Source organism: Mixophyes fleayi, chromosome 6 (genome assembly GCF_038048845.1).
Source record: "Mixophyes fleayi isolate aMixFle1 chromosome 6, aMixFle1.hap1, whole genome shotgun sequence".
NCBI classification, from domain to species: domain Eukaryota; kingdom Metazoa; phylum Chordata; class Amphibia; order Anura; family Limnodynastidae; genus Mixophyes; species Mixophyes fleayi.
In genome coordinates, this window is record NC_134407.1 from 165,456,115 (window position 1) to 165,600,293 (window position 144,179).

The 144,179-nt window shown below is 40.5% G+C and overlaps 3 protein-coding genes across 6 annotated transcripts; 1 reads left to right on the plus strand and 2 right to left on the minus strand.

Annotated features, from left to right (window-relative positions):
* Positions 1-23,007: 23,007 nt before the first annotated feature.
* Positions 23,008-103,920, plus strand: ERBB2 (erb-b2 receptor tyrosine kinase 2). Of its 2 annotated transcripts, none has more exons than XM_075177079.1 (27): positions 23,008-23,244; positions 54,521-54,672; positions 64,850-65,036; positions 68,570-68,704; positions 69,758-69,844; positions 71,176-71,291; positions 73,204-73,345; positions 77,041-77,160; positions 77,425-77,551; positions 78,614-78,687; positions 79,885-79,975; positions 82,690-82,889; positions 83,553-83,685; positions 83,806-83,896; positions 83,986-84,143; positions 85,072-85,119; positions 85,234-85,372; positions 85,469-85,591; positions 87,691-87,789; positions 89,263-89,448; positions 90,852-91,007; positions 93,353-93,428; positions 93,512-93,658; positions 96,910-97,007; positions 97,354-97,530; positions 97,853-98,126; positions 101,047-103,920. In XM_075177079.1, the coding sequence occupies exons 1-27, from the start codon at positions 23,178-23,180 to the stop codon at positions 101,412-101,414; spliced, it is 3,771 nt and encodes a 1,256-aa protein (XP_075033180.1). In that variant the 5' UTR covers positions 23,008-23,177; the 3' UTR covers positions 101,415-103,920. The 2 variants fall into 2 exon arrangements, with proteins under 2 accessions (XP_075033180.1, XP_075033179.1); XM_075177078.1 differs by having other exon boundaries at positions 23,009-23,244; positions 101,044-103,920.
* Positions 103,921-104,249: 329 nt separating this feature from the next.
* MIEN1 (migration and invasion enhancer 1) lies at positions 104,250-110,994 on the minus strand. Its single transcript, XM_075177081.1, has 4 exons — positions 110,780-110,994; positions 109,623-109,720; positions 109,468-109,544; positions 104,250-105,649 (listed from the first exon to the last, which is right to left on the minus strand). Exons 1-4 carry the CDS (start codon positions 110,806-110,808, stop codon positions 105,566-105,568), a joined length of 288 nt encoding a protein of 95 aa, XP_075033182.1. The 5' UTR covers positions 110,809-110,994; the 3' UTR covers positions 104,250-105,565.
* Positions 110,995-122,726: 11,732 nt separating this feature from the next.
* Positions 122,727-144,087, minus strand: LOC142094686 (E3 ubiquitin-protein ligase TRIM39-like). Of its 3 annotated transcripts, XM_075177082.1 has the most exons (4): positions 143,847-144,066; positions 141,044-141,150; positions 129,239-129,343; positions 122,731-124,147 (listed from the first exon to the last, which is right to left on the minus strand). In XM_075177082.1, the coding sequence occupies exons 2-4, from the start codon at positions 141,092-141,094 to the stop codon at positions 123,140-123,142; spliced, it is 1,164 nt and encodes a 387-aa protein (XP_075033183.1). In that variant the 5' UTR covers positions 141,095-141,150; positions 143,847-144,066; the 3' UTR covers positions 122,731-123,139. The 3 variants fall into 3 exon arrangements, with proteins under 3 accessions (XP_075033185.1, XP_075033183.1, XP_075033184.1); XM_075177084.1 differs by lacking the exon at positions 129,239-129,343 and having other exon boundaries at positions 122,727-124,147; positions 143,847-144,069; XM_075177083.1 differs by lacking the exons at positions 122,731-124,147; positions 129,239-129,343 and adding an exon at positions 136,288-138,156 and having other exon boundaries at positions 143,847-144,087.
* Positions 144,088-144,179: the final 92 nt, after the last annotated feature.

Sequence of the window (144,179 nt, forward strand, 5' to 3'; positions counted from 1 at the left end):
ATATTCAGAAATTGTGCAGCTAAGGAGCATTCAAGGATTGTGGCTGTTGAGGTGAAGAACTCTTTTGTTGAGGTGAAGAAAATTTTGTGCAGCATTTGCTGTATTATAGTGTTAGGGTGCACCACAGCTTTGAAGTTGGAGAAGTATATAGGTAGGAAGCATTTTCATTGGAGAGGAGGGGGACTTCATACTGGTCACATACCCAAAAAAGTGTTCCACCACACCGAAATCATATGTGTAGACACTTGATTTATGTTCTTTACTCATTTCAGTTTTAAAAGGGTGTTTCCACACTTATGGACCACCCTGTATATCTATCTATCTATCTATCTATCTATCTATCTATCTATCTATCTATCATACTGTGCAGTTGTCAAATATTGATGTGATTTAGATTTCTCTTCTGTTCATTCAATTTGCATTTTGTTAATTGATAAAAATAAACTATTAACACTTCTATTTTTGAAAGCCATCTTACTTTGCAGCATTTTTTCCACACCTGCCTACAACTTTTGCACAGTATTGCTAGGACCAGAAGAATGGACATGGAAATGCTGCCAAGTTATACTGAAAGTTTTACAGGGTCTCTAATCAAAGTTTGAAACATTGTGGATGGGCACATACCCTTTTCCAAATTTTGTGGGAGTGCCGAATCTAACCCCAATCTGGAAACATATGCATGACTACTTCTCTTTCATACTAACTGCTACTATGGACCATATCTAACCCCAAAACACACATAGGGGCATATTCAGTTGTCAGCGTTACTCGCAAAAGTAACGCGACTTGCGCACTATTACCATTATTATGGTAATAGTGCACGTAATTACCGTTATTACGGTACCTTTAACGCTGAAATCCGACTTAGAATTACCGTAATACCGTTAATACATTTAACACAGCGCGAAACGCAGACAATTGAATATGCCCCATAGAAACCAATCTGGGACATTATAAATGCAGTTAAGTATCAAATTGCAGACTGCTAGAAGAAGCCCGACCCCATCCCCCACACACCCACATCTGTTCCTTCAGTTTTAGAAAGAATATTGTATGATCATGGAATAGAGCATATTTCATTAATAATTTCTATCTCCCTGGCCAAATTCAGTGCCAATTAAGCCCCTTGTCTTTAATACCATGGGGTCACTAAATCTTGTTTTATAATCTTGTTGAGAGCCCGGAGACTTGGTAAGTCAGACTTCAGAATACCCTCACCGCCCTTGTCTACTCATCTACCGCCCTGGGTAACAACCTAATTTATGAAATTATACAATATGTCCTACTCCTGTAAAGACCGTTATACCATCTTCCCAATTGTAGTAATGTTGGTCCATAATCCTTTAAAAGGTAGCTTAGCAACCATCAAAGTCAAAGAAAATAAGGTGTACTGAAATTGGCTATCCAGGGTATAAAAGGCAGTTTTCTCTTTGGCTCTCTCTGTTAAAGACACCTTCCAAAAACCATAAATGAGGTCAAATAGATCCAAAGGATGCAGACCAGCATCCTGACCATGTTTGAACAATACCTTACCCCAGATGGATTCCCTCATTTTTATATCTCCAAATCACATAACCCCAAGGAACTAAGTAACCAGCTCTTGGTTACTGTGTTTCTACTTCTAAGAGGTAAAGGAAACCCAGAGGTGAGGGACTGGGACAGAATTGCATATCAAGCACGTAAGGCCAATTAGCTATATCTAACTTGCAGTACAAGGAATAAGAGCAGATTGTTGGTGCTGTCAAAGAGTGCACCATGGCTGCAAATTGTCCTTTCACCCAAGAACCTATAGAATGTGACGAAAATACGCTAATTAAGATAAAGAGCGACAAGTACTGTGGAAGTACGTCCTGTCCAAGCATTGATGGACTCTGGTAGCCTTATGACTTGTTCATGACATTCTGATACCAGCAAATTGTCGACTTATCACATGAGGGTTGTCTGCATGCACGTAATTAGTAAGATCTACTCTACTACCATACTCACTATTGATACTCATTGTCGGTGTTGTAAATCCTTTTATGCATAGTGTTCTGGATCATGTGAGGAGTGGTATATAATACTGAATATGGGAGTAAACTACAGGGGAAAAACTTGACACAATGTAACTGCTGTAGGGATGACTATAATTGAATTTGAAAACTTTTCCTTAAAGGTGTTATTTGTAGATCAGTGTTTCCCAAACCTGGTCCCCAGGGACCCCGAACAGTGCATGAGTTCCATATCTCTCTGCTAGGGCACAGGTGTATACAAAGATCCACAGGTAGTACTAATTATTCCAGTTGTGACCTGGAAAACATGTACTGTTAGGGGTCCCTGAACTGGATTTGGGAAACACTGTTAATATGAAGTTCAAAATAAAAATGGACCAGACCTACCTGATTTACCAGTGTCTTGGCATAATTTGGTATGGACCAACTAAAACACCCCACCTTAATCTCCATATACATGTAAACATCCTTAATATTGTGACCCAGAAACCTGATACTGATAAAATATTCCATCATTTTGCATTAGAAAATGAACTGCTTTATAGAGTGAATGAGGTATGGGAATAGACAGGATTTAGACCTAGCCCATTCACGTGTTTGGAATTGTGCAATGGTTTTGTTGGTCTGGAATGAGCCGCCGGTGACAGCTCACACTAACTCTTTTCCTGTCCCGGCTGTTGCCCAACAGTCAGGGAAGCTTAACTTGTCTCTGAGCCGCCGCGTTGCTCGCAACAGCTCACAGTATTCTTGTCCCGAGTGTTGCCTAGTGTCACACTTTTACACAAGGAATATCACTGACTGGTATTAGTGCTACTAACCTGAGAGGCGCGGAGTCTAACACACCACCGGTGTTCACCAGGGACCCCCGCAAGGAGGTTTGGGCTTTGCTGCGTGCGATGTGCAGCTCGCGGTTCTCCCAGGAAGTCACCAGTGCAGCGATTAGAGGGTAGTCAGACAGGCCGAGTCGAAACCAAGGAAGCGAGGTACCACGGAGAGTAGGCAAGAGTAGTCAGGAACGGTCCAAAGGTCAATACCAGTGCGGGCAGCGAAGTACAAGGGATATCCGGAAGAGAGGTCAAACAAGCCAAGGAGTCAAATACACAGGAGGTCAGGAACAGGAATATAAACTAAATGCTGGAGCTGGTTAGAACCAATACTCTGGCACTAGACATGTGTCAGAGGCTGCTTTAAGTACTCTAAGGTGCCTCCTGATAGGTTTAGGGAGATTTAGGCGGTAAAGACATGCTGGCTGCAGACAGGTGAGTAGATATAGAGTTCTGCTGCTAGGCAATAGGACAAGGATTGCGGAGAGAAGGTGTCCGTCTCTCGGCGCCTGTGGAGAGTGCGGAGACGGCACCTGACACCTAGCAGTCGGGACGCTGTTCTTTTGTGGGACTTCCTCTTCCGTCCTGACTGACTGTCACAGCTGGAACGCACTGTTCTGTGAATCACCAGTCTCTGTTCGGGGGTTCACTCAAAATGGAGCATTCCTACAGGCTCCTCCAAGTTTAAATGACAAGGAAGGTATATCCTCTCTCCCGGTTATAATGTCCTTGTCCCTCAATTTTGTGAAGCCTGCTGTGTTGCTGCATCCTATATTTGCTAATTATCTACCTGTTACCTGACCCTGCTTGTTCCTAGATTCTACTAGTCTGCTGCCCATCTCGACCACTGAGCTTTTTAATTGGACCTTCCTTGCTCGCTGTGTAAAATAGATATTTGTTTTTGCACCTTCCACGGTGTCTGTGAGGGGTGAAGTAAGCTGCCAATTGGAAAAAATAGAGAAGATCCCTTGTCCTCTTAATGGGATGGACTATATTGTAGTCTATACAGTATGTGTATATGGAGTGATATTGGTAGTATTAATTGTAATCTTTAATGGCAAAATATGTAAATATTAAACTATTTTTTATATTTTCAGGCCAGAAATAATCACAATTCCTAAACATTGCAATTAATCTCATCAATAAAAACAGTATGCACAACACAATGGCTACAATGAGACGAAGAGACCATAGTCATGCAAAGTACAGTGTTACAGTGTCCATTTTCAAGTTCATCATCCAGTTAATGAATAGAGGTAGAAAAATTCCTTGTCAATGTTCTTATAGCGCAAAAGAATTGGCGGATAATAGTTTATTTGGTCATAAGTGATGTAATCCAGAATAGTAGTTTTGCACAATAGCTGTATACTGTGATTCTCGTAGAATAAGTTAGCAAAAATTAAGATCTTACTTGCAGTAGTGTAGTCACCAGGAAATCGAGAAGGTTGCTTCCAGGATCTGTGAATTACCTCTTGGAATACGAGGCTTAATGATGATTGGTAATCCCTAGCAATCCTCATCTCTCTTCAATGTAAATCAGGTTGTAATTGCTATGGATAGTAGTACTCAGAAAAGGCAATTCGTACAGGTGTTGTAGATACTTTATGTGTAGCAAAAATGCGTTCAGATTATTATAGTTTTATAGTATGTTTGTTAGTTTGTGTTGAGTGCAGAGTCGCCGGAGTAGTAATCTCAGTCTAGCGGTCATGTGATCACACCTTGCTTGACATTTATATTCCTGTTCACTGCCTGCACTCGACACTTAGCATCGGTACTGGTTATCCTGCGTATACAGCCTGGTGTACTACTACTCCCAGTCTCCACAACCCATCGCTACCTGGTTATTAAGTTTAGCTCTTACTACTCTTGAGTACAAGACCTGCGGGCATCCAAGTACCTGTGAGAATATCACTCTCTATGGGAAAGATGGTTTGCTATAGGTGAGGACCTCTTATTGCCTTGTTCTAATAGCTTATCTAGTTTTCAGTGGGAGCAGTAACATTGTAACCACTTAAGGGATAAGGAATACCCATGGAGACTTGACAGTCAAGTCCTGTTCAAGTGCTGGCTAGTCAGCTCCAGACATTCTCGTAAGTATTACAGGAGCTGTCAGTCCATTTGTCTGAATAGGAAGAGACCTCCTGACTCCAGCGGGACCCAAACACATGGGCGTTTGGTCTCAGTCCTAACTATCCAGCACTACTCACAATAGATGCATTTTTTGAAGCCCTCGTCTTGTTACATGATTACCCTAACAGGGTAGCCTTCTAAAAGTCATCTGCAATCTCTCAAACAAGTCTGCATATGTCATGAAGCCTGAGTTTGGAATAGGCCTCGAAACTCTGCTCTAGTTAGACTTACCCCCATAGAGGTTCGGAGTCTAACGGTAGAGAGGTATTCACCAGGGTTCCCCACAAGGGAATATGGACTTAGCTGCTCTCTAGCCACAGGTCATGATCCTCTAAGGGGGATTAGAGCAGGGTGAAATGGAACCGTGGAGTGGAGCTGAACTGTTGGAAGATAAATGCAGAGGTTTGGGTGAACGGCAGTGAACCAAAGCGTAGAAGTCTTTAGAAAGCGAATAGCTGAGATCAGGACTGATTATTAGGCACAAGGTTTCTGCAACAATACCGCAGGTCTTGAGCACGGAACAGGTAACACAGGGTACCAACTGAGAGTGGTGAACTGCAGAGACCTGATGCACTGAGATCCCTGGAAAGCGAATAGCTTGAGGACGGGACCGATGATGAGGCACGAGGTTCTTGCAATAATACCACAGGTCTTGATTGTGGAACAGATAACACATGATACCGATGTGCAGACAGCAGCCAGAGAGAACAGCGTCCTAACAGGTAAGGAGAACTGAAGATCTGGCAACTTGGTAGAGAAGCAGGTGCTTAAAATAGGCAGAGGTGACAGGCAATTAGCCAATCAAGAGAATGCAAAAAGTTTTGAAAAGACCCCGGGGCAAATGTATCAAGCTGAGAGTTTTCCGGTGGGTTTGAAAAACCAATCAGATTCTAGCTATCATTTATTTAGTGCATTCTACAAAATGATAGCTAGAATCTGATTGGTTGCTATAGGCAACAACTCCACTTTTGAAACCCGCCGGAAAACTCTCAGCTTAATACATTTACTCCCAGGTGTACGCATGCTCAGTTCAGACCAGCAAGCGAATGCAGGGAGTAAGAACCAAGGGAAACAGGAAAGAACAGTGACCAAAATGCAGGTTAACTGGTGCAATGTGTGACAGCATAACAGCGGAGGAATACTGCATTCAGACACTGGTCCACAGTTAGTGAGTAGAATGATTGAACTCTGCTCTGTCAATTCCAGTTGGGGTTTGCAGAACAAATCACAGATTCCCTAGTCCAGTACGTACCCCTGAAGCTTTGGAGAAATTAATGCAGCTGGCTATTAAGATCGATAGTCGTATAAAAGAAAGGAAAATGGAGAAGGAACAAGGTGCCTATACTGCGTCTCTCAGTTGGGGACTTACAGACTTTCCCAGGACGAAAAGCCCAGGAGACGCTCTGTGGGTCTCTGTTTATGCTGTGGATGTAAGGGTCATATGGCCCGAACCTGCCCCAATAAGCCAGGAAAAGACCAAGCCTAGTGGATTTGGAAGAGGTCCACTTAGGCACATAACTACTCTCTTTCAGAAACTCTTCTAGTTCCTGCTTGTTTATTTTTCGGTGATCAAGTTTTTGACGTCTCTGCCTTCCTGGATAGTGGAGCATCTGAAAACTTTTTGGACATCCGGCTAGCTAAAGCCCTTAAAATTCCTCTCCTCTATATGGATCCAGTTATCACAGCATGTGGTTGTTACACACTTACCTGTACCTCGTTCCAGCTCCACGATCTCCGCTACTTCCGGGTCTCGGCAGCGCTTTAACATGACCCTGCAAGGCGGGGAATTCAAAGCTGCACTACAAAAACCCTGCTCTGACACCTGGGCAGCGTCAGAGCAAATTCTTCCTGTTCCTGACTAGCGATTCCTGTGATCTCCAGTGTACCTTGCTGACCTTCCAGATTCTGCTCCAGTGTACCAGACCCAGGCTTGATTGACCACGTTACCTCTTTGCTCCAGTGTACCAGATCCAGGTTTGATTGACTACGTTACCTCTCTGCTCCAGTGTACCAGACCCAGGCTTGCTGACCATGTTATCTCTCTGCTCCAGTGTACCAGATCCAGGCTTGCTGACCATGTTATCTCTCTGCTCCAGTGTACCAGATCCCGGCTTGCTGACCATGTCTATATCTCTGCTCCAGTGTACCAGATCCAGGCTTGCTGTAACACGCTTATATCTGTATCCAGTGTACCAGACCTCGGCTATCCTGACCACGGAGTGGTTCCTATTTACCTTCCAGTTCCAGTGAGACCGCGAGCTATCTCCCGCATCCTTACCTCTAGAGGCAGACCAGTGGACCGCGACCTGCGTTCCTCCGCAGCGAAGCCCATCCCGCCTTGCGGCGGCTCTTGGTGAACACCAGGGGGTTCGTTAGACTCCGCACCACCGGCCGTCCAGCGCTGGTCTAGAGTAAAGCAAGTACTCCATATTTATTACCTATATTACTGCACGTTACACAAGTGTTAAAGTGGTCTTGATGGTAATCCCCTTATAGGAGGACAGATTCTGAACAAGACTCCACCTTTACGTTTATCCATTGGGAGCCTGTATTCAGAACAGTTGTCCCTATTTCTTATCATTTGCCCCACGGTTACGCTCATTTTATGTTATCCATGATTTTTCCAGCAATCCTCTCATTGACTGGACTAAAGGTGAAATAATTTGTTGGGGCTCTAACTCTTCTGCCTCTTGCCTATCATTACCCATATGGATGCTCCAGCCTGTCCTTGAAAGTCTTCTCATGGATCGGTGCTATACCTGCGATATTGAACTAGTTATTGTGGCCAGACTGCCTAGAGGGAGTCTTTATCTATTGTCTTGTCCTAATACTAAGGCCATGGAGGAGTATATCCAGGAAAATCTCAGTAACGGCTTTATATGGCTGTCTAAGTCACCGGCTGGAGCAGGCTTTTTCTTTGTTTTTTAAAAAAGATGGGAGTCTTCAAACCTGTATTGATTTTAGGGCTCAAAATAAAATTACCATCAAGAATACTTACCCATTACCATTGATCTCAGTCTTGTTTGATTAACACAAGGGAGATACCATATTTTAGAAAATAGACCTTCGAAGAGTGTATAATTTAATTTGTATAAAACAAGAAGATGAGTGGAAGACTGCATTCAATTCAATGCCCTTTGGTCTCTGCAATGCGCCTGCAGTCTTTCAAGAACTAATGAAGTACTTTGAGACTTCCTGGGCAAATATTTGTTGTGTACCTGAATGATATTCTGGTCTATTCTTCAAACCTAAAATTACATCGGTTTCATGTTAAGAAGGTCCTTCCAAACCTTGGCGAGCATCAGTTATTTTCTAAATTAAAAAAATGCAAATTTGAAGTTGCCAAGGTTGCCTTTCTTGGATACACTATTTCCCCTCAAGGCTTCTCTATGGATCCTAATAAGCTTCAGGCCATCCTAGACTGGGTACAACCCACCCACTTAAAAGGCATCCAGAGATTTCTAGGATTCGCCAACTACTACAGAAGATTCATTCATCATGGTCTTCCCTCTCTCTACTGATATCTATTTGTCACTATTCAAGCACGCAGTGATTACTCATGTTCTGAAAAAAAAAATTTTTTGACCCAAACTCTCTCTCAAATTACAGTCCCATCTCTCAGCTCCCATGCCCCTCCAAACTTTTAGAGAGACTTGCCTACACTCGCCTCACACGTTTCCTTTCCACAAACAACCTATTGAATCCTCTTCAGTCTGGCTTTCGTTCTCAATACTCCACAGAGACTGCGTTGACTAAGGCTGTCAATGATCACTGCTAAAACTAAAAGTCATTACTGTCTTCTAATACTGTCTTCTAATTGAGTTGCTGTGTTTACTGTACTGTGCTGTCTCCCATTGTATTGTAATTTTGTTTGTCTCTGTACGGCGCTGCGGATGCCTTGTGGCGCCTTATAAATAAATATTAATAATAATAATAATTACTGTCTTCTAATTCTCCTGGATCTCTCTGCTGCATTTGACACTGTTGACCACTCTCTTCTCATACAAACACTACAATCCCAAGGTCTTCAAGACACTGCTCTATCCTAGTTCTCATCCCACCTATCTATCTTTCAGTGTTAATTTCTCTGGATCCACCTCCGCTCCACTTCCTATATCAGTTGGAGTACCACAAGGCTCAGTCCTAGGTCCTCTGCTGTTCTCTATCTATACCACTTCTCTTGAAAAACTAATAAGCACCTTTAGATTTCAGTATTATCTCTATGTGGATGATACCCAAATTTATTTATCCTCTCCTGATCTCTTGACATCTGTGTTGCCCCGTGTTACTGACTGTCATTTCATCTTGGATGTCCTCTCAATCTTTCTAAAAACATAATATTCTCACCCTCCAACAGAAACATACCTGACATTTCTATTTCTGCTGACAACATGGCCTTATATCCCACCCCTCAAGCTCGCTGCCTAGATGTGATCCTTGACTCAGAACTATCCTTTGTTCCCAACATCAACTCTTTATCTAAATCATGTTACATACATCTAAAATACATTTCCAGAATACGCACATATCTCACACAAGACACTGCAAAAACCTTAATTCATGCACTCATCATCTCCCGCATTGACTATTGCAATTCCCTCCTTACTGGTCTTCCCCTAAATAGACTTGCACATCTACAATCTATTTTGCATGCAGTGGCCAGATTGATTTTCCTTGCAAATTGTTATTCCTCTGCTGAATCACTTTGTCTGTCTCTACAGGGTTGCCTGTTTTTTACCGAATCCAATATAAAATACTTTTACTAACTTACAAGGCCATGAACAAAGCTGCACCAAACATACCTGTTATCACTTGTCTCAAAATATCTCCCAACTTGTCAACTCCGTTCTGTACAAGATCTGCGTCTCTCATCCACTTTCATTACATCCCACCATTCCCGGTTACAGGACTTCTTTCGAGCTGCACCCACTCTACGGAATTTCCTCCCTCGCACAATAAGACTTTCTTTTGGTCTACAAACCTTCAAACATTCTCTGAAAACTCACCTAAGGCAAGCTTATAACATTCCTCAACCATCTTCTTAACCTCACTAGGTTACCACCAGTTACACAATTCACACAAGACAACAACCCTCTGACAAACATTGCTGTGTGACTGGATCATATAGCATACTAATCCATATTGTTTGTTTTTTTGTTTTTGTTTTTTACCTTTCCAATCTGGCTGGACCGAAATGCAATATGTAGACTTAACCTCATATATCTAACTCCCATTGTCCAATAGATTTTAAGCTTGCGAGAAGGACTTTCTCACCTCTTTGTCTGTTTTACCCAATTTGTTTATTACTATATTTGTCCCAAATTGTAAAGTGCTACAAAATTTGCTGGCGCTCTATAAATAAATGATGATGATTGTTGCACCCATACCGGCCCTTGACCAAGAAGGGGGATGACACTATGAACTGGATTCCTCAAGCCCTGGAAGCCTTCGCTGACCTAAAGTGAGCATTTATTTCTGCTCCAGTGCTTCGTCACCCCGAACCTGAATTACCTTTTATTGTGGAAGTGGATGCTTCTGATGATGGTGCTGGAGCCATCCTTACCAAAGTTGATTCTAATGATAAGAGGGTACATTCCTGTGCCTCTCTTAAAAGTTTTCATCTGCTGAATCCAACTATGATGTTGGTAACCAGGAACTCCTTTCCAAAAAGTGGGCCTTCAAAGACAGATGGCACTGGTTAGAAGGGGCCAGTCATACCATTCCGGTTCTTACGGACCACAAAAACTTGCTGTATATTGAGTAAGCTAAAAGACTAAATTCAAGACATGCACCTTATTTAGACCCGGCTCACAAACCCTCAAAGCTGATGCTTTCCTGAAGCTTTCTACTGCATCATAATCCATAGTCTGAACAACTATTATTTCTATTACTTCCATTATAACAGGGCTCAGACAGGACCCCTCAGCCCTGACCCCTTTGTTCCAGCTGATCTTAGGAAAGCAGTGCTATCAGAGCTCCATAGCATAACCTCCGATCATCCTGGAATTGCTAAAACATGGAAAGTATTGTCCCTTTTATACGGTGGCCATTTATAAATATGGACGTGAAAGAATTTGCTCAGCCCTGTGAAAATTTGTGCCAGAACTAAGTCGCCTAGGAATATTCCTTCTGGACAATTCATACCTCTATCTGTTACTAGGAAAGCTTGGCCCCATATGTCTATGGATTTTATTGTTAAACTACCTATTGCTGTTGTTCATGATACCATCTGGGTAATTGTGTATAGTTTTAGCAAAATGGCTCATTTTATTCCACTGATTAAGTTACCTACTGCCAGATCATTGGCTTCTCTATTTATTCAACATGTCTTTAGACTCCATGGTCAGCCTTTTGATATAGTCTCTGGCAGAGGGGCTCAATTTTGGTGGTCTTTTTGTGCTTTGTAGGTTACAATTTAAGTCTATCTTCTGCGTATCAGCCACAATCCAATAGCCTTACAGAGAGGGTAAATCAATCCTTGGAGCAAAACTTACGTTATCATGTTTCCAAGCTCCATGTTAATTGGGTTGAATTTCTACCTTGGGCTGAATTAGAATACAACTCCTATCATTCATCCTTCAGCACCTTTCCGTTCTTTTGTGTTTTTGGTCAGTATCCCCAAGCTAAATCCTGGGGGTATATTTACTTAACTGCGGGTTTGAAAAAGTGGAGATGTTGCCTATAGCAACCAATCAGATTCTAGCTGTCATTTTGTAGACTGTACTAAATAAATGATAGCTAGAATCTGATTGGTTGCTATAGGCAAAATCTACACTTTATCAAACCTGTAATTTAGTATTTATACCCTCTTGTGTCTTCTCATACAAAATAATCTCTCTGAGATACGCAACACTGATGTTTCTTTTAAGTCCATTTGGAAGAAAGTCCATATGGCTTTATTACATGCCTCGTTTCCTTCAAGTTTTAATTCAGACCGTTATCGGAAAACATATAGTTTCAAAGTAGATGATAGGGTCTGGCTATTCATTTGCAATATCAAACTACGGCAACCTTTTAGGAAACTTGGTCCCAGATATATTGGTCAATGCAAGTATTATTAATAAGGTGAATTCTGTTGCCTTCTTTTTGGCTCTTCCTAGATCACTAAGGGGCTGATTCAATTCTGCCGTGAATAGCAGAGCGTTAACAGTATTACCGCTAATACGGTAATTTTATCCTGGATTTCATCTCGCAGCTTAGGGAGCCGCGAGTAAAAATCCACCATTGAAATTACCGTATTAAGGTTAATTATGCGCAGTTTTACTGTATAAACGGTAAAACTGCCAACGCCGCGTTATTCTCGGCAGAATTGAATTGGCCTATAAGGATTCTTAATACTTTTCACTGTTCTCTATTTAAACTTGTTTGGGCCCAAACTTTCATCTAAACCTCCTCCAGTGTTTATCGATGGACATCAGAAATTGCAGATTGTAAATGGGTTCAAGGCCAATTTCATTATTTAGTACATTGGAGAGGTTATAGACTTGAAGAGAGATCTTGGATCCCTACAAACATTTTCATGCAGAAAAACTGAAAAAGGCCTTTTTCAAATAATTTCAAAATAAACCCGGATGTAGGGGTTTGTAACCCTTCCTTAAGGGATGGTCATGTTATGAGCTGTCACGCTAATCGTGACGGCTCACATTAACTCTTTTCCTGTCCTGGCTGTTGCCTTGCAGCCGGGACACTTACCTTGTCTCTGAGCCGCTGCGCTGGTGGTGGCTCACACTGTTCTTGTCCTGGCTGTAGCCTGTTGTCTAGTTTCCAATGGGAGCTGTAACATGTAAATGTCAGATAACTATTCCTATGCCACACTCTACAGTCATGGCCAAATGTTTTGAGAATTACATAAATATTATTTTTCACAAAGTCTGTTGCCTCAGTTTTTATGATGGCAATTTGCATATACTCCAGAATGTCATGAAGAGTGATCAGATGAATTGAAATTAATTTCAAAGTCCCTCTTTGCCATGACAATGAACTTTATCCCAAAAACAACATTTACACAGCATTTCAGCCCTGCCACAAAAGGACCAGCTGACATCAGATCAGTGATTCTCTCATTAACACAGGTGAGAGTGTTGACAAGGACAAGGCTGGAGATCACTCTGTCATGCTGATTGAGTTAGAATAACAGACTGAAAGCTTTAAAAGGAGGGTGGTGCTTGAAATCATTATTCTTCCTCAGTTAATCATGGTTACCTGCAAGGAAACAGGTGCAGTCCTCATTGCTTTGCACGAAAAGGGCTTCACAGGCAAGGATATTTCTGCTAGTAAGATTGCACCTAAATCAACCATTTATCGGCTCATCAAGAACTTCAAGGAGAGAGGTTCAATAGTTGTGAAGAAGGCTTCAGGGTACCCAAGAACGTCCAGCAAGCGTCAGAACCATCTCTTAAAGTTGATTCAGCTGCGGGATCGGGCCACCACCAGTGCAGAGCTTGTTCAGGATATGGCAGCAGACAGGTGTGAGTGCATCTGCATGCTCAGTGAGACGAAGACTTTTGGCCTGGTATAAGGACGGCCAGCAAAGAAGACACTTCTCTCCAGGAAAAACATCAGGGACAGACTGATATTCTGCAAAAGGTACAGGGATTGGAGTCACAGAATCTTGGCTGCGTGGTGAAAGATATCTTTATATGCATTGAAACCCTTACTGAAATGTAAGTGCATTTTAAATCGTTGTGAAATAAATGTTATTTATTGGATGACTACATTATTGGGGGACTTTTGTCTCTTCTTGTCTCCCGCATTTATATGAATTACATGGTGGATCGTGAGAGAATATATAAGAATATATCGAGTGACTATCTGGAATTTTATTCAGATGACCTAGAGAGACTACACATTGGGACCACTAGTTTTTCTATGTGACTATGGACAATTTCATTATGTTTCTTATGATGTTATTGATGCATGCACAATTCATGTTTTGATACTCAGAAACCTGTTTATTCAATTACCTCCTTACTTGCGCCTTATTCTAACTTTCTGTGTTACAGGCATTGGACTGCTGAGGACTGGGGTAAAGTAATTGTCTTTGAGATTGTTTGGGGCATCTGGAAAAATGCTTGTCTGGAGAAGGAAAGGTGAGCACTACCATCAGTTCTGTGTCATGCCAACAGTAAAGCATCCTGAGACCATTCATGTGTGGAGTTGCTTCTCAGCCAAGGGAGTGGGCTCACTCACAATTTTGCCTAAGACCACAGCCATGAATAAAGAATGGTACCAAAACATCCTCCAAGAGCAACTTCTCCTAACCATCCAAGAACAGTTTGGTGACAAACAATGCCTTTCCCAGCATGATGGAGCACCTTGTCATAAGACAAAAGTGATAACTAAGTGGGATCAAAGCATTGAAATTTTAGGTCCATGGCCAGTAAACTCCCCAGACCTTAATCCCATTGAGAACTTGTGGTCAATCCTCAAGAGGCAGGTGGAGAAACAAAAACCCACAAATTCTGACAAACTCCAAGCATTGATTAGGCAAGAATGGGCGGTCATCAGTCAGTATGTGGCCCAGAACTTGACTGACAGCATGCCAGGGCGAATTGCAGAGGTCTTCAAAAAGAAGGATCAACACTGCAAATATTGACTCTTTGCATAAACTTAATGTAATTGCCAATAAAAGCCTTTGACACTTATGAAATGCTTGTAATTTTTCTTCAGTATACCATAGCAACATCTGACAAAAAAGTCTAAAAACACTGAAGTAGCAAACTTTGTGAAAACCAATGCTTGTGTCATTCTCAAAATGTTTTTTCATGACTGTAGGAGCATCGTGGTGCTATTTGCGTATAGGTTCCCTTTTGAAAGGGTCACTATGGATATTGTGATTATTATTAATATTGTGGTATCTCTAGTTAAGTCTACAAGTACATTTGTGCTAATTATTGGTCTCAGTGAAATAACACAGCAGCAAGGCATACATTTTCCATAGCCCATGAGAATCATTACCAGGGACCTGCTTTGTATTCTTGCCACCAAGTTGGATTTTACACTGTACAGTTACACCTTGAAAGGACTCTGCTTGTTACAGGAGGGATTCGGTTAACAGTGCTTCACAATAAGTGGGGTATTCAATTAGGTTTCCGGTCCGCGGTAACGTTCCGGAACGGGCCACGAAGGCAATCCACGGTACCGCAATAACGTGGATTTTCATGCGCACCCCATAGGGTTGCGATGGAAAATCTGCGTTATTGCGGTACCATATTACCGTCAATGCACACTTTACATGGTAACCCGCGTTACCACGGACCGGAATACTAATTGAATACCCCCCTAAAAGTGATATTAAAGTTCAATATATGTCATGATAAAAGTGATTGATGTGTCTCACCTGGGCATGCATGCATCACATGCTGGTGTGAAATGGAAATCTAAAGAAAACTACCTGGTCTGTCTAAAATGAGTAAAATCTGTGAAAATTATATCTTACATTCACTATCAAACTCTAGTCTGCGATTACTAAGTTAGTTCAAGAGCTGACACTTTTAGGAAGTCTTCAAACACTCCCTGACTTATCTCGAACTCACAACCTAAATGTAGCATTATAAAACCAAGCCTATAGGACATGTGAGTTTTTTAAGAACACAAATACAGAATCTTATTAAATGGGGCTAAATATGACAACAAGTCACAGTGCTTATTGAATAAAAATGATGTTAACAAATTTCCATACAGAAATATAAATGTAAAACAGTTTTTAAAATAAAACAAAGAAAAACACAGAAACGGTCATAACACACTCATGTACTCTTTGTGTAATTCTGCTGCCTGGGGAAGGCTAGAGGTATGGACAATTCAAAAGTTGAAGCAGAGCTGGATTAAGGTCCAATGCAAGATACAGATTTGGGGCATCCCCTACTCCTTTCCTGGAAAAGTGCCTTCAATAGACAACCTAGTTCTATGTATTTTAATAGTTTGTCTAGAATAAACATCACTGCGGGTATGGAGGTGGGAACCAGTATCGTGTATATATATATATATATATATATATATATATATATATATGCATATACACAGTATATACCATTGAACACCAGGTGGAATCTAAAAACAGCATTTGGGAGTAGTTACCCTTCACATTTTGGAGAACAGGTACAGTTTGCACATGAATGGACCAAACTCTCAGTTGAGAGGTAAAGGAAGCTTATCCATGGCTAAAGGAATTGCAGTTATTTTGACCACAGGCTGTGCTACCAAATATTAAAGCTAGCATCAATTATTTTGTAAATACCAATTATTTTCATTTTCTGATTTAAAAAGTATATGTAGTACTTAATAAAAAACAAAATGTTCTGTATGATAACAGAGAAAAAAATGTGGACTCCAAACCCATGTGGTTAATTTCACCTTATGTTTATAGGAAAATGTGAGTTATTTGAAAATAAATGTAAGGATTAAAATATTTTTGGCTACGACTGTGTATATAAATAACATCAATACACTCACCACATCAACTTCCACGTGGCATTACTACAACCTTCACACACATAACATTTCTACACCTCCCCCAGTTAACATAAATAACCCAACCCCCCCCCCCCCAGTAAACATTAATACACGACTCAGGTAACATTAAAACATGCCCCAGATAACATTAATATACCCCTTCAGTTAACATTAATACACTTCCTTAGATTACATAAATGCAGCCCCCAGATAACATTAATACCCTAGGGTGCAACCTAGGGTCCGCCAGGCACTATGCGGGGACCTAGGTCATGTAACAGCTGATCCAGCCCTGAATTAAAGACTGAGACCCAAGAACAGGCAATTTTTTCTATGATTTAATTACATATAAACATTCTTCCTTGCCCAACCCCATCCCCTTTTTGTGTACGGTAACCCACTCCCCCTCACCCTAGCCCATTTGGGCCTGTAGAAAAAATGTGTTTCCCCCACAGGGAAATCAGCCCTGCACTTAAAGTACTGTTTTTTCCCCACACCCCTATGGTGGTGAATGGGGGGTAATAAGTTGATTTAAAAATATTTTTACTGGTGCTCCACTGGTCCCAGCAAGCCCTGGTAGCCATAAACAGCTGGGTATGCTGGCGCTTGAAGACCTAAAACTGACAGGATACACAGACACTGTGAAAAAAGTCCTCTTTGCAAATAAAAACACCCCCATACTCCCACTTTACCACTTTATTTCTTACCTAAAAATCCATTGGGAATTTTTTTCAAAAATATTGAACGCTGCTTACATCCTACTAGGGGAGCCTCACTACAAAATGACAATTTTGCTACCTGTCATTCTAACTACTACAGAGCGGCTTCCACTATGTAGTTCATTGTCTATCAATAACAATTTCATTTTTCAAGTTTTCAAATAAGCCCCCTTAGTCTTTTATTTAAGGATTTCAATGAACATTACACATTGCCCTTTAATCTTTTTATGAGTACCAAAAATAATTGTATAACTTTATATAAATGTATATTTTGCATTCTATTGACATTATCCCAGGATAACTGGCAATAATGAACATAAGGGCATTTGTAGAACAAGACTGAGACTGGGCTTTTTAAGAATAAACAATAACAATCACATTAAGAGGGGATAGGGAAGCTGACCAAGAATTAATGCAGATCACTTATGGTACAACAAAGCAACAAAACAAAGAAAACAAAACGGAATGTACCCATGTGTTTTTTTTAATTTTGTTTTGTGGTTTATGTCAATATTATCCTTGTTACAGACAGTATCAAAAAGACCCTAAAAACCATCATCGCTGCCTTATTAAATGGTGATTTGATGAGGCAGGACTACAAAACTGGTCAGCAATGAATCATATCCACATCACATTTGCTTGAGCTAGTGTGACTAGTCATATTCAGAATGCATGGAGCTATTTGTGGTTGTCTGTAATCGTCTGTCAGCAACTTGGCAGATTTTACATATTTGGCCAAAATGTGTCTGTCCCACGTGTGGCTAGAGTTGACAATACAAAAAAACTGGGAGGTTAATTGCCTTAAAAAAGGTAAATCCTAGCGTTGTAGGCGTAAGCTCTTGTGGCAGGGGCTGATGCGAATTACCAAACATTCTCTCTAAGGGGCATATTTATTATCTACCACTTTTTTTCGAAGATCCCTCTACTGCAGTGTTGGCTAACCTGTGACACTCCTGGTATTGAGAAACTACAAGTCCCAGCATACTCTTCCAGCAATAAGCTGCTATATAATGGCAAAGCATGCTGGGACTTGTAGTTACACAACACCTGGAGTGTCACAGGTTAGCCAACACTGCTCTACTGCAATATTTTTCCCATAGGCTTCATTGGCGATAGCCATCGGGAGCAAGCATTTTCAGAACTTGTTAAATGTTGCAAAATAGCTGTCCCCATAGTAAGCTATGGGCACTGCTTTTGCGTTCGAAGACACTGGGACTGCAGCAGATATCTCCAATACCTGCTAGAACACCCTAATAGTAAATTTAAACGATCCTTAAATATGCACCGAGCCCTTGAAAACTGCCATTTTCATGGAAATTTTAATGAAAAATAGGATTGATAACTAACCCCTCAAGTGGTGCATGATATGTTGGTACTATGTTAATAAAGATAATAATCATAATAATAATCTACTTTTCTGTTCTACTGATGAATCGCTATGTAAACTCAGAAATAGAAATATAGTAGAGAAAAATGCAGGATTTATTTGAGAATGTTAACATGCTTATTCTTACAGTGATCATTTTCTTTTACCACAATAAAATATAGTTGTAAATGATGGACCCAGATCATTATTATCAGTTTCCTTTTTGAATCTACAGAATATGTTCTATGTGTTGGTCCTTAATGTACAACTCTGCAATATGCAGATACAGGATAAATACCAAGCACACATGCAGTACACACTCACAGACACACACACACACATACAGTACACACACACACACACACACACACACACACACACACACATACAGTACACATACAGTACACACAGACACAGATACACACACACACACACACACAGGACACAGATACACACACACACACACACACATACAGTACACACAGACACACACACACACACATTACACACACACATACAGTACACAGACAGACACAAACACACACTTACAGTACACATACATTACACACACACATACAGTACACACACACACACACACACACACACACAGTACACATACAGTACACACACACAGTACACAGACACACACACACACAAACACACTCTTACAGTACACATACAGTACACACAGACACACAAACACAGATACACACACTACACAGACACACACATATAGTACACACACAGACACACATACAGTACACACACACAGACACACACGCACACACACACAGACACACACACATTTTTTATGACATGTTTACTGTTTAGTCACTGGGAGGAGTCACCAGATAATCTTCCTTGTGTGACTGACCTAACCAGTCAGGGAACAACCATTCCTTTCTGACTAGCTATGTGCCCCAGCAGAGATTACACTCATGCATGTATGGATACTGCATTAGTTTGTTGTCCTTTTAACAGAAAACAAATCTAACAAGAAATCCAATAAAAAGATCCAGTTAATCAGTCCATTGAAACATTGTGATTCTATACACTGCCCGACCTCCTCCCATTCCAAAAGGGATCTGAAATAGAGAAACCCCCATACGCCCTTCAATTCAAACAATAGCATTCTCACTTTTAAAGATTAAAGCAGCATTCCTGTCAGATTTCACTTCATGGAGCCCAAGGAACGGCTGAACCAGTATATCTTGGGACTCCTCCATTTCAGGTACTAATGCACCTGCAAATCTTTTTCATTCACCTCTTTAAAGTGTCTGCAGAAGAAGGTTTGAGCGAGTGGACCAGGTGGACCAATAGGAAGCTATTACAGTGACTGAAGCTTTTTTTTTTTAATTGTGTTTATAAAATAAAACAAAACAGACAAAACAATGTATACTGGATACAATCAGTATTATTAAAAAGTTGTACAATCAACATTGCTGATATATAAAGAAAACACCATACAGAAACATAAGACATAAACCAGAAATAGATGGGCTGGGTGGGGGCAGCAGGGGAGGGAAGGAAGGAGACATATTTAGAGACAAGCAGCATGTCAAAAGAGCACATTCGGGAACGTCAGTGCAGTAAGGCCCATGGCGGCTAGATTAGATACTAAGGTTTCTGTGGGAGCCGATGTTCCATGTAATGTTCATACCACTGGAACCACTTGATCAGCGGGGAGGACACGGCTGTGGAATATTTAAAGCCAATGGTTTCCATCTCATAACTGAGTTGAGTTTTGGCAATAAGGGGTGTAGATAATGCAGACTTCCAATGCTGGGCTATTGCCACACTAGTGACGATAAGTATGTGCCCAGTGATGTAGTGATTGTGACACTGAAGATGGGGCGGGTAAAAGTGCCACAGCAAGGCAAGGGAGGATGATGGAATTACTAACCTGAGATATCAGATGGAAAACCGCGTCCCACAATGGCCTGCGCACGTCTAAAAAATATGTATGAAGTGACTGAAACTTTTTATTGTTCTGTGTTGGCAGGATTTCTTCCAATTTTGCACCTAAATGCAATGTTAGTTAGTAAATGAGCCCTCTGGGTATATTTACTAAACTGCGAGTTTGAAAAAGTGGAGATATTGCCTATAGCAACCAATCAGATTCTATCTGTCATTTTGTAGAAAGTACTAAATAAATGAAAACTAGAATCTGAATGGTTGCTATAGGTAACATCTCCACTTTTTCGAACCCGCAGTTTAGTAAATATACTCCCTAGTGTCCAACATGCGTGAGGGCCTTCAGCTGTCTGTAATACAGTAAGTAATATTACTTATAATATATTTTTTTCTAACATGAACCTCTATGTTAGTGGAAACAGCCATTTGCAAATTGACTATTTCGAACATCTCAGGTATGTATTACATGTCAGAACTCTAAGGATATTTAACAATCATCCTGTTTTTTACACGATTATTTTCATTCCTTACCGCAATAATAAAGACTGAAAGATTGTGACTATTTAACAAAATTGTTGTTCCAGAACAGCAGTTACGGTAAACTGCAGTCCCTGCGAACACACAAGTGCACCTGTACCCTATCTGCTCTATAGTCACTATCGCACAGTGCCCAAAGTGCTCCTGGAGGGAGAGCAGGTAATCTGCGGTTAGGTATCTGAAGATCACTTTACCACAATGTTCTCCACATAGGCTTCAGTGGCTAGCCATCGGGCACAAGTTCCGAAAATCTTTACTTTTCGGAACTTGTCAAATGGTGAAAAATTGGTGACTGGTGAAAAATATCAGTCCAGATAGAAAGCTTGCATTCGAAGACACTAAGACTGCAGTAGATATTGGAGACAGAGCCGTAACTTAGAATTTTAGTGCCTGGGGCGAGAAAGAAAAATGCAGCCCCCATATTCCTCAATTTTAATCAAATGAACCTAAAATATTCATAAACTGCGTCCCCATTCAGCATTGTGCATACTTGCCAACTCTCCCGGAATGTCCAGGAGACACCCGGATTCCGGGTAGTTCTCCCGAACTGCCGGTAGAGTATGGCAGCCTCCCGCATCTGCCCACTTCCTAGTGAAGTGGACAGCATAAAAAATGATTTGATTCTCATGGAATCGCGGCATTTGGTGTGATCTGCATAGCCCTGCCCAAAACGCCCACCTCGCCCACGCAACTCCCGGGCGCCGACGTTTGAAAGTCGGCAAGTATGGCATTGCACCCTGGCCAGTCACCCCTATTGCACAGCCCTAGTTAAAAAAATCTGCTGCGATGCCATAATAATAAATTTAAATGAACCCTAAATATGCGCCTAAACTGCCATTTTCGGTGGACTTTAATGAAAAATAGGTTTGATAAATAGACCCCTTAGTGGTTATATTATACAGTATTAATTCACAGTGAGGAGTGGTAGATAATCCAATAACTTTAGATAGCCAGCTTTCATTTATATGACTGTGTATTATTTCCAACTATTTATACATGTGTTTTAGTTTGTTTCTGCGTGTGACATTTGCAATTGTTGCCATTTCTACAGCATAGGAATATTCATGCACTTTTTAAACACATTGCAATATAATAAAATCCACAACAGTGATACATAGTTTATGTATTACAATAATTAAAAAGTACCCTAAATAAATCATCATACAAGTGGATAAGGATCTGGTGTAGTTGTGACACAAGGAACAGGTCTACTAGCTAAGTGGTCTTTATCTGCCCTGTGCCTTATTGCCTTGGAGAGTAGCTTGTTGCCATGAAAAATGTTTTCAGTGTAGATATAAATAGTAGTACCCTGCTTATCTAAGTACCTCAGATAGCAGGGCCTCCTCCTGACATTCCCTGAAATATTTAACCCCAAACTGTGAGAAAAAAAATCCACAAAACTTCTAAACTCCCCACAGACCAGTGTTAAATATAGTACCAGGTTTGGATGCTACCCCCTTAGGGAAGGGTAATTCAGGTAACACACAAGTTGAGATTCTAAAACCCATTTATTGTAGTCTTACATCTAAAACATCCACAGAATATAATTCAGATTCAAATCTAATATATGAATAAAAAGAATGTGTACCAGCTACCCTTATTTTCAGAACAGGTAAAGTATGAGTGGAAATGCCCAATTTATAAGTAGCTAAATATTTATAATCATTATGCATCTCTTTATGATATTGGCTATGAACGCTAGCCCCCAATGTGTGCTCAAAAGACTGATAATCTACTCTATTTTATTCATGAAGTGTAAAATTGTCCAGTTATAAAAAGTCACAAACTCATAAATGAATTCTTCAGAAAGTTGTAAGTGTGTACAAGTGTAACTGTAAGTGTGTACAAGTGTAACTGTAAGTGTGTGTACACATGAAACAGCACGTCTGAGAAAAATATGCGGTGATTTACAAGAGACTTTTCGGTGTGTACAGATTTCCCTCTGAGAGAACGATACTAGGAATTTGACGTATAAGCTGACAATCTACAGAGATGCAGTGTAGCAGTGACATGGGACAGCACAGCTCCTGAGTGCCACTCCTATATAGGACATGTGTAACTAACTCTCGGATGGCCCCCGCCTCTCTTCTCCCCTCCCTGCAGGAAGTGTTGTGTAGGAATGAAGCCGAGCAACCCGTGAACTTACTGGAAGTTTTGCAGGGAGAGAAACAAGGACGAGAAGCCGAGGTATCCTGGATAAAGTGCAGGCTGCCCAGTATGGTCCACAAAGTGCAGTGAAGGGATGGACCTGCAGCCATGGATTTGGGGGCTCATTGCCCTTATCGTGCATGAGGGTCTCTGCGGAGAAGGTGAGACTACGAGAGATCCTGACTATTAGACAAGCAGGGCTGGGATTAGGCCATGTTAAGTACGTTGGTGTTAGGGTCGTCTTTCCATGGTTCATAAGAACCATCTGAAGGAGATTGTTCGTGGTTTTGTCTGGCTTAGTTGTCTGTACAAATGCTGTGATTTTTGGCAAGCTCTTCTAAAGGGGTGTGATTAGATGTAGGTTACAAGGTAACATTTAGGGCCCTTCATATGGTTTAAGTAAAGTTTTATTATGGAATTGTTATGATCTGACTTACAAGGCGGTGAGTCAAGTAGGTGGTTTGCAAGAAAGTACAATCTGCTCTGAAGTTTATATAGGTTATTAAGAGGAAATGACTGATGCATTTGATAATAACCTGCTCTCCTGTATTTAGGTCTCTGTATTAAAGGAAATTTAGACCCACATGCAATGAAGAGTATATTTCTAATGCAATAATAAATATATTTGATGTATTGGTCATTATTACAAAAAGGTTCTGGGCTGTAAACCCTGTAAGAACACACTGTAAACTGCCCCAGATGCAGTCATGTTTGTGGATTAGGAGTAAGTCAGGATTGGTGTCCTAATGGTCGTCTGCCATAGGAGACAATAAGAGTAGGAGTGTATCTTATATATGTATATTAGTAGAGGGTAGGTTATTAGAAGAAGCTGTGTATTACGATGGGATGAGAGGTAAATATCCTGATATTTGGGTCTTAGGAAGAGTGGATAGGTTCATGTCCTGATATCTGTATTAGTAGAAGGTGACATGTATGTGTAATGATGTCTGTGTATTAGGAGAAGGTAATAGGTACATGTCCTAATGTGTGTGTATTAGGAGGAGGAGAGTGTTATGTATCCTGATGTTTTGCCTTTAAACACATTGCCGTTATACATTTTTCTGTCAAAGTCATCATCATTTATTTATATAGTGCCACTAATTCCGCAGCGCTAATTCCAAAGTCGCCAAGTATCGTAGATTTGCAAAATTCAGAGCATTATACATTATCCCCAGAAGTGTTTTTATTATTACCTAGAGAAATATGTCTTTGTATTAGGAGAGAGTGATAGATCAGTGTCCTTGTGTCTATATTAAGGAAGATGAGAAATTAATGTCCTATTAACTGCATTATCTGATATGCCTGATGTAATATGCTTGTGCAAAGAATAGTACATAATAGTACATAACATGTTCTGGTGTTTGTTAACCTTCTGATTTAAATTTGTGCATCTCTGAGGCAAGAGAATACTCCTGTTGACTTTAAATCATAAACATGCATACAAATCTCCCATGCACACTGACACTGAACGCAAATTGCTGAAGATCCACCTCTCTCCCAGCTCAGCTTACAGGCTCTCCTCTGGACATCCTTCCTAGATGTAAACACACGTCATGTTCTCCCTGCTGCACACACATTTTATCCTTTATTGTTAAAGCACCAGAATATTACACTATTTGTAATATAGGTGCTTATATAACAGACATGCTACTTACAGGCTATTTACAATGAGTAAGACGTACACTGTGCAGCACATTTATATTTATACTTTAAAAGTCAGTGTATTGTGTATGGCTACAGTTAATCTGATTTGCGCCATGACTGTAAATTGGGAGGTAAGATTCCACAGCGGTTGTCTTGCACTTATGAAAACACCACAAACTATTATATGTGGTTACTTCATCCTTAATTAAATGTCCCTGCTTTTCTCCCAATATACTGCTTATTTCATAATTCCTATAACTCCTGATGTGAGAAATATCTGTGCTAACTTTCTTTCAAGTGACATATACAGTCAAACCACAATTTTAAATTTTTCAAGGGATCTGTGGTGCAAAATACAGAACATGTAAAACAAGAGCAAACTCTTAAAAGCAATACAAGCTTAACTGAAACAAGCACAAAATACAATTTTCAGTTGACCACAGTAGTTTATACACCAATGAGCCACATCATTGAAAGCACTGACAAGTGAAGTGAATAACAATGATTATCTCGTTGCAATGGCACCTGTCAAGGAGTTGAGGATATTTTAGGCAGCAAATGAACAGTCAGTTCTTGAAATTGATGTGTTAGGAGTAGGAAAAAATGGGCAAGAGTAAAGATCTGAGCAACTTTATCAAGGGCCAAATTGTGATGGCTAGAGGACTGGGTCAGAGCATCTTGCAGGTCTTGTGGGGTGCTCCTGGTATGCAGTGGTTAGTATCTACCAAAAGTGGTCCAAGGAAGGACAACCGGTGAATCGGCGACAGGGTCATGGACGCCCAAGGCTCATTGATGCCCGTGGGGAGCGAAGGCTAGCCCGTCTGGTTCAATTCCACCGATCATCTACTGTAGCACAATTTGCTGACAAAGTTAACGCAGGCTATGACAGAAATGTGTCAAAACACAGCGCGTAGCAGCTTGCTGTGTATGGGGCTGCGTAACCACAGACCTGTCAGAGTGCCAATGCTGACCAATGTCCTCCACCGAAAGTGCCTGCAAAGGGCACGTGAGTACTAGAACTGGACCATGGAGCAGTGGAAGAAGGTGGCCTGGTCTGATGAATCATGTTTTCTTTTACATCATCTGGATGGCTGGGTGCGTGTGCTTCATTTACCTTAACAAGAGATGGTACCAGGATGCACTATGGAAAGAAGGCAAGCCGGCAGAGGCTGTATGATGCTCTGGGTGATGTTCTGCTGGGAAACCTTGGGTCCTGGCATTCATGTAGATGTTACTTTGACACGTACCACCTACCTAAACATTGTTGCAGACCACGTACCCCCTTCATAGCAACAGTATTGCCTAATGGCAGTGGCCTCTTTCAACAGGATAATGCGCCCTGCCACACTGCAAAAATTCTTCAGGAATGGATTGAGGAACATGACAAAGAGTTCAAAGTGTTGACTTGGTCTTCAAGTTCCCCAGATCCATGGATGTCCCACCACGCAGCTTACAGACCTTAAAGGATCTGCTGCTAACTTCTTGGTGCCAGATACCACAGGACACCTTCAGAGGTCTTGTGGAGTACATGCCTCGACGGGTCAGAGCTGTGTTGGGGGCACATGGGGGGACCTACACAAATTTAGGCAGGTGGTTTTAATGTTATGGCTGATTGGTGTTTGTTAAACAGTTTTTTCCAGCATGTGTAATAGACAAGGAGAAAAAAACACTAAACACAGTAGTGTGAAATCATGGAATTGAGCTCATTGTAATGAATTAGGAAAGAGGACCGTGAAAAAGTGTGAAATCAGGGAAGGTAAAAAATAAGGGAATGTAAACTTGGGATTTCACTATATTTTTATCCTGCCATACTTAGAATTGCTCAGTATCAGCACACCTTACAAAATGTAGTGGATCCACATAATGGTGCTCACATTATGGTGCTGTTCTGTACGAATAGATTCATGTTGCAGAAATGGATTTACATGTCATCCATGGGACTCTTGCGCTATGGCTCAGGATAGCAAATCACCCTTAATGGCTTATTGAATCAGAAAATAGAGTTGGCATATAAGGTTACTATCTATGTAGTTAGCATATTCCTAGCTATTATCCCAGTGATCATGTTGTAAACATTGTTTTTCTAGTCCCCTTAGCTAAAAGCTAACGCACTGTCAATTAGATCAGACTAAAATGAAATTGTGCCCAAAGTGCCTCATATCTTAGTGATATTAATGGTTCCTAGTGAATTGATAAGTTGCATCATTATGAATTTTGGAGCAGTCCACACAATAGCTTGCTCCACAGTGTGCAATATATTCACTTTAAGTATCACTGTGCGTGGCACCCACCTAGATAATATAATAACAAATTCAAATAGCAACTAAATCCTAGTTCTGGTTCTGTTTATATGACTGATTCACAGTACGCTTATCAAGGCTTACAGACATGCACAATGCTGTAACATACATAGAATACTACTGTAGGCTTGTGTTCTGCACACAAATCACTTGGTTCTTGGACAGATTTCTAGGTTGAGGTCAGGGTCTACGCGGGTGGCATCAGGCACTGCGTCACATAGTAAAGATTTGATTTTGCGGAGGCAAGTTCGGGGAATATTTATTTGTCCGTGAAGGAAAAGATTATGTAGAGGAACTATCTGGAATGGTTCGGGGAAGAGGGGGTGTAAGTTGGTGAATTGGTAACATTTTCATTATATTCTGTGTGGTTTAGTGTCTCAATGCATATTTGTGTCTTGATGGCTTGTATATCGCGCTCGCGCCCCCACACATTGTATTTTAGTCCAGATTGGAGTAAATCTGCTAAATTGACAACATAATGTGTGGACAGCTTTACTTGATTAAATATTTGATATATTTTACATGTTTATAATATGGCTACCACTCTATAGGGGGCACTTGAGCAAGGCTATCCTTGTATATAATCCACAATATATTTTGGATGGAGGATCTGGGCACCATCATTAGCAGCCAATTGATTGTCCTGGGGTGAGGGTATCAGTAATGTCCGGGGTCTCTTCTGTTAGGTATCCTGTCTAGAAAAACTCCAAGGTGTAAATGTATTAATCTGCTCATAAATTGCAGATATTCAGCGACTTTAAACACATGGCCGTCTTCAAGTTGCCCGCCAAAAGCGCAGAATATGGGCGATTTGCGAGACATGCAGATTGATACATTTACCCACAAATCTGGTCTCATCTTTGGTTCAGCATAAAGTATTATAATACTGAAATAGTGGGAAAACCAAAAAACTGTGTAGTGAAAGAGGACAGGTGAAAAAGTATGAATTCCGTTTTAATTTGGTGTTAACACAGGCAACCAGGGATAGAAACCTGGGAATTTATGGTAAAGCACTGGGTGGGAAGGCAGATTTGAGTAACAATTGTTGTTACTGTAGATAACAGCTTGTTGTTAGACTTTGAGCATAGATACACAGAGATTTCAACTGAGGCCAGAGTCCTAGGACATTCCGGTAAGCAGGGAATTGATTGGAGTCTGTATACAAGCATTAGACCTTGAGGTCTACTTCTATTACAGACATAGGCAACCCTTGGCTCTACTGCTGTTGCAAAACTACAGGTCCCAGTTTCAGATCAAGCTGGCACTTGTAGTTCCATTGCAGTTACAGAGACACAAATATCTTTAATTTTTCAGGGGTTTGTCTACTTTTGTACTAATTAGGGCTTTGTTAGGTGTTTCCATCCCTTGGGACCCTGCATTGTTATCTTATTACTGCCACTATTACAAGATGGAGGAGCAATGCTTTCCTTGCAGGAGCAAAGCTGTGTGGGTAATTTAAACCTGCTGAGGCTCGAGGTGTGTATTTAATGTAGTACCCGTTTTAAAATTAGCCATGACCAATAAAATTGGGTGCCATGTTATTGGCATAGCTTTAAATATTCTGGTTTAGAATTTTTAGCTCTGTTTTTGAAATCTTAACTAATCATAATAATATTAAAACTTGAAATGAATTTTAATAGCCATTCACAAAATGTGTAACAATGTGTGTTTACACACCAATTCTATAATTATAACATGTGATCAAGCTCTAAAAGCCACTATTTTGTTACGTGTGTGTGTGTGTCTCTGCAATAATAATGCTAAGTTCACAAATAGGAGCAAAAAATAGTCCAAAAGACACTTTGCAGTTGAACCATTACATGTTTTATTTGTAAGACATTCCTCCAAAAATAATACAACATTTCAGCATGCAGTGACCTTTCCATGAGGCCTGCGTAACGCAGTTGAGTTAAAATAGATCAGTATATAGTAGTACCTTACTAACTTTCCCAGCATTGGCAGCTGTTGATGTGCGTTGTACTTATGCCTGGTGCACAGAATGCTTTGTCATAGATGTTAACCTGTTGATTTTCACCTGGGAGAGATTTGTATACTCCAGTATTTGCCACTGCATATCTGTTGAATGAATCTGGTCTCAATTGATGAAAACAAGCCTTTAATATTAATATTAATTAATAGAGCCCAGGTTAAATTAGTCAGAAAATCAGAGGGAAATATGAGAAACAACAAGTGTTTCCCAGGTAATCAGGTCAACGTCTCTGCTTTGCATATTGAGAAGCCGCAGGTCTCAGCGATTCACCTCTGGATGTAAACTATGCGGTAATGAGCCTGATATAGGACGGTTTACAGCTATGATAACTAGGTATTTCCTTTAATGCATGCACATAAACTCTACTGGTTCCTATACAGTCCAGCAGAATTGTTTAAGCATTAGGGTCCCAGCAAGCTAATAGTGTGTATGGAATACATTTCACATGTGGCTGATATGCTAACTCTATTAATAACAACCCTGCACTTACAATCATTACAAGCTATTGATGTTTTTAATGTAATATTACAGCTTGTCCAAGTATGTTTATTTGTGGTGCTTTAAATGATGGTGTCATGTAAAATAATTAGCGTCCTTATCTTTTTAGTTATTTCATCTCGGGCTTCTGTACACGAGATGGTTTTTAAGGTGCATTTGACTAGGGTGCTAATTTGTGCACCTATATATACTTTTCTGGACATCACTGCGATGTCTGACTGATTGGGGCAGCACGGTGGCGTAGTGGTTAGCAATTCTGCCTTACAGCACTGGGGTCATGAGTTCAATTCCCAAACACAGCCTTATCTGTGAGGAGTTTGTATGTTCTCCCCGTGTTTTCGTGGGTTTCCTCCGGGTGCTCCGGTTTCCTCCCACACTCCAAAAACATACTGGTAGGTTTATTGACTGCTGTTACACACTTACCTGTCCCCGTTCCAGCGCCGCGGTCTCTGCTGCTTCCGGGTCCCGGCCGGGCGGTCACATGACACGGCAGGCGGGGAATTCAAAGATGCTCTATAAGAACTCTGCTCTGACGCCTGGGCAGCGTCAGAGCAACTTCCTCCTGTTCCTGACTCACCGGTTTCCTGTGCTCCTTAGTGAATCTTGCTGATCTCCAGACTCTGCTCCAGTGTACCAGACCAGGCTTGTTTGACCTCGTTACCTCTTTGCTCCAAGTGTACCAGACCCCGGCTTGCTGACCACGTCTTATCTCTGCTCCAAGTGTACCAGACCCCGACTTGCTGACCACGTCTATCTCTGCTCCAAGTGTACCAGACCCCGGCTTGCTGACCACGTCTTATCTCTGCTCCAAGTGTACCAGACCCCGGCTTGCTGACCACGTCTATCTCTGCTCCAAGTGTACCAGACCCCGGCTTGCTGACCACGTCTTATCTCTGCTCCAAGTGTACCAGACCCTGACTTGCTGACCACGTCTATCTTTGCTCCAGTGTATCAGACCCCGGCTTGCGGACCACATCTATCTCTGCTCCAAGTGTACCAGACCCCGGTTGCTGACTATGGCTATATCTCCCACATCCTTACCTCTAGAGGTGGACCGCGACCTGCGTTCCTCCGCAGCAAAGCCCATCCCGCCTTGCGGCGGTTCTTGGTGAACACCAGGGGGTTCGTTAGACTCCGCACCACCGGCCGGCCAGCGCTAATCTAGAGTAAGGCAAGTACTCCATATTTATTACTCTTTACTGCACAGTATACAGGTGTTACAGCTGCTAACAAATTGACCCTAGTCTGTCTGTCTGTGTGTGTGTGGTCGGGAATTTAGACTGTAAGCTCCAATGGGGCAGGGACTGATGTGAGTGAGTTTTCTGTACAGCGCTGCAGAATTAGTGGCGCTATATAAATAAATGATGATGATGATGACTGTGCACATTTCCGGGTACTGCGGTATCCCAACATCGCAGACTTTCCTGCGCAGCTAAGAGGACACAATATGGATGCAGTAATATTGGTTGATATGCTTTTTACACAAAACAATTATTTATATTCAGTCATGCAATATATATGTATCTCTCATATACAGTTTGACTTATATTATCTTCACATTCTGTGTTATGCACTTTTACTCAATATAGCCCTTTACTCGTGGTAATGATTAAATCCTGTGCTATATACTGGTGTCTGATACTCCTGTGACACATGGTCTAACTTTTGTCACAATTTCTAATACACTGAGTTCTGATTTTGCAGTTATGTAAACCAGAATTGTAGATATCCAGGCTTATATACAAGTTTTACACTTGATGCAAAGCATGTCAAATCACACCAGTTTGAAAGCCCTTTAATGTGAATATGAGGTGAGTCGTGTATATGTGTAGTAGGCCAGTTATTGAACTTTAACTCTCATATAGCTACACAGACTTTAATGTTGAAACAACTTAGTCTTCTTTATCCTGCATTCCCGCGTTGGACAAGTCATTTGGCGCGAGGTCAGGTTGAAGTTACCCATTAACTAGCTACCATCAGCAACAATAACACACATGTATGAGTGAGAGTCTTCTGTGGAAGGGAGCTGTTTGGATGACTCATTTCAGAAGCGTACAGTACACAAAGCAGAGTGCTAGCATGTGAGGGTTTACTATAATTCTGAGGTGCTTCTTGCTGTTGTCTACAAAACTGTTCAAATCTCACTGGTCTCTTTTCATGTGTGCATAACTTAAAGGATAATTCCACCTTTTCATAGGAATAAATAACCGACACCCCTCTTGCACTGTGAGTCCCTGAAGGAATCAGTCCCCACCAAGGAGGGCCTGATTTAAAGTCACTTCTCCCACTCATCACTTTGCTATGGCAGTCGGGATTCTGAGTTGTTATTGAGCTGTAAACGCAGCATTTGTGGCCAGTTCACAAAGTCCCAACAATTATGGAGAGGAAGAGGATGCTGGAAATGTCCTTTCAACCTCAATAGTCTATTTTGTGTATAAAAAGTTTACAAACATAACTGGTATCTACATGTGTGCAGACCTTCCAAAGTCTTACAGGTTTCTCTCTCATTTCTGCTCAACTTCACAAACCTCAGAGATCTATTTTTTGTTATTTGTGTTGCTTTTTCCAAGTCTCTTTGTCAGGTGTACCTAAATCCTGAAATGTCATATGTATTGTATATTTGTACTGTTTACAAACATTTTCCAAGTTCTCAGATAATTTCCTACAACTTTTTCTGTAATGGATGGGGTTAAAGACCCAAGTGGCAATGGCAGCGTATAATTGGCTGTACTCTCTACTATGTCCCCAGGACAGCCACTTGTACAGGCGTAGTGTGGCATACTGCCATCCATTCAAGTGTGCCAACCAGCTTCTGATGTCTGATGCAAAATGAAGAGGGGGGGAGAGGGTTCGGGTGCAAAGTGACTTTGGAATTATAATTTTGTCAACCTGAAGAAAATCAAATTTTTCTAACAAAGCAAAATGAATGCAAATATTCTGATTAAATTATAATACTATAGGTGATTTAAAGGGAAACTAAAACACTTTTTGCGTAAAAGATAGTTTTTGTAAATATATTTGGGAGGACTCACAGATCCTTTCACAGTCCAGCATATTTGAAATTGCCTGTGGGGTTGAAGCAATATTTCTGTGCTGTGGACTCTTGATTACTGAGAAACTGATACAGTTATCAATCGAAAGAAATACTAATTGAAAAGATTATTCTATCAAATGATGCGGATATTAAGGTGTAGTCAGGCCCGGCGCTCCCATTAGGCAAGGTTAGGCAATTGCCTAGGGCGCCGGGCTCTGCAGGGCGCCTCGAAATTAAAAAAAAATGACTATGGTCATTTAAAACGGAAATCCACGGGGAGGAGAGGAGGGAAGGGGCTATGAATCTTACCTGCATGAAGCTGCTCCTCTCTGCTCTGTCTCCTCCCCTCCGCTCACTGACAGTGACAGGCCGTGATGATTTCATCATCATGGCCCGACAGTGTCTGTGAGTGGAGGGGAGAAGACTGAGCAGAGAGGAGCAGCTTCATGCAGGTAAGTTAAAGAAAGACATGGGGAGGGGAGCTGAGGGGAGGGAAGCGCAGCGCCAATTTTGACAGGGGGGCGCCGATTTTTAAAAGGGGGGGGGCACCGATTTTTAAAGGGGGGGCGCCGATTTTCACACTGTGCCTAGGGCGCCAAGGACCCTAGCACCGGCGCAGGGTGTAGTTATGTGAGCTGAACCAATATCCACAGGCAGACAGCTGACCAATGCTCTAGGTACAACTGTGTCACATGCCTTACTGATGTCCCTAGTCCTAGTAAATTTGTGTATTGATTGAGCCCAAAAATTGACTGCATCTAATGTGTGGAGACGGCAGGGACACTTTATTGGTTGCCAAACGATATTTTGTTTTCACTCTTTAACTTGCAACTTGAATTTTGTTGTGTTCAGATTCAATATATTTTCTGTAACCAGGAATCCGTGGGTCGGGTTTTCCATGTCCTGGAAAGAACCTGCATACCTCATGGAGTGTGTCGCATATGTATTTTAAGCTTGTGAACATCTTACAGTTGCATTGCTCCAATGTGAAATGAATGCAAGCAGGGGGAATAGAATTGAAGCTCATTAATGCAATAGCTAAGTGTCAGGAAGGTGATTGCCTATATTATTTTTTTACAAAGCATGTGAAACAGGCTCACTATCTTGTAGCAAGAGTATTGGTCCTAAAGTAATCTGTTATGATGCTATACTAGAACCGCAGATAATATAATTTCATATCGCAGAGAACTGCAAAGCATTGCTCTCACAACAGACTTGTAGAACGCTGGAATTGACATTAAAGAAGGGGTGAGAAGAGACCTTACCCCTCTCCTCCTCTTGTGAGCCAGTACAAGGCTGTCATTGTATACTTCAGGCCCTCCCATCCCTTTCTTTCCATTTCCAGACCCCCCCCCCCCTCCTCCCCACTACCTCCACACCACAGTTTACAGTAGCAGACAAATGCAGCAAGTAGCACTGCTTAGTGGGTGAGAAGAGATTTCTGACAAATGAGTTTAGCAATTTAATTTTTTCCATTATCTTTTGAAGATCTTGGAGTATTAAATTATTTTATTGTCTGGTTGTAAACATGGGAGCTGATGCAGAGGGAGTGCCCAATAAGTGGATATATACGCCCATGCAGATTTGCGTGATCCTGCCACTTATGTCAGCCTGCGCCTGGAGAGGCGAGATAGGGGCATTGTAACCTATGCCAAGTACAGTACGGAATGTCCGTGCGATTGTTTACAGATGGGGAAAAGATGCTTATATACCTGAGAAAGCTGAATTATTTGAGGGTGGTCAGTGCAGATACAAATAGTGGAGGATGATGATGACCGTCTCCGGTATTAGTGAACTGCTTGTGATTGGCTGTTGGCAACTGCTGATTTTTTTATTCATCGCTAGGGCATATATTATGTTTTTGTGTCCGTTTTAAGTAAAACTTTTTTTTTTCTCTACAAAAGACAGGGAGCTGTTTCTGCTGTATTAGAGAGGTTTATTGATGCCTAATAGTGAATGCATTTTTTGCATATAAAACAAATGGATAATAACATGGGCGCAAGTGAGAGATAAGTGTCTATGACGTGTGCCTGGAGTACACTGGGTACATATGCTACTTGTGCCAACCTGTACAGAGCTTAACATGCGTTCAGCTCAACATATGGGCGTAAATAATTTTTTCTCGTGAATTATACTCAATTTGTGACAAACTCTGAATACTTCTTGTCTATCCCAATACTGCATCAAAGACTGCAATGTATGTTGTAGTTATTGACAGTAATATTTTCAGCCTTGAGAGATGAGTAAATAGACTGCATTGTTGTTTTAGCAGCCCATTTGCTCACTCTTTTTTTACTTTGCTTCTCTCCTTCTCTCCCTCTCCTCTCCTCCGTCTCCCTTGTACCTTTCCAATGCCTTCTCTTTCTCACCCTCTATAAACAGTCTCTCTCTCCTGCCTATCTCATCTCTCCTTTTCCTCTCCTCTCTCTTTCATACTTGCCTACTTTTTATACTTCCCCTCCGCAGGATCCCTTTCGGGAGGTCGAAGGGGCAAGTGCTGGGGGTGATGATGATAATGATGATGTGATTTGTGTCAGCATGCAGCAGGTAGCATGGCCATGGTTATTCACATCATATCGCATCATAACGGCCCTCCCTGCCCACTCCTCAAGAAGGAGCGTATTTGGGAGCGTGGTCTACTCTCCTAGGAATGCGGGAGAACTCGAATTTCACGAGTCTCCCAGATATTCTGGGAGAGCAGGCAAGTATGTTCTCTTTCACTCCCTCTCTCTTTCTTTTCTCCCCATCCCTTTTTTCTCCTCTTTCTCTCCCTCTTACCTTTCTCTCTCCTTAGTTCTCTATTTCTTTCTCTCTTTATCTTTCTCTTACCTCCTTGCCATCCCCTCTCACTGCACTCTCTCTTCTTCCCTCTTTCTCCCCCTCTCTTTCTTACCTGTCACTTCCTCTTTCCCTCTCTCTCTGTCAACCCAACCCCTTTTTTTCTCTTCCTCGCCCTCATTTTTTGCTCTCTCTCTTTTTCTTAGCCCTCAGTTCTCTCTCTCACTCCCTCTTTCTCCTCTATCACTCCTCCCCCCCCCCCCCCACTCTCCTTCTATCTCTTCTCCCTCTTCCCCTCGCTCTGCAGTGTTTTCTAGTGCTTTCCTAGCTGAGCCTGAAATACCTTGCGTTATCTGGACATGGATATACAGATTGTGGGCAACTGGTGGGAATTGGAAAATGGATTTATGGAGTAACCAGGCTCTGGACACATCTCCTGCTCTTTAGATATTGAAAATGGAGGAGCATTAAGGAGAGTTATACCAGAATAAGGCTTCTTTTTGAAATGTTCTTACTTATTGAAGTTTATTTACAAATAAATACTCAATTAGCTTTTACATATAAGGCAGATATAATACCGATCAGCAGCCTAATACCGATATAACAATAGAACACAAATTCCTGTTACATACTTTTGTGAGAGGAGGTGAGGTTCAGATGAGGAGTTGATGAGAGTTGTAGCAGAATCCTGCACTGGATACTGTTCTGTTCACCACAAGTTGACTGGAAGGCACATCAAGAAGAGAGGCAACACGACTTGAGCGCCTGTGTATATACACCCTAAACAGGTGATAGCAATGGGATATATGAAGTAGTAGCATAACATTATGGTACATGGATGTAGATGCTATACGTATCAGAGATATGTATCGCCACAGACTCAGCCTAAGGTTATATTGAATATATACTGATGCATATGACCTCTAGTTTCCTGTCCTCGCTTTCAAAGTGAACCTAGGAAAAGAAGACTGACTGATGAATTGTCACAAAATTCCCTCCTCACACTAAATATGACCCCTGTCAGGGGGCAGTGGACCATTGGTGGGAAGGGACTTGTTGGGGGAGGATAAGAGGGAGGTATACTGTCTAGCAATATAATGGCAAGGGAAGAATAGTAGAGATAATTTAATAGAAATACAAGTGAATGAATTATATATTATAGAAAGATCTTTATGCTCCATATAATATAGGCTGATGCTTCATACTTTTCGCTTAACAAAGAAAAATTGTGAATGTTTTATATGCAGTTTTGAGATCTATTGAACTGTAGAATTTGCTGTGCAGTTCCTCTGCTGTTCCTTGTCTGTTTACTAAGCAGAACAAACTAAAACTGTAAAAGAATGGAGTAGATCAGTGTAATTGGAATTACAACGTGGGAACTATTCTAATGATGTTATGCGTACAGCAAATCTTCAATGGAAACCAGGGATTACTTATCAAAGTATTTAAGAGCGAAGTGGAGGTGGTTATTTTGCAAATATAACCTATATCGCATATCTAGCCAACCTCGTAGAGTTTATCTAATATACATTTTTCAGCAGATTTACAATATTCTGTGGACTAGGTGCATTCAGTGCTCTGTCTATACCCAGCCCCGCTACCTCCGCATCTATCTTACATTCAATCCTACTGATGATGTCTGAGTTTGTAGCTGCATACATCTGGCCCCCTTCATATTGTATTGTATTATATTTGCAAACAAGACTATTTGGGTCTATTTTTCACATATAACACCATCCTCCAACATTAGTACAAAAAAAAAAAATAAATTGCTTAATGTAAAACAATGAGAAATTCAAATAGCGAATACCACAATAATTGAACAATTCTTGCAGCTTTGGAGTATAATTGTCACCTACATGGACTGGGGGCAGCCATTTTGTGCATCATGCATCATCCATGTGACTAAATGTTACTTGTTGCTATTGAATTGATGCATTATTAGTAATATTTTTCAGCCCACCAAATGACTGTATCCAGTGTGTGTAATATTATATTTTTTGGATGAGTTTTGGAGAACAGTGAGTTGATATTTAGACTGTGAGTAACATACGTACCTTGCCGTATAATTCACATCATTGTTTGCGCTCATTATAATTGGTGTCTGGTTATATAGACTGCTGCCATTATCGTTTCTGTATTATCACCTTTCACTATTAAAGATACACTACATGGCCCTCAGTGTGTGGACACCTGCATGTCACATCCATATGTGCTTGTTGAACATCTCATTCCAAAACAAAGGGCATTTTTATGGAGTTGGTCGTCTATTTGCTGCTATAACAGCCTCCACTCTTTTGGAAAGTCTTTCCACTAGATATTGGATTTGCATCCATTCAGCAACTAGAGCATTAGTGAATTTTGGCGCTATGTTGGTTGATAAGGCCTGGCTCACAGTCGGCTTTACAGTTCATCCCGTTTGGTGGGGTTGAGGACAGGGCCTTGTGTAAGCCAGTCAAGTTCTTCCACACCAAATTCGGGAAATAATTTTTAGATGGACCCCGCTTTGCACACGGGGGCATTGTCATGCTGAAACAGGAAAGGGGCTGTTTCAGCATGTCAGTTGGAAGCACACAATTGTCTAGAATGTCATTGTATGCTGTAGCATTAAGATTTCCTTTCACTGGAACTAAGAGGCCCAGGCTAGACCATGAAAACAGCCCCAGAACATTATTCCTCTTCCACTAAACTTTACAGTTAGCAGCATGCATTTGTAGAAAGCATTCTACTGACATCCCAACCCAGATGTCAACTGCGAGTCCAATGGCGGTGTGCTTTGCACCACTTCAGTTGACGTTTGGCATTGCACATGGTGATCTTAGGATTGTGTGTGTCTGCTCTGCCATTGAAACCCAATCCATGAAGCTCCCAAAGAACAGTTTTTGTGCTGATGCGACTTCTAAAGGCAGTTTGAGCTCGGTAGTGAGTGTTGCAACCAAGGACAGATGATTTTTATATATTATGCGCTTCAGCACTCAGCGGTCCCATTCTGTGAACTTGTGTGTCCTACAGCTTCACTGCTGAGCTGTTATTGCTCCTAGACTTTCTACTTCATAATAACATCACATACAGTTAATCGGGCAGCTCTAGTAGGGAAAACATTTAATGAACTGACTTGTTGGAAAGGTGGCGTCCTGTGACAGTACCACTTTAAAAGTCACTGAGCTTTCAGAACAACCCATTCTATTGTTAATGTTTGACTATGATATTGCATGGCTGTATGCTTATAAATACAATACATAAATAATCAATACTTATGTTTTGTTGAACTTTCTGTATGTTTGCCTAGCCAGGATGATGCTATTAAAAAGTCTACGGCCATAATATATCAATGCTTGTATCCAGAAATCTTAACTTTGCTACCAATGACCATAGATCTCATGTTGCTCAGGTCAGATGTCATTTACAGTCATATTTACTTCCTGTACTGTCATTCACATAGTAATTATAAAGAATGTCTAAAGTATAATTTTTATAACACTTCAAAGGTAATGTTGTGCAGTTATGATTCATTTGTGTTCCTCTAAGTGAGACTGATGTGCTACACTTGAGGCTGTTTGCTTGTACTGAATGATACTACTTGAGAATTAGTCATTGTTGATGAAGTCTACTTCACAATAATTGGGACTGCCCTTCCTCTGCAATGTAATTTGTACAGACTTTATTGTCTCGTATGATGTACCATTGGCATTGGCACTGTAAAAACACCTTCTAACTCTCCCAATTTAAGTGTGGCAGGCCCAATTTGAGGGGAGTGTCCCACTGTCCAAATAGTCGGCACCTTTGTCCCAAGTCCGGGAAAGCTTTGAGGTATACCACTGATGTGCGTGTCAATTCAAGTTGTTTTCTTTTTGGGGGAGGGGAGGGGAGTGGGGGTTGGGGGCAGCGTAGTACTCCTGAAATACTAGGTGCTCCCCTAATGGATGTGCCAACGCCTCCACTGACACTGCATCGTGCGCAACTGGCAGGGCCGTAACTAGGGCTGTGCGATACGGGGCGACTGCCCAGGGCGCAATGCTAAAGGGGGGCGCAATTTAGGAATGTTTTAGGTTAATTTGGTTAAAATTGAGGGCTAGGGGGGGGCGGCATTTGTCTTTCTCGCCCCAGGCGCTAGAATTCTAAGTTACGGCTCTGGCAACTGGGTACCCATATTCCCTTTGTCCCGATTCAGTGTAAGTAGTTATAAAACTCTGATGCTGCTTTGCAGTACAGTGCTCCCTCTTTATTCCACCCGATTAAAACTCAGGGCAAAATTGGCATTATAGTGAAGGTGGTGTTATAAATAGGGTGTCATACAACGGAGTAAATACTAATTAATTAATTAATTAATGTACTTTTGTACAAATAATCCACCTGGTGATAAGTACTGGTGACATTACAAACTATACAGCAGGGAACATTTATGAATCATGATGCCCAGGTAACTATGTAAAAACAAACTGGCATGTTTCTAGTAGAGTTTACACAATGATAGCAGGGTGCTGTAAGATCCTGTCACTTTTCTAGTACATTGTAGATGATGAAAGCAGTCATCTCATATTTTGCAGCACTTTTCTGCACAGTAACCTGTGCATGGGTTCTCGTAAAAGTCTTCCAAAATGTTTTGTTGATGCATATTATAAGTTTCAAGAAGCTTACAGAAGGAAATGCAGCCTTTTGGATGGAGCCTGGCTTACTAAGCACCACGTGCAGTGTACCTCAGTAATAACTGGAGTGCTCAAGCTGTCCCATCCCTTGGCTAACAAATCAAATAGAGGAATATTCTACTAGCGTAAATCATGCATGATGCTTGTAGTTGAGACAAATAATTGCCTCTGCATGATCTACAAATCGAACCATCTGTTCTTGTATACTTTTTGTTATGTAATAACCACAGCTCATTTTGTTTTTAAACAAGTTACATATCCACAAGTAGCCTGTAGGCAAATGTATATTTTCACCCCCAGGAAGCTCTTCTTAAAAAGTGAATCTAATGTTCAATGCTTTTCAGTCTTCTTCAATATGTGTGACTGCATTCCACCTACTTACCAGAAAGTTATCGTCAGCAAAACCACATACTGCATTTCATTTCAGAGTGACACTTGCCTTTGATGACTAACTCACAAATGTGTAACACTTCTGTGCGATGGACGATATTGTCTTCTAAAGAGCAAAACCACATAGCTACCCTGTCGCGCTGCATGACTGCCAGTTTTTTGGTCTACCTCACAATAAGGTTCAAAACATATGAGAGTACAGAGCTTTTTCTATTTGTAAAAATGTACCTATTTATCTACCTGTGCACAGTCACGTCATATGAGAGCCATTGCAGGTATTGTGCACAGGAGAGTCAGACTGATGCGAGTTCCCCTTTATGTAATAATTATAAAAAATATTATCATTTAATTTGAGCTTCAGGGGCCCTTTATTGGTTTTGCAGGTCCCCTGCTGAGGGTGTGTACAGTTAACGCAGCTATGGTATTGTCAATATTCTATGTAGCAGACATTAGCCACCTAATCTGGGAACGCCTTTAAGGAACTGTGTCTATGTACACTGGATCCCAGTAGCACAGTTTACAGGTCAAAATGGTGTACACTTGTAATACCTATAATATTCCTTGACGTCCAAAGGCATTGAATCGTTATTGTTTGCCCACAGCCTCACTGGGAACGTGTATAGTCTGTTTTAGTATTTCTAAGGGGCATGACACTGAAAAAAAGCTTAATTTCTTAACAATAAAAATGAAAATCTCCCTCTAATATTATTAACTGCAAATCAATAGATTGTGATATAAAGTGCAAAACATCTTTTACTAAACTTTGAAAAATAAAGTACATTTAAGCATTATATTTCCTATTTGTAAACCCACAGGTATGTTATTAAATCATGAGCTACTTCTTATGATAAACTTCTTACAGCAGTTTAGACTGATAGGGGGGATTAAAATAGCCGCAAAGTGTCTCGTTTATGGGGGGAATTCCACATTGCGGCTAATTGAATTCCCCCCCATAAAGTCTAGGGGCTAGATTTACTAAGCTGCGGGTTTGAAAAAGTGGGGATGTTGCCTATAGCAACCAATCAGATTCTAGCTTTCATTTATTTAGTACCTTCTACAAAATGACAGCTAGAATCTGATTGGTTGCTATAGGCAACATCCCCACTTTTTTAAACCCGCAGCTTAGTAAATCTAGCCCTAGGTTGGATATACTTCAACAGAACTTCATCCTTTGTCCCCTGGTATCCTAGGATACAGGAGACCCTTTGTTTCAAAGAGGATAGTCTCTTCATTCAGGTGAGTGACTTCATCAATGTGATCTTAATTAATCAGCAATCCCAATTACTTGTTCAGTATTCACAGACTGAGCGCTTCTCCTTACTATACTGTACTAGAAGACCCACAAATATTTTTCTTCCACCACATTAAAATTGCTGCATAGGGAGCAGAAAACGGAAGGTCCAATAAGAAGATGGAATCTCTGTGACTATGGCTTCTTATTGGCCCCCTCACACCCCCACTGCAGCTTCACACAGCAGCTGGGGCTGTGAGATGAATTATGAAGCCCTGAAAAAAAACGGATGCATGGTGGTGAATGAGCTCTGGGCAGGGCAAATTTGTCACCCTACCATGAACTGTTGATTTAATATCTCCTGGTTAAAAAAAATAAAAATAAAAACTAAATCTGAACATACTTTCATATATAACCTGATTACTAAAATGACTCTAGCACTAACCCAAATGAATGCACTGCATGTCAATAGCATCATTTTATATTTTTTGTAATTTTGCAATAGTTGAAAGTTCCCCTCATGTTATAAAGGGTTTTGTGGCTGATGAATGTTATTATTTTCTGTAACCAACCTACATGCTGCATATATCAAAGCTCATCATTCCTCCACTTTTATTTGCGTTAGAAGTGAGTGACATATGGAGAAACCAATGGAATGTCCATCTAATGGAGCCAGGCTGCTTTCAAATTAATTCAATTATCTATCAATTCTGAGGTGTTTTTTTCACACTAGTGAGAGGAGACAGCAATCCATCATGAATCCTCCCACAGGCCACTATTGAAATTATGCCTGGAAGAAAAGAAAACGGGTGAACTCTGAAGTGTCTCAGCAAGGACTGCAGATTACAGCCAGGCCTGGACGGTCTTTCATCCACAGAGCGTAGGCCTGAGCCGAAAAGGCCGTTGCTAGGAAACCCATCCACAGACATGCAGGAAATGTCTGCTCGGAGCAGCTGCATTAAGCCCCCTCACTCCTGCTAGCTTGTCCTCAATGCCTTGAGGGCCATAATCTCCCAGTGAGGGTGTGGGAAGGTTGTGGATCCCTGTGGGAGACAGATAGAGAGGTCAACAGTCCATTTGTTCTGTAACATTTTTGAAAGCATGCAATTTCTGTATTGTTTCCTTGTTAAATTAAATAAATTGCTTAATCTCGAATGCTCACTTATATTGCTCCTAAATTGCGCTGTGTTGTTAGGTTTAAAAACAATAAATGTATAGATTGTTCTGCTTAAAAAAGCTTAATGGTTAGGAGTATAATATATATTGCATTAGAACTGAGCAGATATAACATAACTGTTATTGAGTTACATGTACCAGCTATCAAAAACTTGTTGGGCCTGATTCATCAGGGCACGTAACAGCTGATTTTGAGTGTATCATGCGCAAAATCACTCTGCGCATGGCCAGAATTGGCAGAGACGTCCATGAAGGCAGTCCTGTCCCGTGCGCCTGCGAGCGCAAAGGGCCTTTACTACAGACTACGATTTCGGGGAGTGAACTGGACGGGGAGGGGGCATTTTTACTATAGTGAATTTACAGTAGGGGGCGTGCCAAAATCAAGCACACGCAGCCATGTCTGAATCAAGCTCTGAGTGCCTGAAAGTTACTTGTTCTTCTGCCATATCTCTTGCTCCAGCTAAAGGGCTAGTCTAAGTCTGGATGATGGCAGTCTTGTATACATGCTATAACATGTGTTTGCAATTACAAGCAACTGTAAAAATGTATTTTACGCACTTTTATTTTTTTTACTGTTTTAACATTAATGTCTTTATTATTATCGGGTAACAATAATGCAAGTTTTTTTTTAAATTTCCCTGTGCGTTCTATTGCAAATTTATAATCCCATAGGTATTGGACACATACTGCTGTGTCCGTTGTAGTAGAGCACAGCAGATCTGCCCCCGATATCAAAAACACATGCAGTTTTGAGATCCGTGCCTTGATGAATTCGGGAGGTCGCAAAACCTAAATAAGTGCGTATAGTACGGAACGCGGGTTATGCTCAGAATACGTGCCTTGGTGAATCAGGCCTGTTGTCTCTGCAGAAGCATACAGTGACCTCTCTCTGCCTAACATACTGGTCCCGTTTTCGGCAGGACAGTCCCAATTTGCAGGGACTGTCTTGTGGTCGGCACATTTCTCCTCACTCACGTAAGTTGGGGGATCCTCTGGTTGCCACAGCAGCTCCAGGGTCTATTGCCAGCGGATGGACGCAGCTTAGTGCTTTTGCCCCTTTGACGTGGTCACTCAACTAACATGTGGCAGTCACACACCCTTTTCTGAGGGGGCGTGGTCTTTTCTGATTTAGTATTTACTGGGCGGTATGGTACGTAGGGGGCCTGGGAATAGGGCTTTATTAGCGTTTGATAAACCAGTCACTTAGTTCTGTGATTTCTGCTTTGTTTCCTTTTAAAAGTTATGCTTCCGAACTCCCTCATTTGTGGGGTCAGTAAGGCTTATTTACTAATTGCAAAATATAAGGACCATTTTAATTCTGCACAGTTGGCCCTATACGCCAAGTGCGTACATTGGGACACACCTTTTATTGGTAGCCCCTGTATAAGTTACACCTAAATAGTGCAAAATGCTTCCCTTTGAAAGTTTAGATCTCCACCACCACTAAGAATGGGTAAAAATTAAGTTTTGCAAAACTGCAGCCATCAAGTGAAGTAGGAACATGAACACAATTTATTTAAATATCTCATTTGGCAAAATTGGCTCATTTTATGGATTAGTTACATAAAACTTTATGGATAAATATCTTCCTCACAAATTCCATGTAATTATATCCGTACTATCTATATTTGTCAATTTTAGAATTATTTGGAGTTTGTAGCAATGCACAGACTGTGTTTTACGTTAATTTGGGTGAGAGTTTGTAACAACGAGTGTAAGGACACAAAGAAGTTCTATGGATTTAGAATATTGGGATGAATATCCTTCATTAAATCAGTGGAATTGTTAATAGTATATATGGGTTAGTGGATGTGTTAGCTGTTATAACCTTCTTTGCTACGTGGTGCCATTTGAAGTTGGCAGTATGGTTTATTTAGCAGCTAATTGATTTCAGTGTGGCTTTTTGTTGTTGTGTATAGAGGTTGTGGAACCAGCATGTTTACTACTGTTGGACAGGACTGTGTGTGGTGCAATCCCTGGCACTCACTTCTCACACATACACTTTTCCGTATGCAAAAGGAAGCAAATGTCCTCCAATGGAGTCAGGGAGTGGCTGTTTCTTCTAAACCGGTTTTACCTCTCAAACACAACACATTAAAATGTAGACTCTCCATTACAACCATGAGCTCACACAGTCATTGTCTGGCGCTGCAGCATACTGCTTGATTATCCCATTCTATTTTTGTAATAAACATGACAAATGATGAAAAAATATATATTTTTTAAGTAAAAATAGAGATTGACAATGCTGGACTTTATTAGAAACATATTGTAACACTTGCATGCTTGTTCTGTTTTGTTGTTTAGCTTTTTTTTATGGTAACTTGTGTCTGTCATTGTGAACCAACAAATAAAAAATAAAATAAGCCAGGGTCTATAGTGTTGTGCTCACTTTATTTTTATATTAGTACCTTTCTATTTATATATGGCCTACATCAATTCAGACGCAGCATACCCTTCTGGCAAGGCTTGCTGGAACTTATAGTTCCACAATACTTGGTTGGCCGAAGCTTGTAATAAATATGTAATGGGAAATACTCCATTCTGTTGTAACAACGGGTCAGCTGGAAGAAATCCTTATTTTTAGCTCTTACCGGTACAAATGTCATTTTATGTAGGAGGGTGACATATAGAAACAAAATACCCTTCATGTAAAAATTCTTATATTTCAGTTATAAATAAGGGTCTTGGGCCTGATTTATTAAGGATCTTAACTTGAGAAACTTCTTATCTCAGTCTCCTGGACAAAACCATGTTGCAATGCAAGGGGTGCAAATTAGTATTCTGTTTTGCACATAAGTTAAATACTGACTGTTTTTTCATGTAGCCCACAAATACTTGATAGTTTATTTGTACACTGAAATTTAAAGTTGATATTTGTGTGCTACATGAAAAAATAGTCAGTAATTAACTTATGTGCAAAACAGAATACTAATTTGCACCCCTTGCATTGTAACATGGTTTTGTCCAGGAGACTGAGAAAAGAAGTTTCTCAAGTTAAGATCCTTAATGAATCAGGCCCCTTGTGTCCAAAACTAAGGGTAAAGAACCGAGGCTGGAAAATTGTCACTGGCTACGTATAATGCAATTTTGTTTTCTTATAAATTTCTTATAAATTGATTAAAGATTGTTTATTTCTTCAGATTAGCACAGTGCTACGCAATCAGTGGTTTACAATGTTTGTGAAACTAATCCTCACAGAATGTCATGTCAGCCACTGGACTAGGGTATTGGATGAAATCTAGTCACTAAGGGAAAGGGGATTTTAGAGTAGGGTGACATAGGGTGAAAGAATCTTGTTTTGCACCCTCCATTTGTTTGTTCACTCAGAAGTGGAAAAAGCAGTTTGGTTAAAAATTGAATGAGCCCCAGGCAAAGTAAATACAAGGTGTGAATAGACACATTCACTGCTGTGCATGGTACCGTGACCAGTCAATGACACATGCATGAAGAATGGATATCTCATGTTCTCTAGACCCAGTTTTTCATAGTAGACATATTGAGCACAGGAAAGCTGGTTTACAAAAGTGCAAACAGGCAACCTGGAAGAGCTTTTTAAATTTTGCAAATCTGGCTAATAAACTCGTCAGAGCTTATGTTAAGTTGAATGCAAACTGTGTTTCTGGCATATGATACGCTTTTCTACTTCTGGGTAAGTGCACAGAGCACTAGTGGTGCATAGTGGTGTATGCACATGCCCAGTTGTAAAGAAAGCGTATTATACACCAGAAACGCTATTTGCATTCAGCTTAACATGAGCCCCATAATGTCTGTTATCACTTTAGGACCATCTCCTTCATTCATTTCAACTTTTCTACTAAAATGTGCCTTAATTATTCTTTAAGAATAAGGAGTCATCAGGCCTGTCTTTATTGCATGTGTCATGTTTGTGTGTTTGAAATATTTTATTACATTGGTCAAAATGCACCTAGAAATGTACTTTTCATTTAAAGTACATATGGAAGGGGCAAAAGTTGTCCAATTTAATGTACAAGATGGTTTTCAATGACCCGAACCTCTTAAAATTCAAGTCCTTCTGCAAGGAGGAACACTCAGTGAGACCCCCTGCTAAACATGGAATACCCTACTTAATGCTCCTGCCCCACTCCTTAGATCCCATTTAAATGATCTTGTTTCACAAAATGAAGCCTCGTTTTTACATAAGTGGGGACAGTCATAACCCAGCCCACACTTAGTATTTAATGCCTCCCGATCTGCCCGTCCCCTCCAATCAGAAGAGTGTAATGTTGCACTCCCACAGACTCCATCATCTTGGCTAACAGAACCTCACGCTTCCCTGAAAGAACGGATTTGTAGTGCATTGGTTCTGGATGATTGCAAAAAAATGTCTGATAGCGCATCAGTTGGAAATACCTATTATGCCCCAGGGAGCTGCTATCCACAAAGTAATTCCACTTCTAGGAAGGTTTCAGCGTTCAAATCGGAGTATTATTCATCAAATATGTATGGAGTAATAGCACAATAAAATAGGTATATAAATGGTCATATCCAATTGTGATAATGAATCTCTAAATAACAATGAATCTCTGATTAAAATTACTTTACATATCATAATAATACCTTATTCACATGCATTGGTTCCTGATGTCACAAAATAGCTTTTACACTACACTTTTGTAAATTATCCATATTTGCACACTCTACCAGAATATCCGGGAGACTCTCGAATTGCAGGTACGTGTCCTGGAACTCCAGGAGAGCAAGTCATATTCCGCATCCTGCCCATTTGAAGTGGGCAGGATGTGGGCTTCTATGACGCGATTGGCATCATTTTGGACTCGCCTCCATAGTAAAAATGACACTATTGCAACATTTTGTTTGCACATGTAGTTCATCCCCCTCTGGGATCTCCCAGAGAGGAGGAAAGAAAAGTTGGTAAATATGACATTACTTTTAGAATGCATATTTTTGTTGAAATATCAGAACATGATCTTTGGTGCCTGCCAAGGCTAAATCGAAAACAATTGTTTGGCATATTTTGTCACTGCATCCAAGCTTAACACACATTACTGATCACCGTGCTACAGAAAAATATTGGTTTACCTAGCAGTGCTTGTAGTGGGATGGTAGGTGCCGTTATGACACACCGGCACTTCTCCGCCCCACTTCTTCACAAGCAGCCAAGGTCGGCAGTAAGCAGGGTAATCAAGGTGGGGCGGTACCATGCCAAAGAGGCGCTCCGCCTGCCTTCCCCGCTTGTCCTGCAGTGCTGCATCCGGCAGCTCCCTGCTCCTCTCTGCCCTATTCTCGCTGACTGTCGGGACGTGATGATGTCATGCCCGACAGTCAGCGAGAATGGAGTAGGGAGCAGAGAGAAGCCAGAGAGAGAGAGTAAGTAGAAAAAGAAGTAGAGAGAAGAAAGAAGGTCATAGAAAGGAGAGAGACAGAGTGATGAATGAGAACATAGGGTAATGATGGAGGTGGCACAGGGTGATGAAGGAGGGCACAGTGAGTTGCCACCTGTAAAATCCCTTCTAATTCAGGTATACAATACTCTCTGGAGAATTGATCTGAGACACACACAGTTGTCTGGAATAATCAGTTCTGTTTTACTGAAACTGGTATACTAATATTTATACAGAAAACATAGCATACCCTCTTGTGCTTACATAGTATAATAATTAACACAATTCTTTACATTGTAGTTATGACCATCAATCAAATGTACAAAGACATCTGTAAATCTTTCTCTCCAGACTTGTCTTGTGCTCTTGTCTCTCTATCTTATCTCTATAAATGAGTTATTTCTTGGGGTTTCAAAGTAAACCCTCTCACCCTTGACACACAGGTCGTTAATCTAATTGGGACTCCTTTAGCTATGAAGATCTGTACCTTAATCATTTTTAACTAATTGGCTTCTAGATTAACTATTTCTATGCAACCTATACATTGCTTAATTAAAAGATCATAACTTATTTTACAATATTGAGGGGGCACTGTGTGATGATGCGGGCGCAGGGTTATGGGGGGGGGGCACAGTGTCATAAATGAGGGCACAGTGTGATATGGGGACATAGTGTGATGAATAAGGAGGCACAGTGTGATGAATGAGGAGGCACAGTGTGATGGAAGGGGCACAGTATGATATGGAGGAGGCACAGTGTAATGGAGGGGGTACAGTGTGATAAATGAGAGCACAGGGTGATGAATGATGGCACAATGTAATGAATGAGGGTACAGTATGTTAGAAGGGGCACAGTGTGATGAAGTAGGGTGCACAGTGGGATGATGGAGCAGGGTGCACAGTGTGATGATGGAGGAGGGTGCACAGTGTGATGATGGAGGAGGGTGCACAGTGTGATGATGGAGGAGGGGCACAGTGGGATGATGGAGCAGGGTGCACAGTGTGATGATGGAGGAGGGTGCACATTGGGATGAAGGAGGAGGGTGCCCAGTGTGATGATGGAGGAGGGTGCACATTGGGATGATGGAGGAGGGTGCACAGTGTGATGATGGAGGAGGGTGCACAGTGTCATGATGGATTGGACAGTTTGATCAAGGAAGGTGCAGTGTGATGATGGAGGGGCAAAAGTGTGAATTAACTAGTAAAAGGGAATAATAGGAGCAGGAACAGGGATAGATAGAGAGGATCAAGGAGTAAGGGAAGAGCGAGAGAAGCAGGAAGTGAGGCACAGGGGAGAGCAGGTAGGGAGGGATAGAGGGGGGATACCTGCATTGAAGATAGGGGCACATAGGAACATAGAAAGGAAACAGATAAAGGGTAACATGGAAGATATTTTGGATCGTTTTATTATAATATGGAGATATGAGGGAAAATGTAACAACACAAAGGAGACATAAGAGAGGGACACAGAGGAAATGTAATTTGACACAGAAGGAGTGGGGGACACAGGATGGATAGTCTTGCATCATTTAATGTTTTAAATTATACTATATAATGTTATAATGCAGCTAAAATTAATTTCACTATCAAAATCCCTAAACCTTCGGGGGACCTAGGTGGTCCCCGGCTGTTCATTTCAAAGTGAAAGTTCCATACCAGCATTTCTAAATTTCCACTTCGACCACTGGTATCTAGTAAAATACATACAATCCTGTGCAGGTAAAGAGTAACATTTGCCTGTACAGAAAGGAGGCAGCTTTTTTGTGGGCTTAGAAATCACTTACGAGAAAGAATCTTGTCAATTCATTAGCGACCAACGTCATTACGGAGGCATGAGGGTATTACTGTCAGCTAAGCTGCATTATCACTGTAAATTCTATTGAATGGTTTGGGTCAGCACCCGTGAAGTTGTACTTGACACAGCTGCGGGCTGCCTATGCGCGGACTGTGTGGCCGCGTTGTTCACTTAGACAGCATTTGCCCTACGATTCTCCCGTATCCGACTAGAGCCCTATAAGACCAATATTGGGTTGGTGAAATTAAAGACTTGGGAGGTGCGGAGAAGTGACATCAGTCCTCATAATCTCCTAAACACAATAGTAGATTGAGGAAAATATCTAAATTAACTTCAATGTGCTGCCAGGTTTATGTGCTCAGAACCTGCAGAGTAGTACTACCACTTCCTCAATTCACTAGCGAATACTACTTCCTTGTTAATTTCGGGGATTATCACCAGTAGTAACCCCATTAATATATAGGGATAGGTCATGGGCCAGTGCTGCGTGGTTGCCGCCCAGGCTAAAATTTGCTAGCCAGCCCCTGAAAGTGGCTATAGCTTCTTATTTTTAAGTACCATGCTGGTGTCTAGTATACAAAGCAGAGCCCATTCTGGTGGCAAAACTGGTCCAATATGGTTAGCTAGTATACAAAGCAGAATACATTCTAGTGAATAGTTTACAAAGCAGGGACCATTCTGGCGGTAATTGTACAATGTAGGGCATTTTGTGGTGGCTATTGTACAAACATAACTAGTCTTGTGGCTAGTATATACAGAAGACCTTTTAATCTGATGACTTGAATACAGCAGACCTCCAGTTTGTATGATATATTGCATCACTGCAATCTGGCGGCTAGTGTTGCAGACCTCTAATCTTACAGCTGTTATATAAAGCTAACTTTCAATCTGGTAGCTAGTGTCTAACAGACCTCTAATCTACAGGCTAGTGTGTAGTATACATTTAATATGGTGGTTAGTGTAATAGCAGACCTCCAATATGGTGACTAGTGTATTGCAAACCTCTAATCTGTTGGTTAGTGTATAAGCCTCTTGTCTGGTGGCAAATGTTTAGCAGACAGCTAAGCATTTGGCTAGTATGTAGCAGACCTCTAATATGGTGGCTAGTTTAATAGCAGACCTCTAATCTGGTGACTAGTGTGTATATCTGGCCCTCTCCCCCGTGATGTAATAACCATTCCTCACTGCAAGGTGTCATTAACATTTGGCAGACAGCTGCCGGTGTCTCTGATTTGTTAATATTACCAAGACAGTGTACTCCTACATCCAGTAGGAGTCCACCGTATAATCAAATTTTACTAATTTTATTTTCAATCCATCTGGCTCATGTTTGTTGTTCATCCAGCTCGGGAACAGCTGAATAAAACATCTGAGATCATTTCTATAAATCATTTTCTGGCACAGATAGTAGCAGTTCAGGTTTGAACAGAAGAGGGACATAGGTCTCTAGGGAAACATTATACTGGTGACTTGGCAGTAATACAGGAAACCAGAGGGAAGTTGTTGGAGGCATAGTCAAACAGATGTCTTATAGGTCACTAAAGATATTTCCGGGGGGGAAAGCCACGATTTCCTGACAGTGTGCTGGACACGAGCTGATATGTCTTGAAATGTCAAGATTTGTTTAACCCTTTTCCAAAGCCACCAATATGCTAATATATATAATTTTGTTATCATTTTAGTCTACTAAGAATTTTGTAAGTTTTCATGCCATACCAAATGTGCTTGTCTGATCAGAGGATTCAGTTCAGTGTTCATAATTATTAGTAAATAAGTTTTTATTTGAATGATTTTAGCATACCTAGAATTATAATATTGTGTTATTATATAGATTTCGTGGCACTATTCCACAAAAACAGTTACATATATACACTATATGGACAAAATTATTTGGCCACACCTGTTGCTTCTTGAATTGAGGTGTTTCAATCAGACCCATTGCCAGAAGTGTATGAAATCAAGCACCTAGCTATGCAGTCTCCATTTGCAAGTCTTTGTGATACAAAATGGGTCGTTCTGAAGAACTCAGTGACTTCAAGCGTGGTACTGTGATAGGATGCCACCTTTACAATAAGACGGTTCGTGAAATTTCATCCCTGCTGGATATTCCACGGTCCACTGTAAGTGATATTATTAGAAAGTGGAAGCATTTGGGAACAACAGCAACTCAGCCACGAAGCGGAAGACGATGTAAAATCATAGAGCGGGGTCAACAACTGCTAAGGCGCATGGTGTGTATAAGTCCCAACACTTTGCCGATTCCATAGCTGAAGAGTTTCCTAACTTCCACTGGCATTAATGTAAGCACTAAAACTGTGCAGCGGGAGGTTAATGGAATTGGTTTCCATGGCCAAGCAGCTGCATGGAAGCCTCACATCACCAAGACCAATGCCAAGTATCGAATGGAGTGGTGTAAAACACACCGACATTGGACTGTGGAGCAGTGGAAATGTGTTCTGTGGGTTTGGCGGATGCCGGGAGAATGTTACTTGCCTAACTGTATTATGCCAACTGTGAAGTTTGGTGGAGGAGAGATAATGGTATGGGGCCATTTTTCAGGGTTTGGGCTAGGCCCCTTATCTCCAGTGAAGGGTAGTCTTAATCATTCAGCATACCAAGTCATTTTGGACAATGCAATGCTTCCAACTTTGTGGCAGCAGTTTGAGGAAGGACCTTTTCTATTCCAAAATGTCTGTGCCCCAGTGCACAAAGCAAGGACTACGAAGACATGGTTTGGAAGAACTTGACTGGCCCACACAGATCCCTGAACACCTTTAGGATGACCTGGAACAGAGATTGCGAGCCAGGCCTTCTTGTCCAACATCAGTGCCTGACCTCTACAGAATGAATGGGCACAAATTCCCTTAGAAACACTCCAACATCTTGTGAAAAGCATTCAAAGTATAGTTGAAGCTGTTATCGCTGCAAAGGGGGACAAACTCCATAATAAAATATATGTATTTGAATACAATGTTATTACAGTCCCTGTTGGTGTAATGGTCAAGCCTCCAAATACTTTTGTCTATATAGTGTATATCCTATTGACGTTTTGGTTTGTTTACGGCTACAGATACACTGCCAATAAAATACTGTATTTAAGTTGTGTTTCTAATGCAAGTTAAGCACAATAGCAATGAAAATAAAAAATATTGGAAAAATATTTATTTGCGTTTTACGTGCATTTAACATGTTACTTTTAAAAAATCTTCTTGTTACATTTCAGTGTGTCTGATGCGCATCAACGCAGTTGAAATCTTAAATTCATCTCAATAGGAGTGCATTGTACACGCAATGAGATGCTTTAGGAAATGTTTATCTATATGTTTGGTTTGATGAACTCCAAGTTTTGTCATAGACACTTATTTGATAAATGCAGACTGGCCGCACTTAAAAGTAAAAGTATATAAATGCACATTAAACTCATTTACCACATATAATGTAGCCTAACCGCGTTATTGCACTTTTTAGCCTTGTTTACTTGTTTATAAAAGTTAGTAAGGAAACTCACGTGCATCAATAATTTAAATTAGGAGAGGTATGAAAAGATGAAAACATAGAAAATAAATTACTATTAAGTACTTTGTTTGTTTACATAGGGCTATGACTACAATATTTATACCCATTTTCCATCTTTGGTATGAGAACACTGTCTAGCAGCAGTCTTTCACTTGTCTGTATTAGTGTCCGCCTTTAGATAACTTTACAGCTTTTACTAAAATACAGTGCTTTATCATGCTGTATTCTGTCTGTGCTTTTTAGTAAAGCCTATATATCATCCTCTTAGAGTTACTTATGGCTATGGTGACTGTATATGGCACAGATCTGCTCTGTGGTTAAAGGTGTATCTAATGCACAGAGTAATCAACAAAAAATACACCACTTTCTATAGATGATATAAAGCAATGTATTTAGCAAAGTTGCAGATGGTCAGTTAAAAGCCATTAAATGACTAGTTTACTTTGACTACACAGGCATGTCCTTAGACAGAAGAACATTCTTTCCTTACTAGCAATGTTAGAAACTCTCTACTACAGAGTGTATCTAACAAAGTAATAAATATAGACAAAGGGTATTATTGCCATCAATTGTTCTTTTGGTCAGTAATATACACTAGCTTTTAAAAAAAGTCTACAAAAGTGTAAACCTCTTTCACATTACAGCTGCCTAAAGGTTGACAAGACCACTAAAGGGGATGTACCCCCTACTTAATATTAGAGGTGACCCAACACTCAGTAACACAGACAATAAGTCAACCCTGTTCTCCCGCTTATGTTCCAGATTCTTTAAAACAGCTAAAAGAAAAATATATACATTAATCAGAAGTCAAGGAAAATAAAAGTTAAATGTTTCAAACTATTGAAGGTAAACCAATATACGCAGGATCTTTAAAATCTGGGGTTCCGCACTTGGATTCCCATTGGTCCAAGTTACATATATGTGAAATGTCTCTTTCTGGTTATTTGGGAAGTGCCTTTGTGATATTCTCTTTTATTGTAATCTCACTACTGTTCCTTGTTTATGTACTGCTAAGAAATGTTGTGGATAGTACACAAAACAGCCTTTACATACGTCTTCTGTCTCATTTTACAGTTTGCACTGGAACAGATATGAAGCTGCTTCATCCTTTCAGCCATGATAATCATTATAAGACTATGCTCACTCTTTATAAGGACTGTCAGGTGGTCCAGGGGAATCTAGAGATCACCTACCTGGGGGAGGACAATGACGTATCTTTCTTAAAGGTGAGTTTTACTACCAATTATTTATGTTATCCAATTCTTAGGGGCTCCTAGCAATTAGAAATGAATTATTACTTGTTTAAAACTCACATTCCCTGAAAGAACTTCCCTGGGGATTAGAACAAGAATATTCCTTAGAAATTGCTTGATTGTGTCATGTTTATTTTTTTTATGTAATGCCTATATACAATGTATATCCTGTCGGTGTTACTGTTGCTATTGCCAGTTGTTTGTCTTTTAGTCTGTACTAAAAGCTTATTCGTAGAAAGCAATTCACGTAGCAGTGACATTTATGATCAGATACTGTGCCAAGATGTTCACATGAATTATAAATGTCTCTGGGACATCACAGGCAATAAGAAATAAACTCTCCATTTATCATGTCACCTGCTATCTATATCTGAGTCGGGTATACTAGTCTATATTGCCAATCATATGACTGATCAATATGTCCTAGACACAGCCTAACACATGCAGAGTGTGTGTGAGTGTTGTGTGCCAGGCAGGATCTGGCAAAGTAACATGAGAGTGCAGTATGGTCATGATTAAAAGACTTGTCCAGTAAATCGCTAGCAAGCCCTCATCATGACGTAATAAAGTTCTGATACAGACTGAGAAAAGCCACAAACTACATAAGCCATCACAAGCCCTGCAATCATAAGGGACATTTGCCTTAGATATATTTGTCCAAAGCTTATAGATTGTAAGCTTTTGAGCAGGGTTCTCTTACCTCTCTGTCTGTATGTATTATCCAGTATTGTTTTATTAATGTTTGTTCCCAATTGTAAAGCGCTACGGAATTTGCTGGCGCTATATAAATAAATGTTGATGATGATGATGAAAGCTTATATGTGTTGCTATATAATGTCTAAGTGGAGGTGAGTATTACGTTCATGCAAAGTTCATGAGAGACATACATAAACATATAGTGAACCTCATTTAGAGTTGGACGCATTTGAGCACTGAACATATGTAGAAAAGGATGTATACAAAAATAATTGTACTTAGGTGTCTATGTTGAGTCCAACTCAAAAACAGTAGTATTTGCCCCAGGTGTTCAAGTGTGTATACTTAACGACTAACAATAGAGTAGAGGTGCGGCTTTCCAATGTTAGTAGTAAATACTAAAGTCACGTTACCCAATTTGTACACAATATAATAATGTAATGTGTAAATATAATTAAATGAGGAGTGTTGCCTAAACTGGGAATGCTTTATGGATTCACTGGTAGTATAGACTGGGGGTACCAAAAGCAGCTTGGTGCACCACCACTTCTAAACTATGCAATTAGAGGATACAAACCACACACTTGTGTTCATTATTTGGTATACTAATAAAATGTTTACCACTAGAATATCACAGATGCGCTGTTACTGATGTGTTATTTACAAGTATAATGTTACAGGTGCATTGATATTGATGTGTTGTTTACAGATAAAATGTTACAGAAGCACTGATACTGGTATGTTGTTTGCTGGTGTAATGTTACAGGTGCACTGATACTGATGTGTTGTTTACAGGTAGAATGTCACAGGTGCACTGATACTGATGTGTTGTTTACAGGTAGAATGTCACAGGTCCACTGATACTGATGTGTTGTTTACAGGTAGAATGTCACAGGTGCACTGATACTGATGTGTTGTTTACAGGTAGAATGTCACAGGTGCACTGATACTGATGTGTTGTTTACAAGTATAATGTCACAGGTGCACTGATACTGATGTGTTCTTTACATGTAGAATGTCACAGGTGCACTGATACTGATGTGTGTATTGTTTACAGGTATAATGTTACAGGTGCACTGATACTAATGTGTTGTTTACAGGTAAAATGTTATAGGTGCACTTATACTGATGTGTTGTTTACAAGTATAATGTCACAGGTGCACTGATACTGATGTGTTCTTTACATGTAGAATGTCACAGGTGCACTGATACTGATGTGTGTATTGTTTACAGGTATAATGTTACAGGTGCACTGATACTAATGTGTTGTTTACAGGTAAAATGTTATAGGTGCACTGATACTGATGTGTTGTTTACAGGTAGAATGTCACAGGTGCACTGATACTGATGTGTTGTTTACAAGTATAATGTCACAGGTGCACTGATACTGATGTGTTCTTTACATGTAGAATGTCACAGGTGCACTGATACTGATGTGTGTATTGTTTACAGGTATAATGTTACAGGTGCACTGATACTAATGTGTTGTTTACAGGTAAAATGTTATAGGTGCACTTATACTGATGTGTTGTTTACAAGTATAATGTCACAGGTGCACTGATACTGATGTGTTCTTTACATGTAGAATGTCACAGGTGCACTGATACTGATGTGTGTATTGTTTACAGGTATAATGTTACAGGTGCACTGATACTAATGTGTTGTTTACAGGTAAAATGTTATAGGTGCACTGATACTTGAATGTTGTTTGCTGGTGTAATGTTACAGGTGCACTGTTACTGATGTGTTGTTTACATGTAGAATGTCACAGGTGCACTGATACTGATGTGTTGTTTACAGGTAGAATGTTACAGGTGCACTGATACTTGAATGTTGTTTGCTGGTGTAATGTTACAGGTGCACTGTTACTGATGTGTTGTTTACAGGTAGAATGTTACAGGTGCACTGATACTGATGTGTTGTTTACAGGTAAAATGTTATAGGTGCGCTGATACTGGAATATTGTTTGCTGGTGTAATGTTACAGGTGCACTGATACTGATGTGTTGTTTACATGTAGAATGTTACAGGTGCACTGATACTGATGTGTTGTTTACAGGTAGAATGTCACAGGTGCACTGATACTGATGTGTTGTTTACAAGTATAATGTCACAGGTGCACTGATACTGATGTGTTGTTTACAGGTAGAATGTCACAGGTCCACTGATACTGATGTGTTGTTTACATGTAGAATGTCACAGGTGCACTGATACTGATGTGTGTATTGCTTACAGGTATAATGTTACAGGTGCACTGATACTGATGTGTTGTTTACAGGTAAAATGTTATAGGTGCACTGATACTGGAATATTGTTTGCTGATGTAATGTTACAGGTGCACTGATACCAATGTGTTGTTTACAGGTAGAATGTTACAGGTGCACTGATACTTGAATGTTGTTTGCTGGTGTAATGTTACAGGTGCACTGCTACTGATGTGTTGTTTACAGGTAGAATGTTACAGATGCACTGATACTGATGTGTTGTTTACAGGTAGAATGTTACAGGTGCACTGATACTTGAATGTTGTTTGCTGGTGTAATGTTACAGGTGCACTGTTACTGATGTGTTGTTTACAGGTAGAATGTTACAGGTGCACTGATACTGATGTGTTGTTTACAGGTAAAATGTTATAGGTGCACTGATACTGGAATATTGTTTGCTGGTGTAATGTTACAGGTGCACTGATACTGATGTGTTGTTTACATGTAGAATGTTACAGGTGCACTGATACCGATGTGTTGTTTACAGGTAGAATGTCACAGGTGCACTGATACTGATGTGTTGTTTACAAGTATAATGTCACAGGTGCACTGATACTAATGTGTTGTTTACAGGTAGAATGTCACAGGTCCACTGATACTGATGTGTTGTTTACATGTAGAATGTCACAGGTGCACTGGTACTGATGTGTGTATTGCTTACAGGTATAATGTTACAGGTGCACTGATACTGATGTGTTGTTTACAGGTAAAATGTTATAGGTGCACTGATACTGGAATATTGTTTGCTGATGTAATGTTACAGGTGCACTGATACCAATGTGTTGTTTACAGGTAGAATGTTACAGGTGCACTGATACTTGAATGTTGTTTGCTGGTGTAATGTTACAGGTGCACTGCTACTGATGTGTTGTTTACAGGTAGAATGTTACAGGTGCACTGATACTGATGTGTTGTTTACAGGTAGAATGTTACAGGTGCACTGATACTGATGTGTTGTGTACAGGTAAAATGTTATAGGTGCACTGAGACTGGAATATTGTTTGATGGTGTAATGTTACAGGTGCACTGATACTGATGTGTTGTTTACATGTAGAATGTCACAGGTACACTGATACTGATGTGTTGCTTACAGGTAGAATGTTACAGGTGCACTTATACTGATGTGTTGTTTACAGATAGAATGTTACAGGTGCACTGATACTGATGTGTTGTTTACAGGTAAAATGTTATAGGTGCACTGATACTGGAATATTGTTTGCTGGTGTAATGTTACAGGTGCACTGATACTGATGTGTTGTTTACATGTAGAATGTTACAGGTGCACTGATACTGATGTGTTGTTTACAGGTAGAATGTCACAGGTGCACTGATACCGATGTGTTGTTTACAGGTAGAATGTCACAGGTGCACTGATACTGATGTGTTGTTTACAAGTATAATGTCACAGGTGCACTGATACTGATGTGTTGTTTACAGGTAGAATGTCACAGGTCCACTGATACTGATGTGTTGTTTACATGTAGAATGTCACAGGTGCACTGATACTGATGTGTGTATTGCTTACAGGTATAATGTTACAGGTGCACTGATACTGATGTGTTGTTTACAGGTAAAATGTTATAGGTGCACTGATACTGGAATATTGTTTGCTGATGTAATGTTACAGGTGCACTGATACTGATGTGTTGTTTACAGGTAGAATGTTACAGGTGCACTTATACTGATGTGTTGTTTACAGGTAGAATGTTACAGGTGCACTGATACTGATGTGTTGTTTACAGGTAAAATGTTATAGGTGCACTGATACTGGAATATTGTTTGCTGGTGTAATGTTACAGGTGCACTGATACTGATGTGTTGTTTACATGTAGAATGTTACAGGTGCACTGATACTGATGTGTTGTTTACAGGTAGAATGTCACAGATGCACTGATACCGATGTGTTGTTTACAGGTAGAATGTCACAGGTGCACTGATACTGATGTGTTGTTTACAAGTATAATGTCACAGGTGCACTGATACTGATGTGTTGTTTACAGGTAGAATGTCACAGGTCCACTGATACTGATGTGTTGTTTACATGTAGAATGTCACAGGTGCACTGATACTGATGTGTGTATTGCTTACAGGTATAATGTTACAGGTGCACTGATACTGATGTGTTGTTTACAGGTAAAATGTTATAGGTGCACTGATACTGGAATATTGTTTGCTGATGTAATGTTACAGGTGCACTGATACCAATGTGTTGTTTACAGGTAGAATGTTACAGGTGCACTGATACTTGAATGTTGTTTGCTGGTGTAATGTTACAGGTGCACTGCTACTGATGTGTTGTTTACAGGTAGAATGTTACAGGTGCACTGATACTGATGTGTTGTTTACAGGTAGAATGTAACAGGTGCACTGATACTGATGTGTTGTGTACAGGTAAAATGTTATAGGTGCACTGAGACTGGAATATTGTTTGATGGTGTAATGTTACAGGTGCACTGATACTGATGTGTTGTTTACATGTAGAATGTCACAGGTACACTGATACTGATGTGTTGTTTACAGGTAGAATGTTACAGGTGCACTGATACTGATGTGTTGTTTACAGGTAGAATGTCACAGGTCCACTGATACTGATGTGTTGTTTACAGGTAGAATGTCACAGGTGCACTGATACTGATGTGTTGTTTACAGGTAGAATGTCATAGGTGCACTAATACTGATGTGTTATTTACAAGTATAATGTTACAGGTGCATTGATATTGATGTGTTGTTTACAGATAAAATGTTACAGAAGCACTGATACTGGTATGTTGTTTGCTGGTGTAATGTTACAGGTGCACTGATACTGATGTGTTGTTTACAGGTAGAATGTCACAGGTGCACTGATACTGATGTGTTGTTTACAAGTATAATGTCACAGGTGCACTGATACTGATGTGTTCTTTACATGTAGAATGTCACAGGTGCACTGATACTGATGTGTGTATTGTTTACAGGTATAATGTTACAGGTGCACTGATACTAATGTGTTGTTTACAGGTAAAATGTTATAGGTGCACTGATACTTGAATGTTGTTTGCTGGTGTAATGTTACAGGTGCACTGATACTGATGTGTTCTTTACATGTAGAATGTCACAGGTGCACTGATACTGATGTGTGTATTGTTTACAGGTATAATGTTACAGGTGCACTGATACTAATGTGTTGTTTACAGGTAAAATGTTATAGGTGCACTTATACTGATGTGTTGTTTACAAGTATAATGTCACAGGTGCACTGATACTGATGTGTTGTTTACAGGTAGAATGTTACAGGTGCACTGATAATGATGTGTTGTTTACAGGTATAATGTTACAGGTGCACTGATACTGATGTGTTGTTTACAGGTAAAATGTTATAGGTGCACTGATACTGGAATATTGTTTGCTGGTGTAATGTTACAGGTGCACTGATACTGATGTGTTGTTTACATGTAGAATGTTACAGGTGCACTGATACTGATGTGTTGTTTACAGGTAGAATGTCACAGGTGCACTGATACCGATGTGTTGTTTACAGGTAGAATGTCACAGGTGCACTGATACTGATGTGTTGTTTACAAGTATAATGTCACAGGTGCACTGATACTGATGTGTTGTTTACATGTAGAATGTCACAGGTCCACTGATACTGATGTGTTGTTTACATGTAGAATGTCACAGGTGCACTGATACTGATGTGTGTATTGCTTACAGGTATAATGTTACAGGTGCACTGATACTGATGTGTTGTTTACAGGTAAAATGTTATAGGTGCACTGATACTGGAATATTGTTTGCTGATGTAATGTTACAGGTGCACTGATACCAATGTGTTGTTTACAGGTAGAATGTTACAGGTGCACTGATACTTGAATGTTGTTTGCTGGTGTAATGTTACAGGTGCACTGCTACTGATGTGTTGTTTATATGTAGAATGTTACAGGTGCACTGATACTGATGTGTTGTTTACATGTAGAATGTTACAGGTGCACTGATACTGATGTGTTGTTTACAGGTAGAATGTTACAGGTGCACTGATACTGATGTGTTGTTTACAGGTAGAATGTTACAGGTGCACTGATACTGATGTGTTGTGCACAGGTAAAATGTTATAGGTGCACTGAGACTGGAATATTGTTTGATGGTGTAATGTTACAGGTGCACTGATACTGATGTGTTGTTTACATGTAGAATGTCACAGGTACACTGATACTGATGTGTTGTTTACAGGTAGAATGTTACAGGTGCACTTATACTGATGTGTTGTTTACAGGTAGAATGTTACAGGTGCACTGATACTGATGTGTTGTTTACAGGTAGAATGTTACAGGTGCACTGATACTGATGTGTTGTTTACAGGTAGAATGTTACAGGTGCACTTATACTGATGTGTTGTTTGCCTGTAGATTGTCACAGATGTTTTCCCAGTGTTGTTTTAAGGTGTTACAGGTGGTTGTGTACTGACACAATGTCAAATATGTACTGCTGCTGGTGCAGTCTTTACAAATGCCATTTTTCAAAGAAACACAAATATATTTTTGCTTGTAAGCTCATTTGTACAAGTAGAATATTATAGGAGAGCACACACTGCTGAAATGTTTACCAGTTATTATACTGGCGAGTACATACTGAAGTCATACTGCTACAGGTAAGCACATACCAAGGTAATATTTACACATTGTTACAGGTAAACACATACTAAAGTAATATTTACATTTATTTTTTTACAGGTAAACACATACACCAAGTCCATATACCAATATATGATATATAAATTGTAAATATAAAATCAGTATTAGGTACCCATTAACTGTAGAGTTAGTAGTAAAGCATTCATATTTTAAAGAGTATAAATTCTAAATACTAGAAAAACACAGATCTTAATGAATTAAAGCATATTCATTATTTTGGATTGCAAAAGAGGAAAATATGAACAATGAATAAATATATTTAGTGTGTATATATTAGATTGCAGTCCACCAATGTTACAGTACCAATGTTGATCATTTCATACAATTAAAAAACAAAGATTCAATCACACAACCAATTCAAGTCAATGCTTTTTGTTCTGTGAATTTCAAACCCATGGGTGGATTTTGGGCATATATATACAGATTGGGGTCATTTATAGCATTGATAAATTAATAGCAACATTTTTTTTTCTACATATATTGGACAATGCCCCCGTTTAATGTTTCTGTAGACACTTTACATAATATTTTGCCAATATTTATTCTTGGACTGAAATGCACATGTTGCAAAAGTAAATAACAAAAAGTAATAATAAATATGTTACTTGAAATTGTTGCCTACTAACTGTCCTTTTTATGCATTTCACTTTTTCATTTTTTTCTCCTAAAATACTGAATCTCATTAGGGTACATCAGGTCTTATTTTATTGTAGCTGTTACAAGTGTATTTTTTTGTAATAAATCACTCCTTTCATGCAAGAAGAAATTTGGTGGCCATCTTTTTCCTTACTTTTTTAATGAATCTTAATGATTTACAGTTTGGGAAGTGTCATGTGACTACCATGACAACCACAGTCACGTGACTTATGATGTGTAGTGAGCAGAGAGGCTATGGATTGTCCCTCTTCTCAGCATGCTCCTTCACCTCTTGATGCCCCTGCCCTCCTCCTTCCTCTGTCATCATGTACATTGAGGGAGGGCTCTAACTTGGATATCAGGTGACCTTCTCCTTGAGAAGGAACTTCAGTGCTGAAATGCAAATGTGTTCCAGCTGACTGTGTAGCAATGAAACTCCTCCACACTGAGATATTTTGCAAAGAGAATGCTAAGTTATAGGAGGACATTCTTGAAAAAAATACTCATGTTCATGTTAAACAGGTAAAGAGCTTGCTGGGTAAAAAATATTTGTATATGAAATTGCAGCATTACGTTTTTAAGTTTATTTGCACATATTCAGTCAGTTCTCCTATAAATGCAGTTTTTATAAGTGCAAAAGGTGACATGATAGTGTAAAATCTGACTTTTGTCCATGTAAAAATACTGCACTTGTACCATATATGCCCCTGGTTCATTCAGCTTCACTCATAAAACAAAGCCAAAATTATATTCACCCCCTATATTGCTGCATTAAACTATATACATGACCATTAAACAGACACATCACAAAACTTAAGCGATGCACCTCTGTATCTCTACTATAGCAGACTTCCAAGGGATAAATACTGTACATGCAACCACAGTAGGTCCAGTTTAAAGGATGGCAAAAGGAAGAACTGTAAAATGTAGCTACCACATCATAATAGTAGAGATGGTAATAGACTACTTCAAAGAACAACTCCGAACCATGGTGATAGAACACAGAACACCTCAGAACCATGGTGATAGATCAGAGAATACCGCATAATCATGGTGATAGATCACAGAACACCTCAGAACCATGGTGATAGAACACAGAACACCTCAGAACCATGGTGATAGATCAGAGAATACCGCAGAATCATGGTGATAGAACACAGAACACCTCAGAATCATGGTGATAGAACACAGAACACCTCAGAATCATGGTGATAGAACACAGAACACCTCAGAATCATGGTGATAGAACACAGAACACCTCAGAATCATGGTAATAGAACACCTCAGAACCATGGTAATAGATCAGAGAATACCGCAGAATCATGGTGATAGAACACAGAACACCTCAGAACCATGGAGATAGAACACAGAACACCTCAGAATCATGGTGATAGAACACAGAATACCTCAGAACCATGGTGATAGATCAGAGAATACCTCAGAACCATGGCGATAGATCACTGAACACCTCAGAACCACGGTGATAGATCACAGAACACCTCAGAATCATGGTGATAGATCAGAGAATACCGCAGAACCATGGCGATAGATCACTGATCACCTCAGAACCATGGTAATAGATCAGAGAATACCGCAGAACCATGGCGATAGATCACTGATCACCTCAGAACCATGGTGATAGATCAGACAATACCGCAGAACCATGGTGATAGATCACAGAACACCTCAGAACCATGGTGATAGATCACAGAACACCTCAGAACCATGGTGATAGATCACAGAACACCTCAGAACCATGGTGATAGATCACAGAACACCTCAGGACCATGGTGACAGATTACAGAACACTTCAGAACCACAGATGTGAGAAGGTCAGTTTTCACAGATATGCAGTTGCTGATGTAACTTTTGTTTGTCATTTCAGGGCATTAAGGAAGTACAGGGCTATGTTTTAATAGCACACAACCTGCTGAGTTACATCCCCTTGGAGAACTTACGCATTATCCGTGGAACACAGTTGTACCAGGAACGTTATGCCCTAGCTGTACTGTCCAACTCACAATCTGGAGGAAATGCTGGCCTGCGAGAACTGCGTATGAGGAGTCTCACAGGTAGGAAGAATATAAAGCAGTAGTAGGCAATAGGTTGCCCTAGCGCCGCATGCGGCCTTTGGGGCCTGCGCCTGCGCCCCGCAGCTCCTTCCTGCTTTATTGCCAGATTAGTTTTTTTTTATAGCTTTAACAATTGTTTAAAAGACCTGCTCATGTTTTACTACAGATATGTAGCTTTGATTAAATGTGTTGTTTTAACTTAATACTGAGATTAAGGGTAACTTGCAGCCCTTTTGAAGGCTAGAAAGCCACTCAGTGTGCCCCCGAAGTGTATCAGGTTGCCCATTATTTATATAGAGGCGTGTTTAATAAAATGGTGTATTGTGTACAAAGGTGCTGTAGCCCATGGCAACCCATATCAACCAATCAGATTGTAACCATTATTGTTGCGTGCAATTTAGAAAATTAAGACTCATCATTGGCTACTGTGGGTTACATGTCACCTTTAAAACAAGCCAAGTATTGTAGGTACATGACATGACAGCCCGTATTCTGTCCATAGATCTGCCTAAAGGACAGACCAGAAAAGTGATTTTACCATTTGTAGGTCTTAACTGTTATATTGAATTTTAATTTTTTTGAATTTTTTTTCTACTGTAAGGAAATCTATTGACAAAGTGCTATGTTTAAAATATTGCTGTAAAATCCAGTAATTTAAAGTGGAAATGACCATGGTTAACCATATTAGGAAATAGGTTGTGTAGCAATAGCTTATACACACCATTAAATGTTACTTGCCTAACACAGGAGGACGAGCAGTTATTTCTTAACAGGTTTAATAAATAAAGCATAGGACCCAGATTGCGTCCAACCATGTGTGTTGTAGGAAATAAGTTCAATTATATTATATTTAAGGACTCTCTTATAACTGTATCACTGCAGCCAAGTTTGCAAAAGCAGATATGGCTTCAATGTTTAAAAAGGAAACACAATTGGAAAAGGGAAATTATAGATCTGCAAATCTCACTTCTGTTGTGGGTAAATCAGTTGAAGATATTATAAGGGATATGAGTCTGAATATTTATATAGTGCCACCAAATCCAGCGGTGTACAGAGAATATTTGTCTTTTACATCAGTCACTACCCCATTGGAGCTTACAGTCTAAATTCCCTAACACACACAGACAGACACAGACTAAGGTTAATTTTGTCAGCAGTCACTTAACCTACCAAGTATGTTTTTGGAGTGTGGAAGGAGGTCAGAGCACCTGGAGGAAACCCACACAAACACGAGGAGAACATACAAACTCCACACAGATAAGGTCCTGATTGGGAATTGAACTCATGACCCCAGCGCTGTGTGTCACTGAGCAACCACGCTGCCCATTGCAGAAAATAATTGTCATTGTGGACATTAAATGAAATACAGTTGGGGAAAACAAAGCAGGTAAAGGATTAAGGAATATTAGTGGCCAAGATGCAGGAAAGAGAAGGATCACAGCCATTTCCTCTCCGCACAAGAACTTGTGCATCACCTGACAGAGATCTGGGGGTAAATGTATTATGCTGCGCTTTCTGTAACTTCAGGATATTCGGCGACTTCGCGTGGCAAGTTTTGCCCTTAAAGACAGTGCCGTTTTAAATTTAGCTGTCAAAGTTGCTGAATATCAGCAAGTTGCAGAAAGCACAGCATAATACATTTACCCCCTGGTCTTGTCCTGTACTTTTAATGAAGCCCATTTCCAGCTTCCAGTTGCACTAGGCAAAGAAGCCCATTCCTGGCTGCGCTTTGACCAATGTGAAAAAATAAGCGTTAAACACACAGAAGAGCCACATGTTTTAAAGTCAGGCCCAATATCCTCTCACTTTAATGATTCATTTAAGTCATGCAACATCTTCACCTGGAACTGCTTACTTATGGGTGTACTTTAGCTGCTGCAGAATCTCTTTTTCTGGTGACTATGGCTGGTTTCTCCTGAATGCTTACTTTGTATCATTACTGCGGGTAGTAGGCAGAGCGTTGACTCAGGATTCTGGGTTCAACTCAGGACAGCTGGGGAACGGATAATTCTTATCTGCAGATCACTCTCTGTGGCTCTTTGCCTCTTGGGACTCCCAGGTGGCAGTGTGTCCCCATATGAATCCAGGAGACTAGTCCTTCTGGGAGCCACTGTACTGCAGGTGTTACATACTCACATATTTTATCTTATTAAATATATATGTTTTAAAATACTCTTAATACATATTTACAATTCCTTTATGCAAACCCATTTGGCTCTGGAACATTAACCCTCCCGGCGCTGCAGTGCTCACATATTTGTATACATGTTTGCGCCCTCCACCATAGTGCCGGACATTAGCTCTTCCTGTGCTGCAGCAGACATCCTTAGCATATGGGGCATTAGGGTGATCCTGTCTCAAAGGGGTTCTTTTACTTTAAGTGCACTGGTTATCTATAGGGAGTAAATAGTAGAACTTCTAGAATAGGGTGAGTTTGTATCTGTGATTCTCTGTTGGCTACCCTATATTGGTGGTGCTGTCTATGAGACTCCGGGATTCCTGACCCACAAAGCAGACGAAAGAGTGTGTATAAGTGCCGAACTATAAGGCAATATATATACATCTCTAACTTTTATAGCAAAGTTAAAAAAAATTATTATAGCACAAAATGAGTTTAAACCAATTAAATTTTAAACTACAACTTTAGTAGATATCAAAATCTTATAAGTCAATGTATTAAATATGAAGAGATCTAAGATTCCATATAAAAAGCATTTGTATATAAATCCTCACTTATATAAAATATATTAAAATAAGGCAAGTGTATCAAAACAAAAGTCCCACAATATATGTGTATACAAGCTCAAAGAGAAAATTGATAAAAAGTCCTTTTGAATCTTTACAAAATCAGTAAGTAAGGAAAGCAGGTGCTCTATGACTGTCTTCTTAGAAGAAGTCCTGGGTTAGATCCTGCCAATAGGAGGTCAGTCGGTTTCCTCCATACAAATGGTGCAATCCCAGTTTTGGGGAGCAGAAGAACTCCTCAGCAAAGCTTCTGTTTAGCAAAGTGTCCTAGTCTAGAGCCCGATAGTCTCTTTCAGAGAGGCTGGAAATGTTCCCTGAATATCCACAGCTTGAATGTAGTGTCCATGTTGCCCTCTTTAGAGCAGTGGAAGTTCTGCTGATGTCCTTTCAGCATAGGTTTGTCCGTGTACTCTGTGAATGGAGAATGGAAACCTGTGGTGGCTTGGCCCGTTAGTACTCCATTCTGTGAGTGCCAATGTCCTTTTACTCTCATGATTTATTTAAGACATAAATGAATTATAAGCAAGTAAGATTTAAGAAGAAAATGTTAAAAGTTGAAATGAATGTAGCGGGGTGACCCTCAACTGGCAGTAGGGTGTCCTATGCAGGTTTTGTAGTTAGTATCTGAGCCTTTCATATTATTCAGTTGATGGAATTAGGTAAGTTTAACTGTTTGAAGTTCATGAGTTTCAAAATAAATGTTTCCACCATTGTGGAGTTAAAGCATAAGTAGTATTTTCTAGGTTTATCTTCATATTTTGATATTTTGACCTTGTTTATTTCCACAGAGATCCTGAAAGGTGGGGTGATCATGGAAAATAACACCCAGCTGTGCTTTCATGAAACCATCAAGTGGCGGGATATCCTGAGCCAAAACAACATCTTTGATAAGAGTGTGGTCCTGCATAATGGCAGCCGTCAATGTGAGCAAGCGGGGTTGGGAAGGAAGAGTAGTTTTAAAGTGTACCTGGTGTCTACTCACAATGTAGGCAGTCATTGTATGGTCTCAGCCATTGTTCATGAGTAAAAACCGGTAACATCACAGGTTAACCAATATTCTTGTTGCTAGGATGAAAAACTCAATCATTAGGCAGCCATTTTCATCATCATCATCATCACCATTTATTTATATAGCACCACTGATTCCACAGCACTGTACAGAGAACTCATTCACATCAGTCCCTGCCCCATTGGAGCTTACAGTCTAAATTCCCTAACATACACACAGAGAGAGAGAGAGAGAGAGAGACTAGGATCAATTTTTGATAGCAGCCAATTAACCTACCAGTATGGTTTTTGGAGTGTGGGAGGAATTGAACTCATGACCCTAGTGCTGTGAGGCAGAAGTGCTAACCACTACGCCACCGTGCTGCCCACAATTTTGAGTATTCAACCAGTATTTAGGATTATGTAACCAGTAACTTCACTGAGACAGTTCACAAAACAATTTTCATGTCACAAGGAACTAATACGTTCACTCAGGTATTTTATGAGGTACACATCAGAGGTGGCCATTATGTGGGCTCAACTAATATCCAGACCACTAGAGACTAGTGACATGACTGAGACACTTCTCATGAATCAGTGCCCAAGATGGCCGATTCCACTCCGTGTAGGCAATGGGTAAACTTCAGATGGGCTTCCACTCTGGTAGGAAGGAGAACAAATCCACCAATACACAGTAGTCATTAGGGCCCCTCATTATGGTTGCTAATAAGTAATTACTATTATCAAATATGGACCAACGGTAATCTTGTTATTTTGATTTAGACCAGCAAACGTATGATCTGTCCCGATAGAGATATATATACACATATATATATATATATATATATATATATATATATATATCTACACACACACATACTTGGAGCCACACCTTTGTTCTCATAGTACATAGAAATTAAATGCGTTTGTGAACTAAAAAATAAAGCAACATGAATTGATGACTCTCCTTTGTTTGTTTGTTCTGGAAGGTCCTCTGTGCTCCCCCAGCTGTAGCACCTTACCCTCAGGAATAGTCGGGTCATGTTGGGGAGAAGGAGTGGAGAACTGTCAGATTTGTAAGTATCGAGGATCATTTATGTCAATTACACTCTTTGAAGTAACAGACGTGAACATTCTGCTGAAGTTATTTGAGGGGCTTCCAGTGGGCTCCAAGACTATTGTCTCATCTAACTAACTCAACTAAAGGAAAGATTGGAAACGTTGGTTTGATTTTCCTTCATGACCGCTATCCATCCCACCAGCAAATTTACATTAATCATAAGGGCTTTTTTTTTCTCAATAAAATGATGCAACATGCACAAATATGCTGTAACCCACAGCAACTAGAAAATCACTGATTTATCAAATAAACCCTATTATGTATTAAGAGTATGTGAGCTTTCATGTCATTGAAAGAGATAGAGACATTGGAGACAAGGAAAGGTTTTAATGTATGTACAGTCATGGCCAGAAGTTTTGAGAATGGCACAAATATGATTTTTCTCAAAGTCTGCTGCCTCAGTTTTTATGATGGCAATTTGCATATACTCCAGAATGTCATGAAGAGTGATCATATGAATTGCAATTCATTTAAAAGTGCCTCTTTGCTATGACAATGAACTTTATCCCCAAAACAACATTACCACTGCATTTCAGCCCTGCCACAAGAAGACCAGCTGACATCAGGTCATCCAAGAACAGTTTGGTGACGAACAATGCCTTTTCCAGCATGATGGAGCACCTTGCCATAAGTGATCCAAAAGTGATAACTAAGTGGCTTGGGGATCAAAACATCGAAATTTTGGGTCCATGGCCAGGAAACTCCCCAGATCTTAATCCCATTGAGAACTTGTGGTGAATCCTCAAGAGGCAGGTGGAGAAACAAAAACCCACAAATTCTGACAAACTCCAAGCTTTGATTAGGCAAGAATGGGCGGCCATCAGTCACTATGTGATTCAGAAGTTGATTGACAGCATGCCAGGGCGAATTGCAGAGGTCTTGAAAAAGAAGGGTCAACACTGCAAATATTGACTCTTTGCATAAACTTAATGTAATTGTCAATAAAGGCCCTTGACACTTATGAATTGCTTTTAATTTTACTTCAGTATACCATAGCAACATCTGACAAAAAGGTCTAAAAACACTGAGGCAGCAAACTTTGAGACCAATATTTGTGTTATTCTCAAAACTTTTGCCCATGACTGTAGTTGGTATCGACTTGTGATGGTTTTTGTACTGTTTGGGACAACAGGGACTGATAAGGGAAGCCAAAAGTGTGTTTTCTCAAACATGTCCTGAAGAGAAGATAATGTAATGTTGTCTTTTATAGCAGAAGTTTGATTTAGCTATGTGATAGAAACTGTTGTGCCAGGCTCTGTTTGTGACCCGTTCTCTGCTCTCTGCTAGTGACCAGTATTATTTGCCAAAGCGGCTGCCAGAGGTGTAAAGGGAGACAATCCGCTGATTGCTGCCATGAGCAGTGTGCAGCTGGCTGTACTGGGCCTAAGAACTCGGACTGTCTGGTGAGAACACGTAAAAACATGTGTCTGTAACACTCCGTAATGCTTAACTCCCTCCTCTGTAATACCCATAGTGTCACCATGTCATGCTCTTTGTATTTGTTATTTATGTTTCACTCTTTAAGATAAGCCCTTTATGTGGAAGATTTACTGAAGATTCTAAAAAGGAAAAATGGAGGTATTGCTCATAGCAACCAATCAGATTCTAGCTATCAGTTATTTAGTACATTCTACAAAATGACAGCTAGAATCTGATTTGTTGCTATAGGCAACATCTCCATTTTTTTCAAACCCGTAGTTTAGTAAATATACTCCTTGGACTTTAAACATTTTGCTAATGTTTGGCCTATGACAGGAATGCATGTCACACAGATCAAAATGTCACCTCAAAATAAATGCTGTTATTATAGGAACATTCCTTTAATTAAATATACATAATAATAATAATAATAATAATAATAATAATAATACTAGTCATTGGAGCCTCACTTATTTCTTAGATAACTCATGACAATTAGAACTTTGAGACTGCCTTATTTCATGTTTTTTTGGCCTTTGTGTCAATGTACATTTGGGAATGTGACTTTGTCAAAACATGGTCTGTTTTCATTTGCGTATTCTTATTTCTACACTGATATATTTTTATTGACCAATTAAATTAAGTAATTGTAAACACACTCTAGAATGTGGTAAATAAAATAATGTATATATGCCCTAAAATGATACAAATTACATTTAAAGCATCTGTACAGATACACTATAAAATGTGTGCTCCTGTGTATGTGGATAGAGCATAATCTAACCAAAAGCTTATGCTTGCACATTTTTCTGGTTTGTAAATAACCCCCCTTTGTCCTATTGCTCATTTCTACCTAATAGAGAGCTGAAGGTAAATTACATTTTTCCTGGGAGCACAGGTCCCCCTGCCCCCCAGCCCAGCCTGTCCCTGGATAAAGGTCTCAAAGTCCTCATAGGGTGCTGATCAAGACATTCCTGTTATATAAGAACAAAGTAACTAAATCTGAGCAAATTTGTTAGTTTTATTATTTACAAATACAGTGATTTTTTTTTACAAATATCTCAGATTGGTGTATAATTTTTGGACATCTTAAATATATTCATGAATATTTTGTCCCAGTCTTCATTTGTGCAGGACACTTGTAATTCTGATCCCCATTGTCTTAGTATAGCTCATTTCTTTTCTTCGATGGGGGCCATGAGAGTTTTATACCATGAATATATACCTCCATTGTGGTTAAATGAGAAGTGTTTTAGACGTATGTTAGGGTTAGGGTTCAAGCTGTTAGAGTGGGAGTTGTGTGTTAGTGGTCCAGTGGACTTGTAAGTCACGAGTCAGGGTTTAGTATTTCCTGTATGCAGCAGAGGGACATAAGTGAGGAGCCCTCATATAGGTCCTATAGTTTAGTAATGAACAAGTTGTGCCAATTAGTTAGAGAAAGATTTGGGATTATGCTTGCAAGGGCAAGAGTGGAGAGATAGGCGTATGCAAGCTCCTAGAAGGTTTTTTCCATTTTGTCCCATGCTTCTAGAGTGTCCAATATGCTCCTTAGTGTGGTGGCACTCAGGGGTCTATACTTTTTGTCTAATCATAAAATATCTTCTAGAAAAAAGAATGAGAGGACAAATGCAGGGACTCTTTTCTATGGCAGCCAAATGCCATGTTTTATTGTGGAGAAGAGGTATGGGCTTATGGTATTTGGTTGCTTCCAATGATTGTCGATTAAGCATTTTGCTGCATTAAAGATCTGTGATACTAGTTTGTCTTCATACTCATGAGCACCTCCTAGGGAAAGACCCAGTAGAAACGTCCACGGCTCTTCCAGAGTGTATAGGGCGATGAATAACTTTGCTGAGAAGTGGAGAGACAAATTACATATTCTTTCTTTCTTTACAGGCCTGTCGTAATTTTAATGACAGCGGTATTTGTGAGCTGCACTGTCCACAACTGACCAAATATAATTCGGAGACATTCCAATCTGTCGTCAACGAGGATGGACGGTACACTTTTGGAGCAAGCTGCATCCGCAAATGTCCTTGTAAGAAGATCTCACTTACTCATGTGCTCTACATTCTGTTACTAGCATATGTCACCAGTACAAACTACAATGCTGCTTTCTCTGTGTTTGGCTGTATGTTGGCTTCTCATTCAGCATTAGGGCATAATACATGAGTTGTGTGAATACTCCTATAAACAATTGTGAAAGAGATCCTTATATTTATTACTCTCTGACATCATTAGTCATCAGAGATAACAATATATTTCACTACGGTGTCCATTTTTGGACATATCTTTTGCTTGCCAGAGTAACAAACATAATATAGTTCAAATTTATCTCAACCTGAGACTACACTGCCTAAAATACACTCAGCACCATCTCTGATCTGGTCTGGTCCTCCATATGCAGCACCACAGTGAAAACCTTCCTATTTCTTACTAACATATACCAAAACAATATAGTATAATAGGTATAACAAAACATAAACTACAAAATTGCAATACAAATATTCAAATTCTTGATCTGTTTGTCAATAAACTCTACCTTTGTATTTTAAGGAAAAAAACATAGGGCTAGATTTACTAAGCTGCGGGTTTGAAAAAGTGGAGATATTGCCTATAGCAACCAATCAGATTCTAGCTTTCATTTATTTAGTACTTTCTACAAAATGACAGCTAGAATCTGATTGGTTGTTATAAGCAGTGTCGGACTGGGACATAAAGGGCCCACCGGGAGAAGGCAGTGGTAGAGGCCCACTACAATGAGGTGTGGTCAACTGCAAGAGGGGGTTTGGTCAATCATTAAAGGGGATCTTGTCATCCCATGTACGACAACATATAGCATCATAGTGTGGTCTATAAAGAAAAACCGGACCTTGTAAACTATAAACTAGAAAAATGCCAAACAAGACAAAACATTAAAAAAAACAGACAACAGTGTGTATATATGGAAACCCTGTTTTCTATTACATTGTTGTAATGTGATACATGAACACATACATATAAATATATATTAATATGTATGGCTAGACAGAAAAAATCAGCTACCTTGCTTAGCAGGATATGAGACTCTTAATATAAAGCAGAACCAATTTCTTTAAAATAAATGGCAATATAATAACAGATTTCAACGTAGAGCTCTTTGTTTGTTGTAATTTAACCTATGGGCCCACAGTTATTTCAATAAGGAACACCCAATGATTGACCATGTGCACATTAGAATTATATTATTTCTAGAAATGATCATGACCTATATAGTACCAAGAATGGGTGTACTGATAAATGGGAGCTTAAGATGAAAGTGAAAGTATTGCATGTGTTTATAAAGGACCACAAACTACATAGGCATTATGACAGACAAGCTGCAGTAGTTCATAATTGCAGCACCCCAGTCTGCACTTTCTGTCCAATAATCACAGATTTTTCAGAAAGAAAGATAACAAGTTGATTGAGTTTCCACCAATAGTTGAAAAAATGCTCTGTTCTATGTATACACTCTTCTGTGGTTAATGTCAAGAAGCCTTTGTTCGATGGTAAATGAGGTTATTAACATCAGTGTAGAATGTGCCCCATAAATGTCTCAAGGTAATAACTCCTCACCCAACATGTGGGATTTTTTGTGTGAACTTCCCCGCACAGCTCATGTAGCAAATAGATAGGTTGATCTTAGTGTTCGTAACAGCACTTCACAGGACTGGGGATTCTACAGCTGCAACATTTCAGAACAGACTGCTGACAGTGCTCATCTGACAAGCTGGCAAACTCGCTGATATTGATGCTCTAATGAAAATGGCACAGAAATATCCGATGTATGTTTAGTGGCTGCAGCCGACAAAATAAACAGCCGGATAACTCCGCCCCACCAATGAAGAGGGCGGGGCTATCAGACACAGAGGCATCCCGGGGAATGGTCCGGTCCCCCGGTAGGCCAGCCCGACACTGGCTATAAGCAACATCCCCACTTTTTCAAACCCGCAGCTTAGTAAATCTAGCCCATAGAGTAACATATAAGATATTAGAAGGAATATTGGACTTGTTTGCCCTGTATAAAAGTATGTGGCACCTGGCCCTGTGCTTATGTGTATGTGTATATATATATATATATATATATATATATATATATATATATATATATATATATAATCTATAATATAAAAGCCTAGCGGCGTGTGTTAGTTTGTGTGTGGAAAAAACTAAACAAGCTGCAGCGCCACCTGCTGGGCGGAGTTATACTTTGACCTACTAAATTCTTAGCATTATCTACTATATAAATGCCTAGTGGCGTGTGTGGAAAAAAAAAAAACAAGCTGCAGCGCCACCTGCTGGGCAGAGTTATACACTGACCTATATATTTCTTGAAGGAGAAGTGACAGTTGGGAGTGGTTGGTGGTTGCCGGGGGTGACAGTGGGGAGTTTTTAACACCTTAAGTAGCTTGATGAAGGATGTGGCGATGGAGAAAAATGATGAGGTGGTGACATGTGGACAAAACCACGTTAAAAAAGGGCGCTTGCGTCGGGAAGTAATGCTCTTCCCCTGAGGATCCCTGGGCTAGGCCCAAATGCATGACAAGAACCTTTTTAACACCTTAAGTAGCTTGATTTGACTAGAATGCATGAGTATCATGCACGGGTTAACTTGTCTAATATATAAAAGTAAAAGCCTAGCGGTGTGTGTGTGTGGAAAAAACAGTTTTTTCAGAAAGGGCTCATCTAATTGACCTGAAATTTGGTATACTGACATTATTTGACAAAAAAATTATAATAGTGAAGTCAGTTAACTTCCATCATCCCCCCTTCCCCCCGTGGGAGGGATATTAAAGGCTAAATTTACGAGTTGCGGGCTCAAACTCTTGACCGTGTGGGTATTTATTTACCAGAGCCTGTGTTTGGTTATGGACAATTGTTAGTCGCATTTTCACGAGTACGGAGAAGCAGTGATGTGAAAGTGCAGGTTATGAATACTGTCCTTCAAGGAAGACTGATTGGGCACAGCGATAAGGTGTTTAGCAGAAACATTGTGTATCGAGAGGTTTTAGAACAGTAAGACGATGGAGATTAAGGATGTGGCGATGAAGATGAAGGATGAGGTGATGGAGAAGAATGATGAGGTGGTGACATGTGGACAAAACCACGTTAAAAAAGGGTGCTTACGTCGGGAAGTAACGCTCTTCCCCTGAGGAGGCCTGGCCTAGCCCCAAATGCATGACAAGAACCTTTTTAACACCTTAAGTAGCTTCATTTGACTAGAATGCATGAGTATCATGCACGGGTCAACTTGTATATATATATATATATATATATATATATATATATATATAGATATATATTATTAAAAAAAAAAATCCCATCATCATCATCACCATTTATTTATATAGCGCCACTGATTCCGCAGCGCTGTACAGAGAACTCATTCACATCAGTCCCTGCCCCATTGGAGCTTACAGTCTAAATTCCCTAATATACACACACACACACACACACAGACTAGGGTCAATTTTTGATAGCAGCCAATTCACCTACTAGTATGTTTTTGGAGTGTGGGAGGAAACCGGAGCACCCGGAGGAAACCAACGCAGACACGGGGAGAACATACAAACTCCACACAGATAAGGCCATGGTTGGGAATTGAACTCATGACCTCAGCGCTGTGAGGCAGAAGTGCTAACCAATTAGCCACCGTGCTGCCACAATAAGACCTATAACATACATCTTATGTCTTTTTTTCCTGTCATATAGATAACTACTTGTCTACTACCGAGGTTGGTTCTTGCACTCTCCTTTGCCCACAAAACAGTCAGGAGGTGATTGTGGGAGATGAGCAGAAGTGTGAAAAATGCACCAACCAGTGCAGCAAAGGTAATTACACTATGATGCAAGGATTTCTATTTACTCAAATGTCCAACCAGTGGTAATCGTTTCTTATGACCCATTAACTCCTCTTTCCTGCTGCACCGTCACTTTGTGATGTGTTCCCTTTTTCTCATCCTTGGGGACAGTCACAATCTAAAAAGATGTGACGTCACTGAACCATATGTTGTGTGTAATGGCTTCCACCAGTGTGTATAGGTGATGGGTGTAGTTGAAAGTGCACCGTTCTAGCTGTCTGTCTTTCTCCTTTAGTTTGTTATGGCCTAGGAATGAGCTTCTTGAAGATGGTCCCAACTGTTAATTCCACCAACATCCAGTATTTCCGAGGATGCACCAAAATCTTTGGGAACTTGGTATTCCTTTCCACATCCTTTCAGCGGTAAGTCACTACCTCTGTGAAAGTCTTGATGCTGATACAGTTCTTAAAGTGATATAAAGTAATCTTAGACTGTTTAAAGGAAAACAAGAGACACTCCAAAGGCTGTACCCCTTTTTCTGCAATAGACAGACTATGGACTAACTATATTTACATCCTGAAGCCGACACACACTGCAACACCCCTTGGTGAGTGCCCACTCTCGCTTTCAGGAGACGCTTCCGCTTTCAGGAGACGCTTCCAGAAAATAAAAGTGTTATATAGGGAGATTAAAAAAATTAAAGAGGATGCAATGCACAGTGCCAAAGTTAGATTAATAGTCCATCCTCTTACCACTTTATGACCACCTATGGTATTAAATTAAATTCAGCTTCATCTTGCTCCTGAAACCTATGTGCTTTGGCCGAATTGTGTCCTGGCCTTGGCCACATTGTGCTTCCTTAATGAAGCCCTATGCTTGTAACATTTATTGGAGTGTGTCTTGTGTTTTTTATTTATCCTTTTTAAGTGTCTAGGGACTGAATTTAACTGATTCGAGCTATCCTGTATACAGATATCACCTACTTTAAAACACAACATACACTAATTATTGGTGGTAGTCATTTCAGAGGCAATGTAAATGGCGACCTTGTTTATCACAACAAAAAAAGAGCGATTAGCATAATCCTGACAATGTCACAATATGTACTTAGCATATAATTATACTGATGGAGCAACATTTATTGCAACATTCAGCCTATTTTGCTCACCAAATAGATTGACTGAGATCACTCTTAAGAAGAATAATATCTGCCATCTGTGGCATGTTGTAACATTCTGTGAAATGTGAGGAATGAGTCAAAAATTGGCTACTACGACTGTAATTAAAGCTTAATTAAAAAATAATGTAAGCAGAGAGTCAAAATTGTAAACTTTAGTTGACTATTGGTTATGTTGATTGTTCATACATGGAATATTTTTGTGTAATATTAATTGACAATTTACATTAGCTCATCAGCCAGCTAAAGAAGAAAGTAACTCTCTTTTGTTTGTATTCCCCATATTGGGTTTTAATTGAACTTGCAGGAATTCGTCTGAAGGCATCACACCACTTACTGTGCAGGACATGGAAATCTTCAGAACCCTGGAGGAAATTACAGGTACTTAATGTAGATATTAATAGGTGATTTCTGTGATGGGAGCATTGTGTTAATCTATGTTTCTAATCAATTATTTACATTGGTTTTCAGACAGCACACTAGCTTAACAGAATATCATGTCACAATATCACATAAGGCAGATAATCATATTAAGGGTAAAGAACCATTACATTGACAAAAGGAATTCCATACTTGTGGTCACTTGTGAACTAGTAGAAACACAGTTGGGCAGAAGTATACGTTTTCCCCCAGTTGTACCTCGTGCGATTCCACCATTCTGCTTTTACATGTTGGTTAAAACATTACCTGAAATTTGTACTCCTGCTTAACCCTTCCTCTTTGTTCTGCTTCTTTGATCCTCATAACTCATAACACATACTTTAAATATATGCTCTCTGTCTGTGGACGGCCTCATTTCAACAGAGTAGTACAGAAATCTGTTTGCACTGCTCATTTCAAACCCAATGACGTCAGATTTGGGATGTGCATGAGGTGGTTGTCCGTAGACAAAGGAGTTACTACACATGGACAGGAGCTTTAGGAAAGGTAATAGATAGGAAAGGGGTTTTATTTGCAACCATAAAGGGGATTTTTTTTAAATTCCCCCAAAACAAAAAACTCCACAAAAACTCATATGACGTCACAAAGCAGGAAATAATTGCTTTTGTGCCTAAGTTTTACAGTTCATTAGTGACACCCACTGGGGCAATTGAAAATTTACCAGCATCATGACCATTTATTTATATAGTACCACCTATTCTGTGACGCTGTACAGAGAACTCACTCACATCAGTGCCTGCCCCATTGTAGCCTACAGTCTAAGTTCCCTAACACATACGCACAGACTAGGGTTAATTTTGTCCAATAAATTAAGCTACTAATATGGTTTGCGAGTGTGGGAGCAAAGCACAGCAATTGGACGAAACCACGCAAACAAGGGGAGAAAATACAAACTCTTTACAGATGAGGCCCTGGTTGGGATTTGAACTCATGAGGCCCTAGTGCTGTGAGGCAGAAGCGCTAACCACTGAGCCACTGTGCATAATACATAGCATGTTATTTGTCATCTAGATAGTGGCATAGATGTTAGATACTATTCCAGTAACAAAAGGAACAACATACACATACAATACCACTATAACCATGTTTCTGTAACATCATGCTCCATTATTTATCTGTGCTCTCTTTGTGTTGTAGGATATATATACATCGACTCTTGGCCTGAAGAACTCGACAATCTCAGCGTGTTTGAAAACTTGCTCGTAATCCGTGGGCGACTCCTTTATAAGTGAGCACAATTATTTTGACCTAATTTACATATATTAATCTAAAAATAACTATCCCCGAATATTCTAAAAAGTATAAATGTTCTGCTAGATTTTTCATTACAGGTTAAAATCAGCCAATTCAGGGTCTTCTTAAGTATATAATTGTATAATGTGTTTTTCAGTCCATAAGACATATGTTTTGCCCCATAAAAATGGTCTTCATCTTTGGGTCCAAATAGGTTGTTAAACCACTGGCATAATATATTAGCATGTGGTGTTTTAGGATCCTATCACATGCATTAATAAACACATGAAAAGTGCATTCAAATATAACATATTCATACCATTGCATTTGGAGATTTTAATGTTTTTGTTTAATTTTAGAATGCAGGACACCCTATTTCTCAAGCATTCAAATGCACTACTAGTACCATAGATTGTATTGGTATAAAAGAAACACATGAGAAGTTTGACAAAAGCATTAGTTTTCATCCATTTTCCTGGTGTATATGTGTGAATAAGCCCTAAATCTATTACTTTTTTTGATAGTTTCATGAGCGAGAGCATGTTATCACCATATAACTGCTATAGTTGAATTCTTACACTAGTCTCTATAATAGGATGTGGGCAAGCCAACAAAAGTATCATTAACACTGCTTCCTGGCTATATTAATTTTATTACAGCAGCAATCCCACATAGGTTAATTTTTTTTCCTTTAAATATTGTGTTAAGCTACTTTCAAGCATGTATCTTATAGTCATTTTTCTTAGCTGTCAACTTACAAATCATTATCTCCTTTTCAAAATCTTTCTAGAGGGCAGAAAGTATGGTTGCAAATCACACTAGGTTTACAGCTAACAGAATGCCACATATAGCCAGAGAGAAATGGATGTGGGGGGGTACAGTACACAGAGCTCAGTATGTATGTGTATGTAAGGTAATTTAGACTGTAAGCTTCAATGGGTCAGGGACTGATGTGAGTGTTCTCGGTACAGCGCTGCGGAATTAGTGGCTCTATATAAATAGCTGCTGATGATGATGATTATGTGCAGAATTATAAATCATTAATAGCAGCCTGACAGAACAAACCAAGGCAAAATGGCAAATACCAAGATTATTCTTATAGCTTGCCACAGTGATTTATGTTACAGAAGTGCAAAAATACACCTCCTGTAATGCAGGTGTTTTTGTGCAGGTGTGCCCAGTTTTATGTAACGTGAACATTTTACATTTAGAAATCTCTGTGTCTGTAGGATGCAAACTGTAGCATCTTGTAATAGGAGGAATTGGGGGGTTACTTGCTGATTACGGGCAAGATACGTGAATGCTTCTAGTTATGCACCCACATTCAAAAACACAATGCTTATTTAAATGAGATTCAGTGGGTGGAGAATGTGCATTCTGGGTGATGCTTCCTATTTAGTAAGGGATCATAGAGCATAAGTTTTTGTTTTTTTCTATGTCCTTAGAGGTGGCAAAACGTAAGGCCTAAACTTTGAGGCTTGTCAACCTCCTAGGGGCTCTTTATATGGGAAATGTAATAAAAACATTGAATCACATATGTCATGAACACGCTCCCAGCTGCCGTGACTTTGGGTGTTCGCTGTATGAGGTTACACTCGATTCCAGCACTCAAGTCTCTCTCTACTTATCACAGGTTATAGACCTGCTGAATTGCCCCACAACAGCACTCTCACACCCCCACACACTTCAGGTTCAGCCATCACCTATAGAATACGGGCAATAGGACCCCAATATACTGGCCCACACTTACACACAAGGCTTCTGGTTACCCACAGGCTAGCAAGGCCCACACCAGCAAACAAAGGGTTAACTCTTCACACCTTCAGATTGTTACGAAAATGTAAATGCAAGCACACACTAAGCTTGTTAATGAAATGTATCAACAAATCACACACTGGCATTCAATGTAATAAACAAATATGTGATGGGTTAACCCTTACAAATAATTGTAAGTTCTCTATGTTCACGACAACATAAAAGTGTCACATGTAATAAGTATTGTTGTTCTCTCACACTCTTGATTAATTGAAGACAGAAAAATAGAGCAGTATTTTAGAAGAAAACCAGAAACATTGAAGGGTGTGATCCTAAAGTGTTCTGGATTGGAAATTGACATTTGTTGTCACCATGTACATTTCGAACCAGAATCTGCCTTTACATTCGCCAAATGGCCTTTAAATGCATAACTGAATAGTACAATTTCATGTGTTTGGCCAGTGACCCCACACATATGCTAAGGGTGTTCAATGGCTGAAAAGATTTTTGTACTGACTGATTAAATACAATTTAGGATAATAATTTTATTGGATATACACTGTGTGCCTTTTGTTTTGTGCTATATTATCATCATCATCAGCTATTTATATAATGCCACTAATTCCGCAGCGCTGTCTCAGTCACATCAGTCCCTGCCCCATTGGAGCTTACCGTCTAAATTCCCTAACATACACACACACACACACAGACGACAGACATAGAGAGACTAAGGTCAATTTGATAGCAGCCAATTAACCTACTAATATGTTTTTGGAGTGTGGGAGGAAACCGGAGCACCCGGAGGAAACCCACGCAAACACGGCGAGAAGATACAACACAGATAAGGCCATGGTCGGGAATCGAGCTCATGACCCCAGTACTGTGAGGCAGAAGTGCTAACCACTAAGCCACCACGTTGCCATATATTATGTCATCTCTTGTTTTTCTTTGCAGTGGGGCATATTCATTGGTCATTCGCAATATTTCCATCTCATCACTCGGCCTGAGGTCCTTGAAAGAAGTCAGTAGCGGATTGGTGCTTCTAGAGGACAACCCTACTCTCTGCTTCTTGGATATTGCCCCGTGGTTGAAAATATTCAGAAATCAAAGACAGATTATTCTAAAGACAAACAACAAACCACAGAAAGAGTGTGGTAAGTTATCAAAGAGCAAAGTTAAATAAAGGACTAATACGCCCAAAGTTACATATTTTGTATTTAAATTCTCACTTCCTAAAATGTTCCCTTTATCCCCTACTTCCCTGGATGTGCAAGGCTTCAGTCAAAAGCCCTGCTGGAGAAACAGTTTCTCCATTGATAGCCATCCCCATGTTTTGTTCAAATAGGTGATGTCGTTACTGCCCACCCTTCTTTCAGTCCATAGACCAATGGGAGGGATGGAAGGGAGTGAGGCTTTACAAATGCCTTGCTCCATGCAGCCCCCATTTGGACAATAGACTGGAAGAGTGGAGGATAATGGAGTGTGCTCCTCCGCACACTCTTTGGTGTGTGTGTGTGTGTGTGTGTGTGTGTGTGGAGGACCATGCATGGCTGACTAACAGAACATGTAGTGGCTGTGAGTGGAGATTGTTTTTCCCCGGCCAGTGTAGTAAGGGGCAGGTGGGAACATTTAAGAAGGGTAAAGCTGAGGGAAAGAGAGGACAGTGACCATGTCTGAGCTTACAATGGCTGATAACAGAGGATGATAACTTGCACTGAGTTAGATAATAGGTAAGATGCTTAGTTTTTATGGCCCTTTAAATTTGATACATCTCAATGGGTTTCAACAAAGATCTATGTTTTTTCTGTTCCTTTTAGAGCAAGAGGGACAGATGTGTTTTCGCTTGTGTGCCAATGCAACGTGCTGGGGCTCTGGACCGTCCCAGTGTTTCCTATGTGAGGGCCTGCTACGTGGGCAAGACTGCGTGGACTCTTGCAATGTTGAGGAAGGGTGAGTGTTTGGCTATGAAGTCAGAGGTGATACTGAAATTACATTGAAATGGAAAACATTGATTTCTCATTATCAGGAAAGTACTTCCATTTAACATAACTAGTCTTTGTGTTTGTGCAGTGAGCCAAGGGAAGTTGTAAATGGAAGCCAGTGTATAACATGCCACCCAGAGTGCATGCCACAGAATGGATCCAAGACATGCTTTGGCCCAGTGAGTGCATTTTTTTGTATACATGAAAAAGCTTTCACAGAGTGTTGGAACCTTCTAGAGATTATTTCCTAACATCCTTTGCCTTGTAGAATGCAGATCAGTGTGTGGCATGTGCCCATTACAAGGATGGAGCCACCTGTGTGAATCAATGTCCCAGTGGAAAAAAGGTGGACTCCTATGTGCCCATTTGGAAGTTTGCAGACAAAGAGGGGACCTGTCAGCTGTGTCCGGTTAACTGCTCCCATTCGTAAGTGAAGTTGCTTTACTTTGCTCCCCGTCACCCGCAATAAATATTGGTTCAAACCACAGCATTCATTGTATGGGTGCACTTTAAAGATGTTTTCATTTCAATTACATTGAACCCTTGTATTTCATGGTAATATTTTACATTGTGTGAAGTGATAGTTTGTGTGTTATTATTGTCTAAATACGAGCAGTAGTGTACCTAAAGCCGTGTGGGCTCAGTGCAGAATCTAATCTGAGGCTCTCTCGAATGTGTCATCGCCCTCCCTAATAACACCCACTACCGCTACATATTCCGCCATGCTCCCTGCCTTTATGAGGTCTGAACTTTGCCCACTTGTGTCTTGTCAACACCCCTTTTTTTTTTTTTCTTGTATTCCTCTTGTCTCTAGACCCCTTTCATCTCTTCTCTTTGCTATCACCCATTGTTTTCCCACTCTTGTTTGTGTCTATCACATCTATCACCCATTAATTGCTCAGCTCTTGTTTGTTCCCCTTTTGTCCGTATGCATTTGCCATCTCTTGTTTGTGCCCTTGTTCTTTTCTGGTACTCTACCCCATGCTAGACTTGTGCAACCTGTAGTTATCTAGTTGTTGTGGAACTACAAGTCCCATCAAGCCATGTCAGCTAGATAGTTATACCTGCCTCAAGCTAACATGGTATGCTCGGACTTTTCTACTTCTCTGTTCCATCCTCCTCTTGCCCCTGCTTTTCTGATTTGGGACTGCTATAGGAGGCGATCATTGCAACATTCAGAATAGGGACATATGAGGACCATGCGATTTGTTTATTTTATATATGAGCCTTTGGTATATACCGGTAATAAGCTCTGATTTGAATGCTATGTAATGATGGCATTGCATTGTGCTCCTGAATTTGAAAAGTCATGGCAAGAGTCACACTTTCACCTACTTTCACCTTTGTGTTATAGGTGTGATAAGCAAGATGAGAAAGGTTGCCCCATCGTTGTGAACAACAGGTGAGTCAGTGAAGTCCTTTGAAGTATTTGTGGCTTAGTGATCAGTCGTTCAGTGCATTGGTGCACGCTGTACTCTCACTTACTTCTCTTCTCCTGTGTCCAATTCCTTCACAGTCACACCTACATGATAATGGCAGCGGTGGGCGGCATTTGTCTCTTGGTGACAGTTGTGGCCATCTTTGTGTTGATGTATAAGCGCAGGAAGCATATGAAGAAAAAAAACACCTTACGACGCATCCTTCAGGAGAATGAGGTGCGCAGGTTTGGGGGTCTCTGTCTTGCATTGTTTGAAACAGGTAAATCTAATACAAAAGTCTTCTTTACAACATTTTTATTGTTATTTTTGTAGCTGGTGGAACCCTTAACCCCAAGTGGAGCCTTGCCCAACCAAGCACAGATGAGGATTCTCAAGGAGACGGAGCTGAAGAAGACGAAGATTTTGGGGTCTGGTGCATTTGGCACTGTATATAAGGTGAGAAATCTTTATCGCCTCCCGTTGAGCATGTACATTAGATGATATTGAGTGGTCCTCCTTGGTAGACCCAATTGTTAGACACAAGCATAAGCTCAAACAATGGGTATATGATGATCAGTTCATTTAGAGCAAAGGAAAGAGCAGCATTTTTGGTGAAACTGATCATCTGCGAAAATAAGACTACAATGAATACAAGTAAAACTGTATTGTATGGACAAGGTATACTTTGAAGAATATTCTTAAAGATGACACATTGCAAAGACATTTAAACTAGAGATACCTAGTTGACCCTGACTAATGGACACAGGTATGAGGGTTCTGATATGCAAGAAAGATTCCAAGATGACATATTGTTCAGCCAAGTCCAGGGTGCAGATTACACTCTTTTTAAAGAAACATTGTTAAATATATTTAGCATTTATAATACCAAACTAATATTTTTTATTATTTTTTTATTTTTATTTTTGGAAGGTCAAATAACAAACAAAACCGATATGCAATGTCAGCAAGGAAAAAAAAACACATCACATAAAACATGATATAAAATCAACAGAATATCCTAAAAAAAAATCAGTGCAAAGAGGTCAAGTTACGTGTATAAAGATTGACCAGAATTTTTTTTTTTTAAAAGATGTAAGGGAGAGAGCGAAATGCCGCGAAAGAGGAGGGCATAACGCAGGGAGAGAGGAGAAGAGAGACTAGAACAGAGCAGAAAAGGAAAGGAAGAAAGGGGTTCTCGAAAAGAGGACGGATATATGTAGGTGTAGAGTCAAGTGAAAGGGGAATAAGCCTGAAACCTTAGTGAACGATCGTGATGTCCTATTGATGATGCTGGTCATATATTCCAGGCGCTGAACCTGCCAAACTCTATTAATAACGGCCTGAAGTGATGGTGGAGACTGCTGCCTCCAGTCTGCTGCAATTTGGCAGGTAGCTGCCGTCAGGATGTGCCTAGCTAACTTGTTCTGGTGTCGAGTCGCCGCTGGCGCTCCCAAGGGCAAGAGAAAAAATGTAGGCTCTAATGGTATCGATATCTGGAGAATCAATTGAATCAGGTGTTTAATCTCAGCCCAGAAGTTTGATAATTTGGGACACGTCCACCATATATGGATAAAGTTGCCCTCATGGGAGCACCCGCGCCAACAGCGATCAGAAGAGTCTGGGAGAATTTTATGAATCCGGGAGGGAACGTAGTACCATTGGTACAATACCTTATAGACATTCTCTTTTATTTTAATGCAGATTGAGCTGGAGGCAGCATTCTCATATATCTCCGACCATTCCTCGCTCAAAAGGGTTTCACCAAAGTCACGTTCCCAGGCCAGTTCATGCGAGACTCTAAGGTCTGAGGAAGGTGGGGCGAGTTCATAGTATAATGTTGAAATAAGGCATTTCGTAGAGGACTGACGGAGACAGAGATTTTCAAACGTGGTAAGGGGACGGGAGGAGAGGCGAGTTTTGGCTATGTGGTGAAAATGGCGGAGCTGGAGGAATTGATAGAATAATTTAGAGGGAATATCTATTCGTGATTGAATGTCAGTAAACGAGGGAACACAACCGTAGAGGTGAGATCATTTAAGAAACGGACCCCTTGTGAGGTCCACGAGGAGAATGCTTTAGGAGTAAGGCCTGGAGCTAAGTCAGAGGAGTTAAACAAAGGAAATAGGGGAGAGGGACGGGGGGAGAGGCCAAATTTCTGAGAGGATGAGTCCCAGACCGCCAGGGAATGTGTAATGACCGGATAAAGTGAGGCACGTTTTGGTCGACGAGCCCGTGGGAGCCATAGGAGAGTAGATAGGGATAGCATACCCAGACTTTCAGCCTCAATCTCGACCCAGACCCTGGAGGGTGTTAAACTACACCACAGAACGGATTGAGCTAGCTGAGCGGAGAGGTAGTAGCGTTGAAAATCAGGGATTCCCAGTCCCCCTCCCCGCGGGGCTCTCTGTAAAAGCTTGAAACGGAATACCAAACTAATATTAACAACCAGACATACACCCATTCGCATACACATACATATTGATGCCAGCTTAATAAGGCTGGTTATAATATTGTTAAATTGTTTGTTTGTTTTTAACAACATTTCCAATTTTTAGGGCATCTGGATCCCAGATGGCGAGAATGTAAAAATTCAGGTAGCCATCAAAGTGCTGCGAGAGAACACATCGCCTAAAGCCAACAAGGAAATCCTGGATGTAAGTATCAATAGACTAAGGGCTAAACTTACTAGGCTGCCGGTTTGAAAAAGTGATGATGTTGATATTTAGTACCTTCTACAAAATGACAGCTAGAATCTGATTGGTTGCTATAGGCAACACCTCCACTTTTTCAAACCCGCAGCTTAGTAAATCTAGCCCTAAGTTACCATCCGGTCAGTTCATATGTATGAATGAATATTTTTCATAGGGTAAAAAGGCTGGCAAGTGTCTACTTGCTCAAATTCTATAGTACGTCATATGAGGGCCGTAAATAGTTCTGTTTGCTGCCTCCAGAGTTAGTGGCTTTCTAAACATCCCATCACCTTCTTTGGCAACTCAGTTATATCGGAATTAAGGCACGAGAGTAAGGGCTGTCTTAATTTCAAATATCATTTTGTACTAGTTAATGTTTTACAGACCTCAGTTTTTTATATGACTGCATAAATTGTGTTCCATTGAAAGTGATGGTTGTAGCCCAGTTACACCAACTCAGGAGACACCGCATTACCTTGTAGATTAGATTGCAGGGCAAAGATGGCTCACAATACCCACAAAATCGGTATCATCTCTCGAAATGCGTGATCTTCTTCCCTGGATGTTCATTATAATATCTCATCTTAAAAAACTTTTTCCCCACACTTGTGCACAGAATCAGACACAGTACTGTGTCTAGTATGCATTCTCTAAAACAGACGTGTCAAACTCGCGGGCCATTGCTATGGGAAAACAAGTGGAATGCGGCCGCGTTTTATTTTATTTGGGTAAATGACTTAAAAAATCACTGATTACGACAGAGCAGTTGGCATGTGAGTTCAGTCAACCTTCCCCATCAGTGACACGTGCGTGCCACGATTACGCTCGTCTCCCCCCACCTACGCTGTATGTTGTTGCACGCGGTCAGAACAGTACGCTTTCATAATTCAGACGAACTGCTTGGTACTTGGTAATCTGTGACTGTTTGTGCTCAAACCAGTCTCGGTATTCGTTTGGTGTCGTACATGTATGTGACGTATATGACATCTATATAAGTATATGACAGTCTGTCGATTGTTTATCAAATGTATTACCCGTTTGTGCGGATGGTGGTTATTTATGTTTTTTTAGTTTTCTTGCGGCCCACACAATCTTAAACTTTTTGGCCCAATTTGGGTTTTGAGTTTGACATGCCTGCTCTAAGGATCACTTTTATGCAGCCATGTCTGGAGAGCTCCGCTCCTGCAAATATACCATCTTACCACAGAAATATATGCACATACCTATTAAAACTGGTGCTCAAAAATAGGAGCCTGACATCACAGGAAGAGACAGCTTTTGTGATGCACTTCTGCCTTTTTCTCTATTCATAAATTAGCCTGTACCTGTGTTCCCATCTGAAGGTCTCCGTTACCTGCACATTCAGCTAATATAATTGTGTACAGAACCTGTCATTATGTTTACAAGGAAATGACCATTGTGCGGTTATTGTTACAGGAAGCCTATGTCATGGCAGGGGTGGCGAGCCCTTATGTGTGCCGCCTGCTCGGGATCTGCCTTACATCCACAGTACAGCTGGTTACCCAGCTCATGCCTTATGGCTGTTTACTGGAATATGTGCGAGAGAATAAGGATCGCATTGCATCCAGAGACCTTCTCAACTGGTGCGTGCAAATTGCCAAGGTATGTTCAAGATTTTTTTCTACTATTTGCAAGACATTTCCAAAACTATATTATTAAACATGGTAGCTCTTTTTTTAAAATCCACAATGGTGAGAGAGACCAGAGCTGTAGCACATTTGGCATAGGGCAGCTTGTTTTTGTCAGAGATTTGGGATGTGAGATGGACTTTCACAGAAACGTGGCAGCTTTAAGTGAGCCACTTGAGCGGCTTCTGTTGTGAGAAAGCAAAGCTGTTCAGACATTTAATGAAAGGCAATCCAGTACAGTGCATCCTCTCAACATCAGAATTTGGTTTCACTTTAATCTGCTTCAGGTTCTTTCTCATCTGCTGTTTCCCATTTCCCTCAGAGCGCTTTGCTGAGCCAAAAATAGTAAAGTGAGCGGTAATAGTTTGCATTGGACACGGATGAGTATAACGATCTTATAAAGGTATAGAGAGGTATACATTTGTGTAATGCTTTCTTTCTTTTGTCATAGTTGATCAGTGCTGGTTGCCCTTAGTCTAGTCAACAACAACCAGTCAACAGTCTAGTCAACAACAACTAAGTTATTTCTGTAATCCACCAATGTTCCTCACCAAAGAAAAATTACCTTGTTTTCCCCATTTCTCAAAACAACTAATAAAATGTTATGTTTGGTATATTGTTTAGGTGTTCCGAAAACGTGCAGCATTTTAGGACTGGTTCAGAGAGAGACGTATGCCAGTTTGTATAGCGAATCTTGTGTGAAATCGCTCTGTGAGACAAACACACATGAGCCTTTGCAGATGACTGTGTGTCTGACACTTATACCCACCTGGGAGGCAGGAGGGGCAAGGAAAGGGGCAATCTAATGCAGACCTAGTTAGGAGGAGTATCTTTTGCACATGCTTTAGTGCAGGTACTCACTGATGATGATGATGACGTAAACCAGCCACTTACACTACTGATGTGTATGCAGATGCATCTCCAGATGAGTGCAGCTCTGGACAGAAATACGCTATTTTTCTGTGCTCGTATTTAAGAGTAAATTACTCCCATCTTGCAACCAACTCTGCATCATCCATTTTTTATCAAACGTGAGAATCCCTGGAGTGCTGCTCACACAGAGGTAATATTTACTAAACTACAGGAGATGTTGCCTATAGCAACCAGAGTCTAGTTATCATTTATTTAGAACATTCTACAAAATGACAACTAGAATCTGATTGGTTGCTATAGGCAAAATCTCCACTTTTTCAAACCCGCAGTTTATTAAATATACCCCACGGTCTTCTTTACTACCATGCTTTCCAGGGCTGTCAGCTATAATATGTTTATTATTTCCATATTTGTCTTAAGATTCTATGGATACAAAGTTATACACACCCAACAGATAATGTCTCTATAATGTGTCATTCACTATTGATCTCTGTATAATCACAGGGCATGACATATCTGGAGGAGGTCCGCTTGGTGCACAGAGATTTGGCTGCAAGGAACGTATTGGTAAAGAATCCAACACATGTAAAAATCACAGACTTTGGCCTTGCGAGATTGCTGGATGTGGACGAAACGGAATATCATGCAGATGGAGGGAAGGTAAGATACTCTGAGGTGTCAAGCCATCATTAAACTAGACGCACGTACTTAGCTTGAAATGCATCTGTCACCTACAAACACTGGAGACAACCATTTTGTGGGCTGAACCAAGACTCATGAGAGTATTAAAAAATAAAAAAACGGCTGGAAACAACAGGTCTGTACTAATAGCAGTGTATCTCCTCTCAAGTAATAGTTTAAAAATAGCATTTATGTCATGTATAAATGCAAATGACACTTGAGAGAGGCGAGGGGGCAAATGAACATAGGCAATGTACAATAAGGGCGCACTGAGGGAGTGCTGACACAGATGCGGCTGATTCATGTAATGCGTTTCCCGTAAGTACGTCTGCTTCCAGCCATATCACTTGCACCAGCTACAGGATAGATGTAAGTGCTGACTGATAGCGATGACTGACACAGCATAGTTTTTTTTTATTAAGAATTACAAGTATGCTTGACACTTGCTAGCACAGAACATGTATGCAAGGAAGATTGACTATATAAACGCATTGTATGTACAGTACGCATTAAAATCATCTTAATTTATTTAATGTAAAAACACAAACATTTTTATTAATAATTCTACTATTAAGAGTTGTTCATTAATTTAATAATGTAATTTTTTTGTGTGTGTGCTGATATGACCTTTTAGTGAACAGACACTTGTGCGCGCGCGTGCATCTCCATATGGCAAGTAACGTTTAAAGCGTACTTACAGATTCAAATGGAAATGTATCCTGAGATACATTTGGATTTGAATACGGTCGAAGCTACATACAAGTTCTGTGATGTTTTTTTAAACGCAATTTGCATGCAAGTTGTGTCCGAACATGAATCTGGCCCACAGTGTGACAAAATACTTTATTAAAGACACCACCAATCTTTTTCACCAATTTATTACACACAGAGCCGTAACTAGACAGTTATTAGTGCCCCAGGCAAGAGACACCTCCCCGCATCTTGGTGGAAGTAGATGCTGCCTCTCAGTGGGGAGTGGAAGGAGTCATAGCCATTCTACGGTGGGAACATGCCTGGCTCTTTATAAGGGCAAGACCTCTCTCCAACTCTGCTGTGCTCTCCTTCCTGTTATAGTAGCTTTGACTACCTGGTGCGGCTCCTGGTGTCTTATGCTCAGTTGCTGCTGGGCCAAATTATGGAATATTGAGGCTCTGTTTGGAAAAGAGTTACTATTAACCTCCTGGAAAGCCGAGCAGTGAGTGAACAATCTAGTCCTCCCTCTAACCAACCGGACATTAAATTAGTAGCTTCTCTGGTTTAAATCCTTTGGTTTAAACCCTTCCTTCCTGTGTTGAGCACTTTTTTGGGCTTATCACATATTTTTTTTAATGTCTGCTGATTTAAATAAGGGTACCCCCAGTTTTTTAAGTGCCTAGGGATAGGGAGATAGAGGCTCTGAGAGAGCCTCCACCTATCCATGGTATTTCCCATGGACACATCTATTTCTCCCCCACCAGCCCCAAAATTAAATTAATAGAATAGCCATGTAATAAAAATTCCAGCCCCAAAGTCAAAACACATTCCTTACAACATCTCCACTTTTCAAACCCACCGGAAAACTCTCAGTTTGATACATTTACACCATGGTCTCATTGGTGGTAATCGGATTACCGATGACCACCATGCCGACAACTGTGATTCCTACATAAAAAAACCGAAGGGAGAAGAATACGAATGAAATACAAGCAGACTTACCTGAAAAACGACAAAGAAGATGTCCGAGGCCATCGCAGGGTGACAGGTGGCGAATCCGACTGCAGACCTGTCCGGCACTGTAGTGTGACGTGGGCGTGTAATTTATAGCAGCAATGTCCGGATCCCGCAGGCTAAGTGTTAAGCCAGTTATCCTGTGGGGTCTGGACATGGCAGCTTTAAATTACCATTGAAGTAAGTCGCGCCCACATCACACTGCAGTGCCGGACAGGTCTGCAGTCGGATTCGCCACCTGTCACCCTGCGATGGCCTCGGACATCTCCTTTGTCGTTTTTCAGGTAAGTCTGCTTGTATTTCATTCGTATTCTTCTCCCTTCGGTTTCTTTATGTAGGAATCACAGTTGTCAGCATGGTGGTCATCGCTCACCCGTACCCAATCTGGTCTCATACCTGTCAGAACTCTGCTTACTTGACTATGATCATCTACAGCAATTGTGTTTTGATATATTACTGTGCATTGTCATGAACATCAGGCTACTTATGATTGTACATCTCCACTGAGAATTGTCCATATCCAACATCTGCAATAGAATAACATAATTAATCCAATGATTTCTATTCTGTATCTTGCTGCTTAATATCATAGTGTGCTCAAAACTCCTGTTCCATAGGTTCCCATTAAATGGATGGCTTTGGAATCTATTCTGCACCGGAAGTTCACACACCAGAGTGATGTATGGAGTTATGGTGAGCAGCATCAACAGAGAAGGCATTTATCAGAAACATTATCGTGAATGTCTCCAGGACCTCACCTTTATTTAACATTCTAGGAGTTACTGTGTGGGAGCTCATGACCTTTGGGGCAAAACCATATGATGGGATCCCAGCTCGAGAGATTCCAGACCTATTGGAGAAAGGAGAGAGGCTCCCTCAGCCCCCTGTGTGTACCATAGATGTATATATGATCATGGTAAAATGTAAGTAGTGGCAGCTTGAAGTTATTGTAGTAAATAATATCTGTCTACATATTTTCCAATTTTAAATGTTATCAAATTAATAAAGCAAAGTGCAACTGTTTTATAACATGCCATATTGTTCACACAGATTTGGTCATGTCAACAGACCTTAACCAAACACACTCAGCCACCAACCACAACCCACACTCCTCCTACAAATACACCTCTATACTAACAGACTCCCCAGTCCAGCTCTGGTGTTCCTAATTTGCCAGGCAGGTTTTTGCAAGATGCCACAAAACTCTGCAGCTGTGGACAGTTGGTATAATAACTCAAGGATCAAGAGGAGCTTGATGAATGTAGCGGGTAGCGAGCAGAAGGAGTAGTATCAAGTGGGGTAGGATGGGCTATAGTGAAGGGATGGGTTTTGAGAGAGCACTAGAAAGATTAAAGGTTGGGGGGAGAGTCTGGTAAGGAGGGGTAAGAAGTTGCATAAGAGGAAAGCAGAAGAAGAGGAGAAGTTTTGGAGGAGGGGGTGAAAGTTGATAATCGCAGAGGAGGCGAGATGTAGATCAAATGCAGAGCTAAGATGGCATTAGGGAGAGTATGACATGACAGGGTCAGAGATGTATGAGTGGGAGGTGTTGTGAGGACTTTGAAAATGTGGACAAGTAGCTAGCATTGGATACTGGAGGTTAGGGGGAGTCAGTGTATGGATTTGCAGCATAGGGCAGCGGATGTGGAATGGTGTGAGAGGAAGATAAGTCTTGCTGCGGCATTTAGGGCAGACTGGAGCAGTGATAGACAGGTTGAGGTTGCTAAGTCAAGGTGGAAATTAATGAGAGAATGGATAAAGGTCTCTGATCTGAGTTTGAAAAGAGCATATGCTGCCAATGTTTCTAAGGAGGAGGAACATGACAGTGCAACTGACTGGATGTGTGTAGTGGAACTGAGAGCAGAGTCAAGGACGACACCAAGGCAGCGGGCATGGAGGACTGAAGAGAGCGAGATATTGTCAACAGTGAGGCAGACAACACTGGGGGGATTCAATTAGAAAAAAATGTGACCATTTTTGTTGTTTTGTAGTGAAATATCCACTCATTTTTGCTCACGCCCCATAGAGCTGCAAGCAAAAATGAGCAGATACTTTTACCGTACTAACGGTAAAAATGCCCAGCATTGCAGCTAACTGAATCCCCCCCCCCCCTTGCCCCCCACCCTACCTGGGAGGATGGAAAATGATGAGCTCCATTTTGGACAAGCTGAGCTTTAAGTAGCATTTGGACATTCAGGTGGAGATTACAGAAAGGCATTTGGACACACAGGTTAAGAGAGAGAAGGAGAGAGGTCAGGGAAGTAGAGGTAGATGTAGGTGTAGTCTGCATAGAGGTGGTAATGGTAGCTGGAGGAGTTTATTAGTTCACCAAGATAAGAGGAGATGGGCAAGAACAGAGCTATTGAAGGACACCAACAGAAAGTGGGAGGTGAACCAGGAGAGCACAATGTCTCAGAAGCCAAGGCAGTGAAGAGTGTGCAGGAAAAGAGGGTGGTTTATTGTATTGAAAGTAGCAGAGGTCATGGAGGAAGAGTATTATAGCAGCAGTAGTATTGCCATTCCGAAAAACCCCTCTCCCACTTCCCCTACTCGTCTCGCTGTTCCCAAATCACTGCTCAGACGCCTCACATACCATGCTTCTATTTCCCTCAGTTGTTGAGTTAATACCAATTTAGGCTGCAGATTTAGCCTACCCACGAGTGAGCAAAATAGGCCCAATACTCAGCCTTTGGCCAGAAAGCAGGTTTCTGCAGGTATGTATGCATTATTGAGATTACATGTGTGTGTGACATATGTAGTGCACTACAAATGTATTGAACGTATTGATCATTTGTCAATGTATACATGGTTCTCTGTTCGTTTAAATTATGCCTCCCCTTTGCTTGTCAACCATAAGAGGTGCGCAGCTTATTCCTCTGGTTGCCTAAAAGTGAAATAGATAATTACTGGAGCAAACCCCCATGAGTTTCCTGTGCTGGGGAGCTCAAGCTGCTCAGACAAAGAGACAAGAAGGGGACTGACAGAAATTGAGGAAAAAAAGGGCAGTTAGAGTGATAGAGGAACAATGAGACGTGGGCTGACAGAAAGGAAAGTAACGAGAAGAGGTTCTGGCAAGTTATACAACACTATAAAACCAGAAAAACACCCACACTACACCAACAAACATAATACTTACTTTGCTACAGCCTAAAATACCTTTTATCATACCCACTTCACCCTATATAATACTCATCCCATATTATTCTAACACTTGAACTCAACAAATAACCAGTAGTAATAAATAACAAATCTTTTATTACTGGTTCAAACAGAAACACATCTGCCTGAGAATATTAATACAAGGCTGAAAAGCAGAAAATGAAGCCAGAAAGATACATCAATGTATTTAGTGAAAAATGCAGGAGGGCATGTAGAAATATATTACATTTCTATTGTGCACATCTTAGCAGGATCTCACACACACACACACACACACAATGCTACAGCCTACACTACACTGTCACGCACATAACATGTCACCTATACTAGAAGACACTACACTGACACAATGCCACAAACTACACCCTACACCCTACACAGTAATGACACCTTTATTGTGTCTATAGTACACCCTAACCGCACACAACACTACCATCCACACTATATTACAACAGATGTTGCACCCTACACAAATGACCCCAACACTATGCAACAATCTACACTGTCACCTACCTCACACAACACCGACACCCACCCATAAACTATGCTGCCATTGTGAAACTCATATTAACTTACACCTTCACTGCAGTAACACAATCTTATCTCTCTGCACAACAGACACACTCTGAAGTCTCCAAATATTCTGCTACCATTTCATGAAAGCACATTAATATAAAACGTCTCTTTGCTCACTACACATAGTAAACATTAATCTACACAACATATTGAGATTACCCATAAACTCCCACCATATAACTGTGTCTGTCTTACCATTATCAGATATTTATAGTGTACTATCACCTGCTAAGCTGGTCCATTTTTAGTGTAATGGCTTATTTTACAAACGTCATAGCTTTAACCTATAACTTTCCCCCAGACTCATTTTCCTTAGCTCTTCTTACGTCCTCCACAAACCACCAATCTTTTACGACTGCCTCAGTATTCTTTTTTGACTTGTTTTTTTTTTAATCTACTTGTTGACAATCACCTTCTTCTATCCTATTCTCTTCCTCAACAGGCTGGATGATAGACTCGGAGTGCCGACCCAAGTTCCGCGAGTTAATCACAGAGTTTTCTCGCATGGCTCGTGATCCAAAGCGTTTTGTGGTCATTGAGGTACAAAACCATGGATGTGGTTGGACTAACATGTATAACCCTAAATTTACTTTTACTGCAAGAATTTACCTTTAAGCAGAATATCCCTATTATAGCGAAGGAATGCTACATAGTTGTTCAACTTCAACCAATTAAAAAGTGGCGTTCTTGTTCTCCGCTATTTTGCTTTACACAACAGCTATTACAATGGTTAGGCTGGCAGTAACACTGACAGCGGCACAGTACCCAAGGCATGTGTTTAACACATTTCTTGCAGTGCTTCCTATTAAATTACAGAAAATTACCAGTAAATATGAGAATTGCTTGACTAATCTATGTAGTCCCTTTAACCTCTGATCTCTTGCAGGATGAAGAGCTCATGGCGCAGGCCAGCCCCTTGACCACCCAGTTTTATAGCTTGCTGTTGCAGGACGCCAGCATGGATGGCTTGGTGGATGCCGAGGAGTATCTGGTTCCCCACCAGGGTTTTTTTGGTTCAGAGGATACAACAGTGGGACATCGCAGTAGAATATCATCCACACAGGTATAGGAACAGCTCTTTGTCCCAACTTAGATTAGAAAATTGGTCACCTTCTGGGTCTTATTGCTAAAATAACAGTTTTTCAAATATAATTGTACCTATACATGTTTAGGGGAAACATATGCTGTATTGCATGTAACTCCATGGCCTAGAAATACTACGTAAAAACATAATTGGTTCAGCTATGGTCTATATAGCATAGAAGCAGCCACCAATCATCAAGTTTATGCTATATAACTGCATAAACATTTATCAAAGTACATCAATATATGTCAGTGCTGTGTGCTATTGATTATCACCGGATCTTCTAACCTTTTCTCACCAGAGTGCAGCCGAGAAGCAGATAGACCAGGTGTTCCTGGAAGGACTAGACCCTGTGGCCCCTCTACTGTCTCGCACTTTGTCACACAAGTCAGCTGCCAGCGGCTCTGATGATCTCAGTGAAGGTGACTATGTATTCGATCCACCACACCCAAAAGAGAACAGTCTCCGGCAAAGGTACTGCGAGGACCCAACACAGCTTGGAGAAGACACAGTAGATGGAAGCGGGCTGGATACACATGGCTGTGTATCACCAGGACCCCTTGCATACCCACCAGGTACTACTACAGGATGACTGCATATATATATTACAGCCAGGATTATTATCTTTATTATTATTATTCATCAGCTCCTTCGGCTTCAGCTACCACCTTTACGCTGACGTCACTCAACTATACCTCTCCTCTCCTGATCTCTCTCCCTCCCTCCTCTCTAGGGTGTCCGCCTGCCTCTCTGCCATCTCCTCCTGGATGTCCTCTCGATTCCTCAAACTTAACCTTGCCAAAACTGAGCTCATAGTTTTTCCTCCCTCTCATACCCCATCCCCTTCTGACCTCTCCATCACTGTCGACAACACCTCTATCTCACCTGTCCCCCAACTTCGCTGCCTTGGTGTCATCCTCGACTCCTCTCTCTCCTTTGGCCCCCACATCCTCTCTCTTGCTAAATCCTGCCGCTTCCAGCTGCGCAACATCGCTCGCATCCGGCCCTTCCTCTCCCAAGATGCCACCAAATGCCTTATCCACTCTCTGATCATCTCCCGCCTGGACTACTGCAACCTCCTCCTCACTGGCCTCCCCCACTCTCATCTCGATCCCCTTCGATCCGTCCTTAACGCTGCAGCTAGGCTTATTTTCCTCTCTCGCCGCTCCTCTTTTGTCTCCCCCCTCTACCTAGCCCTTCACTGGCTCCCATTCCCCTTCAGAATCCTCTTTAAGCTCCTCACACTCACCTACAAGGCCCTCGCCAACTCCACTGCGCCCTACATCTCCACCCTCCTCTCTATTCATGCTCCATCCCGCCCTCTCCGTTCTGCCTCTGACCGTCGCCTCTCTTCCCCCCTTATAACCTCCTCCCACGCGCGTATCCAAGACTTCGCCCGCGCTGCCCCCCTCCACTGGAACAAGCTCCCTCCCTCCATCAGAACTTCCCCTAATCTGTCCAGCTTCAAACGGGCCCTAAAAACCCACCTTTTTCTTAAAGCCTTTCTGTCTCCCACTTAACTTCCTACCTTATCTTCTGCCTCTGTCCCCCTACTCTCCCTCTCTCCCCTGCGTCTCTCTGTCTGTCCACCCCTCCCCTTAGATTGTACGCTCCTCTGAGCAGGGCCATCTCTCCTCCTGTTTCCACCACTTCTAACTCTGCTCTCCAGCTACTTAGCCCTCCTCCTCAAAGGTCCTCCACCCCACGTCCACTTTCGCTCCCTCCTCCCCCCTGGGGGTCTCCCTGTCTTCCGCGCCCCCCTTCTTGGGCCCCGTCGTTTTCGGATCCTCCCTCCCCTTTCCCCGCCCTCTCTAGCTGTGCATTGAGCGTACTGAGTTGCTGTGTTTACTGTACTGTGCTGTCTCCCATTGTATTGTGATTTTGTTTGTCTCTGTACGGCGCTGCGGATGCCTTGTAGCGCCTTATAAATAAATATTAATAATAATAATAATAATAATAATAATTATCTGCTTCCTGATTTCTGTTCAGCTCTATACTGCAGAAGTAATTAGCACAGCTATAAAGGAATGTCAAACCCAAATCAATGAATTTATTCAGAACTGTCATTTTTGTTCTAATAAGTAAAATAACAATGATCTAGTATATTTGAGTTATATACAAATGATAGTTTTACTTTAAATACACTAAGGGCCTGATGTTTGGGTTAAACATAAAATCGCTAATTTTGCGTATATGCAAAAATCCACCCATTGCTCTTATGTCTCTGCAGCTATATATTTCCAATACGTTAAGTTGATATCTAGCATTGCAATACGGCTGCCGCAAAAACGAGGACGTCGTCATCACTAACTCACGAACTTGCACCATGCTTATGCGTATCTTAAGTCAAAATCAGACACATCTGCAAAGAATGTGGATGACTTGCGTCTCCATGCCCAAACTGTACTGAACTTATAAACACCACGACCAGTTTCTTCAAGCGCAACTTGGCTGCATACACTGTGCAACAAAATTTACTGCAAATCACGTTTTTACCTAGTGCAAATGGACTTGCTTCCAACTCTAAATCAGGCCCTAAATTTCAAAATAACAACATTGTTGACGAGAAAAACGAATATTTGAAAGACTAGCAATCAGATATTATCTATACCATAAATTAGAAGCTAAAGTACCTCATAGGTTTGACTTTGTTAAATCTTTTGGGAAATGTCCACAATAAGATAGACCCTCTTACCTGTCTGTCTGTTAATATCCAGTCTCATTTTATTACCAACTGTAAAGCCCTACGGAATATGCTGTCACTATAAATGCTAATAATAATAAAATATCTTCTTAATGTCCGTTCCTCCCCATAGCACTATAGTGGGAAAGTCTGGGAATCCTACTTACTATTCTGGAAACACACAACTGAGATGTGATCATCCTGATTGTATTGTCCAGCTGTTGCTGCTAAAATTTAGAAAACAGGTGCAACCACCTTGTAGAAGGACAGCAGTTGATTTAATGGGAGCTGCAGCTACCCCCATGGCAGCTCCTCACTTTTGTGGCTAACCAAATCTGAATGAAGTGACCCACTTCTTTGCTCAATGTTAAATCCCACCATACTGTTACATTTCAATTAAGAGCAAAGTCTCATAGGAACCTTGCGGGATTGTTCCTGGACAAAATCTCTGCTCATTTTTGCTCACACTTCATAGAGCTGCAAGCAAAAACGAGCAAAAGCTTCTGTACCACATCTGCCAGTACAGCACGTATTATCACCTTGGGCTAGGTTTCTACAGGACTTCGCTGTTAATTGAATCTGCTGCTAGGTCTGCGGATGGAACAAAACAAACTCCACTGGACCTATTATAACAAGCCTTGGATAGTAATGTTTACAATTTACAGAAAGTACATCCATCACAAAAAAAAATAAAAAACAGAGTGAAAGTGTCAATTAATGACCATAGACTGAAAAAAATTAGCAGGTTATCTATCTTAATAGTCAGGTTCACCTGTTGCTCATTACTCATTTTTTTGTTTCCTCTCAAGCAGAATATGTGAACCAAAGAGAACCAAGCAGAAGCCGCTCGCCTGTAAAGACGCCGAGAACATCAGTGTCCACTTTGGAGAGGCAAAAGGGACAGTTGTGCCGGAATGGCTTGGTCAGGGAGCCATGGAGCCCAGCAGCACTTGCGGCTGTGGAAAATCCAGACTATCTCCCCCCTCCAAGACTAAACTTACCAAACTCTTTCTCACAAGCCTTCGACAATCCTTATTACTGGAATCATGAACTCAATGCAGAAAGGGCTGAAGGGGAACCTAATCCTGAACTGAATGGATATACCACTCCAACTGCAGAAAATCCAGAGTACTTGGGACTAGATGAGGCAATGATTAGGCCTCGTGATGTGACAGTGTAAAGGAATTGAGACGGAGAATCTCGGATATAGGCAGCTTAATTTGAAGAAGGCATCATGGAAAGGAAAGAAACCAATATTAATTATTGCCTCCAAAACGATCGTTTCTGCTCTACACAATCATGGTTGCCAGACTCCTTCAACTGACCAATCAGAAATGATTGTGGCTGATAAACCTTGGACTGATTAGAAACCGTAGGCCTAGTTTCCACATAGCCACAACCTGTGTCACACAAGGTCTAGATTGTGTGAATCCTGATATTGTTTGATTGTATATATTCTATATACAATCTAACATCCTATAAATGACCCATTGCAGCTAGTACCTACTCTGGAAATTGAGCAGGTGTTACCTCTAGGGTTGCATTCAGAGTCTTGCTAAGTGCATGCCAGAAATACGCCTGCCCTGTTTTTAACCAATCAATGAATGACTTTAAACAGCAAATGAATTGTGAATGCACACAAGACACCTATTAATGGGAGAAATCACTAGAGCTACAATGAAATTGATATGTTTAATAAGTTCATTCATGTAACTTGTTAAACATACATATATGTTCCATTTTAGTAAACAATATTCTAGCTTATTTTTTTTTACCCACACCCGAGTATTGATACTGGGTCTAATAATCTCCACTATTGACACGTATAGTACAGGCAGCACAGTGGCTGAGTTGTTAGCACTTCTGCCTCCCAGCACTGGGGTCACGAGTTCAATTCTCGACCATGGCCTTATCTGTGTGGAGTTTGTATGTTCTCCCCGTGTTTGCGTGGGTTCCCTACGGGTGCTCCGGTTTTCTTCCACACTCCAAAAACATACTGGTAGGTTAATTGGCTGCTATTAAATTGCCCTTAGTCTCTCTTAGTGTGTGTATGTTAGGGGATTTAGATTGTAAGCTCCAATGGGGCAGGGACTGATTTGAGCGAGTTCTCTGTACAGCGCTGCAGAATTAGTGGCGCTATATATATATATATATATATATATATATATATATATATATATATATATATATATAAATAGATAATAGTAAGATAAGCAGCCCTCAGCATATGGACTGCTCCTTGTAAATAGTTAGATCAAGGACACTCTAAAATCCAGGTACAAATTTGTTTCATACCTATGAAAAGTGAAAATTATTTGACCTAGATAGTGGCGTTTAGTGGCTTTCCTCCAGAAACCAGTTAAACCTCTCAGTCTAACAGTTGCCAACTACCTAATGAAATATATAAATCAATGAAATCAGTGTTTGCTTATACACGCTCCCTGGAAAAGACAGCTATGTACATAATTACGTAATTAGGGAGCGCCAGCAAAATGTACCATCACTTTCTGCAGAGTTTTACAGCCAAGAGTGAGTTGTACAAAACTGAACTGCTCCAAAACTATACTAACTCTAGTTGAAAGTGCTCTAATTACATGAAGACTACTGTGAGACAAATGAGGGAAGTAAGAAAGTTATAATTCCTATGCTTTCTGATTAGAGGGTGCCATATTTACGTGCTCATCCCATGCTTATCTTCCAACATAACCAATTTTACCTAGCACAACAGGTTTCCCTGTTACCTGTGTGGAGGAAGCCTATTACGAGAAAGTAACTTAGTAAGTCAGTAGGAAACAGTGCCATCGTAAAGGCATGCTCGTCACACGGTTTAGGTCGCCATTTTGTGGTCTGAACCTATATATTTATGGGAATCAGTGACTAGTTCTTCGTGAATTCACAAGCTGCATTCTCATGAATATTGTATGAACTTATAAAATGGCTGCCAGCCACTGTGTGAATAGCAAGTCTCAGTCATGCCACTGGTTCCTGCTGAAATTTATATTCCCACAAAATGGCCACCTCCATGAGGATGTTAAACCAAACACTTTCAACTTACTGTAACTGAATAAGAAAAATAGGGTCAAACTTTACATTTTTATAATAATACACTGAAATAATATTTATGGTTCACATAAGTACATATGTTTAATCTTGGCATATTTCCATTTAAAAAAAAAAAAGGTTATTTTATGTATTATGGTTTAAAACAGGACTGGACAAAATTTACTATTCGGTGAACTACATTTGATAATAGGACCGATCATTAACACGCTCAATGCTTTCACTTTGTCCTTACTCAAAGCATAAATAATCTTGCACATTGTCGCTACATATTTTTCGTTAACCCAGCTCATCTCACTGACTTCGCCCACTACAGAAAGCCACATTTACCCACAAGCACTTTAAATATGGCACCGCTGGACAATCGGCTGGTACATTTTACCAAGTTTTAGCGTTTGAAGTCTCTATTGTGGTTTTGTATTAAATTTGAATATTTCAGGTGTTGTATTTAGGAAATATGTGTTTCTATAAGATGGTGTTTTATCTTCCCAGAAAAGGTTTTGTTTTATCCTGACAGCACATTTTTTAATTCTGATTTCACAGGGGGTGACTGCAAGAGTAAATCTAATCCTGTTTTTATTGTATTGTTGACATTTTTTAACACTAAAGACTTAAAAAGAACAAAATATTTGAAATACTTGAATATATGGGGCAAATTGCACAGTATTATATTATTACGGTTCGCAGTGGTTTCAGCTCATCACACTAGTTTAATTCAATATATTCATTGACCTACTAGATTCAGTATATTCTTATATATATATATATATATACCACTATTGAAAAGTGAAAAAATTGTCTTATTTAAAATTACGCACTACTCATCTCTTCACATCAGTAAAGCTTAATTACTTGTAATTTTATAATATTTAAAAACATACACCCAGTAGCATCACTTGAAAGCAGAATGATTCATTACATTTGTGTAATTCCAACTATAAGACAACAGACCAGATTTTGAGATAAACAAATATACTGTGAACTTTATAATTTTGCATTTCACAAGTTAGGAACCGCAATAATTACGGATTAAAGGGTTTGTCCACTTTTGAACAACCCTCCTCAGTATTACCTGCGATACCATTGGTTCCCAGTGAATTCATAGACTGCATTCTCACGAATATTGGTGAACCTCACAAAAATGGCTGCCTCCCGTGAGTGTATGCGGTAGGTACACATTACAGCTTGTAACAGAATGTCCATTTATTGATTAATTTAAGCTGAAAGTTCAACATCTTCTGATGTAGTGTGACAAAAGTTCAATTGTTGTGACATTGCCAGTGACCTGCTAGTGGCAACAGATATTTTGTCATTTCTGTTAGTGTATATGCCAAACTCAGTTGTATGGTGCTGAGCAAGGTAACAAACATATACTGTAGTATTTTAGGTCATACTCTGTGTCAGATTTGTTTAAAATAAGATACTAGGGGCTAGATTTACTAAGCTGCGGGTTTGAAAAAGTGGGGATGTTGCCTATGGCAACCAATCAGATTCTAGCTTTCATTTATTTAGTACCTTCTACAAAATGACAGCTAGAATCTGATTGGTTGCTATAGGCAACATCCCCACTTTTTCTAACCCACAGCTTAGTAAATCTAGCCCTAGGAGGCATATTTAATTAATACGGCACATCACGACAGCACATATAAAGTGTCAATACAGTATTGCAACATTGCAGATTTTCCATCGCAACCCTACGGGGGCCGAAGGGAAATCCATAATGTTGCGGTAATGCAAAGTGCCTTTGGGTCCCTTCCGGAGGCACTTCGTGCTAAATTGAATATACCCCTATATTGAATAGTGCAGAAACATACTGAAACTGTATTTATACAGATATATAAACAAAGTAGTGTTCATCCAGATATACATGACCTGCAAATACACCAAATAAAATCCATATATCATTGTGTAAGGATGAGCACAGTTGAGAATACAGGACTTTGCATTAATGTAGTATGGTAAGTAGAGAGAAAAAGAAAACTGCATAGGATTCTTATGTGTGCCTGTATGGTTGGAGACGGTGCCATAATTGTAGAGCCATGTGTTGTTGGGAACGGCAGTCAATCAGCGCATTGCAGAATATCTCATATGAAGGGGAGGTTCTTTTATCTGCTCTGCTTTTGGAGAACAGTGGCTGTACAGATGTGCGACACAGTACGAGTACAATGGATGAGCAAAATACTGTAGAAATAATGTGAGCCAGGAATTTGCCCACAGCCAGAGAGGAGATGATTGGGATCACAGTGTTGGAAGTCCGAGTGCCTGGAGGTGTTACAAGATGACACAAGGGGCTCTGCTGTTTGTGATTTTTTCCACTGGTTCTCCTTTAATAGCTCTTCGGATAACCTCTATCAACTACAGACAAGAAAGGGAAAATATATTATTGTAAAAAAAAAAAATGACATGCTGTCACACATACTGCTAAGCTGCTCCTCTTAAACCAGGCCCAAAGTAACACAGCACTGTTGTTGTAAGTGATGCTGCAATAGGGGACTTGTAATATAAGCCCATTCACTTTGGTACTCAACACAATATAAAATATAAGCTATTTATAGAGATTGTGTGTTGAAAAGTTTTTGCAGTGTGACTTAGTAACAGCCCTGCAACTGTAACAAGGATTGAATTGCTTAACAACTAACTGACGTAACAGTGAATTGAAAATAGCATTGTCCACATTAAAAAGTGCCGAATTTATATTAAATCCATTTTAAGTTTACCTATCACCTATGCACAATAAAGGCAACCTTTCTATGAGCTGCACAGATTGCGCGTAGTGTTTAACCCCACAGAGACAGGGCACTGGCAAAAGAACTTCCTCTCTAAAACCTTTCTGATCCCCTACTCCTCAGTTCTTTTTCAGTGCCTTGCTCTAACTTACATGTTTTCATTTATTTTTAGCTATTTCCTTGCAGGGGCAGCTTCATGTGACCCTCCTAGAGCATGGCTGGTGGCTTCACCAGTTTGTTCACCCCTCTATGTCCCTGGCTTCAGCTGCAGATCACGTGTCGCTGTAATGCACTGCAGTGCCTTCCTTATTGGGGAGCAGCTAAAAGCTGTGTTCAGCATTTCAAAAAGGATTGAAGAGACCTATGGAGACACAAACACCTAGGCGACATCCCCTAGATACTACCACTTGTAAGGTGCAGGATCAGTTTATGCACACGTTACACTGTGGCAAATAGCCAAAGCATGGGGATAACAGAAGCTCGTGTGCAGTCAGCATGTCTCCAGTGCTATCAGGTCTTTGCTACAGCCTGCCCTCAGAGTTGGTTCCAATTTTTTGTAGCCTGTAGACTTGATTGAGACTGCACATCAATTCATAGATCCAGTCTTCCCATGAGTGCCTGCTGAGGATTATCTCCCTTTGCAAGAGAGATTATCTCCCTTTCTACTCTTGCTCTCTAGCTAGACTAGTGGCTAGCAAGTCTGTGCCAAATGCCAGACTAAATTACCTGTGGGACAATAAGTCCCCCTCTGCATTACCTATGTTGCTCTGCAGTCCCATAGTCCAGCTCCAGTGGCTGAAACTTTCAGACAAAGTCTGAGCTGAAGTGGATAAGGTCACTTGTACAGTCTGCATTTCCCACCTATAGATCTTAGCTGGGTACACGAGGGAGGTCCTACGCTAGGTCTTTATTATAAACAGGCTCATATTGTCATTGATCACTTTAACCTCCATGGGGTTCCTGAGTTGTCCATTCGCTATGGTGTTCAGTCTCCAGAAGCCAATTGTTCCCACTTCTAACCAACCCCCATACTACCATGTGCCACAACATGAGGGTGGCGAGCTATACACTGAATTCTACATGTGCTATATTCAAAATGCACTTCTGTGTAAGTGAAAGAGGTCTCTCGGGCATCTTGAAAGTCCAATTTGTCTATCTCACAGGGTTTTTGACACCTTGAGGTGTTGGATAGATCTCCTCACAGTTTCAGTGTTGCAGGCAGTAACTATGAATGCACATCTCCTAGGATGGGGCAAGTTTCCCTCCATGACTACACTCAAGGCATATGGTCTCAGGAGCTGATCTTAACAAGCACTGTCTTTGAATGTAAACATCACTCCTCAAAAGACGGACGTCCACACAGACAATGTCACAGCAGTAGCTTATCTGAACAATAAGTGGGACAACTCACAGCCCCAGGACATGGGGGAAGCATTTTGCAGTCAGCAGTGGAGTATTTTGATCTAACCATCTCAGAGACTTGCATTTAGGATGGACAACTGGAAATAAATCTATTGGAGTAGAAATTAAATCACAAACTCTTCCTTTATGGTGCCAGGCAAGTAACTAACCCATTTATACACTGGCCATTCTAGTTCATGTACCTATTCCCCCTGACACCACAGATTCCTTGGATCTTACAGAAGGTCAGACTGGAAGGAGTGCGAGTGTTGTTCATTGACCCCGACTGGCCCAGTTGGTCTCATTCAATTAGATGCGGTTTTCAACAGGGCGTAACAGAACTTGCTTTAACAACATGGCTCTTGAAGCCATACTTTGTAAACAAATGGATTTATAACGTTGTTAATCAAACCATGCTGCTGGCACTGAGGCCCTCTCTTCCCATGTCTATCATTGGTTTGGAAATCCTACCTGGCCTGGTGCAGATAACTCACTTTTTCACCTGAAGTGTTTGCTTATTTTCCTCCTCGATAAAGGCCTGGCTCCGAGTGCTCTCTAGGTGCAGCCCTCTCAGAGTTTTCTGAGCACTAGTTGGAGTGGCTTTCAGTTGATAGGAGTGTATTTACAAAGGGCCATGCTTTGTCACCATTTCGTGTTTCTTTATCTACATGGGACTTTTTCTTCTATATCTTTCGTTTACTCACACGGAAAGCAATTTCCCTATTTTTCGGAGTAGACAGGTTTCTGGCAGCTTTTTCACACAGATCTCTATGGGGGAATTCAATTGGCTGCGTTACTGTAAAAAGTAACGCAACCTGCGCACTATTACGTTAATAGTGCGCTTAAATACGCTGGCTTTTTACTTGCAGCTCCCCGAGTTTAATTTACCATAATAACAGTAATAGAGTTATTGTGGCGCTAATTTGGGGGGGGGGGGACTGAATTCCCCCCCAATATCTGCTTTTCCATGAAAAATAAGGAGGTTCTTCATATGATTCCCTCATTCTGACCCAAGGTTGTCTCTGGTTTTCATACATTGAGGGATAAATTTATCAAGCTGCGGGTTTGAAAAAGTGAACTTAATAAGTTTGTTTTACATGCTAAAAATTGTTTTAAAAATGGGCGTTCTTCTGCATAAATAATATAAACATTCAAAAAAACACAACCAAAAACAGAGCAAACTTTATGAAGAGCAGAGAAGGTGCCAGGAAACAAGAATTCCCAGGGCAGGGTACAGGAGACATAATTATTATTGTTTATTTGCAAGACGCCACAATGTTGCACAGCGCTGGATAGTGGGGAAAACATATCTGGACTTATTTTGTCTTCTCTGTAAGTGCAGATGTTAAAAAAAGGTAGTTAGGGCCAAGCTTATCCAAGCTTACAATCTAGTGGGAAAAGGGCAGAGATGAGACAAGAGAACGGCATGTGACAAAGTGGAGATTGGAACAGCAGCAAAGCTGTCTGTACCTGTGTTAGTATAGATGAAAGTAGGGTAGTAAAGAGATGGTGTTTCAGGGAATCCGGGGGAGTATCTGCTTGGATGTGGTAGAGAATTCCATAAGTGGGTAGCAAAAGTCTTGTTGGTGGGTGTCAGAGGTAGTTATCAGAGAAGAGGCGCAGGTCAGAGATAGATATAAGAGGAACAGTATATATAGATGAGGTTTGAAAGGTATGAAGGGGTGGTAGTGCCAATATTGAGAGATGTTTGCCTTGGCAGATAATGTGTCCATGCATTATGAATGTTGGCCATAATGGATAATCCTGCTGCTTGGGCTGAGAACATAGCGACAGCATCAGTTTCCAGCTTAGACGCCAATTTGAAGAAAATTGGCTGTTTGACCCAGTTTCACAGGCCGATACTGACAGTTTTCCAGACACATTTACCAGCATGTTAGGTAATGACCCAATCACTTATGAATGAATTATTATCAACCTTGTTTTTCAACTGCCTCCCTGCAGCTGCACAAATATTCTGTTAATAAAATTATTTCTTAATATATAATATTTTTTATGAGACAAATTGCACAATCTGTGAAAACTTACATCTTTTTCATAGGGAAATCCACCAAGCTCCAGTTTGGAGAAAACCAGTTTTCCATTTATCTCAATCTCAAATGCTCCTAAAAACAAAATCAAATGAGATTAATAGGCCCAGCAGGAGCACCTCTGGGCAAGATTTGTGACAAGTGGATCCTCACCAGTGCCTCCAGGACGGGAGTCAATGCAGACATCAGGAAACTCCTCTAGTACTGCACTTGCCAACTCTTCATAATGAGACTTAAACCCACAGGGCTCACTATATAAAATATAATCATGATGTCACATATAACGTCACACAGAATTCTTTCTTACCCGAGTCCTCTAATGGTAGAATGTATTGGCTATGCTAGTAGACTGGATATACAACTACTTATATCATGATTCTTAGGGGGAAAGTCAATTGGCCGTGTTACTACCAAAAGTAACACTCACCGCGCACTATTAACGATAATAGTTTGCATTATTACCGCTATCTTTAACGCTGTTTTTTGCTAGCTCTGGGAGCTGCGAGCAGAAATCAGGATTAAAATGACCATATTAACAGCAATATAATTAACGTCATGTTGAGTATGGCCGAACTGAATACCTCACGAAGCAGCGCAGTGATAAGTCTATTACCGTTATAATGACAAATTTAACTCGGCTTTCAAAAAGCTGGCATTGAAACTACCGCAATAACGGTAGTAGTGCACAGACCGCATTACTTTTTACACTAACGCGGCCAACTGAATTCCCCCCTTAGAGTAAAAGATTATTCCAACTGCATGGACAACAAGCGTATGAAGGATAATATGAAACTACAGTGTACGTGAAGTTACTCATATGCACAGTTCAACAGCATAGTTAGTTGATAGGGGTTTTTGTAACCTACTAAACGCCATACAAAAGAGAGGACACCATGATTCTCTTGAAATAGCAGGACAATACATGCTCACTAAGTTACATGGCATTAATGGTTGTTTTCACAGGCAATATGGCTCTTTATCATATCACCCAATAAATGATAAAGCCTAGATCAGGACTTTAGCCACCTGTGGCTCTTCAGTAGTTCCAAGCATGACGGGTCAACCAGAGGCTGTCAGGGCAAGCTTGGACCTGTAGTTTCACAACAGCTGGAAAGCCACATGTCACCTTAGCCTGTATGAAACAGCCACATTATTTAAAACTCTTAAGAAGAATACAGTAACACACCCTCATAATGCATTTTCTCGCGTGACTACCAAGCATGCAGGCTCATTAACATCACCGCAAGATATTTAAAACAACCATATATGCCTTGCATTCTAACAGTATGTGAAAATTATGCTCTCCTTACCAATATTCCACTATAATGTTAACAGCCATTTTACCACCAAGCTTCCAGCAGCTGTGAAGCAGTGCACAGGTTCAAATCCTCCCTTACAATTCACTTCCGCCCTCACTCCAAATAGACAACGTGACTCCCTCTGCTCACTTCCGCCCTCACTCCAAACACGTAACGTGACTCCCTCTGCTCACTTCCGCCCTCACTCCAAACACGTAACGTGACTCCATCTGCTGGCCTGTGTTAAAAACAACGCTCAAGTAATTTCCACTTATGCTGTAGAAAGATGTTTCAATTGGAAAACCTATACATTATTCAGATATTTGTCTGTAATATGTGCAGAATTTAATTGTCTAGAGTTTAACTATCGGTCTAAGCAAAGCTTTGTACTGCTGTCCACAGTTCTCTAGTCGCTACGTACGATGGCAAGTATGAAATATTTGCTTCGTTAAGATGTTGCTTTTTAGTATAAAACGGCTCATTATTACTTGTTTGTTCGGTATGCAGAGTGCAATTGTTCGTTTTTCAGTATGGGTATGGGTGTCATTTATAAACAAACAAAAAAAATACTCCTAGTTGCATAGGTGGTTAATGCACAACCTGACTTGCACATTCCTCTGCCCTGGCTAGCTCTTGGGTGTGGACATAAGTGACCAGAGGGTCCCCGTACATGGCTGATCCAGGGGTGTGTTGCCTGCGGGTACACCTCAGCCTCTTTTTCACTTGTATCAGTAGTGGGCTGCCTGTGGTCTCACACTATATACAGGTCCGAGACGCCTGATGGGCAGACAGATAATCCTGCCACCCTCTAGTCACGCCCCTCTCCCGGACTGCACTGCCTGAAAGTAGGCAAGTACGTTTAAAACACAATCAGAGCGACTAAGTAGCATCCTCTGTCTGTCTGCCTGCCTCTGCCGACACGAACTTGTACATAGTGTGGAGCTGCAGATAGCCCACTAACAATAGAAGGGGGAAAGGGGGAGGGGACCAAATCACCCCACTCCCTAAAAAAAAATGTAGATCCGCCCCTGGATACTTTCCAACACTTTTCATCTCCCCTCCCAGAGACCCTGCTGCAAAGTCTGGGGGGCCAGAGCCCTGCAAAATACATCATTAAGCCCTGCCCCTGTTGCACTTTGCAACCTAATACAGCAAGGGGAGGAAGGGGAGTAGGCAACTATTGTTGCGTGGTGGTGCAGTGCAACAGTACTAGTCTTTGTAAAGAACATTGTACAGGCGGCACCTCCTTAAATTACCAGGATAATAGCAGGAATCATAACGTGGCCCTTGAAAGTGACGTCAGCGCTGCCTGACAGGATCTTCATTGGTCGGAAGTGTTTGAGTGTGTGTTTCAAGCTGTCACTATTAGCAGTATGTCGGTGTATTCCATACTTACCAACTTTCTGTTGGTGAAATCCGGGAGCCTGCAGAGGAGGTGGGCGTGACGGGGGGGCGGGGCTCCAAGTGACGTCATTTTGGACCTGCCCCCATGACGTGATGACGCAAAATGCGTCATTTGACAGCGGGGGGCGGGGCCAAACGCCGCGATTCACCGGGAATCGCGGCGTTTGGGACTTAATTCTGCCCACTTCACTAGGAAGTGGGCAGAATTATCCAGATGCGGGGGATTGCCACACTCGCCCGGGAGACTCTCGCAAAATGCGGGAGTCTCCCGGATATTTCGGGAGAGTTGGCAAGTCTGGTGTATTCATGTCGGGTATCCATTGTCGGGGTTACTGTCATTGGTTAAATGAGTACCACCATGTGGATCTAGATGGAGATGCATATGCTACATTTAACTGCCATGTCTGAGAAGTACTAAGCAAAGGTTCTGTCTTTATCATAGTCAGAAAAAGTAACATCTTAGAGACACCAACTTATTGGCAGAAACCTATTATCAGGGCACTTGTGCTGTTATATGCAGAGCCAGATTAAGGGAATGGAGGCCCCTGGGCTAAGGGGGCCTCCATTCCCCCATGAGGCCCCCAATGTGAGCTGCCCCCCCAAGCGCTTACCTGTCAGTGCAGTCCTCCTTCCGCAGCGCGCTGTAAGCTCCTTACTGAGGAGATCTTGCGAGATGATCTCAGTAAGTAGATTACTGAGCGCCAGGGACGGATGACTGCACTGACAGTGCTCAGCAGCATTGATCGGTCTGGGGGCGCCCCTGCCCCCGGACCGATCAATAATGCTGCTGAGGACTTTGAAGAGCCCCCTGGATGCCCGCGGTCCCTGGGCTATAGCCCAGTTAGACCTCGGGTTAATCCGGCTCTGGTTATATGTAATAGGTGTCAGTGGCGTTGGTGGTAGATGTTAAACCACAAGAAGCTTTTAGACTTAACCAATTTGTTGGTTTTATTTCAGAACTTATTTTAACAGATGATATATACATATATACAGTGGCAGTTGATGCAGCTCCAGTAAATCATTTCTTTACAGTTCAAATGTCAGTGGAAGAACCTGCTGAGAGCTGAACCTTCTGTCTGTGCATGCTCAGTAAAGCGATGCAGACGGTTGGAGGCTGCCCCACTTCCTGTCTTCACTAGATCACAGGGTCACCACTATCAAGATGGGAGACGGAAGCGCTCCATATTAACACCCCCCCCTCTCGCTTAGCGGTGTCTCCTGTTTCAAGAAAAAAACATATATACTTTACTAAACACATCTTGTGCTAAAGTCTCTTTCTTGCAACAAGATACTAGCTTAGTCAAGCAAAAACATATTAACAAATGAGATATATCTACATTAATTATTCATTCTAGTCCACATCTTGACAAGAATATGTTTACCAAGCGTGATGCTAGTCCTTTTGTTAGCATGTCAGCGGCATTATCCTCGCTTGCCACGTGACTCACACTGATGTTGATAGTCTCGTATTGGCAAAGAAGACCTAACTCGAATAAAGTATTTTTCAGCCATAAAGCTTGCTTTGCTGTTTCTGTTAATGCCATGTATTCCGTCTCGGTAGTGGATAGGGCAACAGTGGGTTGCTTTCTACTCTCCCAGCTGACGAATGCACCTGCTAGCACAAATAGATATCCCGTATATGAACGACAGTCATCCTCATCTGATCACCAATTGGCATTACAGAAAGTCTCTGAAGTTGAATTTTTAGATTTTGAAAAATTTCAACTTTAAATGGTTTGTGCCTTTTGGGTATCTCGGGATTCTTTTAATTGCAATGTAGTCTCCAAGGATTTATGGCAACCTGACTCACACAGCTTACTGCATGTGTTATGTCAGGACGAGTTCCAACAACGCTTTGGTACGGGATTTATTTAATCTCCATGTCCACGTTGCTTGTTAGTGACATTTCTTTTGTTAGTTTTAAGCTTTTGTCTACAGGAGTACTCACAGGTTTCACGTCAGACATACCATATTTAGTTTAATGGATATTCTATTGTTCACTGAAAGCTATATCAGTGAATTCCTCGCAATATCTTTTAGGGGGAATACCTCTGTTACTTCTCACAGAACCTCTGCTTTCTGATTGGATATCTGTACTTACACTATCAAGGTTCAGATATGCTTTCTGTTGCCTGTACATTCAGTGTTACATATCTTTGTTGAGGTTGTTGATTTTCCACCATTTTACTAGATGGTATCTTTTCATGAAACACCACATCTCATGACTTTATGAGCAGTTTGTTTGCAATGTCCCAAAGTCTGTACCCTTTGCTTTTTTGACAGTATCCAAGCATGATACATTCTACTGACTTTGGATCTAACTTTTGTTTTTTTTTCTTTGGGAATATGCGCATATGCTCTACAACCGAAGACATGGAGATGACTGATACTTGGTTTTCTCCCAGACCACAACTCTAGTGGCGTTTTGCCTTTTACAGCCACTGTGGGTAGCATTTGTTAGGTAAACTGCAGTGGACACTGCTTCTGCCAAAAAAACTTTTATATAAGACTGCATCACTTAGCATAGTCCGTGCTTTTTCAACACACACCATTTTGCTCTGACATGTAAACAATTAATAATTGGTGTTGTATGCCATATTTTTTTTAAAGAATTCAACTAAGGTCTTGTTGTTGTATTCACCGCTATTATCGCATCTTAGGTTTAGACCTGTCTCTACTAGGGTATTATATTTGTAACTTTACTGTTAGCTTTAACGAAGTACACGTGTCATCCTTGTGGCATCATCAATAAGTGTCATGAAATATCTATGGCCATTAACAGATTTAATTTACAATGGGTTTGTTTACTCTTTACACAACTCTCACAGGATTATTTACAGTGACTCTTGTCACCATCCCATCAGCTAGTTTCTGCATATTATTATATTCCAGATGACCCAGTCTATTATGCCCCAATTCCACGGATTGGTTGTTATCTGAAGCCACCATTGCACAACACTGTGCGGTGTCTCCGGCATATAGTTGGTTGCACTGAGTTGCTGTTGCAATTACAGTCCCTCTTTGGGTTTGCACCACACATTTGCGCTCTGCAAATCTGATATTTATAACATTTTCTCTGAAGAGCGCTTAGGGCGATAAGGTTTGTTCCCAAATCTGGTATATATAGATCATCTAGGATGTCTGTGATGACAGTTTCACCTTTTATGCTTGTCCCAACTTTTGTGACTTTGTCTCCTATTCCTTTTACAGATATGGGTTTACATGATTTATTAAAGTAAACCACTCATGGTTGCAGCTGAAGTGTCTAATGGCCCCTGAGTCCATATACCAGCAGTCCTTTTTGTGACTGTCTGTAGTGTTTAATGCTGACTAGTTTGGCTTGTCACGCTTTTTATGCACACCACTTGCACCTCTCAGCCTGCACTCTGATGCCTTGTGGCACAATTTGTGACATATAAAGCATTTGTACTTGGGCCTTTTGAACTGTGCACCTTTTGTAAGTAATGTAGAACTTTCAGCATTAGTATCGGCGGAAATCTGTTGTTGGAATTGCAGCAGTTTAGCCCTTACAATCCCTGTAGTTAGCTTAGTATCATTAGAATCTAAAGCTACCACCAGGAAATCAAATTCTGCCGTTCATTTTGCAGCATTGTCATTGTAACTTCCTCATCATTCACCTGTGCTCCCACAGATGCTAATTGCTGAGCTATTGACATTTTGTCAATATATTCGTTCGTATTCTCACAGGCACTTAATTTTGGCCCATACAATGTAAGCCTAAAGTTAATTCTTTTCATTAGACCTTTGTCTTCATATGCTACCTGCAGGGTGGTCCAAAAGTCTTGCGCTGATACCTTTTTGTGGATAGAATACACTGCCCGGCTGCTCTGATTGTGTTTTAAAAACAATCAAAGTGGCCGGGCAGCATACTCTCCCTGCCTGTCTCTGCTGAATGGACCTGCACATAGTGTGTAGCCGTAGCCAGCCTTAGCTGTCAAAAAGGGGACGGGGACTAAATCGCCCCCTGGCTCTTACCAGTCAAGGTATGGACTCCACCTCTGAAGGTGTCCTTTGGTATCTGGAACAAAGACGTTTGCTGCAGATTCTTTTAAGTCCTGTAAGTGGTGAGGTGGGGCCTCCATGGCTCAGACTTGTTTTTCCAGCACATCCCACAGATGCTCGATCAGATTGAGATCTGGGAAATTTGTAGACCAAGTCAACACCTTGAACTCTTTGCAAAAATTGTTCAGGAAGGGTTTGAGGAACATGCCAGTGTGACAGGGCGACTACAACAATGTTTAGGTAGGTGGTAAAATCCACATGAATGCCAGGACCCAAGGTTTCCCAGCAGAACATTGCCCAGAGTAGCACACTGTCTTTGCCGTCTTGCCTTCTTCCCATAGTGCATCTTGGTGCTATCTCTTCCCCAGGAAAAAGACGCACACGCATTATTCATACACATGATTCACACACTGGTCTGATGAATCACATACGTTTCATCAGACCAGGCCACCTACTTCCATTGCTCCATGGTCCTGTTCCGGCGCATGTAGGCACTTTCGGTGGTGGACAGGCACGCTAACCGGTCTGCAGCTATGCAGCCCCATACAAAGCAAGCTGCGATGCACTGTGTGTTCTAACACCTTTCTATCATAGCCAACATTAACTTTTTCAGCAATTTGTGCTACAGTAGCTCTTCTGTGGAATTGGACTAGATGGTGGGCTAGCATGTGCATCAACGAGCATTGGGCATCCATGACCCTGTCGCCAGATCACCAGTTGTTCTTCCTTGGACCACTTTTGGTAGGTACTAACCACTGCATACTGTAACAAACCACAAGACCTGCTGTTTTGGAGATGCTGTGACCCAGTCGTCTAGCCATCACAATTTGGCCCTTGTCAAAGTCACACAGATCCTTACGCTTGACCCTTTTTCCTATGTCCAACACATCATGTCATCATAATATAACCCACAGCATGACAGATGCCATTGTAACGAGATAATCAATGTTAATCACTTAACTTGTCAATGGTTTTAAAGTTGTCTGATCGCTGTATATTCCGACTATACTAAATGGACAAAAATGACTGTTGTATCAGGTTTTGTGATTAGATAGCCAGGCAGCTTTAGAGTCTATCACATATCTTCAGCAAAGTAGTTCTGTAGTGCAACAGATCAGAGGTGTATTTATGGTGCATTTGACTAGTCTCAGCATCTGAGCACCTTTTTGTTACAAATCTCATGTTCGTCTCTCTGTGCACAATCTTAAAGTGGGTGTAGTGAATCAGATCATCAGAATTCTTGCAGCAACACAGATTGTTTCAGGAGATCAGTACACATTATTTCAGAAGATGAGTTTGCCAGTATTACCAATTCAGAAGTGGAAGCTGCTCAAATCAATTTATAGGCCATAACAGGTGCTTGAAAGGGTGGGGTTATCCTGCAAGGAACATACACACAACATTTTTTCCCCCAGCACACTGATATAGCCAGCAACAGATCTGCCATTTCTACTGTAGATAAAAATGCATAAGTCTTTGTTGCACACATTTGCAAATGTATGTTTAAGCCATCCGCCACGCCAAGGCGCTTTTGCTAATAGGATGGTCCTACTCTAAACAATGAGCGTCCCATATATTTGGGCCATACATATATGTTTTGGGGTACCTCTTTGGTAAGTTGGCTCTCAATTTAAAAACGGGGGAAAAAATGTTGTGTGTATGTTCCTTGCAGGATAACCCCACCCTTTCAAGCACCTGTTATGGCCTATAAATTGATTTGAGCAGCTTCCACTTCTGTATTTGTCTGAGAGGCATGTTGGTGTCAGTAGCTGAGAGGGGGTACTGGCACTGAATTGCATTTTGGAGGCTTCTGGGGTACCTCTTTGGTAAGTTGGCTCTCAATTTAAAAACACATATGTATGGCCCAAATATATGGGACTCTCATTGTTTAGAGTAGGACCATCCTATTAGCAAAAGCGCCTTGGCGTGGCGGATGGCTTAAACATACATTTGCAAATGTGTGCAACAAAGACTTTTGCATTTTTATCTACAGTAGAAATGGCAGATCTGTTGCTGGCTATAGCAGAGTGCTGGGGGAAAAAATGTTGTGTGTATGTTCCTTGCAGGATAACCCCACCCTTTCAAGCACCTGTTATGGCCTATAAATTGATTTGAGCAGCTTCCACTTCTGTATTTTTTCTGAGAGGCATGTTGGTGTCAGTAGCTGAGAGGGGGTACTGCCACTGAATTGCTGTTTGGAGGCTTCTGGGGTACCTCTTTGGTAAGTTGGCTCTCAATTTAAAAACACATATTTATGGCCCAAATATATGGGACTCTCATTGTTTAGAGTAGGACCATCCTATTAGCAAAAGCGCCTTGGCGTGGCGGATGGCTTAAACATACATTTGCAAATGTGTGCAACAAAGACTTTTGCATTTTTATCTACAGTAGAAATGGCAGATCTGTTGCTGGCTATAGCAGTATTACCAATTGTCAGTAAATTTACTGGGTTGATAAAAACTCAGTACAGTGCTCAGTGACATTTTCACACAGCAATATAAGAATGATTTTAAGAGTATGTAAATTTGTAAAAACTTTTATTTTAAATCTCCAAATCCCATTTTGTTGTACATGCTTTACTTTCAGTTCTGAACAAATGTTGAGTTTGATTCTGCGTAAATCTACCAGCGGCCCGAGAGCCTTCACCTGTGGCCCACCATCTGGCTGCTCCCAATCTTATCAGAACAGTGGCAGCCAAGTTCCAAATCAATGTGAAATGCTTACTGGTGCATGATCACTTACTTGGGGTGCCATGTATCAGGCACCACCCCTGCTTCTCCTCTTCAGTGTAGGGTCGCCTTTCTGCTTAGCAACGATCCCCGTCTTCGTTTTGCCGGTCTACACATGTGCATCCCGTTGCCCAGCGATTACCTGCTGCCCTGTCGACATCCGTGACGTCACTGACCTCATATTTCAATCTACTTCTGCTTATATAAGGCAGACTTTGACATCCATGGGGTCCCAGAGTATTGGGTCTCTATAGTCTTGCTTCAGCGTTTGTTCCTGCATTTACTTATTTGATTCATGATTTGACCTTTGCTCCTGTTCATGACTACCCACTAGGATTCTAATTTGGCTCTCTTGATAACCCAGTTTGACCTGTTATTCCCGACTATTCCTGCTGGTATCTGATTTGGCTCTATTGATTTACTGTTTCTGTTCTTTGCTGTTCCTGACTACCTTCTTGGATTCTGATTCAGCACCAGTATCACCATACAGCTTGACCTTGGCTTGTCTGACCATTCTATTCACCTGCTGCTTCAACAGTGACTGACATAGAGGGCCACGACCTACACAGCTAAGCCCATACCACCTTGCGGAGGTCCTTGGAGAACACCGGGGGCATGTTAGACTCTGCGCCTCTTTGCTCAGTTGCACTTACTACTGGTAAACAGCTGCCATCAAGTCTATTGTGAATGTGACACCATCTTGTGGTGTGATACCCCATTTGCTCTTGCCCTCCACTTCTGCACTGACTATGGCATGGGTGTGGCATCCGCGACCAGGTCCTCTGAATACTCAGGTGTTTAAGCACAAAATTTCATGGACTAGACAGTAGGGGTGCCAAATAAATGTTGGGTGCCAGACCATATCTTATAAAAATAAATGTACATTTTTATTGCCAATGCCTTCTCCTCCAAGGGGGTGAGAAGTTTGTCCATCCATGCCTCCTGTCTGGCAAACTGCTCCAGGCACTCTAATCCAAAGGCTCTACTCTTTTGGACCCTTGTTGATGAGGACTCTCTCTTAACCATATGCAGATCTCATGCATTTCCTCCTCTTTCCTGGGTCCCGGAAAGTAAATATGGCGTTTTTGCTCTGCTAGACTCAGACCCTAATTTTGCAGCATCTAGTTCTTGTGAGGCCCACGTCGTGTCTTCCTACACTCCTCCCGGTGACCTCGCCTGCCGTTATAAGTGTTACATCACGTGACCTCCTATGCAGAGGTCACACAGCATACTTAGAGGAGGAGGGAGTGCACTATGTTCTCGCTTCTTCCTCTGTGTGGCCCCTTTGAAGGCCGCAGGGCCACACATGTGACCCTGCACCTCTTTCACGTTGCCCCTCACTGGCATAAGTTGATACAGCATAATATGTCAGTAAGAAGTATAGCTATCAGGATATTTTTATAAAATGTTCAGTAAAAATATTTTCATTGGAATGTGCTAATATTTTAAGAGGCAGTGGCCTGTTCACTTGTGTGACTGTGTGGAGACAGAGTTGTATGTGACAGGAGAAGTGACATGAGGTGGGACAGATTTAGGCAAAATGGGGCTCTGGGTAGAAATCTGGGACCTCTGTCAATGCTGGATCAGTAAAGCTTTTCATGTGCCACACTGGCAAACATATTACAAGGCCTGAATCGGTGGGCACCCTCATTAAACAGTATCCCTGGTGAATAGTCAGAGACAAAGAAGTTCTGTTGAGCTCTTCTGCACTACTCAACAGATGTACCATACGCGTGTCACTTGCCGTATGTTGGTGGAATGATTAAAGTGTTATTCTACATCATGTTTATTATGGAGATGTATTATTTGGATTGAACATTGTGTCCGGTCTACAAAAGCCTAACAGAGTATACACTGATAGCTGTTTATTACTATACATATTTAGGTTGAAATTGTATTTATTCAGTCTGCTTTTACAGAGGGTTTTAATGGATTTGTTTTATTTCATATGTTTTTATTTTTATTAAAGTTTTTTTTTTTATATATATATATACCAGTACCTTTCACGGTTTTCTGTCGTATCCATTCTTATACATACAGTGCAGGATATCTGTTATTTTTAGTGTTTATAGTTTGCAAAACCTCCAATGGAATGTTAACACCACACAAATTCACAACCACGACAACAGCTCTTCACGGCAAACACAAGCAAAGTTCCAACACTGAACTTGTTAAACATTGTTCCGCAAAACTCTTGTGAGAGGAAAATGTTATATAGTGATATGGTTTGTTTGAAACAATCTATACATCTCATAAACCACTACAATAAATCTCATCTTAACTGTTGATTCCTCAGCTGTTAAAAATCTAATGATTTTCGGCTAAAAGCTGGCAAAATATCTTTTGGAGTTATCAAGAAATAATAGCCAGAGCGTGTGTGTGATTAACATATGCCTTTGTTACATGTATAAATCAAAGCAAAATTAGGATATATCAAGTTTGGAATACATTGTACGCCTACCTCTAAATGTAGCAGGTGACGAACTAGCATTTAACATGGCAAAACTTCATTCATACATTAGGTATTGACTTTTCAAACAAACTCATTGCATCAGGTGAAGTGTGCTTCCCAAAGTGTAACAGTGTAAGAAGATTTCATTTCATATTTATTAAAGTGCTGAAGGAGGGTTTTGGGGAGTTTTTTTTATTCAATGAATGTTTATTGCAAAGTTATGTGTGTTTACTTTTTTTTACTCTATTGTGCTTGGAAATGGTTCTTTCCATTATATTGGGACCACTGTGCTATCAAATTGGTCATTGCTACATGTGACTCCCACAGCACTAGTTCATCACTTTATTAAATATAAAATAACATTCTGTATTCAATTTTGGTGGAAGGATCTGGCGAAGGGGGCTTGCCGGAGCTGCGATGCAGGTGGGAGGGAGATCTGGGGCGTCTTAGTGATAAGGCATGGGATATGGTGTTATGTAGCCCAAAGGAGGTCACCGCATCAGTTAGATTTCGCCAAGTTCAATTTTTTCTGTTACACAGAGCATATCTCACTCCTCTTCGGCTTTCTAAGTTCAGTGGCGGTCAGAAAGTGTTGTGTCCCAAATGTAGGAGCGAGGAGGGGGGCTTCTGGCATATGCTCTGGGAGTGTCCGCTCGTTTCATCCTTTTGGGGAGAAGTGGAGGACTGTATTAAAAGATTGGAGGTGGGAGTGATTGCCCTGACTCCAAGGCTCTGTATATTTGGTTTAGGCCTGAACAAAAAAACTCGTAGACTCATTAGATTGCTTATCAATACGTTACTCATGATGGCAAAGGTAGTGATAGCTAGGAAATGGATGGCACCAGAAGGTCCGACATTGAATAGCTGGATTGACCTTGTTAACGATACAGTCGGCCATGAAAGGTTCATGTATACCAGCAGGAAATTGGTGGATAAGTATGAAAGAATATGGTATAGATGGAGGATATCCCGTATGTCACGGAGGGATTGAGGGAAGTGGAACTCTCCTGATTGAAGCTTGGGGCAGACATCCAGCCGCCTATTATGTTATTAAGATCAACGATTGTATCTTGTATTACCAAAGCTGTACCATTATCTCACTATATCTTGGAAAAATGTATATATCTTTACTTGGAAATGGGAATGTCAATGTTTTTTGGTTTTTCTAACTGCATGGTGTACAAATACTTGACAATGCTTGTATCACTGTATGGGGTATAGTTGGGGGGATAGCCTACTGTGTTGGGCTTTTTTGTTGTTTAAAGGAAAAAATGCAATAAAATTTTACCTGATTTAAAAAAATATATAAAATAACATTCTCTATGATAATTCAATGTAGTCCAAATAACAAAACAATTATGGAAAAATCCACAATGGAAAAAAAAAACCCCCAAAAATCTGCTCACTACAAACGATAACATCAGAACTCATTGTTTATACAGATATTATTCACTAATATATATATATTTATTAGCATCACCTGAATTATAAACAGATAGTGTACAGAAGATCTGAACTGGGATTTTCCAGATATACAGCTGTTGGGGAATCAATTTTAAGACCATGTTTAAGGAAGCCTGTTAGTCACAAGTAGACGATTTTCAAATAGACCATTTTTAAACACAGTTAATAACTAAAAATAAAACATTTTGTATAACTGGCTGTATGAGAATGACATGAGCATATAATACAAATGCTTGTTGTATTTCAGGCATGTGAGTGGTTCTGTCATCAATTTGTTGAATCTCCTTCTCAAACCTCTTCTTATCTAATTAGTGGCAAAAGAGTCAAAGGCCGGAGATCTTCCTCCTTTACAGGGACCCCTGGACAGAAGAAAGCAAAGAGTTTCTCCTGAAAAATGCATCCAGACTTCTCAAAAATTAAGCCAGTGGTATCCACATCATAGAAAGCCAGGTAACCACTGAAAACATCCACAAACACCCCGATTCTCATAGGTAAAGTTGTAGGCATTGGCGTCGAATGCCCACAGCCAGAGTAGACACAGTCTTGTTTCTTACGTAGCACCCAGATCCCATTTGCCGGACTTAGATCACAAGATCGTTTTCGTTGCACCGACTTCACCACTACACCAACAATCCAATTGCTTTTATGACCAACATCCACCTCCCAATAATGCTGACCAGACTGAAATCCAGGCAATCCTAGTACATAAAGACCTGGGTCAAAGTAGTGTTTGTTTTTTTTAACCTGAGGGAAGGACGTATATCTTACCTGCTTGAGGTTTTTTGATATGAACAGATTGGGGTGAGCACTGTCTAGGTCAAAACATAATGACTTTTGCACTGGTTTTATAACATGCCTTATTCCTCGCCACTCCTGTATCCAGAAAGGCGATACATGTTTTTCTAGTGTCACCATGACTTTGGACAGATACAGTAACCGAGACTTGAACACTCTCAATTGTTCTGCTGTTACAGTTATTTGTGCCCCTTTTTTCAATGTCACCAGAATCTCTGTAATGGAAGTAGACAAGTCTGCCAATGATAAAACTCTGGATTCCAAATCCACAATGGATGTTTCCACTGTACTCTTATGTTTGGCTAGAAGTACCTCCTCCTCCTTTAAAAGATGCTGGTGAAGGTGATAAAAGGATCCTCTAAGTCTCTCCCTTTGCAGATCAGCAGTAAACCGCGTTGTGCGTAATTTTTTCTCATAGTCTTCAAACAACTCCCACGCTTCCTCCTGCAAACGTAGCAGATCTTCAGCATTTTGCATCTGTTCATCTTCTTGAAGAACAAGCCATGAGGGACTCTATGTAGAAGGGACAAAAGCGGTCAGATATATATTTTGAACAATACATGTGTACAATGCGGAAACACATAGGCCAGGCACTATATACACAAAAGGACTGGTTTACCAGTAAAAGAGAAATGGCAAGTGAGAAAATGATAACGTGACTGGTGTATAGGGATGGTTTTAAAATTACAAATTCTGTACTATTTAAACAAAAGCATCCAATGCTTTTAAGAAGAGTATATAATTCTTAAAGAGCAAGTAAAACCATATTACGGAGCTGAAAGTTATACCCAATATAACTGTTGCATTTATACTTGAATAAATATGTCCAACAAGCTCTTTTACTATTCTGCTGCAGGTTGCCATATAAAGAGGGAGACGCTTCTCTAGACAAGCATATAGAATATGAGTAACAAATTGAAAAACTTGCTGTCCATAAATGGATTCATACAAAAGGGGCAGAGCCAGTGTTGTCACAGTAACTCAGATGACTGCATTCTTAAATGGTCATTTTAGAACAAGCAAACTCATAGGAAGCTTAAGACACAAAAAGGTAACATCAACTAATGAACCATATATAAAATAATTTAGCAATTTCCTGAATGTACATTTGTTGCTCGCATACAGTGTAGGCAGCAATTGTGTGGACTGAATTAATATTCATAAGAAAGTAGCTTATAAATTCACTAGGAAATAATGATACTGCTAAAGCAGCCACTTCGTAGGCTGAACCAATATTCATAAGAATGCGTCCTACCAATTCAAGAAGCCATTACCTACAGGACCATTGAGTTTACCCATTTGTTGTGTGTGTATGTGTTTTTTTTATTCTTGCCTTTTACACCAATTCAAAAAATTACCTGTGAAATCACCATTCCCCAATCCCCTATTGGTTCTCAACTTGGCTCTGGTTCATAATTAATAAATAATTAATAATTAATAATTAATAAATTCTCATGACCATTGATTCAGCCCACAAAAATTCTACCCCTTCTGTGGTCGGTGAGGCGTGCATAATAGGCTAAAAAATACTTAATGAGAAGGATTGGACTCTCCTGGTTTTATGGAAACCTATACTCAAGTGTTGGTCTCAATGTGTTTTGTAAAATTAAAGGTCCACTAAATATCAAAACTGAAATTTTCATATATGAACCATCAAGGTAAAATAAATTATTAATAACATGACTTAACAATGCTGCTCTGGTAAAAGTAAAGTATTACATCCAAATACAAACAGATGAAGCACCTTTAAAACAATGTTGTAATGGGATCTGATGAAGGTCAAAAAGCTAAGTCTCAGGCATTTGAGCTCACTGGACCTGCCCCTATGTATAATCCACCAAGCTACACAGTACATCTTCCCAGAACAATTCTGCCAAGCTGCCACTTACTCTGTTTGCTCTGGTAGAGAACCCTCCTCCCTCCCCTTCCTCCTCTCCCTCCTGCAGAGGGATAAAAACAGCATGATATGCATATTTAGTTAAGTATAAACACTACAGTTATTTAATATAATGTAGCTCAATAAAGCCAATTACCCACTAGTATTGTGTTAGCATTTAACCCTAGTGTCAAGAACACCCAGCCTGTCTCAGATACAGCAATCTGAACAGCTGGCCATGACTGGCGGCACCTTAGTCACTTAGCAATGCCACCACAAAGGATTTATTATGGTGTCCTTATGTTAAAAAAAACCCCCACTTATTAATGTTTCACACTTAAATCACATACACATGTAGCATGAGCCTCCCTGGGCTTCGTAAATTCACAAGGAATCTCGTAAAATACAATAGATTAAATGTATTTAATCTGAAAAAAGTTTCCAAGGCTTAATTACAAAAATGTTAATAACAAGATATACAATAAATTGCACAAATAAGTTTCAGAAATAATATAGGAAATAAAACCAGAGTTTAACTTACTAGTTAAGACTTGGCGTGTTTGTAAAGGAACACAATTGAGAAATATGGGACATTTCAGTTTTGATAAACCACCTTATGAAAATGCACAATGTAATGTCTAAAGCAGAAGATTTCAAATCTTTCTTACAGGCTCCTCACCCCCACCTTAGGAATTGTATTTTCAATTACGTCAGATTGATTCCCAAAATGACATAGAGCTTTCCGAAGTGAGTTATGGATTTCTTGAGATCTAGAATGTTCACCGGGCCTGAGTTCTCACCTCTGCTCGTTCTGCTTGGCTTGCTTTAAAACTTTGGGGCTTCAAACTCCTCCGAGATGTTTATCTATCCCGGGTCTGGCTAGTTGCAAAAGATTATTGCCATTTGCATAGGTACAGACTCATGTCATTTAGCAAAGCACACATTGAGATTACATTACAAGGTTACATACAATATACAGTTTCCTACCTGAATATTAAGACAAAATAACAATAGTACATAATTGTCACACCTAGTAAGAAGGCATGCCAAACATGTTTGACCTGTATTTGTTACTGATGTTTGGAGCTACTTTTGTCTTTTATAATGCATGTATGTGGACAGAACAAGATGCATTCTGAGAACTGAAAATAATAAATGCTACAGCAATGATGACAAACACTAGTGAGTGTAGTAGGTATGCTGACACTAGAAACGTTCAGGTGTCATTCCCATGATTTACTAGGATTTCACACGCATGTAAGTGACACCAGTGGTTATGAGGCCTAATACACAGCTTTTATTATCTTTTATTTATAAGGCAAAGTTTCCATAGTACATAGGGGGTTAGAACATACAACAATATTACAAATGTACATACAGATAAGCAGAATAATAAATGCACGAGTGCAATTAACAGAATAAATTGCATTGCATACAAAAATGATTCAGCATAAGACAAAAAACAGGGACAGATAGGAGGACGAGGAGTGGGCAGACATGAGACAGAATACAGAAATGAGACATAGGGAAGAAGACTCTGCCCGTCAGAGATTACATTCTAAGGTTTGTGGAAGCAGAAGTATCAAGTGAAAGGGTAAGGGTCAGAGAGAGAGCAGGCATTAAGCAGCTGGATGGCGAGACTGAAGCAGGAAAAAAAAAAGAGAGAGAAAAACAAAGATATAATTACCATGTTGCAATGTCCAGGACAGTGAATTAAGAAGTGCAGAGGGAGGCTGCAGCAGGTGAAGTTAGTTATTGTAGTACTGAGAAGTAGAAAAAAGAATATGTGTAACGGGGCACTCAAAGGGCTAATTTCAATTAAAAAATAACATTTAATTGATAATTCTATTAAAATAATCGTTTGTGTTCAATGAGAACTAGAATCTTCATAAAAACATTATTAGCGAAATATTAAAAACACAAGTAAAGATACACGAACCAGTTAATATAGCAGATAACTGCTACACTGTGCCGCTGTAATATATAGATATCTTGGTTAATATAATTTCCTTGTATTATAGCTCATTTACCAGTTATTTCTGTCCAGTCTGTTTATCATTAGTTACCACATCAGAGAAATAGACCTTAGTATACTGGAATCAAACCAGTTAGTGTGGCATACCACACCCTAAGACTCAGCTAATCATAAATGGACCCTATATTTCTATATCTATTGGATTATAATGGTAATACCTTTATATATTTTAGATATTACAATTAGTTTGCTAATATAAGCATCACATGTTGGTTATAAATAATCACTCACTCCCAAAGGAGATCATTATAATATTCATGATTAGACGCTAAGTACTATGTTTATCCATAGGTTAAATCCTATTATTGCCAAATAGAATGTCATATGCAGTAATAATTAATCGAGCACCCCCAGAGAAGAACTCACTAATATATGATAGTTTTGCGCTATAACCTGGGAGTGAGTGATTATTTATAACTAACATATGTGATGCTTATATTAGCAACCTAATTGTAATATCTAAAATATCTAAAAGGTATTACCAATATAATCCAATAGATATAGAAATATAGGGTCCATTTATGATTAGCCGAGTATTAGGGTGTTATATGCCACACTTACTGGTTTGAATACCAGCATACTACGGTCTATTTCTCTGATGTGGTAACTAATGATAAACAGACTGCACAGAAAGAACTGTTAAATGAGGAGTTATAATACAAGGAAATTATAGTAACAAAGATATCTATATATTACAGCGGCACAGTCTAGCAGTTATCTGCTAATTTTAACTGTATTTGATTAACTGGTTCATGTATCTTTACTTGTGTTTTTAATATTTCGCTAATAATATTGTTCTTATGAAGATTCTAGTTATCATTGAACACAAACTATTATTTTAATAGAATTATCAATAAAGTGTTATTTTTTAATTGAAATTAGCCCTTTGAGTGTCCCGTTACACATATTCTTTTCTCTACTTCTCAGTACTACATGCTACTCTATGTGAGGGTGCACCTTTTCTAGTGATATTTACTCATTAGAGGATTATATAACAAACCATATGGTATTGATGATAAAACAATATATCACTAGTTTAGTGGGCTTACCCAGTGCAATACACAACTGTTCAGTTTCATAGATAGTTATTGGCAGGCATTAGAGATTGTTACCTATTTGTTCAACTGAGTCGTTTAACTGTGTGAGTGCCAGGCCAGGATGGTATAATAAACTATGACTCCCTGTCCAGCAGTCTAACACAGGTTATAACAATATATAAACACACTTTTAGAAAACACAGTTTGCACAGATGTGAAGCACAAGTTATATCAAAGTCAAACAGTGGCTTTACTTGCTTTTTAAATAAAATGAGCTTGTGATATATAGATTTAGAAAAATAATTCATAGCTTATTTTGTTTTATGTGCATCTACTCTTCAGAATTTTGGGATATGTTTTTTTAATAGTGTGCCGGGCAGAGCATTCTGGGACATATAGCTCTAAAAACAGCTGGAGAGTCACATGTTATCTATCTCTTCTTTATATGGCGATTGCACTTCCTGGTAAAATGTAATCCTTATAATGTAAATGAGTGCCGTTTCCAGTGTGGACAATGCATAGGACACAGGTTTTTTTTCCAGCTAAGTAACAGAAGCAGTCAGGTTAGCTGATATACTGACAGCTAAAGCAGAGATAATAATAAATCACAGCCTGTTAGCAGTGAATGATACTCAGCTGGTATGTAAGGAATGTACCTCCTCTTTCTGATGATTTATGGTGTCATTTGCTGTCAATAGCCCCATGGTGTCTGTTTCTTCCTCTTCTTGTGGCATTCTGCTTTCTGTGTACTGACTTTGTATCTGCATTACAAAAATTTATAGATTATGTAATAAATAATCTTATTTTCTGGAGCTATATTATATTAAAATAACACATGTCACTTACAAATAGAGGAGGCAGCCATTGTATGGACTAAACATATGGAAGATTGCAGCATATCAAATCACTAAACCCAGGGCCTCAGAGGTTTCTGGCTATTAAGTGCCTCCATGACATCACTGGTACCTATCATCATTTATAAAGCGCCAACAAATTCCGTAGCGCTTTACAATTGGGAAAAACACAGTAGTAAAACAATGCTGGGTAATACAGACAGAGAGGTATAAGGGTCCTGCTCACAAGCTTACATCTATAGGACAATTGGGAGTTTTATACAGGAGGTTAAGTGCTACATATTGGCCCAGCCAAAATGCAAAAGTAAAAATTGCTTAGTTGCTGTATGATCCAGTCATACAGCAATGTTGGTCAGGGGTCAGAGAGCTGGTGTCTTGTGTCAACTGTGTAAAGGGTGGTAGTAAGGTACCCTAGGGTGGTTAAGGAATATTATAAGCTTGTCTGAAGAGGTGGGTTTTCAGAGAACGCTTGCAGATTTGAAGACTAGAGGAAAGTCTTATTGTGCGAGAGAGTGAATTCCATAGAGTAGGTGTAGCTCGAAAAAGGTTGGGTAATCGGGAATAGGAGCATGTAATGAGAGTGGATGAGAGACGCAGATCTTGTGCAGAACGGCAATGTTAAGTTGGAAGATATTTTGAGACAAGTGAGGAGATGTATCTTGGTGCAGTGTTGTTGATGGCCTTGTTTGTTTGTAGAAGTATTTTATTTTGGATTTGTTTACAAACAGGCAATGTAGAAACTGACAGAGTAACTCAGCAGAGGGAAAACAAATTTGAAATCAATCTAGCCCCTGCGTGCAAAATAGATTGTGAGTCTGATTACAGAAAGACCAGTAATGGGGGGAACTACAATAGTAAATGCAGTAGATGAGTGCATGAATTAAAGTTTTTGCATAGTCTTGTGGGATATGTGCGTATTCTGGAATTGTTTTTTAGATGTGCGAGTCGATGTGGGGAGCAAAGGATAGTTCTGATTCAATGATCACACATAGGCAGCAGGCTCATGTAGGCAACTTCCATTGGTGGGTAGGAATATTATTAACTATGTTTTTGAAAGATTGAGTTTGAGTTGGCGAGAGGACATCCAAGATAAAATGGCAGAAAGACAGTCAGTTACACGAGACAACACAGATGGTGAGAGATCAGGAGAAGATAGATAACTTTGGGTATCATCCGCATAGAGATGATACTGAAATCCAAAGGAGCCTATCAGTTTTCCAAGAGAAGTGGTTTAGATAGAGAACAGCAGAGGACCTAGGACTGAGCCTTGTGGTACTCCAACTGATAAAGGAAGTGGAGCAGAGGTGGATCCAGAGAAATGAACAGGCAAAGAGCGATTAGATATGTAGAATGAGAACCAGGATAGGACAGTGTCTTGATGACCTAGGGATTGTAGTGTTTGTATAGGAAGAGAGTGGTCAACAGTGTCAAATGCAGCAGAGAGATTCAGAATTGGAAGTGAGTAATGACCTTTAGTTTTAGCAATGATTAAATCATTCCCAGCCTTTGTCAATGCACTCTCTGTGGAGTTTTGAGAGCAATCGCCTGACTAAGAAGGATCCAATAGGTTGTTTGTGTCAAAAAGCATGTGAGGTGAGTGTAGGCAATTCACTCAAGAAGCTTGGAGGGGCATGGGAGCTGAGAGATGGGATGGCAATTTCAGAGAGAGTTTGGGTCAAAATGTTGTTTTTTTCAGAACTGCAGTATTCACTGCGTGATTGAATAATTATGGAAAGATACCAGTAGAGGTAGAATGAGCACAGGAGACTGGAGGTAGAGTAGAAAGATAAGAAGAGAGTAGATACTTCATCTTCATTTGTGGGATCTAATGAAGAGGTGGTGTCAGAGGGTACTGGGAAGGAATTAATTTGATTGATTGTCGAGGGAGATGACACCAATTCAAGTCAGATCTTATCAAAGCCTGTCCTTGGAGTGGCAGTGTTGAGAAGAAATGAGTGATTTAATAGGCTGCATTCTCATGAATACTGGTTTAGAATGCAAAGTTTTATTCCCTTAACCAATATTCACTAGGTATAATAGTATTTAATAGTATACTTTAAAATATATGGTAATTTTAGAAAATACAATTTATTAAAAGCAGCAAATGTTACCTAAAAGCCATAATGATCTGAAATAGCTCTCTCCAACATACAGCACTGCCTCGTCTCTTTTCTTGTGTGGATATTCATGCATATTACTTCTATAAGTATACAGTCAGAGTCCCTCTCTTCCTTAGGTCTAAGAATGAAATTGTACTTAATTGTACAACCGTTAGTGCCAGAGCAATTTTAGCAGCAGGTACTGTATGTGCCGTCTAACTAGACACAACCTTGGTAATTGGTGGGTTGGCATGAAATACTTGATTTTTATAAAAAATAATAGTTTATTCAAATTTTCTGGACAAAACTATGTTGCAATGCAAGGGGTGCAAATTAGTTTATTGTTTTGCACATAAGGAAAATACTGGCTGTTTTTTCATGTAGCACACAAATACTTGATAGCTTATTTGTATACTAAAATTTAAAGTTGATCTAGGACATGCCCTATCAAAAGAATATAAACCTGCCATCACATTTTAAGTTTACCCCCCCCCCCCCCCTCCAATGCAATATGGTTTTGCCTTACTTACTTTTGCTTAACTTTCCTTAATGAATCAGGCCCATATACAGTATATACAGGTTTAGCATGTCTGGGTATTATCATACTATAGTACATTAGACTGCCCTAAATTAAGTGATCAACAATTTGTTAACAGCCAAGGTGTAGAGTAACTTCTTCATACTCATCCTCCTTGACCTCTCCGCCAGTTTTGACACAGTCGACCACCTTCTCCCCTCCAGCACACTATTCACTCAGTTGGCCTTCGCAACACTGTGAATCACCTCCCACCTTTCTGAATGCCTCTGCAATGTCTTTACCTCTGGCACATCCTCCGAATCACTTCTATGTGTCATGGTCTCTCAAGGCTCTTATCTTGGTCTCCTGCTTTTCTCTCATTTTAACTCTTCTGTTGCTAAACTAACACACTCTTCAGCCTCTAATACCACCTCTATACACATGACATCCACATCTAACTTTCATTCCCTGACCTCCCACCTTGTATTTTATCTTACGTATTGCTTCTCTGCCATCTCCTCTTGGATGCACCAAAGCTATTTACAGTTCAATATATCCAAAACAGAGCTGATCATCTTTCCACCTCCCAGTGTCACTACCCCCCTCTAGTCTCCCTTAACATTGACAACATCACGCTCTCCTTAGTTCCCCATGCCCATTACCTTGTTGTCACCTTTGACTCTGCCTTCAGGTTTACTCTACACATACTCTTCTTTTCCTGTATCATCCTTCAAATATCCCACTCTCACACTCAGGAAGTTACCAAAACCCATTGCATGCTCTCATTATCTTCTGCAATGACTACTGCAACCTACTCCTCATTCATCTATCCCTGTTCCAATGTGTCAAAAGTGCTGTGATGAATCTGATCTTCCACTCTCGCTGGTCCACATCTACTACAACACTCTGCAAATCCCTAAACTAGTTCCCTATAAAATTCAGAATCTAAATGATGCTACTCATTGTCACCAACTCCCCCTCTTATATCTCTGACTTTGTCACAAGATACTCTGCCTCACTCCCTATTAGATCTGCCTTTGACCATACCTTTCTGATTACCACCTCTCACTCTGACTCCAACACTTCTCCTGTGCTGCTCCTCACTTATGAATCTCCCTACCCTGTCTGTCCAGACTCACCCCCAACCTTCAAGCTTTGAAGCACTCGCAAAAGTCTCAGAATTACCCTCTCCCTAGATTGTAACCTTCATGAGCAGGGCTCTCGTCTCCCTTTTTCTCATATCTGCACCTTCTCCAAAAACGTTGTATGTCCTTGTTCTGGTATATGGTATGTTCTTGCATGATTTGTTACACAGACTGTCTGTAGCTAAGGAGTTATGTAACGCCTTTTAAACATACAGTAATGGAGATGGTAATAACAGCACAAGCATTGTGGCAGTACATGTATCACTGTGGGGAAGCTATTGGTGGTGAAACTTGCAAATCTTATCACCTGGAGGGGCTGCCCATTGATGTATAGGGCATAGTCCTATCGCCAGGGAAAAAACCTATTTTATACTGCTATAGGGCTTATCATTAAAGTGCATGCAAAACACAAAATGGATGCACTCTATTTGTGAATACACCCTATTAAACTACAACGCCCGACGATACCTCAATGATGCCACAGGTTGCTTTTGAATTGCTAGGCTGTACTCAATAGTCTTCACCAACAATATGACTGCCTTCACTGTGTATTTAACCAACATAAGAATGTTAATCCCACTCAGAGGTCTGTGAAAAAGTGATTTATTTACCTGATCAGCAATATCATGTCACTATAGCGATCTTTAACATTTAGTGGACCATTAAATAAAACTGGGATTTGCAATATAAGCCATTGTACAATACAGATAGTTATATTTATTGATTTGCTTGCACTATAATTACCATTAGGTCATGCTAAATGTTATTTTCATGCATACTTGTTATTTTAAATACTCATTTTAAATCTATTAATATGTAAAATGTCAAGAGTTACACCCAAGATGAATAAAACATTTTATTGTGCATATGGTCAGTACTGAAAATAGGGACATTCCAGAGACTGAGACTGTCCCTGGCATCTATGGCTGTGACATCAGTCATATAACGTACTCTGGCTGATGTATCTCAAGTGTGTGGCCCAAATTTGATTAGATCATTATAGAACATGTTGGAAAATGTGTTTGGAAGATGACCGCTATTGGATGCACGTGTGGCCATCTTACTACCGGACTAACAAGCCCCAGCTCGGCCAGTTTTCACAAGGATCCTGTTACTCAATGTTCAGGCCAAGTGACAGGATCTGGTAAAGATTGGTAGCTGGGTTCTCTATGCTCCCCAATGTCGAATGTAAGCGTTGCTGCTGGATAGGGAATAATAGGGCAAAAGGAAGGTTCCAACCACTTGTTTTTAAATGTAAAAAAGAAAGTTACCGGTATATTCCCAGGAAAAAGATTCTGTTCATAAGCCACTAAGCTGTTTCTTAAAAGGTGTGATAACTATTGTGGTCTTATGTACCTGTGAAATGGTAGTTGGGAATGTGAACATGTACGTAGCAGGTGTAGCTTGTTTTTAGTGAGAAATAACGATCAGCGTGACTAGCACTGACTAACACTTGTACCTATAGTCAAAATGTAAACTCCTAAATGCTGTGAGAAGTATAGATAGGTTGTATAACCAGATGATCCCTATATCCAAGTTCCAATATATGTATAGTAGGAAAATTAATTTTAATTACCACATTAGGTAAAAAACAAACAGTTGTTCTGGCTAGAACAATTAAGGCATGGATCATACAGCAACTAAGCAATTTTTACCTTTGCATTTTGGCTGGACCAATATGTAGCACTTAACCTGCTGTATAAAACTCCCATTGTCCTATAGATGCAAGTTTGTGAGCAGTGCCCTTATACCTCTCTGTCTGTATTACCCAGCATTGTTGTATTACTGTTTGTTCCCAATTGAAAAGTGCTACGGAATTTGCTAACGCTATATAAATAAATGTTGATGATGATGATGATGATAAATACATAAACAATAATATATAACAAGATATCGTTGTCAAAACATAATGCTAAATACACTAACATCGTTATCAAGCTGGTGAGAGTAGTCAGTAAGTAGAATGGAAATCATAACCACATGTAGGCAATATTGCATGTAAACAAAAAGTCTCCTAAAAGATTGTCCAGGATCACCAGCTTTAATGGTAATGCAGTGGGCATCTGAGTCGATCCAATGTTACAAAAAATAAGCTCTTCGTTTTCAGCAGTTTGTATCCATAAATGGCAAGTTTTTTGTGATACCAAGGGGCGTATTCAATTGTTCCTCCGGCCGCCGGGAAAACGAGCGCGTTAAAACTATTACCGTTTATACGGTAATATTGCGCGTAAAAACGGTAGTTTACTAGCTGAATTTCATCTCGCAGCTCCCTAAATTCAGCGAGTAATTACCGTATTAACGGTAATAGTTTTAGAGCGCTCGTTTTCTCGGCGGCCGGAGCAACAATTGAATACACCCCCAATAGTGTTAATTATCGTTATTTTCCAAGTATTCCAAGATGGTTAGGTTAAGCAAAGTTCTAGACTCATGTTTTGTTGTAATCGTAAGAATTGCCCTCTTTAGTATTTCTTTCTATCTCCTCTGTGAAGTGGGGGCAGCTTGTGCTGGAATCCAGGGTTCAGGAAGTGCCGGAGAGCGTGTGTGTGTGTGTGTGTGTCCGCATATGTGCAGTTGTAAACTGCAGTCCTTATCAGCTGTAGGGAACCGGCTTTTCTGAAGCCGCTTGATCCCAGGAATTGAAAATGGTGAAAGGAGTTGGTCAATCGGGTCCCACTCAATACAAATGGTCAAGGGGTGAACTAAATATAAAAGAATGAGTATTATCCAAAGCGTTTTGCCCGATAAAGGGCTTCCTCTGGGATAGGTGAATTGTAAATGAAAGGAGACACTTATTTTGTATGTTTGTTCTTATTCCCGTGCACAGATGATTGGCTGTGCTTCAGGTGTAACTGGTGTTCATTAGCAAAAAGTTGCCGATTTGGTGTGAAACCCAACAAAGTGTTGTAATTGAGAGATTGTCCAAGGGTGCCAAGTTAGTAATAATGTTAAATATAATATTCACCATGTGGCTGGCCCTGACGAGTTCCACGATTAAGAACTGGAAAGCTCTGGTTAACACCACTATAGGGCATGAGAGATCTGTGTACACTAGTAGACAGGCCTTGCAGAAATTTGAGTATATATGGTACAGGTGGTTTGAGTCTCCATTTTCACGTGTGTCCTCGAGTCAGTATGTCCGGAGTACATGAGTCTTGGGTCACCCCTGGATCCTACAACAAATGTTAAATGCTGAATCTTGTAATTTGATTTGATTTTTGTATGAGCATGTACGATATATGTCCTTAAACATGCTTAGCACATATGTGTAACTATGTGATGCTGTAGTGTGAGTAACTCATCTGACGTTGATGTTATATTTTCGATTGTTTTTCTTCTTGAAAAATTTCAATAAAAAATAAATAAATTACTGGATTAAAAAAAAATATATATAATATTCACTGTTGTTCAATATAATTCATGTCAGACAGCATCAATCCATGTATAATTGTACCAGCATAATAAAGTACAATATATTAAACACATTATTAACCATGGATTTCATTATTGCATAGTAAATTTCTTCTATTGCATATATCTGCGGATGTCTGCCAATAATATTGATAGTTACATCCAAGGTTCAATTCTCATTTCCAGTTTTAAGAATGTGCTGAGTTTAAAGTCTATATTGAGGTCATTTGGAGATAAGGTCTTTAAATTGTAAATCCATTTGGTTTTCTGTCACAGTATATCAAACCGATCCCCCCCATAGTTTATTGACCTTGCAGATTCCAATAAACCTGAGTTCTGAGGGGTCATGGCCGTGATATTTAGAAAAATGCTTGTGGACCCTTCAATTGCTTCTTCATATTTCTGTGATGTTTTGACATCCAGATCCGACAGGATTTGCCCATGTGTGGTCAGCTTTAGCCTATAAATAAGAACTCTACAAATATAATACCAAACTGAAAGGATAAGTACCACAAAAATCATCAAAGTAGATCATAAAATATTGTGGTTGCACAGAGTTAACGGGCCCCAGTCTTCTTCTCTAACAGGGATTCCAGGGCAAAAAAAGGGAAACAATTTCTCCTGCACAAAACAGTCAGTTAACTGAAAAATTAGTTCTGCAGTGTCAGCATCATAAAAGCACAAGTGACTTCTAAATAAATCTAAAGAAACTCCAATCCTCAGAGGCGAGGTTTTCAACTGTAGGCTCGCATAGTTTTCTCCAATACCATAAAACACGTCGTCTTCTTGCTTGCGTAGAACCCAGTAGCCATTTGATGAATTCAGCTCCCATGCCCCCTTGCGTTCCACTGACTCTCTCACAACACCAATAATCCAATTACTCTTATTGCCCACGTCCACTTCCCAGTAGTGCCGTCCAGACTTAAATCCAGGCATTCCTAGGACATAAAGCCCAGGCTCGAAACAGTGTTTGCTCGGTTCAGCCAGTTGAGGACTAGACTGAAATTTAGCCTCCCTGAGGTCCGCAGACAGAATGAGATTTGGATGTGCACTACGTGGGTCAAACTGTATTAGTTCTGGCACTGGTTTCACTATATGTTTCATTTCACTTGCAATGCGGAGCTGCACAGGAGAGTCACATCCATTCAGTCCCACCTCAGACCTGGCCAATGTCTTTAACTGAGCACCGATGACTTGGATTTGCTCCTTTGTCTTTTTTCTTTTTTTCAGCATCTCCATCAACTGCACCAATTCCAAGGCTTTGTCCTCCAATGCCTGTATTGTTTGATCTTCTGTGCTTTTACTGTTAGCCATTCTCATCTCCTCCTCCGTTTCCAGTAAGTGATGATAGCCCCTGTAATCTTTGCAGAGTTTCGACTTGTGCATTACAGCATCCTCTTGTATTGTGCTCATTTTATTTTGAAGGTCACTGACCAAGTGCCATGACACAATTTGTATCTCTGAAAGTTGGTTTCTGACATCCCGGCGTGAGAGTGCAGGTTCTTTATTTCTGGTCACAGTGGGGCTAATGTGTGCTTCCACTTTGGTGGTCTACATAGAGAGGGACATACAGTATCCTGTTAGGAACCTATTAATATATAGAACTCAAGTGCTGGTAAACTTACAGAAACATACAAGCTGTTCATTATAAATCTATTGTTAACGAAATGTTTCCTCCACCTCATGCTCTCTAGTGTAATTTGATAGATATTGATGTTATAGTGATTCATTCAGCAACGGTGAACATGATCACACAACTCAAGCTTTGTCTTCAGTCCAAATAACAGTTATTTTTGCAGGATGTACATGTACTTTTTTTTAGTATTATTATTATTATTATCATTTATTTGTTAGGTGTCACAAGGTTTCCGCAGCGCCGCACATAGTACAAACAGTAGACTATACAGGGTATAACAGTACAGAACAATAAACAAAAGTACCAATACTTCAGAAACTCCAGGCAGGCAGATGCAATAGACAGGGAGCAGAAGAACGGGTAAGGAGACAGGAGGGAAGAGGGCCCTGCTCAAGCGAGCTTACATCCTAAGGGAGGGTTAAACAGACCAGGCACAAGAGGAGCCAGTTGAGGGAATGGGAGAGAGGGGAGAATGAGTGGAGGAGATGGGGGTTAAGTGGATGGTTGGTAGGCTTTGAGAAAGAGGTGAGTTTTGAGTGCACGTTTGAAGGAGCACAGAGTAGGAGAGAGGCGGATGGAGCGAGGGAGGTCATTTCAGTGAAGGGGGGCTGCACGGGAAAGTCCTGGATTCTGGAATGGGAAGAGGTGATCAGAGTGGAGGAGAGGCGGCGGTCATTGGCCGAGCGCAGGGAGCGGGTGGGAGTGTGAATGGAGAGGAGGTTAGAGATATAAGGGGCAGTAGAGTGGGAGAGAGCCTTGAAAGTGGTGGTGAGGAGTTTGAAAAGAATTCTGATGGGGAAGGGGAGCCAGTGTAGGGCAAGGCAGAGAGGGGAGGCAGAGGAGGAGCGGCGTGAGAGGTAGATGAGTCTTGCGGCCGCATTGAGTATAGAGCGGAGGGGGGAGAGACGGGAGTGGGGGAGGCCGGTGAAAAGGAGGTTGCAGTAATCCAGGCGGGAGATGATGAGTGCGTGTATGATGGTTTTGGTGGCCTCCTGAGAGAGAAAGGGACGGATGCGGGCGATGTTGCGTAGTTGGAAGCGACAGGCTTTGGCAAGAGAATGAATGTGGGGGGCAAAAGAGAGAGAGGAGTCAAGGGTGACACCCAAGCAGCGGAGTTGGGTGACAGAGGAGATGGTGGTGTTGTTAACGACAATGGAGAGGTCATGGTGGAATGGGAGGCTGGGAGGAGGAAAGACAATGAGTTCAGTTTTGGAAATGTTGATTTTGAGAAAGCGCTCCGACATCCAGGAGGAGATGGCGGAGAGGCAGTCAGATACCTGAGCGAGGAGGGTGGAGGAAAGATCAGGTGAAGAGATGTAAAGTTGAATGTCATCAGCATAAAGGTGATACTGAAGGCCAAAGGAGGAGATGAGAGCACCAAGGGAGGAAGTATAGAGCGAAAAGAGTAGAGGGCCGAGAACGGAGCCCTGTGGGACTCCTACAGCGAGAGGGTAAGGGGAGGAGGAAGAACCAGACATGGATACAGAGAAGGAGCGGTTAGCGAGGTATGAGGTGAACCAGGCGTGGACAGAACCAGAGAGGCCGAGAGAGAGTAAATTTTTCTTCATCTGCACCCCCCTTCTGTGACTTTGCTGCCTAAACACACATAGAGAAATGCGCACAAGGCATTGGAGCGGATGCAGATCCACCGACTGTTGCACCAACTCAGCTTGTAGTTATTGAGACAAAGATTAAATGGAGTGCTCTATGACTATGCTTTGATCAATGGGCAAACTGGCTGGCAGAATCACTGTTTGGACAACCTACAAATTTCATGACCTAGGAATAAGGGCTGTGGTCATGGAGCCTTGCAGCCTTTTGCAGTGAATGCTTCTCTTGCCCTGGTAATCACCGCAGAACACTTGGCGGGTACTACATTCTACTTACAGTGGGAAGTTCTATATGTCTTTGTTTTGCAGAAGTGTTTCCTACATTGTTCATTTCTTCACTGTTTCTGCATTCATTTCTTGATGGTACCTTCCTGGTGATTTGGACTTTCTATATTGGGCTTTTTTCTTTTTAAATATATTATTATATATCTGCATCTTTAATTAATTGCATATATTTACGAATATATTTCTGTGTTGTTTTAAAGATTGCATTCATCTAATTTGAGTTAGTGCAAACTGCTGAAGTCATTTATGCACTCTCAATAATAAACTGAAATGAGGGTTACCAGCTCCAATCACATTGTTTTGCAATGCTTTCTGTGTGCAGCATATGCTCATTATACACTTCTGCAAGTTCAGCAGTGTGTGTGTATATATGTGTGTGTATATATATATATATATATATATATATATATATATATATATATATACACACACATACACACACACACACACACACACACACACACACACACATACACATACACACAGAAACTCTCCACCACTATACAGTTATACGATAAGGATGCTCATAACTTCCGGTACATACATTATTTATTGGCTTAATGGTCAGATCAGAAAGAGCATTTTACCCATGGACAGATGATGACAACAGACAAGATCAGATGTGGTTACTGTCCAATCGGATTAACCATCCATCTGATGATCGTTTTGAGCACATACACACACACAGCATTTTATGATTAATTCGGGCGGACTGGCTGTATTGCAGTAACGTTACACTTATTGCTGTGTATGGAAAGGTGTATTTGTCGCTCTTACCAGAAAATTCCATTTCCAGTAAAGCAGTTGCAAGTCTGGCTCCATTATCATAAAAAAAAAAAAGGATTGTTTTCTACAGACAACTAAATCATATGTTTTACATTCAGTTAAAAATACAGTTGACTAGTACCTCATCATCCTGGTGTGGACCATTAGGCTGAATCAACGTGGCAGACTCCATAGTAGTACCCTCTCTGGTTCTCTGCTATATTCTGACAGCTCTACCTTCTTCAGAATCTGCAAACGTCACAAAACATACAGATAAAAACATTCTTATGTACACTATAAGCAGGCAACGCCTAGAAGTGCTGTTACTCAGTACAACTGACTGCTGGGAAATATATTCTTCATGGAAAGAAAAAGAAAGAAAAAAAACGCACACATCTATGCACAATGAAAGAAATAGTAAAGGATACCATGCTAATAGTACATAAAGTAGTGGGGTTATCAATGCAAAAATATGTGTCTCATAATATGCTGCCCAGTTTTGCAATGGTATACGTATGTAGACACTAGCAGCATGCAGAAAGACAAAAGTTTATTTATTAACACTGCATTTAAATGAACTACAGCAATTATGTTTCTACTGCATGATAGACTATTAAATCAAGTGTGTGATTGGCTGTTGTGGCTTAGTGCAAATTTTGTATCAAAATGGAATGGGGGCTCATTTAGAAGAGGACACACTCTGTAGGACAAGACATAGAAACATAGAATTTGATGGCAGATAAGAACCACTTGGCCCGTCTAGTTTGCCGATATTTTAACCTATGGTAAGCTCAAACCATCAAAACTTTATTTCTTTGTAAGGATATTTTTATGTCTATCCCAAGCATGTTTAAATTGCTCTACTGGAAGTTATTCCACTTATCCACTACCCTTTCTGTAAAGTAATTTTTCATAAAATTTTCTCTGAACCTACTTCCCTCCAGTTTTGTGCTGTAGACCAAGCACCATTTCTTTGTACAGTCTCTAATGTATTTATATCCTTCTGGCGATATATCCTCCAGAACTTAACACAGTATTCTAGATGAGGCCGTACCAATGACCTATACAGTGGCATTATTACTCCTTACTTTCTGCTACTGATTCCTCTCCCTATGCGACCAAGCATCTGTCTTACATTTTTCATTGCTTTGTTACATTGCTTACCTGCCTTTACCTGAAATAGTGACTCCCAGATCCCTTACCTCCTCATTAGTTTCCATTATAGTGCCATTAATACTATATTTAGCTTTTGAGTTTTTGAGACCCAAGTGCATGATTTTGCATTTTTTTGCCATTAAACTGTAGTTACAACACTCTTGACTATTCCTCATGGCAATTCCCATGATTAAGCCGGTAACGGCAAAACGTGCGTCATTCAATAGTATGGTGACTGCTCCCTCTCGCAATCTAACAAGTTCCAAAAAATAGTTTTTTTCGGAAACTTGTCATGTTAATGTACATCTGCTGAAGCTGGCGTACATTATCACATTTGAAAAATTTCAGTGCTGTCTTCGAAGAGCAGAGCTGGACAGCGCATGTGTGGAGGGATCACATGATCCCTCCCTGTCACTCACAGCTCTCTCTCTGCAAATATAGTTCCAGAGACAGAGCGGAGAGGTTTGTGCACATGTGCAGTATGAAGGAAAACGAAGAGGACAATGAGAAGATCCGGAGACAGCGCGTTCCGAAGAGGCAGTGGTAAGTATGTTTTGTCATCACAGAAACAGCAGTTTATTGGAACTGCTGTTTCTGTGTTGGGTTCTTCATAAATTTGAGAAATAGTTCAATCCTTATCAATGCGATAAGGATTGAAAACTATTTTTCACTTTATGCGAACATTGATAAATGTGCCCCTAGATATCTTATCTGTTTTCGTTTATGTTTCATGTACATGTCAGACATTTCACTTTATTGTTTTTCAGAGCACATAATTGGGAGGGCAGCAATGCATGAAGTGAACAAACAGCTTCCTATTGAAAATCCACTTTAATCTCAGGTACAACAGGTATTGCACTTTTGTACTGTGCTAGTAACACCTACCAATCTACCCAATGTAAGGCTCCGTGCACACTGGTGTTTGAAACATTTTTAATGCATGCTAAAATGTAAATTAAAACCCATTAGCAGCGTTACCTTTAGGTATGCATTTTATATGCGTTTAGACGTGCATTTGATTTGCATTTTCTAAACATGCATGTGTGACAAAACCAGAAACAATCATCTTCAAGCCACACATATGTGGAAACGCATCTCATTGCGGTTAACAAGCGTTAACCGCAATGAGATGCGTCATCTCGTCATTTGATTAAACAAAAGTGGTCTCCTTTGTTTCAAGTTTGACATCCGTTTACTTCCACTTTACTTGTGTTCAAATCGCATTGCAAACCCAGTGTATACAGCAAAATCAGAGTGTGTCTGTAAAAACTCCATCGCTGAATAAAGACATTAGTTTTATGCACGGTGGCAAAGTGATAGCACTTCTGCCTCACAGCACTGGGGTCATGAGTTCAATTCCCGACCATGGCCTTATCTGTGTGGAGTTTGTATGTTCTCCCTGTGTTTGCGTGGGTTTCCTCCCACACTCCAAAAACATACTAGTAGGTTAATTGGTTGCTATCAAAATTGACCCTAGTCTCTACCTCTCTCTGTGTGTGTGTGTGTGTGTGTGTGTGTGTGTGTGTGGAATTTAGACTGTAAGCTCCAATGGGGCAGGGACAGATGTGAATGAGTTCTCTGTACAGCGCTGCGGAATCAGTGGCGCTATATAAATAAATGATGATGATAATTGATAACAAATGCAGGCATAATGCTATAATAAATGGAAAATCTTAGCTGTTCCACTAAATAAGACCCACCATACTCAAACCATAAAGTAAAAAGTTATTTAACAAGCAGGGTGCATTCATAAATTAGTGAATGAAAATTCAATATTGCATCAAACATACCACTTTATAGTCCTGTCACTGTGATCAATACTCTCCAGTTTTAGATGAGCTGGATACACAGAATTTCAGTCATTTGGTGCTTCCTTTATCCAGCACTAACGCTGCTGTTATGACTGTAGCTAAAGAGCAAGTACTGACAGATTCCCTTCAAATACAAGTTAGTTTCAGTTTCATAAAACCTAACTTTCGTTTCTGCCTCGCTATCCAAAGGTCTGATGCTGATAAGAGAACGGCCCACACACTCAAAGGCGTGACAGAGAATGCTGCCTGAACATCACTTCCTGTATGTGGAACACAAGCTTGTTTTACACAGGGAGCCCACATGCTCTGCCC

What these genes read in the sequence shown, in the direction of transcription:
- ERBB2 (XM_075177078.1), top strand. Translation starts at nt 23,178, where the DNA reads ATGGACCTGCAGCCATGGATTTGGGGGCTCATTGCCCTTATCGTGCAT. An exon ending in ATATATGATCATGGTAAAAT is followed by an intron (nt 93,659 to 96,909) that starts GTAAGTAGTGGC and finishes CTTCCTCAACAG; the next exon opens with GCTGGATGATAGACTCGGAG. An exon ending in AGCGTTTTGTGGTCATTGAG is followed by an intron (nt 97,008 to 97,353) that starts GTACAAAACCAT and finishes GATCTCTTGCAG; the next exon opens with GATGAAGAGCTCATGGCGCA.
- MIEN1 (XM_075177081.1), bottom strand. Translation starts at nt 110,808, where the DNA reads ATGGCTGTTAACATTATAGTGGAATATTG. An exon ending in AACATTATAGTGGAATATTG is followed by an intron (nt 109,721 to 110,779) that starts GTAAGGAGAGCA and finishes TATTTTATATAG; the next exon opens with TGAGCCCTGTGGGTTTAAGT. An exon ending in CTCCCGTCCTGGAGGCACTG is followed by an intron (nt 109,545 to 109,622) that starts GTGAGGATCCAC and finishes TTTTGTTTTTAG; the next exon opens with GAGCATTTGAGATTGAGATA.
- LOC142094686 (XM_075177082.1), bottom strand. Translation starts at nt 141,094, where the DNA reads ATGGAGTCTGCCACGTTGATTCAGCCTAATGGTCCACACCAGGATGAT. An exon ending in GTCCACACCAGGATGATGAG is followed by an intron (nt 129,344 to 141,043) that starts GTACTAGTCAAC and finishes TTTGTAATGCAG; the next exon opens with ATACAAAGTCAGTACACAGA. An exon ending in TAAATCATCAGAAAGAGGAG is followed by an intron (nt 124,148 to 129,238) that starts GTACATTCCTTA and finishes CCTTCTACATAG; the next exon opens with AGTCCCTCATGGCTTGTTCT.